Source organism: Cupressus sempervirens, chromosome 1 (assembly GCF_028749045.1).
Source record: "Cupressus sempervirens isolate cs-2001-9-10 chromosome 1, ASM2874904v1, whole genome shotgun sequence".
Lineage (NCBI taxonomy): Eukaryota > Viridiplantae > Streptophyta > Pinopsida > Cupressales > Cupressaceae > Cupressus > Cupressus sempervirens.
The window spans coordinates 493,714,953-493,859,131 of NC_143118.1; the positions used below are offsets into that span (position 1 = coordinate 493,714,953).

Consider the following 144,179-nt stretch of genomic DNA (forward strand, 5'->3'; position numbering starts at 1 on the left):
GTCCATATCCATCTAAGCTAAAGCATTCAAACCTTCCATCCATTTTGGGGCCTTATGTTCCTCCATCTCCTACATTCACTGCCTAGCCCATTCCCTAGCTCTCCCATCATACCTCAAGATCAACAAAGACACTCATCCTTGATGACTTTTCACCCATCTATACATCTAAACCAGTCATATCATCCTTATTCATCCACAAATCCCAATTCCTTTGGAAGTGAGAATAAACATAAGAATCCATTGAAAAAGAAAGATCACTATGTCCCATCTAATTGACATGTGAATGGTAAGAAGGAGAATGCACAAAAGAGACCGCAAAGGTCCACTACTCAAAGAGCTAAACCAAAGAAAATATGGGTTCCTAAATCCATCATTATACAAAGGCACTCTCAAGCACCCAAAGAACGAGGAAAGTCTAAAGCTATGTGGATTCCCAAGTCTCTTTTAAAAGACTTGAATATTAAAAATATTTCAAAGTTGACATTCAAGCTTCCAAAGGCTTCCATTCTATCTTCTTCCAAAAATCTTCCTAAAATTATTCCAAAGCCTTCCACTCCACTTTTTTCCAAATCTCTTCTACCACCTCATACATCTAAACCTCAAGCTACTTCATCCATGATTCCTCCATCATTCCAATACCCTTCAAGGTGTGTGTCAATGTTGATCTTGTACAATATTTCAACTACACTCATGAAATCCTCTAAAGCTTACACTAACTTTCTATACATGAACTATTATCCTCCATATACTCTTCCTACTACCATTTCTCTTTCATCACCCTATCAACATCTTTGAGCATACCTTTCTATGGTCTTGGCTTATCACGACTTATCTTTTCTATAGGAGCATTATCTACATTCAAACAGCTTCAACTCTTTCTAAAAATTCAAAAAAAAGAAGAAGAAAAAATAGAAAAAATGAAAAAAATGAAAATGTGCCTTAGTGAAAACCACATCTTGTGGCACCTTGGTAGCAAAAGTAAAGAGAAATAAATTTATCCTATGGTGAAAACTACTTCTTGTGGCACCTTAGATAAGTACCATGATGAAAACCTGGCAAACAAGCATCATGTGTAATTCTTCCATCATCCATCTATCCCTTCTTCTCTCTTTGATCTTGACAATGTTGAGCTATCTTTGCATATTGGCTATCTTATCCACTAGATTTTCTATTGTGCTCTCCCATTCGCTCATAGCCTCTATCTTGAGCTTTATTTTTATTGCTCTATCCCATCGCTATCCTATCTAGTTGACCCCTTGGTCTTTATCATAATAAATGAAACATGATTCTCATAGGTCTCTTGACATGGCTACTCTTTTGGACTACCCACTTCATGCTATCTCACTTGTTGGCTTTATTGCTTATCCTACATGCTATCTTTCTCATTACTTCCATTGCTTATCCAAAACATGCTTCATATGACTATTTCACCTCTTTCCCTAGCTTGGGTACTCTTGAGGAGTCAATCCTTGAGGATCACTTTCACTTGCTTCACATTCCTTTCTTATGCATCTTTGCTTATCTATCGGCTTGTTTCTCCATCGTGTCCTATACCTTGCTAGACATTGGGAGAAAATGATGTGATCTTGCTTAAGAACTAGTGATCTCTAAATTATTCTAAAAATTCCAAAAAAAAATCATATATGATCCTGAAAAAAATCCTAAAAATCAGAAAATGTCCTGAAAAAAAGATCTTCTTAGTGAAACCTAGGAATAGGCACTTTGATGTATCACCAAAAAAATCAAAAATACAAAAATACAAAAAATTGAAAAAAGTCCTGAAAAAATCTGTCAAGTGGTGAAAATCTGGAAACAGGTGCTACTTGAGACCCTTGCACCTCTGTCTATCAATCTCAATCACCTATTTTGCTACACATTTCCTAGCTTGGAATTGTTTCTTGTCCTCATCTTGGGGGCACAACTGCTTAGCCTATTGAGGTATTCTTGTGCATTATGGTTTCTTGAACAACTCACAAAATAGTGTTTCTCAACACTTCCCCCACCTTGACATCAAGTGTTTTTCAACACTTTTCAGATAGTTTACCTACGGTCTTGGATGTCGCGATATTTCTCACTATCAGAATCAAGTCTTGAAGAAATGGCCAAGTGAATTACACACACACACTTTAACACTTAAACGACTGAGCTATGCTGATCTTTATCTACTTTGTGTGCTATCTATGATGATTTCTTTGCCATGTGTTCCCTCCCTAATAGTCTTTCGAGGATGTCGTTGACTAGAATACTGGGGGCATGGGACATATTTTCTTGATTTCTTCTTGTGGTTATACTTTTTTTTTTCTATAGTGTTGTAAGCATTTATGTTGGTCCTATTCAACACGTTGACTTACAAATGTATCATCCTTGATTGTTTTGCAAGACCGCACTCAGGGTTTATCCTGACGCTTATGCCTTGATACAGGTGTAATCTTGCTAAATTAAACTTAGGAAATCTAATCATGTAGTTATCTTGACTTACATGTCTCTGATGCTTAGATTGGATTTCCACATACCTATCTAATATCAATCATATTCATATCCTCATAGTTATACTAGTGATAGTTGTATGATCTCATGATGTCCCTAATAAATGCTCAATGATGAAATTATGAGTCTAAATGTTATGCACTTCTTGCTAGTAAACCACTTTGCATATTAGCTTGCATTTTAGGTTCATTTTCTAGATTAGTCTTGCATTCTTGCATATGGGGAGAGCTCTCTCTTCATCTTTTTTGTCGACATATCAGCTAACTTCTTTCATATATTTCTTTACTTTCTTCTTGTTCATGTCTTTTCACCTTCTTAATCTTTCACTTCATCTCTTTTCTATCTTATCATCACATTATATAAAGTTTTGACCTCTTAAATAATTTCAACGTCCTAGATTCATTTTCGAGATCGAAATCCAAATTCGAGTTCATCTTGATGGTCAAAATTGTCTTTTAAAATTCTACTTTCTTCTGAGCAGTTAGCTGACCTTTTGAGGTCTAATCTTTGAATCATCACTGGGGCATCTTCATTTCTTCATGTCTTCATCATTTCCATACTTCATATCTACTTCAATTCACTGTTTCATGTCTAAAATCACCTTTCTACTCGTTTCGACCTAATTTTTATGATATATCCTTCAAGGTCAACTCTAGTCAAACTGGGGCATTTTATCAATTTTTTTTGTAGTCATTCTTGGGTTCTAATCATCTATTTGTCATCTCGGACATTGCTATATTCTAATTTTCTCATGTCTAGCCAGTTTTTGCATCCCCTTACCTCATTTCAATTTCGATCTCGCGGGGGCAGAAATACTCTATCACTGATTGCTACAACTATCTATTTCTTAGGAGCATTTGTTTGATCTTTTCACTTGTTCTCAATCTATCTACTTTGCTAAGTGGTAGCACTCTTCTTGAATTCTGACATCATCTTTTCCTAGTGTTCAATACTACCACTATCAAGTTGTACATTTAGGACTTGCTATCTTTTTCTACATTTCGTTCTTCAAAATCAGATATCTATATCTATCACCGCCTACTTGGCTTTCTATTTTCTTTGACATAATGTGTTCCCAGATCAATCACGCATTAGTCAAAGAGGGGCAAATGTAATCACCTAAAAATGGTCATCTAGACTATTAGCCCCCTTTTCAACATTTTGGCTAAATTAATTTAATCATTTACCTAGACCAAATTGCTAATAATCAATTTATTCGATTATAACCTATAGTTTGACTATGCTATCCTAAGTTCATTATTTGATTAAAAGAACATGTCCCCTTTTAATTAAATAAAAGACCCCATTCTTCTAACCCACTTAACGTGCACACATAAAGTCCTTTTTCTATTTTGCAATTAAAAGAAAAGGCTTTGTGACTTTTGTCTTATATGACAAGTCAACTTATATTCTATTGGTTGACTTGTGTGTGCACATGGATCACTCCTCTTTTCAAATTCCACCGTTGATCATCCACCATCTTCATCTTGATCTCTACCATCCATACGACTTTAAAAGGGAGAGAGCTTTCCCCCTCAAATCATCCATCTATCATTTGAATATTGTTATGCTGCAGGTTTTCTAAACAGGTTTCTTTGGAGCTTTGTGGAGAACTTCTCTTTCTTGTCTACATTCTCTCATCCATGGCATTCTAGCTTAGCTTAGCTTTCATTTTTACATGTAGCTTAAATCACATAACTTAATATTTGGATTGTAACACTCTCATCCATGCTTAGAATAGCTGCACTTTTCATATTCATTCTAGTTTAATCTTTAGTTGCATTGCATTCTTGAGGAACTCCTTGGGACATTTACATTCTTGCATCTTTTCTTTGGAACCTCCCATTGCATGGTTTACTAGCAAGAAGCACATTTCTAAGGCTTGGTTGAGAGCCTTCATGTTTGAATACTAGCTTCTTGCACTTCGTGGATAGGGAGCTCTAAGCCGACATCCAAACATTCCAACTCATGGAATCGTTTGGATAGAAGGGTTTAGAGAAGTGCACATTTTCTAGTGTGCACCTGCATGGGCAAACAGATCTTCCAGGGGCCGCAAGACACAGACATCTCGGCCTTGTACTTTCATTGGTTATGAAGACAGTGTGAAGGCATACAGACTTATGGATCTAGAGACTCATGAGATTTTTGTGGAGAAGGATGTATATTATGAGGAAAGTTCTCCAAGCTTGTCCTCTACTCCTCTTCGCAGATCATACACAGTGCAAACTGATAGTGACACCAACGATAATGCTTCAACAGGTTCATACACGTGGGGTTCTATCGAAAATTGCAGTGAGAGGTCACATCAGTCCAGTCCATGTGCTTACATTGCCACAGTGAAAGGTGCATCTCAACATGGTACATCTAGTCTTCTAGCTCCAGCTTCAGTTGACTTGGGAGACAAACTTGAGGACTTACATCTTCTCATTGATGATGATTCTTCTACAGTTGTTGCGAGGGCTCACTCTAACCCTCATGTCCATTCTCTACATGATCAATCTGCACAGGTTGGTGTGATTGTGGATCTTTATGAACATCAATTAGTGGAGGTCTCTTTGTCAGTAGAGGAGACAGATGGTTCAGTGGAACAGGTTCAATAAACATCTTTGATAGATCTGCATTCATTCTTTTCAGCACACTTGGAAGGGGTGAACTTCAGCATCAGTGCATGGATACTTGAGCAGGTTTTCGAGCCAGCACACATCTTCAAGACTGTACCTTGGGCATTGTTTCTTCCTAAGGGGAGGAACACCTTTTTGCATTCTTGGACCAACTTCTTCATCGGAGTAGCTTTCACTTGTTGGCATTCTTCTTTTTGGGGGGGGGGAGCCTATTCTATCTCACTTCCTTCTCTTATTCTCTTTTGTATATACTGGATGTATGTCGTAATGGGGGGGTCTTGATTACTCCATCCATCAATGCATCCTTCTTTATCTCTCTTTTTGGGGGAGGGTTTTTCCCATGAGGTTTTCCCTCTTTCCCCGCTTTATGGGAGATTGCATTTCATTATGTTCATGGGTACCTTACATGGCCTAGTAGCTGGGACCCATTATGCATCTTCATCCTAGTTCGTAAGCTTAAGGGCATTCCCCTAACTTGCACTTAAGGGGGGGTGTTGGTGTAAATACGTACTTTACTATTTACACTTACTTAAGTTTACCTAGGTTAATGCATTATTTATTTATTTTGCATTATTTTATTATTTTTATTTGTGGGACACTTAGTAGTTTGCACACCTTTTGAGTTGTCATGTAGACAACACAGGAGTGTGCAACTCTATTTGAGCACATGGTGTCTACAACATTGTTTTGCGTGTCCCACCCTTGTAGACTTATCCTCACATCACCCCACTTACTTCCGTGCTTAATAGAGGATAATCCATATCTGGTGGACATGTGCTTGGTTGTATGACACTTCATGGTGCTAACTTCTATGCATTCTAGAAGCTCTCCTAAGGCCTTTATATTCAGGCACTCCTAGTGTACTCTAAGAACCAATTTATTGAATACATTGTTATTCTAATCATACTCTCTCCATTTTTGGTCTACAATTGTGCTTGTGTTTGAGTTCTTAGTTCTTGGGTGAATTTTGCCCTTAGGCAAATTCTTACAGTTCAAACTATTGTGCAGTCTGTGGACAAGATGGTCTATCTTGAACTTGGCCATTCTTTAATGCTTGTCCCCAAAGAAGGGTTTGCATTGACATTGACCTTTTGCATGACCTCAAAGAGTCTATTTATATTCAAGTGGGTAACAACACTTTCACCTAGAAAGTTTTGCATCTAAACCTTCCCAATACTTGCTAACATTATCAATCACCATAGCACAAGAACAAGGATTGTCCGTTGGTCACCCCTTAGACCAAACCGCTCACAAATGATGTCAAAGATGCTGGTTCTTAGCTAGTTGATATGACCAAAAAGAAATAGTGAACTACTATAATCCGTAAAGGCAAGCAACCCTTGACCCGCAAGTTAAACATGGTTACGGTAGAAAATAAAACTTATTACATCAAATAATTTAACCTCAAGTGGAAAAATGATAACATGTGCTATTTAATATCCACAATTAAATGAAAGGCCAAAATTCTAATTCTCCAACTAAGGACCAACTTTCACCATTTAAAATGTGAAATTGATAGATGGACAATACCCAAAGAGGTGCAAGAGGAAAGAACATCAAAGTTTTATAGCAAAGGGGTGGAAACAAAATGACATATTATTAAAGAATTTACAACATGTGAAGATATCTACAATCAATATGAAGACAACTTAAAGGTGAACAATTTGAATGAAACTTTTGAAGAGGCAAGATTACACAAAATGGCAACTTTCTTACTTTGGATCCATAACAAAAGGGTTAACATAGAGAAGATTCAACATGTAGATAAATTGGTTTTCTCTTGGTTTGTTATTTTGTTGGTCTTGTGGATGTTTGATAACCCAATATTGATAGGGAGTTTGATAATAGTTATGATTTTTGTCATAGATCCTCCAAATTACTATTTTTAAAAGAGTTCAAAAAATGTAAACACATGTACATATAGTCAATCACACATGTACTAATTGTCGATCATTTTTTAGTTTGACATTATTAGATTTCCACAATCCATTTGTTAAACAAGTTCAAGTTAAGTTTTAGCTTTTTCTATTGGATAGATAGATAGATAAGATTTTAATGTCACCGAGGTTGAGCATAGCCTATGGGACATTATTCCCACTACACTGACTTTGTTAATCTGGTTCACTTTTTGTGAAGGCTGATAACGAGTCCCCCAAACTTCTTAATGTTCTCCTTGTTGAATAAGTTATACCATGAGTTATTAGATAAGATACCATGAATTTGACCCTATTGTCCTTGTATGCCTCACATTCCAAAATGAAGTGTTGTTTGGTTTCCACCATCCAAAATAGCAAAACAAGCATATTTTTTTTCTTCTCAAGGCTCTTTTGGTCTCTTCCACTGTCCAATCTCACATCAAAGTTGACGAGAATTGGTTCTTAGTTTGCAATAAGAGTCTTAGCTCTCCAAGGCATGTTGGCCTATATATACTCCTTTTAGCATTAATCGCCTATGGGGTTGAACTCATTGATGTAGTAAGTCTTTTTCCTACCAAGCCCCTTTCCCCAATTTCTCTTATGAAATTTCTCCATAACAAATACTTTTATTTCTTTATTGTTGATAGGATATGTGTTGAAATGAATATCCCATTTGGTCATCCATTTGATGTTTTGTTGCATCCAAGTCTTTTTACGTTAACACAAAATATCATCATAGACCACTTTAGGCCATCTACTTGCCTCCCATCTTTTCAATTTTCTTAAGATAGTTGATGAGGTGGGCCTAGCATGAGCCTCAATAGGTATAGCTCCTACTTCACAGAGCATGATATCATAAGGGACAATGTTTTTGATTTTAAACTTGCTAGTAATCCAGTGCTTTTGGATCATCTCGATTTGTCTCCATTGTAAGATTGAAATGCTGTTGGCCCATATTTCACAACCATATTTCATAACTTGTAGGACAATAAGCCCAAACAAAGTTTGATTCAACATCACGAAACCTTTCTTGATTGGCCATTTGTGCACCATCATTTATACATTTCATAAAGAATGTTGCGACATTTAGCCACATGTACTGACATTTTTGAGTGAATTGGTGTGGGCATCAGACAAACATTTTAAAATGATACTTTTAGACTACTTTGCACTCCATGATCCCTATAGAGAAATATGCGAATACCTAAAAGTCAAGACCTAAGTACTCCTCACCTATGGAGGTACACCACGAATATTGACAAAGTTGAACTCATAAACTAAAAATTATGAACATGCAAAGTTAACCTAGATGACTACTAAGTATTTTCCCAACTCCTCCCCTATCTTCTAAAATGCCCTTAGAGGCCCTTCAAACTAAACACTCCAAGATACTTTGACAAATATACTCTGTAACTTCTCCATATTAAAACATACCCTACATAATATCTTACATTTGTCACACGTAATATTGAAGGCAGGCCAACAGTACAACATACACGGTATTAAAAAATAATCACTTCTTTCCTACAGCTTTAGGAACAATACAAATCAAACAATTGAATAATGAAGTTAAATGAGTAAGTTGCATTTGGACGCTACCTAAATTGAAAACATGAGGTTTGAATAAAAGGGTGCTGATTTGGGCACCCAAATTTGAGGTGGAGATACTCGAAGTTGCTGTATGATACGGAGTACCGACCATTGGTTGCAAGTTGCATAAAATGATTTTTTAAATTGTAAAATATGGAGGTACTGCAGCGTCACATCTGGCGAGCAGGGGAGAGAGGTGAATTGCTTGACCAGGGAAATAACGACGACGAGGAGAGAGGAAGAGAGAGCGAGTCGAGTCGGTCACTGCTTGGGTGGACCCGCAGTGACATTAGTACACCATCATGGCTCCACCAACTGCACCGGACCCCCAAATTATCTCCCTATTCTCAATTTTTGCCCAAATTCTACGTTCCAATTGATTGCTAAGTTTGCATTTGTTTAACACCTCTGTGAGGGTCTTTGCTCTTCATCCGAGGGCGGCGGCGGAGGAAGACTGGGTCGTCACAGCCATGGGACTCAACAGGACGTATGCTTTTAGTTCCTTCTCATCACAATCCTTAGTTTTCTTTACATTCTTCTTCCAATTTCGCTAGAGAGGGAGTGTCAAGTTGTCAATTAATTCAGGTTGAAATTGCTTCACTTCTTGTGCTTTTTTCAAGTTATGAAATCCGTACCAGGGTTTGCTCGCTGAAAATAAACGCACAAAATCCTCTCTTGGCTTTCTCTGTCCGTTAACTGTGGGATTTTCGGGTAGCGTAACAAGCCTTTGGTGATCTTCAGGTTTGTTTTGTGTAATTGTTGTTGGATAAAATTTTTGCTTCCGAACACTTATCAAATCCAAGTGTTCCTGCCATTGCTGTTTTTTCAATTTGCATGCTTGGGCTGAGATCGTGTGCTCTGTCGAAATTAATGTTGTTTAAAACGAGGCATCCATTTCCCTGACCGGTAAAGAATTGGTTCTACCATTTAATAGAAATAATGTAAATTTGGTGTAGTTACTGTAAAGTAGCAGATTGCAAGCTTTAGTACAGTTGTCAACAGGGCAGCGGTTTGTGGCGAGATTCAGATATTTTTATACTGCCAAAGACAACTCCGGGTTCAATTGCTTGACAAGCGAATTAGTTGCTCCTAGTGATGACCCTGGGGTCTGCAATCGAAGATGATTGGAATTCAGTTTCGGTAAAGCTGCTTGAGGGGCGTGTTTAAAGAAAGCTTACCGATTCTTTTTAATTCAGTGGAGAGGACTAATCGTGCTGTTTTTATTTGGCCTTGAGTTGAGATATATTTAACTCTAACTCCGTAGCTGTTCTTTAAGTAACGAGTATTTCGTCCTTCAGTGGAAGCGTTTCCTCTGATATAAATTAATCAGACCATCGCCAGCTCAATTATGTATATAGTTTTGTATTGTAACAATAGTTGATGACTGATTTGCTGGAGAGTCAGTAGCGTGACTCAGACCTGTGACCACTGATATGGAAGTCACTAGTGTCCAATATTGAGTGAGAGTCCTCAGGCAGTCGAACTATGCTTGTTAAATGCAGTTTCATCTCATTAATTCTTATTAACTTTTCTGCATATCACTGTCTTTCCATACGCTCCCGCTTTCTATTTGCTCACTGCCATGTATGTGAAATAAGGGAACACCTGCAGATTAGCAATTATTGTTTAGCCCTATAGTTTGTCTAGATTGGAAAGTCTGAAACATCTAAATGTAACATAATTAAAAGGAAAAGAAAAAGTATTAACGCTTCTTGATAGTTTATTTCATTCTTTTTCTCTGTAGTATGAAAGAAATTCACCTGAATCATGCAGAATAGATATGTTTTTTTGTCGCATTCTTGGATGGGAATTCATTTAGTTAGTGTTTTTTTTAAAGTTTACGTGTTTTGACTCTTATCTTACTAAATTTTATGTTTGTGTTTTTTCGATGTTTGAAAAGAATATTTTTTACTTAGAAAAAGTTCTGAAAAAAAGCAGTCCAGCTCAACCTCGTCTAGATCTGGTTAAACCTTATAACTATGCCCTGTGTCACCTCTTATTTTCTTATTCTCCTCATCTAGAAGAGTTTTGGATTAAGGCAAAAACAGGTTCTGAAGGGACCCCAAAACCCTTCACAATCTCTCAAAAGAAGGATTTTCAACTAAGCCCAAACTAACAGAACAGTTGCAGAGAGAAAATGCAGTCCAAAACAGGGAAAAAACAACACAAAAAGTACAAATTGATCAGCAGAACAAACCAGCAGACAAAACAGACCGAACAAACAAACCGACAGACAAACTGACACAGACCCAGCTAGACAAGCTGCTTAAAAAGAACAGCAGTTTCCTTCTCCAAATCTTCAAGCCTCTGGAAAGACACCTTCAGGTTATTCTGCTCCTTCGGCTCAGTGATATTTTTCTTCTTCATACTGGCTTTAGTGTGCTTGCCTGGACCGGCACCAGTTGAAGCCGAGGGACCAGATACATTGCCCACATTATCACTCTTTTATACCCCTGGCTTTCCAGCATTGCACAGACTTTTCAGATTAGCAGAAGATACGTTGAGACCTTCATGACTATGCAGGAGGATGGCTCTGAGCACGGTCTCATTCCTTTCAATCCTGTCAGTAATACTCTGTTTCCTGGACTTAACAGTATCGTTGATTTTAAGGTCCATGTCGATATTATCCCATCCCATAGTGCCATCTTCCTCTGTACCGACACTTCTCTGCTCCTGCTGGTAATACCCATGAGCTTCGCCCTTACTTTTGGCCATTTCTTCCACCTTTTTAGAAATCTGACGAATAGTTTCATTGAGATTCTTAATTTCTTTGACCATCCACTTGTCAATCCTGAAGGAATAGGTATACCTGGCATTAGCAGAGTTTCTATGAATGTACAATCACTATTTTACCTAATTTCATTTGCTTCTCACTGTATTTTTTTTAATCTCCAAGCAAACTGAAGTACACTACCAAGATCAGAAACCTCCATTACAAGACAAAATGGCAGACAATTGTTTAAAATAAATTAATAATGTTTGTAAATGTTGACATAAGCTTTTGAGACACCTTTCAGTCCATAGTTTACCCTTTCTTTCATTGCCATCATTATGCTGAGGACTTTGGAGTTTCACTTTACAAACACCGAAATACTCTATTGAGGTAGACTATTTATTCAACAAATTTTGTGTATCTTGCATGAGCTTATCATCTCCATGTGTCATGAACCAAACATATATTACTTACAAATATATATAAACAACGTTCAGACTCTGAATTTATGCACGTCATTTGAAGATTATGAGTCCAAACAGCATATTTGTCCCAAAATCTGTGAGCGTACGACATTCTTAAACCTTATAATGTTCAGTTTGCTTTAGTTTAGCTAGGTAGCTTAAGTTGTATTGTTTGAATTTGTTTTTATCAGGGGTTTTAGTGGACATTCAGTTAGGATAGCATACTTTTTGGTGTATAAGAAAACATCCTTGTAATACAATCTTAAAAGGTAGAATCATTTTACTATTAGAAACATTCCATTATTCATGCAATTATTTTAGAGTCACTGTCAAACTGGTCAGAGTTTATTGTGGGCGGATCTTATATGTCAATGAGGAAGTTGGGTGAATTCCATCTCTGAATTTTAACAAACTATGGTCTATTTAGCATTCTATTTGTTTTGTTGATATTATTCGAGTTCAAATATTTGTTTTGTTGATTAATGCTAGTTGAAAGCTGCTTAATGACACTATGGTCTCATACACTGTTTCTATGCTTGGATGGTATTTGCATGTGTATAAATATTAAAGACTGATTATTATCTCCTTGAATGAATGAATGAAGGAATTTCAATGATATCCACGAGATCAATGGTCTAAGGGACCTTGTGTTTGCAATGTGTAATTGTCCTTCACTTATATATTTTGGGGCGTGTTGATGGTTTTTAACTTTTTATACATCTCTAGCTCAAAAGGATATCCCAATTCCCTTTTATTGATTTGATTTGAAAAAATGCTTCTGGATAGCATGTAGAATGCCTTTGGGATTTACAATATGCATGAGAATCATTGGGAAATTTGAGATGTTTTGGCATCTCTCTGCTCCAATATAGATATATAAAATCTGAAAGAACCCTTGGATAGAATGTAATATACCTCTGGGACTCGCAAAGTGCTTAAAATTGTTGGAGATTCTAGGTAAGAAATAGAGGTCACAGTTTTGGGTATTGAGCTTAAGCACTATCTTTAGCTTGGAGGACCTTGAGTTAGTAATCAATTGATTTTTCTAGATATATTTGAAATTTGATGGATTCTCTCTCTTTTCCTATATACATATGGAAATAAGCTCTTGAAATATCTAAAGAGGAATGGATAAATTTTTGGGTTTCCACTATAGCTAGGTAGGCCATAGCTTGGTTCTGGCTCCTTACATCCTGCATCCTTGTTTGCTTTTGGAGTTCTATGATAGCATATTTTCTGACAATGGGCAACTTTTGTTGGGTGATTGACTTGTTTTTATGCATTGTTTTCCCTTGGTATCCTTGTTGAAGTTGCTTGGTCTGTTTGTGTTGATTTGTTTTCCTTTGCTCTCTGTCACTTCCAGTCCTGCATAGATGTCAGCAGGATGCGTGCTGGTATGAAAGTAATATTGAATTTGAGTGCTTGCGAATTTTCACAATTGTGGTCATGGCAATGAAAATCTTTAAATGATTGGATGTTGGGATGATTTGTTTTCCTATGCTACCTGCTTCTGGTCCTGGTCCAACCCTCTGTGGGTTCAGCCAGGGTCCTTCCTGCAGCCTGTGAGTTCAACTTGGATGAATCCAAGCCAAATTCCACCCCCAGGTTCGCATTTGCTTTGCATATAATTTGGTGTTTCTCTCCTCAGTGGGTTTCTGAGATAAATAATTCAATCCTTGTGTGGAATTATCATATTGCAGCATGTTTTCTTTCCACTTTGATCAACAATTCTCTCTTTCTCTAAGATTGCCATTTGAATTACAAATGGCACAATATGCATATTTGTTGTGAAAACTGAATTCTGTTAGTTTCTGAGTGTAATACCTCAGCTGGGTATTATCGTCTTCAAACTCTTAAATGAAAAATCACAGAATAATGAACAGCAAATATTTGCAACTGATTTTATCGAATATTTAACAAATAACCAGCAATTCATCCAATATAACGGATTCTAATAATCTCAGGTTTGTTATTGCATTGTACATTGGCAATACAATAACTATTATTATCACCCAAATCCAATCTTACAAACAGAGATACAGTCAGATTAGAAGTACTGAAAAATCAGAGATACAATTAAGTACAAGTGAGACACCTGAAATGATGCTTGTCTACGACGGGGTTTTGTCCACCATCTTCTTACTTGCGGGTTTTCGTCCTCCAAGCGGGCTGAAAGTTGAAGCTTCCAATTGACTATCCAAGAGAGCTCAATATCCAAATCAAGTCCAAGCAAATATCCAAGCATCCTGAAATGAGCTCCTTCTTCCCTTTTTAAACACAACCTTGGGATTTTTCATATCTCTCTAACTGACTCTTCATTTTCCAATGTTGTCCTTGTCCAATTGCCAGTTCGTCTCTTATTGACTCTCCTTTTTAATTATTAAATTGACTTTAACTTGTATTAAGTCCTCAATAGTTAGTATCAATATAAATAGGGTTGGGCAATTAATTTTCAAATGTCCTAGAAAAAGGAGACATTACAGTCCCTCCTCGAGATTGTTTGCCCTCAAACAGCTGTGTGCATGTGATCACAATGCCTGGGTCCCATATCAACCTCATGAAAATTGCTTTGTCAATCCGCTGCACTACTCTGGCATGATCAAAGGACTTAGAACTGCAAAGCCATTCACAGACTTCCCATAATAATACATCAAGTGTGCTAATAATACCAGGGTCCCAAACCATGTTGTCATGACCGTTAGATATGATGAGATAGAAATGTATCAAGCAGCTATGTATACCACAATAGATTGTGACGATGCAACCTAAATTGTTGATGTGAGAAACAAGCTGCTCAATAGCTGAAATCAACACCATGGGCACATAAAGAACAATACTACCGTCGTCAATCTGGAGAGCCCCTAAGTACATAGGTGCCATGAGTAAGAATGAGGCTGAAAAACCATTCCCGATGATCAAAACATAGCTCACATCAATCCTCCACCAAGATCTATTCAACTGCTGAAGTGTGAAATCCATCCAACTCATGTATAAGTTGAAATCTGGAACCATGTATAGGCTGATCAAAGGATGAGTAATAGTAGTCAATTCACCACACCAATCTTGTGACCAAGATAGGAACTGTAACTGGATCCAAAATTCTGAAGTCAAGATCATCCTCTTCATGAAAATCAAGAAGAGCTCTCTCATTTATCTCAAAAAGTGGATTATTGGAAGTTCAATCAGCATCTACTTCAAAGAAAGGGTTGTCTACCAGCTGAATGTGATTTGAAATTTTGGTACTTGGTCTCTTGGGACAACTATCCAAGTCATAAGTCTACTGAATGCTATCAAGTTCATTAGTTACTTCTTGGAAAAACTCTTGCCTCTCTTTATACTCATGTTCCCTAGTTTGATTTGTGACCTTAACTTGATTTTCTATTTCATGAAGAGCAACCTGTGTATCATCCAATGCCTCCTAAGCATCCTTAAGTTTACCGTGGAGCTCCACAATCTCGTTCTTGCCTTTACTCAACTGATTAGCATATATTCCAGCAACACTGGAGATACAACATCAGTATCAAGTGAAACACAAGAGGTATAATGAACAACAAACATAAAAGAGGAACTTTATATATTGCCCTTTGATCATTATGAAGTTTATGTATTTAGGCCCTGCTAGTTCTTGCAATGGAATGAATTTGAAGATTGAGTCAAACTTTCATGTTGCTGAAAAGACAAAGAAATTTCTTATGAGAGAGACCTTTGAATATTCATCCACTAAAAATGTTGCCTGAATAAGCTAAATCACTGGTCTTTTTATCATTGAAGTATTGGATTTATATTTGAAGTCAGAAAATCTATAACTTCCTTCTTACAAACCTCAAATCCATTGTTAAAAGCCTTATACAAAACATTCATTTCAAGCTATCACATAACTCCATATTAATTGAGTTCAAAGACCTTGCTAGTTGGAGAACTTTGAAGCTTAAATTCGCTATAGAAAAGCCTTGAACCAAATAGTTAGCTTTTGAGGTGAAGGTCTACCCGCTTGGGTGTAGCGGCGCCTAAAGTGCAGAGGAATTAAGGTGATTTTCGTTCGTTGGCCATAACTGATTGCAAAATCCTGTTGGAGAATCAACAAGCCCTTGGATTTCCAATTTGTGGTTTTGGGAACCAACAAAAGCAATTGCATGCCTCACATCTTTATGTGGATGTTCCATGAACTTGGGCTGGACCAAGGTTAACATAGTAGGTTTTAAGGCCCAATTTAGGAGCCTACAATCTGCCTGCTCAACTCTGGCCAAATACATTTTTATCATCTCCAATTCCCAGCAAATGGTGTCTAATGAGTTTATGGAGTCTAATTGCAATCCTGCCATATATAACCAGTTTCCCAATTCCATTTCTTTTTGTAAGTCTCTCAGCTGTTCACCATTAAAGGTGTCATTAAATTATGAAGAAAACACTTGATTTTTCAGACTTTCCATGACTTAGTTTTGCTGTTCCAAGCTCTACAGTACTGCCCCTGCTTGTTCGGAAATTGCTGAAAAGGATAGACTGTCTGATGTATGTTCAGTGCCTGGCCAATTGTCACTTCCAATCCAAAACAACATAACTCAGATGACAATAAGTACCAGCTTGTCTGCTGCTGTGGTAATATATTGCAGTAATCCCCTATCCAAAATGGTTTCACCAATTTTGCTTTGTGATTAGGAATTTTGTATGATCACTCATGAAGTTTGTCTATATGTATTGACAATACTGCAACTGGCAGTCACAGACCCACTGGTGGTTTATGCTTTGAACTCTATTTTTTCCCTCCCTTGTTTGTGTTTAACAAATTGTGTATGTTTCAAGTCTTGTGGCAATTGTGATTGTCATTAAAGTACAACAGTGAGCACTAATAAGTGTGGTCAATCATCAAGAATTCAATACAGTTCCATAAACATTCTCATCAGATTGTAACTGCAGGGAATTAGATTCAACTGACCTGTTGTTAGCAAGTATTGTAATGTCTTGAAGTGCACCCAACTCTGTTATTCAGTTCATACTTTGTTCCTTCTACATGCCAACCAAATGCCTCTCAAATCTCCAAAATATTGTCAGCTTCTGTGTATCACCAGACCCTCTATGTTCAGATTTCACCACAGTGCTATATATCGCAACCTTGTTTCAATGCAGGTTCGATTCCATCAAGTTAGTCCATAATGTCTGCATAACTAATTTCAACCTGGAAGCGTTCCCACACCAACACTGCAATGACACTGAGCTTGTTTGATATTACAATTGCTTCGGAGTTTGTGCTTGAGCTGGAGTGCACAGAAGCTCAGATATTATTCCAGCAACACTGTTTCCCTTCACGGCAAAATTTTAAGACTTACTCCAAATGGGATGCCTTCAAAATAATAATATGCAGGCTGATAACATATCTTGGATACCTTATAAGCTCAGATCAATCTCCCAATTTAATAGGCACGATGGTATAAAAATGTCTGGGAGGTACCAAACCTTATACGCCTCTTTCTTTGGGTCCTACCCAAATGTTCTTCTGTTAATAGTTGAATTGACTCAAATATTTGAGGTTGTGGATAATATTTGAGACTTATTTTCCAATGTCAAAGTTTAGAGTGCTGATTAATGTTAATTCCCATGGATTCTCGTGGCTCTTCGCATTAAGTGTGTTGGCAACCCAATATTGAAAACCTGCCCAAGAATTTATAAGTGGTTTTCCCAAACAAGAGTGGTTCACATAAATCACAACTATGGTGATATATCTTCATCAATTATAACGATGAGGGGAATGGCATCAATTACACCCGTTTCATCAAACCAATATCTTGTTGCTTTGTAAATATTTCCATTCCAAGAACAACAATGATCACAAGGATACAATACCGTTGTCCGCAAACTAGCACATAATCATTCACATCATGTCAATATCAAGAATTATCTAATTCCCAATGGCCAGAATGTAATGGTTCAAGAGAGGTTGTTCTAAAATTTGTTCTAATTCTCAACTTCTCTTGTCGATGAATATTACCCTTAACTCTTCCTTCGGTATTCCCCCTTTCTCTGCCAAATTCATAGGTGTCCAACTCCTTCAAAAAATTGGAAAACAAGATTTCTAACTCTCTAATTCACAACTGCCAGCTGGAGTTACCATCTCACTGTTATTGTTAGGAGCCAGAATGAATTATTTACAGTAATCACAATTTATCAAATTCCCAATCTTGTCCCAGTTTTTGTTTCTAACTGTTTCTCTTAACGCTAGGAATTTTATCAAACTTTACACGATTGTCTTCATTCCCAATTGTCAATTTGCCATAAACTGTCATAATTTGCTTGAGCATCGCTTTATGAGCTTCTTGAGAGAAATGAGCCCGATGCCAAAATTGCTTTACAATTCCTGATCCTCGACGACAAAGCTTCCACCAATGAAAAATGGGTGACTAACCTTGGACTATAGTCTAGTCACAATAAATTTCCATCCCAATTTTTTTTTGAACCATCATTGATTTTATTATTTCACCTTTGAAGGTATTCGCCACGACACAAATATTAGAAAGAATACATACGTTGCTTTCCAAATGACTTCGACTCTAACAATACCTCGCTACAGGATTAATAGTTTCTTCAAATCAACCTTCCCCAAACAAGGTTTTTTTTAAATTGTGTATTTTGCAACAAACTTGGTATGCAATATTGTGCCCAACAATATAAAATTTTTGGTAATGTCCTTTATTCATGAAAATCCACAGGTTGTAAATACCAACTCTTAAAATCTTTCTGCCAAAATGTTCCTAATGAAACTTTGATTATATCCAACAAGATGGCAAGAGAACTTGGCTCTGATACCACTGTAATACCTTGGTTGGGTATCACCTCAAACTCTCAAATGAAAAATCCTAGAGTAATGAACAGAAAATACTTGCAACTCATTTTATTAAATATTTAACAAATAACCAACAATTCATCCAATACATAATCTCAGGTTTGTTATTCCATTTTATCTGTTAATTTTGTAACTTTAAATCATACTAGTCTGATTACAGATCGTACTGATCTGTTCTTGCATAAGATCCCTTCTTAAGTCATTATATATTTGTCTTCTCTATTTGATAGGTATTGGCGTCTCTTTTGGGCAATATGGTTTATGACTAACTAATCTCCTTGGTTAGTTTAGGTATTAAACTAAAATTCTCCTTGGAAAGTCGCTGATTTTGAGAGAGCATTCAAGGCCAACTTTGGAAGGGGCATGTCCTTTGTAAGGACATGCCCCTTGATTACTATATTTAATAGGGTGTGGTTGTAGTTAGAGGACACACAAAAAGAAAATACAGTCTGCTCCTTTAAGCAAGTTCTGCCCTATACGAATACTTGCAGAAGTAAAACATTTCAGAATAATAAATATATTATTGACATCTCTTTATGCAAGTCAGAACTAAGGAAGATCATCTTCAGCAGGCACAATAGAAGGTATTATCTAAGTTTGATCACACAGAATTTGCAGAAACTTTACATGGTATCAGAGCTTTGGTAGTCAAACCTAGGCTCTGCAAATTAAACAATCAAACTTAATATATATCTAGCATCATTCTTCTATCTTCAATGGCATACACAATTAGACTTGAGGACGGGTTTGATGGGAAAGAACACTTCGATGCTTGTAAATTCATAATCATGATGATTCTTGAAGAAAATGATGTAAAATAGTTTGTTGATTCAACATCCAAACAACTTGCTATTGAACCTAATAAAACTATCTGGAGTAAAGGAAACAAGAAAGCCATGCAGATCATATTAGATGGATGAAAAATGAAATAGCACCCATGCTAATGAAACATCAAACAACATTTAATATGATGAATGCATTATTAAATGCTAATGAGGTCAACAATTCAACTAGAGTCGTCGCACTAAAAAGGCAACTAAATCATATATAGATGAAGAAGGGAGAATCGATGAATTCTTACTTCCTAAGGGTTGCCAGTCTAAGAGATGAACTTGCAACTATAGGAACCATAATTGATGACAAGGAACTAACACTGATGGCTATAGATGGGTTACTAGATTCATGGGAAACATTCACAGAAGGAGTAAGTGCTAGAGACAATCTTCTTGACTTCAATAGACTTAAGGGAGATTGTCTTCAGGAAGAATGTAGAAAACTTAAAAAAGGGGGAAAGTTGAAAATTGAAGATGAAGAATTTCATTTTCTCAACATAAATTCCTATAAAGGTAAGAAGTAGCACTTCAAGAAGAAAAAAGGGTATTCAAAAGAATGACAAATGTAAGAAATATCTATCCAAAATAAAATGCTTTAAATGCGAAAAATTTGGACACTATAGATCTAATTGCCTCGAGATTTCTAAGTAGCAAGTAAACTGTACAAACATCACTAGGGAAGAAGATAACTATGATCCTGAGAATCATGTATTGTATTTGGCACTATCGAATGAAGTCTCAAGTAAGGCATGGGTGATTGATAGTGGATCATCTCAACATATTACAGGATACAAAGAAGCACTAGACTCTATATTAGAGGATATTGATGGCAAAGTCACTATTGGTGGCAATTCAACACATTTCGTCGAAGGAATTGGAAATTGCACCCTGAAACTGAAGGTGAGTAGTGTTTTATATCTCAAAGGAGTATTCTATTTGCTAGGAATAAAAAGGAACCTAATCTCTGTTACAACACTTGAAGATGATGGATGTAATGTTGCATTCATGGACAGTAAAGTATTGACTTGGTCTAAGAGCTCTTCATATAAGAAATCAAAGTTGATTGGTCAAAGAAAGGGACACTTGTATGAATTAAATATAGAATCTAGTTGACCTATTCAAGCCTTGATTCATGAAGTTGCTGATATAAACGAAATATGGCACAGAAGGTTAGGTCATCTAAATTTCAAAACCTTATCAACTATGGAAAAGATGGTATTACTCAAGCATATGCAAAGGATGCACTCTTGGTAAGAACACCAAAAGTCCATTTCATGATAGCACTAGAAAAACTAACAATGTTTTGGAATTAATCCATTTAGATTTATGTGGACCTATATCTGTTTCTTCTCTTGGAGGATTCTGGTACTATATACTTTTATAGATGACTTCTCTAGGAAAACTTTGATTTACTTCTTAAAGTATAAAGAATCAGAAGAGATCCTTAAGAGATTTAAAGAATTCAAAACCTCTATTGAAAACTTATCAGGACACAAAATTAAAACGCATAGGACTGATAATGGAGGGGAATATGCCTCAGATTTGTTTAAAGAGTTTTATAAAGAAATAGGATTTAAGAGGGAGTATACTATTCCTTATAATTCACAATAAAATAGGGTAGTAGAAAGGAAGAATAGAACAATTATAGAAGCTACAAGAGCTATGATATTTGATCAACATTTAGAATATTATCTTTGGGCAGAAGCCTCTTATACTGCTGTCTATATTCAAAACAGAAGTCTTCACTCCTACCTTATAGATAAAACTCTTGAAGTAGTCTTTACTAAGGATAAACCTAATATAAGTTATCTTAGGATTTTTAGGTGCCCAGTATATATACATGTTCCAAAAGAAAAGAGAACTAAGTTAGAACCCTTCGGAAGGAAAGGTATTTTTGTTGGGTATAGTGAAACATCTAAAGCATATAAGATTTGTATACCTGATCAGAAAAGATATTGAACTTGGTAGGGATGTAATATTTGAAGAAGATTTAGCATTCAAAAGAGCTCCAAGTTCTGGAGATCCCTCTCCCTTACCTAGTTTTGAATAAAATACTGAATCTTAGTTTCAGAGGGAGAACATTGAAGAAATTGAAGATGAAATTCAAAATCTCAATCTTGAGGAAACTCAAAATTCAAAGAAAAGACTACTTTGGGCCATTAAGACAGTAGAGGAAGCACAAAACTTCGCTGCAACATCTGAAACCTCCAGAGAAAGCAAAAGACCCAAAAGATTTTCTAGTTATGTAGCAAACATGAGTGATTTGTCTAATTAGAACCAACCGATGTTTCAGATGCTATTAAACATATAGCTTGGAAGGATGCCATGACAAAAGAATATGAATCCATTATGAAGAATGATGTTTGAGAAATTGTTCCAAGACTTGAAGGAAAATCTATTGTTTTTTCTAAGTGGATATTTGAAATGAAGCATGCTGTTGATGGTAGCATTGAAAAATATAAAGCTAGATTCATGGTTAGGGGATTTTCTGAGAAAGAGGGGATTGATTATGAAGAAGCATCTGCTCTTGTTACCAGATACACCTCTGTAAGAGCAATCCTAGCTATTGTAGCATTGAAGGGATGGAAAGTACATTAGATGGATGTAAAAACAACATTACAAAAGATTGGAAAGATTACAAAAGAGGTATATTTGGAGCAATTTGAAAGATTTGAAACTCATGACCCTAAAGTTTTTGTTTGCAGACTCAAGAAAGATCTCTATGGGCTTAAATAGGTTCCAAGGACTTGGTATGAAAGAATTGATAAGTATCTCACCGGCTTAGGATTCTCTAAGAATGAAGCTGATCCAAATCTATATTATAAAAGGGATAAAGATGATATGGTAATTTTGATATTGTATGTTGATGATTTACTAATAACAGGTGATGATCATCTCATAGATCAATGCAACAAAGATCTAACCAGAGAATTTGAGATGAAAGATTTAAGACTCCTTCATTACTTCCTAGGACTAGAAGTATGGTAGAGTTTTGATAGCATCATACTTAATCAAGGAAAGTATACATTAGACATCTTGAAGAGATTTGGAATGTGGAACTGTAGGCTTTATGTCTTCTCCAATTAAGACTAATCTACATAAATTTAAGGAGGCAACATTAGAATTACGTTCGATAGAGTCTACTCTTTACAGATAGATGATTGGGTCCCTTATGTATTTGGTAAATACAAGACCTAATATTGCTATGCTGTTAATGCCTTAAGCCAGTTTATGTGTGAGCCAAAGGAGATTCACCTAGTTGTAGTCAAACACATCATGAGATACAAGGCACTCTTAACCTTGGTGCTCAAGTATGAGAAAGTTGAATTGGACCTTCATGGGTACACAGACTCAGATTGGGCTAGAAGCGTTACTGACAGGAAAAGCATTTCAGGATGTTGTTGCAGTTTAGTCTCAACGATGATATCATGGATATGCAAAAAGCAATCATCAGTAGCACAAAGTTCCACAAAAGCTGAACACATTGCAGCAACAATGGCCTCTTGGAAAACAGTTTGGCTTAGAAAGTTACTTGTGGGACTATTTGGTCAAGCCATGAATCCTAAGATTATTCATTGTGATAATTAGAGTTCTATCAAGCTTTCTGTGAATCTAGTTTTCCATGACAAGTCAAAAGCATATTGAAATTCCTTACCATTACGTAAGAGATATGGTAGATAGGAATATTGTATAATTAGAATATATTTGCACTGCAGATCAGACAACAAATATTCTTACCAAACCTCTCTCTCTCTCGAGTGAAGACATATCACTTTACGAAAATACTTAGTATGGTTGAATTGTAATACGTTTGTATTCTTTAAGTTATTATTAAAATAATTTTATTGTCAGGCTATTGACTATTATGGGCTCCACCATTTGTATTCATTATTTAAGAGGTGACGATCTCTGAGATAATGGATACTGTTATAAAAGACATTATGAGAAATGACAATTTCTTAGAGAATGTGCTGAACAATAGAGAACTACTGTCAGATCTAGATGGATTTAAGATCACATTGTGATATAGACATTACTATGCCTATAAGTCACAACTTGGATAAACAAAGAATTTAACCTTTCTCCAGAGTTTATCTTGTGAAAAATAGATCTTAACTTAGGATCATGTTGTGATGTAGGCCTGCCAGTACCTATGAGTCACAACTTGGATAAAGGAAGAATTTAATTATTCTCCGGATTTTATCCATTATGTTGCATTCCATGCAATACTGTTATCACTAGTATAAGTGATATCACAAGTATAGTAATATGACATTGTATCATGTGTTCAATGATACCACATGCTAAGAAGATTCAGAGAGATATAGAGTATCAATCCTTGCTTGTTCATCTTAATTTATGTTGCTAGATATGATATCTCTCAATATGATTATCAAGTTAAGAGGGAGTTTTAATTCTGTAACTTTAAATCATACTGGTGTGATTACAAATCGTATTGATCTATTCTTGCATAAGATCCCTTCTTAAGTCATTATATATTTGTCTTCTCTACTTGATCGGTATCGATGTCTTTCTTGGACAACATGGTTTATGACTAACTAATCTCCTTGGTTAGTTCAGGTATTAAACTAAAATTCTCCTTGGAAAGTCGCCGATTTTGAGAGAGCATTCAATGCCGACTTTGGAAGGGACATGTCCTTTGTAAGGACATGCCCCTTGATTACTATATTTAATAGGGTGTGGCTGTAGTTAAAGGACACGCAAAAAGAACATACAGTCTGCTCATTTAAGCAAGTCTGCCCTATACAAATACTTGCAGAAGTAAAACATTTCAGAACAATAAATATATTATTAACATCTCTTTATACAAGTCAAAACTAAGGAAGATCATCTTCAACAAGCACAATAGAAGGTATTATCTAAGTTTGATCATACAAAATTTGCAGAAACTTTACAACATCAGCAATACAATAACTATTAGAATCACCCAAATCCAATCCTACAAACAAAGATACAGTAAGATTGGAAGTACTGAAAAATCGAAGATACAAATAAGTACAAGTGAGACTCCTGAATGATGTCTCCACTACGATGGGGTTTCGTCCACCATCTTCCGACTTGTGGGTTTCTTCCTCCAAGTGGGCTGTAAGCCGAAGCTTCCAATTGACTCTCCAAGAGAGCTCAATATCCAAAGCAAATCCAAGCAAATATCCAAGCATCTTGAAATGAGCTTCTTCTCTTCTTTTTAAAGATAACCTCGGGACTTTTCATATCCCTTTGCCTGACTCTTCATTTTCCAATGTTGTCCTTGTCCTTTTGCCAGTTTGTCTCTTATTGATTCCCTTTTAAATTATTAAATTGACTTTGATAACTTGTATTAAGTCCTTAGTAGTGAGTATTAGTATAAATAGGGTTGTACAATTAATTTTCAAATGTCCTAGAAAAAAGGGGACATTGTTGGAATACTTTAGAATAACTCAGAGGGGGGGGGGAGGAATTAGTTATCCAAGGTCTAAATGAATAAATAAAACTTTTCATAGCTTAGTGAACCCATAAAACATTTATACTCATGCATGCATCCATAAGATTATGCAATTACTTAAAATTTGTAGGTTATTGTCAAATCAATTTGCAGAAACGTAAAGCATGAAACATAATAGATTCATTTGCGCACTTGACACAATGATTTATGTGAAAACCCAATTTGGGAAACCCACCAGTAACATGCTACTCTTTTTCACTCTTTTGTAGTGATACTCTGTGAAAAGCCAACCCTGTTAAAGGTTAAAATACATACTGTTAAATGTGACCCTGTTAAAGGATTTCAATCACCCTGTTAGGAGTGAGCCTTCTTAGAGGACTTTTGATCATTCACTTGGAATGTCAACCGGTTAAAGAATTTACAAATGACTGTTAGGTCAACCTTAATCTAAATGATTTACTCTAGACTGATATAATTGTTAGAGAGTAACAGTAAGGCTTTGATTTAATACAACTTACAAATTCACTTGTAGATTACAAATATCTATTCAATCCTCAAATCTGCTTGGCCTTCAAACTTTGCAGCTCTGATAGCTTGTTCACCCTTCAAGCATTTATCTCCTTAAACCTTCTTGCTTAACATGCCATTGCAGAGTCTTCTCTTAGGTCACTAGATGAAGCAAAATCTTGACTCCTTGTCTCCCTCCCTTAGGTTCTCGTACATGACAACCTTGCTTCATAACCAGCCATCCCTATAAATAGGAAATTAGGATATTTTCCCGCTCATTTTCCATTGTCCAATTTAGGGTTCGGATGGATTAGGTAGGATAGAATGTATCTACCCCATATCTCATATCTCTTCTAGAAACTTCTAGAATCCTCTTTGAATTCACCTAAACACAGCTTACTTTGAATTTTGTGCCACTAGCTCATCAACCTTATCTTCCACCTGATTCACACAATCCAAGAAAACAAACTTGTCGGCTCAGATTCATCGAATCCACGATCTTTTAAATAATGCAGTAGCTCGACATAATCTTGATGGCAATATCACAATTATCAACCTTCTGATGCTCGACATATACTGCGTTGCTCAGCATCCACTGTGAATTACTCGGCACAAACTAAAGTTTACTGGTGCTTGGCATCAACTAAACTTTACTCCGCATCAACTGTTGATATCTCTTCTAGAAACTTCTCCTAGAATCCTCTTTGAATTTGCCTAAACACGGTTTACCTTGAATTTTGTGCCACTAGCTCATCAACCTTATCTTCTATCTGGTTCACACAATCCAAGAAAACAAACTTGTCGGCTCAGATTCATCGAATCCACGATCTTTTAAATAATGCAGTGGCTCGGCATAATCTTGATGACAATATCACAATTATCAACCTTCTGATGCTCGGCACATACTGCATTGCTCAACTTCTAGTGTGAATTACTCGGCATGAACTAAAGTTTATTGGTGCTTGGCATCAACTAAACTTTACTCGACATCAACTGTTCTGCATGGCACACTAGAATGAACTTTTACTTGGCTCCAACTAATTTTTTGCTCAGTTTGTATTCACTTTGCTCGACACCTACTATCCACTCAGTCAAGCTTGACAGACAAACTTTGTGTAACTTGTTCTTCTAATCTTTCTTAGTGTAACCAATCTTTGTAACCTTAAGTAGATTATCAATACATCATGTCATCACTCTCTCAACTGATCTTAGTACTTCATTACATAATCATAACTCAACCTTTCCTCTAAGTGCTATTGTTACATCTTTTGATCAAATCTTCTTCATCAATGAAATAAGTGATAGTACTTGAATCTTATAAGCAATTGTCTTACCAACAAATAGCAAGTTTGACATCAATGACAAACAATGATTGAAACACAGTCTTCTTCAATCTCCCTCTTTCAATAATCTCTCTCAATGATGATCTTTTCAATCTATTTTCAACAATTTCTCTTTTTGGCATTGATGGCAAACCAAACTGATCAACCAAATCAACCAAATGTTAAACATTTATTCAACCAAAATTGACTAGGTTAAAACAGTAAGACAATACCAAAAAGAAAACTTGTATTGAAATCTCTCCCTCTATCAACAACTTCCATCTTCTGATTAGGTTACAAAATTCTTTCTTATAACTCTTTCTTACTATATCTCCCTTTGACTAGGTAGATAAGGATTTCTCCCTCTTTCTTATATTCTTCTTTATCTCCTTCATTATACTAGTGTTCTCTTCTGATATTGCTGATCAGTAACACTCTCCTTCAGCATTTGTATTGGCTTGATCTATCTCCCTCTTGACTTGATCAGTAAATCTCTTCTTGTGATTATGCATACTGGCTTGATCAGTGGAATATCTCCCTCTTTGACAACAATGCCAAAGACATATGCCAAAAATTTGTCATCTTAACATGCAGAGATAGACTTTGTCAGGCTCTTTTAGTTTCTCCCTTTGTCACCTTGCTTGTGATTGATTTGGAGTTTCAGTTCTGTGATTAATTTAGGCAGCTCCTAATGTAAGATTCTCTACACCAATGTGTAACATATGAACATCAACTTGTTTGATGCAAGACACTTCTTTTGTTACTTAGATAGCCTTTGATAGTGGTATCACCCCTAATTTACCTCTTAGATACTCATTAGCATCCTTAGGTAATGGTTTTGTGAAGATATCAACAATTTTTTATTTTGTGTTGACATATTCCATCTTCATTTCGTTATCTTGAACTTACTCTTTCAAGTAATGATATTTGATTGCAATGTGCTTTGTCTTTGTGTGCATTATTGGATTCTTTGATATATTGATAACACTTGTATTATCACAATAAAGTATCACTGGTTCTGTGATTTCTTTCTTCATTCCTTTGAGTAGTTGTTTGATCCACACAATGTTTATACAATTTACAGTAGCAACAACATATTCAACTTCAGCAGTATATTGTGAAGTACAACTTTGTTTCTTGCTAGTTCATGTAATTAGTTTTTTGCCTAAGAAAAATGCTCCTCAACTTTAGAATCACTGTGTATATCTCTGTTAGGTATCTCAGCATCTCTTTCATGTTCACTAATCTCAAAATCAGATTGTGCATTTACTTCATTCTGTAACTCGGCAATTGAATGTAGCTTGGTATCTGAATGTAACTCGACATTCATAGGGTGTGACTTGATAGTCACTGAAACTTGCTGTTGATTTGTAACTTGATTTGCAACATCTTCTTTAGTAGGCATTCTTTTATAAAAGTATACAAATGATTTGTATTTTTCTGGCTTTTTCATAGGTTCAACATCGTAAGCTTTGTATATTCATCAAAGTTCACATTTGCACTTTCCACAATTTTGTTAGTGTTAGTATTTAAACACTTATAAGCTTTACTTCTTGTGGAGTATCCTAGGAATATACCTTCTTCACTTTTTGCATCAAGCTTGCCATTCCTAACCTCTTTAAGAATGTAACATTTACTTCCAAATACCTTAAAGTATTTTATGTTGGGTGGATATCCATACCATAGTTCAAAAAGTGTTGAATGAGTACCTTTCTTGATTTACACACGGTTCAAGGTATAGAGAGTTGTGCTTACAACTTCTCTACAGTTTTTCAAAGCAAGATTCTTCTCCATCATGAGTGTTCTAGCATAGTCCATTATAGATCTATTTTTTCTTTCAGCTATTCCATTTTGTGGAGGTGTTCTAGGGGCAGATGTCTGTCTTTTGATTCCTCTTTCATTATAGAACATTTCAAATTCATTTGATGTGAATTCTCCTCCTCTGTCAGATCTCAAACACTTCAGACTTTTACGTGTTTCCTTTTCAACTCTTGTCAAGTACCACTTAAACATTTGAAAAAATCAGATTTCTGTTTCAGAAATATAACTATCATCATCCTAGAATAGTCATCAACAAATAGCATCATGTACTTATCTTATTTGTAGCTTTGCACATCAATTGGTCCACACAAGTTAGTATGAACAATCTCTAGTATTCCTTTAAAGGTATAAGTTTTACTCTTAAAACTTGACTTTTGTCATTTTGCCTAACTGACATTGCTTGCACATTATATTATCAGGCTTCTTCAACTTAGGCAAACCTCTAACTTTCTTTATGTTACTGATGCTAAGTTATCAAAGTTAGCATTACATAACCTCTTGTGCCATAGCCATACATTATCAAATTTTACAACAAGACAAGTAACATCCTTTATGTCAAGATAGAATAGATTACTTCTAGTTTGATCATCCTTTCCAATTAGTTTCCCATTTGTGTCATATATCTTAGCAATCTTGTTTTCAAACTCAACCTTACATCCCAAATTGTTTAGTTGTAACACACTCAACAAATTATAGTTAAGTCCTTCAACATAGTAAGCATTGTCACACAAAATCTTGTTTGTGAGTTTGATAGAACCTTTTCCTTTTATCAAACATGGTGCATCATTACCAAATCTTACACTATTTCCATCATAACAATTTAGGGTAATGAACTTACTTTTCTCTCTAGTCATGTGAGTGAGCATCCACTATCAATGATCCGTCATTCTTGTTCACACAAGTCACAAGTGCAATTGCCTCATCCTCATCAGATTCATCCTTCATTGCAACATACCTCACCTCATCATCATATTCATCAGAATTATCCTTTGTTTCCTTTTCGGCAATGTAACAAGACTTCTTGTCTTTGTCTTTGTAGCCCTTGCTGTCTTCATCTCTTCTACTCTTGTATTTGTCACCACCTCTATAGTTCTTCGTCTCTGGACATCTAGTAGCAATATGACCAACCTCATTGCAATTAAAAGAAATGATAGATAACTTATCTTTGAACTTGCCTTTACCTTTATGGAATCTTCTTGCCAGTAGTGCTTCATGCTGTTCAACATCCTTCTCATCTGTATCACTGTCACTGGACACATACTTCTTCTTTTTCTTCTTCTCCTCAGGTTCCATTAATAACACCTTAGTTTTGAAAGCAGATTCAATCTTTTCAGGTTTGTAATTATCAAAGTTAGCTCAAAAGCAGTGAGTCTACCTACTAGACCTTCTAGTGGTAGCTTATTCTGTGGAATTTATCTTAGTTCTTGAATTGCATAAACTCTAATAGCATATATAGGTAACGGTGTTCTCAAAACTTTGCGTAAAACAATTTCATCATCTATATTACCAGTAGCCCCTCTTATTGCATTGGCAACTTATTTTATCCTTTCAACATATTGAGCAATATTCTCACCTTCTTCCATTCTTATATCATCAAACTTACCTCTGAGACTTTTAGCGTTGTCTCTTAGGACATTTGCATCTCCTCCATAGATAGTGGTTAGGGCATCCCACATTTTCTTTGCATTGTCAAGTGCTTTGATATCATCAAATTCGGCATAACTTAGGGCAGAGGCAATCTCCAACATTGCCTAGTTGTGTTCTTTCTTCTACCTCATATCTTTAGCAGTAGGGGCACCAGCAGGATCAACATGCTCCACAGAAATGGTAGATTGTGCATGACCTCCAAGTCCTCCAAGGTGTAGCTTCATTAAACTTTGCCATGCAAAAAAGTTATCTCTATTTAGCTTGGGTACTTCTCTTTTAGACATCTTGATCTTTGTGCTTATAGTACTTTTAAACTAGTTCTCTTAAGTAACTAAGCTCTGATACCAATTGTTGAAATACTTTAGAATAACTCGGGGGGTGGAGGGGGGGGGGAGGGGGTGAATCAGTTATCCAAGGTCCAAATGAATAAATAAAATTTTTCATAGCTTAGTGAACCTATAAAACATTTATACTCATGCATGCATCTATAAGATTATGCAATTACTTAAACTTTGTCGGTTATTGTCAAATCAACTTGCATAAATGTAAAGCATGAAACATAACAAATTCATCAGCACACTTGACACAAAGATGTATGTGGAAATCCAATTTGGGAAAAACCACCAGTAACATGCTACTCTTTTTCACTCTTCTGAATTGATGCCCTATGAAAGGGCAACCTTGTTAAAGGTTACAATACACATTGTTAAATGTGACCTTGTTAAAGGATTTTAATCACTTTGTTAGGAGTGAGCCTTGTTAGAGGACTTTTGACCATTCACTTGGAATTTTACCTGGTTAAAGGATTTACAAATGACTGTTAGGTCAATTTTAATCCAAAGGATTAGCCCTAGATTGATACAATTGTTAAAGAGTAAAAGTAAGGCTTTGATCTAATTCAACTTACCACTTCACTTGCAGATTACAAATCTTTGTTCAGTCCTTAACTCTGCTTGGCTTTAAAACTTTGTAACTCTGATAGTTTGTTCACCCTTATCTCCTTAAGCCTTCTTGTTTAACATGCCATTGTAGACTCTTCTCTTATGTTACTAGATGAAGCAAAACCCTTGATTCCTTGTCTCCCTTAGGTTCTCGCACATGGCAACCTTGCTTCATGACTAGACATCCCAATGAATAGGAAATTAAGATATTTTCTACTCATTTTCCACCGTCCAATTTAGGGTTCAGATGGATTAGGTAGGATAGAATGTATTTATCCCATATCTCATATCTCTTCTAGAAACTTCTCCTAGAATCCTCTTTGAATTCGCCTAAAAATGGTTTACCTTGAATTCTGTGCCACCAGCTCATCAACGTTATCTCCCACCTGGTTCACACAATCCAAGAAAACAAACTTGTCAGCTCAGATTCATCGAATCCATGATCTTTTAAATAATGCAACAGCTCGGCATTATCAATCTTTTGATGCTTGGCACATACTATGCTGCTCGCCATCCATTGTGAAATTACTTGGCATGAACTAAAGTTTACTGGCACTAGGCATCAACTAAACTTTACTCGGCATCAACTGTTTTGCTCGGCATACACTAAAATGAACTTTTACTCGGCTCCAACTAATTTTCTGCTTGGCTTGTATTGACTTTGCTCGGCACCTACTATCCAGTCGGTCAAGCTTGGCAGACAAACTTTGTGTAACTTGTTCTAATTTTTCTTAGTGTAACTAGCCTTTCTAATCTTAAGTAAATTATCAATACATTATGTTATCACTATCTCAACTGATCCTTGTACTTCATTACATTATCATAACTCCACCTTTCCTCTAAGTGCTATTGTTACATCTTTCAATCAAATCCTTTTCATTAATCAAACAAGTAATAGTATTTGAATCTTATAAGCAGTTGTCTTACCAGCAAATAGCAGGTTTGACATCAGTGACAAAAGAATGATTGAAACAGTCTTCTTCAACGATCTCCCTCTTTCAATAATCTCTCTCAACAATGATCTTTTCAATCTATTTTCAACAGAGATTACACTGAGTTTGTAATCCATTGGACATTTTTGTTCCTTACACCACTAGAGAGTTGACGCTGAAATCAATCCAGTGCCAGACTCAATAATACATTGCTGTGTATTGTATGCCAATCTAGACACAATATAATTACAAGCAGCATCAGTTAAACATTATAAATTTATAATGCTCACCTGCAGAAAAGAGCTTTTGTATACAACATTATTTACAAATAGATGAGTGATTATAAATTCTTAAAACCATAAGATGAAAAGATTTGCTATGCAACATTGCATGCTTTGATAAGGCTCTAAAGGAGCAATGTATTGTTCATTTTTATATTTTCATATGTCAAGTAATCTAGCAATCAATTACCCAACTTTTGACACCAAAAAAATTATTCCATACAAGAATTGAATTATTTACTGCTACATGTGGTGTACATTGTATGTTGCTATGTTATTTGACTGTTAGCATAGTGGTATATTATGAACTTAATTGCTGCTGCATGTATGGATATATTTTTTTAGTTTTATATCTTTGATGTATGAACCCTAAACAAACCCAACCCCTCGAAAAATTTTTGATTGAACTTGCTATCCTCGAACTAGAATAGGCAACTTAGTAATATTACCCTTTAGGACATTTTTTCCCTTGGAGGGGCAGGGTGGGGAAGGCGCGGGGACTTAGGATCAAATTATCAAGTATTTTTGGTAAGCTTTGGCGGACAAGTTTAAAGTGTTTGGCCCTTTTACAATTGCTGGAAAATTAGGTGAATAGAGAATGGAGACTAAATAATCAAGATGATGGGGTTCACTAAACTTAGTGTGTTGTTGTCCCCACCTAGGGTCAAACCCCTACTAAGCTATTGTGAACATGGGCTTGTGCTTTCGCTGTCCAACGTGCTCACAGGTTTGAGTCTTAGCTTTGTAATAGGGTAATAGGGTCCCCCGTTAATGGTCTCATTGGTTCATAGGTCTAGGTCAAAGTGGTTCATGTGGAACTGGAGGGTGTCTCGTGCTAGCATCATTAATCATATTAAAAAGTTTACTAGACACTATAAAAATATATTTTCAAGATGATATTGACATTTTAGTGTGTGGGAGGGGCTTTTTAACTGTGACTTCTGTTTAAGAGGAGAAAAGCCTAATTTTCATGGTGGTTCGTGGGTCTTGGGCTTTTTCAATATACACTTAAATTATTGGAAGCCTTATTCCAATCCAACAAAGAAACTCACTCTTTTATGCTGAACTATGTAACACTTTCATTTGTTTTTATGGGATATGGAAGTGCTAAAGACGTGGGTTGAGGCAAGAGCATCCTAGGTGAATCAACAATTGGCATCAAACTAAAGCATTTCCCCATTTGCTTGCTTCAATCAAGCAAGCTTTGCAACATAGCCATTCATTGACAAGGGATTTGCTAGGTGTTATAATTACCACTGCCACGGTTGGTATGTATTCAAAATATGGAGCTTTAGAACGTGTGAACATCCATCAACTCGTACATGGAGTCTCTTCTTGATAATTCTAATACCAACCTATTTGTTGATTTCAACACCAATAGCTCCTTTTGTGGTATTCCATGCAATGCTAGTGTAACCATGATTGAACTAGTGGATGTTGTCATTGACATTGATGCCTACATACTGATTAGTATTTCCTTAGGGCCTTTGTAAATAGATCCCTTCTTTGGTCACATACTTTGTGTCCGGTTGACATTTTCTCTCCCCTCTTCTCTAGGGAAAAAAAGTTGGGAATGTGGAAATATAGACAATGCACTTTAATTGTTACAAAGAGATGCCATCCCATAGAATCTGATGATTGCATGTTATGTACAAACTCGATTTGTTAAAGGGGCTTATAACAAATGAATTGATAGGTGTAAACCCCTATTCCACATCTTTTGACAACAACAAAGAACACCTAAGGGTACTATTCTTTCTAGGGAACGAGAAGATGCATAAAGCACAGGGACAAACCAAGAAAATGATCCCAATAGTCTCCCACTATCTTTGCAAGAAACATTTTGTTTTTGTTTTTGTAACTTCAATGAAATGAAGAGCCTAAGCGACCCATAAGGAAGGCAAGGTGTAGGGTCGGCAGACTGCACTAAAAGGAGCTGTGTGGGGAATTCCCTAGACTAAGGTTTCATAGGAGTTAGAGTTCGTGGCTACATAGTGGGAAATCAGCCAAGGTGAAAGTTGGTGCTGCATGGCAGGGAGTAGTAGTGGTGCCTAGGGAAAGCTTGTGTGTGCAGCTACAAGGAAGGAGTGTTGCGTGAGAGAAGCTAAGGGAGTGTGAGCATGAAGGATTAGTATCTATGAAAGGAGATGAGTACGTGGCCTAGAAAGGGCAAGATCAAATTAGTCATTGAAGGCTGTCTGAAGGTGCTTAGCAGATTTAATGCATTTAACAAACTGAAATAAGTTGTTCTCATTTTGGTAACCTTTGTATTCTATGTGGAAAAATTGGTTTTATGAGTTGTTTAAGAAGCAAAAATGTTTCCTCTTGCATCATGGGCTTACTCATGGAAAGGAAGGAAGTTTATATTCTTAATGGGCTTCTTGAGCCTATTAATTTGAAATTTAAGGGTTTTGTCTATACTTAAAGATTGATGATGAGCATATAACTTTCAAATATAATTTTTTTTACTGAGCACGAGCATTTTAAAATAAACTACCTTGAAATGCCTAAACTTTAAGTAGAGTCAAAATAATGACTCGTAGAAATCTAATAGGAAAAGTAATAGGCACAGGGAAAAATTTGATGCTTTTCTTGGGGACCCCTCTTACTCCAATCCCTATTCTTTTGCTCCAATTGTGGCTCGCAGGGAGATTTAGTATAATGGCCCCTTTTTGGGACATTAGAAGTCAATTAAATAATTAAGCTTAAGCTGTCAAATTATATCAAATTAAATGACAACTTAGTTTAATTATTTAATAAACTATTAAAATGACTTTTATGGAGCCTGGTGAAAAATTAATAGTCATTTTAAGTTAAAGAGGGAAAATAAAAAGATAAAAGGGAGTATGAAGAGACAGGCAGAAGAAAAATGAAAAGGTTACAAGGATATGCTATAAAAGAACATCGAGAGGCTCATTACCTTTATGCTTGGTTTATGCTTGATTGCTGTTTTCTCTTGGATACTTCTGGGAAGCTTTGTCTCTTAGTTTGGAAAACCTAAGGACAAAAACATTCAGGATTTCTTGGTGAATTGGATGGGATCCTAGTTCATCTTTGGAGGTGGATTTGCGATGGAGTTCATAATTGAGCAGATTTGTAAAGTAATCATCCGAAGACAATCTTGCAGCAATAGAGGAATTTCATATCTGTTTGTTCAATGAGGTTGTAATGATTTATCTTCATATTTAATTTAAGTCTGATATTACATGATTTTTAGTATAATTTGTTTGATAAAAAGAAATCAGTTTGTCTGAATATTGTTTAATTAAATTCTTGTGCAACATTTGTAAAAATAGGGCAAATATCCATAGGGGAATATTTTAGTGGTATCAGAGCAGTGTATCCTGCTAGCTTGTGAGGTTTTTTGAGTAACAAAAATTAATGTATTTTCAGTTTTGAAGTTTATTATGTCTAATTTGAGGGAATAAGATTGTATTTCTGAATGTTTTGTTTTGCTACTGGAGACAAGTTTGTAAAGATATAACTAGAAATACAGGCTTCAAGGCTCATTTGAATATTTGTTTACTGGTCCCAGCTTGACATTGCAAATGAAATTTGATATTTCTCTGAGTCGTGGGGCCGGATTAAATTTGGGTCAAATTGGATTTTATATTTGCAAATGTTAGTGGTGCAAAATGTTTAATGTTACCATCAAATTTTTTCATGGAGTATTTTAGTTTGCTGTGTTTTCCATCTAAAGTTTGCCATAGAGGAACAAAAGATATTATTTGTGAAACATTATTAATATTTTGGCATGAGGAAATCAAACATTTGTTGGGGTCTCTATTAGTTTGAGGACTACAGTGAATCGAAATACACACACACACACACGACAAACATCTATGGAGTTGAATAAATATTTGCCAAGAAACTTTAGGGTTTCTGGTGTTGGCTACAAAGACTTCATTGTAATTCCTTATTGCCACGAGTTATATATTGCTGCTGTCTAATTCAGTGTACAGAGGCAGGTTTTTGGTATGTACACATATTTCTTCTCAAGAAGATATATGTCTGAACATTTGTGTCAATAAATAGCTTTGAAACTGTTCATAAGTTGGTTGTGCGTATGCGGTGACTTTGGTTGTCCAGATTTTTAGTGAGACAAGGAAAGAAGACCTTGGGAATTTGTTTGTGATCTTCTGGATGCTTTCTGTGTTAACGAGCTATAGACTTTTCAAGTGTTGAACATGTAATCTGGTTATACAAGCCTTTGTCTTTGACTGGAGATTTTGTGTACTGCATTTGAAGAGAGAACTCATTTGGTGATCATCTTGGGCTGGAGACTCACTTATGTCTGTTTGGTATTGGTTATTATTATGGATGTTCCTTTTCAGCATCTCAATCTACTTCTTGCTTCACTATATGCAATCCTTTACCTTGCCTGGTTCGAGACATTGGTTAAGGTTGAAAGTTGAATCTATTCTTCTTAGCACAACTGCCTGATGACCGATAACAGAACTGTATCTTCTTCCAAGCATAAGTTGCTGGGCTTTGACATTTGATCATTCTTTGAGCAAGCATTCCAGTGTTGGATTGAGTTTTGCATTGGTCCAGAACTTGGTCTTGCTGCTATTCGTTCCTGTATGCTGCACTTTCAACTGCAAACTGACTGTAATTCTGAACACTACATTAATATATTTTCAGATTGAAGCCTGCATTAAAGATCAGGGAAATTTTCTATTTGTGATCTGCTCTTTTGTGATTAATGGTGCTTAAGTATTGTTATTTTATGAGCACAAAATTAACAGACTACTTGAATCTCAATCAAAACACACAACAGAGGCTTTCTGATTCAGTGATTAAATGCAAAGTGTTTGACAAAATTCCTTAACAAGGAAAAAGTGAGAACTTGGGTCAAGCCAACTATCTGACAGAGCTCCTAAAAGGGGATAGTTGAAAACTTGGTTGAAACTAGAAGTGACAAAGGTGTTACTGAAAGTCTATATTCCTTGGATCCAATCTGAAGATTTCTTTAATGTTGGAGTGGCTAAGTTTGTGGTAAAAAGCTAGAGATCTGTTTAAAAACAAATATTGACAGAGTATTTGGATAAATTATCTCATGTAGAGTGCAAACAAATTAGTACCAGAACAGGACAGCATCTTACAGAGGAATTCAGTTTGAAAAAACAAAATAAAGACAAAGGCAGATCTGAAAAGAAACCTTTTCTCAAAAGATTTTAATGACACCTTTAATGGTGATCAGTTAAGGGACTCGCAGAAAGAAAAGTAAAATAGGGAATTGACTCTATATAATTGGATTACAAGTGCAGTGCATAAAATTTCCAGATGCTGTTCTCTCTAATTTATAGGAATCGGATTCATATTTATCCAAAGTAGACCAGTCTGATTGGAGTCTTTTGAATCCAACTTTTCAGCCTTCATCGCTTTGGTCCAGCAAAAGTTCTATGGAACATGCTTATGAAACAAAACAACTCAAATGCTTGTGCAGAGATGGATTCAACTGTTGTTATAGGTATGGGATATACAAATCTCCATATTGGTGACTTGGAAATTGTGATTGGCAAACATGATGAGGATGGTCTTATTCAATGAGAGAACATGTCGTAGTCTCAAGATCTTTATATGAGATGCATGAATCTTCATATAGTGAAATTTTGCTTGAGAGTAATGATATAGCAGCAGCTTTCTTTTTTTATGCAAATCAATCAAACAAGGTGTCCAAGGCCAATGATGGCATTGATGACACCCTTGAAAGATGGGATGAATTGTTTGTTCTTTATAGTAGTAGCTCACTTATGAATGAAAGTGTTTTGGAGGACCAATCAAAGAAGATATTTCAAGATGATGGTGTTCATACACATACTTTGAAGGATCAGCTGAAGTGTCACTGATAATATGTTTATTGCAGTTCTAGTACATTATGATGACACTCACAAGATCATTGAAAACCTCTACAAGAAGGTTGAAATTGGAAGGAGACAAAAGGGCGTGGAATGTGATTTTTATTTTGCAGAATTGCAAGTGGTCAAATTGGCTCTGGAATCTGTGAAATTTGATTATTTGAGTTAACCTTTATACAGGGATCATACCTTAAAGATTGGTAAAGGGATCATATCTTAAAGATTGTTAAATGAATGCTGATAAACTGAAGGAAAAGAAGGATGTAGTCATAAACTTAATGATACATAGGAGATATTGAAGAATACTCAAATGGCTCTTTGAGAAGCAAAAAATGAGATTATTGTCACTAATCAGTTCAAGAAGCAAGAGAATAGAGGAAGGATTGAGTTTTTTAGGGAAGTGAAAAAGGAGCTTGACAACATACAACAAACTTATGACTTGGATAGTTGTCTCAAAGAATCAATTAATAATTTTTTGGAGTAACCAAAACTTCGGTATGAGTTGGGAGTAAAGTATAATTATTAGTATAATTATTGGAGTAAAGTATAATTATTGATAATCCACTCTTCGAGTTGGTTGCGTGAGTTCTTTCTAACTCCAATTATGCGAATGTAATTGATTACATTTTGGGACCTAGGTGCAATTTCTAGTGATAAGTGTTGGTCGTAGGATTGGAGTAGTGGATTAATTTCTATAGTTAGTACTGCTGCCTACTATTCGATTAGCCTACATATGAGTTTAGGTTCTGATCTACAGGAGCTAGATGGATTTTTTAGTGCAACAAATGATTAGTTTATGGTTAAGGGTAGATGGTAGGTATGATATAATTAGAGGAGATGTTTTTTAGCTACTTCCTTACTCATGATTGCTATGTATTTAATGGCTTTTGAGATTGGTTATTGTTGTACTAGTTCGTTGATACTGTTGGCATTTAGTGAGCAGTTTGATTTGTACACTAGCAACTCAGGATAGGCTGATATATTTTATTGTGCCTTTAATGGGTGTTATGTTCATTTGCAGTTTTATGTTTGTTTAATGTTGATAGCTCCTTGACATATGACTATCTCCTCATATTTGACAATTGTGACAACATGATGATTTGGAATCTTGGCATTGACATGTTTGGTGCTTTACTTCAATGAGATTTTGATGAGTGGTTTCCCCATTCTAGGCATGGTGTTGTTTATATTAGAGTAGCGAAGTAGATTGGCAGGGTGATATTCTTGAAGGTGATATGGAATTTGAGCATCTGGTTGTGGCATGCAAGTGCAAATTGCTTGAGGGCAAGCAATCTCCAAGAAGGGAGGACTATAATGGCCCATTTTTTTAAGGACATTAGAAGTCAATTAAATAAGTAATTTAAGTTGTCAAATATATCAAATTAAATGGCAACTTATTTTGATTATTTAAGAAAGTATTAAAATGACTTTTATGGAGCTTAGTGAAAAATTAATAAAGTTATTTTAAGTTAAAGTGGGAATATAAAGAGGCAAAAAAGGGGATATGATGAGATAGACAAAAGGAAAACAGAGAGGCATAAGGATGTGCTATAAAAAACATTGAGAGGCTCATTACCATTATGCTTGGTTTAGTCAAATTATTCTTGATAGTTGTTTTCTCTTGGAGAATTCTGGGAAGCTTCTATTTTCATTCGATTTTCATTTTGAAAATTTGAGGACAGAAACCTTCAGGATTTCTTGGTGAATTGGATGGAAACCTAATTCATCTTTGTAGGTCGATTCATGATGGAGTTCACAATTGAGCAGATTTGTGACTTTAATCATTTGAAGACAATCTTGCAACAATAAAGGTATTTCATCTATTTTGAAAATGAGGTTGTAATGATTTTTCATATTTAATTTAAGTTTGATATTACATGATTTTCATTATAATTTATTGGATAGAAAAAAATCAGTTTGCATGAATATTATTTATTAAAATTCTTGTGCAACATTTGTAAAATCTAGAGAAAATATCAAAGGGTAATATTTCATTTAGGTCCTTTTGCAGACAAGACATTTGAAGAGGTGGTAGTTAAAGAAGAGGGTGCATTACCACAATAAGAGATATTATAGTTTGAAGATGTTGAAGAAGATAGGAAAGTGGTGGAAGAGGATGATGCCTTCTCTTCTTCTCTCATTATCTAAAACGTGAAAGGAAGAGGAACATTGAAATTTGATCTGGAGAGATTGTTGAGAACTTAATTTTTGGCAAGCAATCCACCTTGGGCCCAACAACTAAAGGAAAAAGGAATTCTAATTAACAATGGTTGGATTTAGAAGTGCTTAGGTGGTCAAATAAATTGCTAATTTGGTTCTCTATTTTGTAGACATATCTTTTGCACTCCTTAAATACTTTGAGGTTGTGGGGTTATATCTTATGTAATTTTGCTACTTCATAATTAGTGTTCCAACAAGATTTTTGGTAAGGGGATGAGGGGACCAAGGGCCCAAGTTTGGGGATGACGATGAATTTGGGGGCACAAATACAAATAGTACTTGAAAAATTAGCTATAAAAAGGTGTGTAAAGAACAAGCATAAGAATTATAAATAATTTTTTTCCATACCATGTAAAGTCTACACTATTAAACATTAGAAACATAAAAATGTTTGCATTGAAATTTGAAAATTAATAATGGTAAGTAGAGTATTGGAACTTTGAGAGCAAAGTGCAAACCATGAATAAGTATAAGAATTGCTAATGAAACTTTGGCATACTAAGTAATACTTAAAGTTTAAAACTAGCAAAAATTAAAAAATGGAAATGAATGCATAAAAAATAGGAATTATGGGTGGATGTTTGGGTCAAGGGGTAGTGTCCCTCATGGAGATTTGGGGGCAGAGCCACTATTGGGGTCAAGAGGCAGTGCCCCATGTTAAGAATGTTAGCTTGTGTGAAATTGAATCTGTAATTTTTATGACTATTCTCAAATAAATTTTGCATAACTGATTATAGTAATTATATATATATATATATTATGTATGTATATATGTATGTATGTCTCATTATTACTATTATCATATTACCATATATATATATATATATATATTCAAGATTAGACTAAGCATTTATATAATGTAATGTAATCAGTTTATACTACTGATGATTATCTTATACTGTCGATAGCACATGATTATTATATTCTGCCATATAAAAAACACGTAGACAATTATTGTCATATACTGTTGATGGCAAATTATACTCACATTATAATCGCAGATTATGGTGCATGCTTACCACCGTGAGTGGAAGTGTTGACAAAAGAATATAAACTAATATTGCCTTCCGCTGCGAACCATCATGACCTGACTCATGGTCGTTGGGTTATTTTGGACGTGACCTTTCATCACGTCTTTTCATTGCGCCCATACTTATATATATTATGATCTACAATGTGAAGTAGATCAATTACAGTGGAAATCGTACTCTCACACTTGCAAATCATAATACATAAAATCAGGGATATATTCTGTTTCAATAAATCATTTAAATCATCAATAAACATCTAGAAATAAATAATAGTATCTTAACGTCTGCATTATCAAGACTTATAAAATTGAGATTTAAACCAATCAAGATCACAGCATAATAAAACTTTACCTGGTATCAGAGCCAAATTGGTAGAGAAATCTCAATTTTTGAAGGAAGAAATAATGGCAAATAACGTCAAGGTGGAAGACAGACTTGAAGGTGCATCAAATTTCTTCTCTTGGAAAACCCGTGTCATTACGGTTCTGGAAGAACTGGAACTTGAAGAATACATTGAAAAAGATATACCAATACCTCAAGATGAAACCGAAAAACTCACTTGGAAAAGACGTAATAATAAAACAAGGAAAATCATTGTTGATTTAGTTAAAGATCACATCCTTCCTTCCATATCAAAGATCAAAAGTGCATATGAAGTATTCAAGACCATAAAAAATACATTTGAGATAAATAACTCAAGTAGACTAATCACCTTAAAATCCCAATTACTGAATACTAAAATGGAAAAAGGAGATTCTATTCACTCTTTCTTTGAGAAAATTTTTAAAACGAAGAAACAATTATCTTCCATTGGAAACAAAATTGAAGATTAAGAACTCTCATTAATAGCTCTAAGAGGGCTTCCAATGTCTTGGGATACTTTCATACAAGTTGTAAGTAGACCTTTAATTCCTACTTTTGATCAATTGAAAAATGAATGCATAGCAAAAGAATCAAGGCTAATCTCTAGAGGGATCACTTCAAATCAAGAGGGAGAAAATCAGGCTTTTCACATTGTCTCAAACAAAAGAAAGAGGAAATTCAATAAAAGGAAATTTAATAACAATAATAAAAAGAAGTTTAGTAAAGATCATTCTCATGTTAAGTGTTTTAAGTGTGAGAAAATAGGACACACCTTCAGAAATTGTCCAGAAAGAGAGAAAATTCTAGCCTCCCTTGCTGAAACAAAGGAAGATGAAAATCAACTATACTATTCTGCACTTTCAAGTGAAGTAAATTCAAATAAAGAAGCTTGGATCGTAGATAGTGGTGCATCCCGTCACATCTTTGGATTCAGAGATATGTTTGATACATTTGGAACTCATATCACTGTAGGAGTTACAATTGGAGACAATTCTACCTATCTTGTAAAAGGTAGTGGGACATGTTCTATAAAATTAAAGGATGGAACTACACTTATCTTAAAGATGTCTTATTTGTACCAGGCATAAAAAGGAACCTAATTTCTATCTCAAGTCTAATTGATGATGGATATCATGTCACCTTCAACAAAGGCAAAGTACTATATTGGCCTAATAACTCAAATATGAAAAATGCTATTATCACAGGGTCCAGATTTGGAACATTATATAGATTAAGCAATATTCAAACTCAAGCTCTTAGTCTTGAAACATCCAATGTTAATGAGTTATGGCATAGATGACTTGGGCACATTGGGTTTAGTTCACTTCCTAATTTAGATAAGATAATTTCTGGTACTCTAAACTAGACTAATCTCAGGAACTTGCAAAGGGTGTGCTCTAGGGCAAACCATAAAAAAAACCTTTTCCCTCTAGTGAACATAAGTCAAAATCAGTTTTGAAACTAGTCCATTCAAACCTTTGTGGACCCATGCCCACACCTTCTCTAGGAGGTTTCCTTTATTACATATCCTTCATTGATGATTTTTCTAGGAAGACCTGGATCTATTTCTTGAAAGTCAAAGAATCAAATGAAGTTCTATCAAAATTCAAAACCTTCAGAGCATTAGTAGAAAATCAGACAAGTAAAAGGATTAAAACATTAAGATTAGACAATGGAGGAGAATATACATAAGATATCTTCAAAATTTTTTGTAATTCTATTGGGATTAAGAGGGAGTATACAGTACCTTATAATCCTCAACAAAATGGAGTCACAGAAAGGAAAAACAGAACCATCATTGAAGCTGCAAAAGCTATGTTACATGATCAAAATATGCATGCCTCATTTTGGGCAGAAGCTTCTAAGACTACAGTATACATTCAAAACAAATGTCCACATTCATTTCTAAAGAATACCACACCCAAAGAAGTCTTCTTAGGGATCAAACCAGAGCTAAGTCATCTTAGAATATTCGGATGTCCAGTATACATTCACATACCCAAAGAAAAGAGGACTAAACTTGAACCTTCTGGGAAGAGAGGTATATTTATAGGATATTGTGAAAATTTCAAGGGTTATAGAATTTACATTCCTCGACAAAGATCAATTGAAATAAGTAGAAATGTAATTTTTGAAGAGGATTCTGCTTTAAAACTTTCAACCAGCATAGAAGATGAACCAATCTCAGATGATGAGGAAATTAGACAAACTGAAAATCAGAGGGAGCATACACTTGAAGAGAGCACCAGATATAACTAATGGGAAGAAAAGACCATTATGGGCAAGGAAGATGCTTGAAGAAAACAATGTGGAACCAGATTAGATCTCAAAAGATAACAAGAGAACTCAAAATCAATCATGTTATACTGCTCTTATAACTGAGATAAACAAAATCGAACCATCTACAGTTGAGGAAGCCCTAAAGTCACAAGAGTGGAAAGATGGCATGGTAGAAGAACACAATTCCATAATTCAGAATGATGTTTGGGATATTGTACCTAGGCCTAAAGACAAGATAGTTGTATCTTCAAAATGGTTATACAAAATCAAATACGCCGTTGATGGAAGTATTGAAAAACACAAAGCTAGATTTGTTGCTCGAGGATTCTCCCAGAAAGCTGGTATTGACTATGAAGAAACCTTTGCACTAGTAGTTCGTTACACTTCTGTAAAAACAATTATTGCAATTGCAACATCAAAAGGATGGAAGATTCATCAAATGGATGTAAAAACTGCTTTCTTAAATGGGGTCATTAATGAAGAAGTCTACATAGAACAACTTGAAGGGTTCACCATAAAAGATAAAAAATTATATGTATGTAAACTCAAGAAAGCACTCTATGGTCTCAAACAGGGTCCTCAAGCTTGGTATGGAAGGATAGATAACTACCTTTCCAAACTTGGATACTCAAAAAATGAAGCCGACTCTTAACATATACTTCAAAACCACAGATGATGGTATGGTAATACTTGTTCTATATGTTGACGACTTGCTAATAACAGGTGATGATAAATTAATTGAAAAATGTAAACAAGATCTGATAGCTGAATTTGAAATGAAAGATTTAGGGTTACGACACTACTTCTTGGGATTAGAAGTTAATCAGAAGAAAAACTACATTTTCTTGCATCAAGGAAAGTACACATAAGATATTCTGACTTGATTTGGAACGATGGATAGTAAGCCCTTATCTACTCCGATGGAGACAAATTTACACAGGCTGAAAGAAGCATCAAAATATGAGGACATTGATCCTACTCTCTTTAGACAAATAATTGGATCTCTTATGTATCTTGTGAATTCTAGAGCCGACATATGCTATGCTACAAATGTGCTTAGTCATTTTATGTGTAAACCTAAGAAGATCCACCTTATGGCTGCAAAACATGTTAAGATATTTATGAGGGTCTATTGGTTTTGGATTAAAGTATGGAAAAGTTGAGATAAATTTGGAAGGATATACTGACTCAAATTGGGCAAGATGTTCCTCTAACCGCAAGAGCACTACAGGTTGTTGCTTCAGTCTTGGGTCAGTGATGATATCTTGGTTCAGTAGAAAACAACTAGTTGTTGCCTTAAGTTCTATCGAAGTCGATTATGTAGCCGCTTCCATGGGAGCACGTGAAGCAGTTTGGTTAAGAAAACTTCTATTTGGGCTATTTGGGAAACCTCTAAAACCAACTGTGATTCATTGTGATAATCAAAATTGTATCAAGCTATCAGATTATCCAATTTTCCACAATTGATCAAAGCATATTGAGACTCCCTATCACTACATAAGAGACATGGTTGGCAGAGATATCATTAAATTGAGTTATATCAACACAAATGAACAGAATGCTGATATTTTCATCAAACCTCTTGTGAAGTTGAAATTTGAGTACTTTCGAGAAAAACTTGGTATGATATTATTGTAAATGCATTTATTATTCATGAATACAAATTATTTTCTTATTTTTGCTTGCAAGCTTGTATTGTGAAAAGTGACGACTTTTCTTGAGAAAGGTGATGACCTTTTGTGTGTTCTGATCCTATGATAAAGTGATGACTTTATTTTAGTTGATCTATTTTCAAACAATGGTTGAAATTGTTGTTATCTTTTGGGCCAGATTTTGCCGGACACATTGATAACCTTCATGGGTCTTTTGGGCGATAGCTGAACACCATGAAAACCCATTGTTTTGAAAGTTTGGGTTATCCTTGTTCTTTGGGCCAGATTTTGTTGGACACATTGATAACCTTCATGGGTCTTTTGGGCGATAGCCAGACACCATGAAAATCCTTTATGTTTTCCTTCTTCTTTCTCTCCCTTAGTTTAAAACATAATGATGATTACATCTTATTGTGTAAGTTAACTTATTTCAATTTCCCTTGCTAAAGAGGGAGTGTTAAGAATGTTAGCTTGTGTGAAATTGAATTTGTAATTTTTATGACTATTCTCAAATAAATTTTGCATAACTGATTACAGTAATTATATATATATCTATATACATATAATATTATATATATATATATGTCTCATTATTACTATTATCATATATATATATATTTTCAAGATTAGACTAAGCATTTATATAATTTAATGTAATCAGTTTATACTATTGATGATTATCTTATACTGCCAATAGCACATGATTATTATATTCTGCCATATAATGCACATGTAGACAATTATTGTCATATACTGTTGATGGCAAACTATACTCCCATTATAATCGCAGATTATGGTGCATGCTTACCACCATGAGTGGAAGCATTGACAAAAGAATATAAACTAATATTGCCTTTTGCTGCAAACCATCGTGACCTGACTCATGGTCATTGTGTTATTTTGGACGTGACCTTTCATCACGTCTTTTCATTGCACCCATACTCATATATATATATATATATATATATATATATATAATGATCTGCAGTGTGAAGTAGATCAATTACAGTGGAAATCATACTCTCACACTTGTAGATCATAATACATAAAATCAGGGATATATTCTGTTTCAATAAATCATTTAAATCATCAATAAACATCCAGAAATAAATAACAATATCTTAACGTCTGCATTATCAAGACTTATAAAATTGAGATTTACAACAATCAAGATCACAACATAATAAGACTTTACATCCCTTGCTGGGGTTTGGAGGTAGGAACCCCTGATGGGCTCTAGGGTTAGTGCTCCTTGTAGAGGTAGGGTCAACCGTCAACGTCTTTTTAGTGTCCTCATTTTTAGTTAGTGTCATCGGAATCAAGTTTCAACCACTAGTGTGCTTAGACAGATTAATGAAGTTTATCGACTTTCTTGAGTGATTTTAGACAAGTTGCCGTGGACTTGCTATTTCTAGTGTCAAATTGGTCTCTATTAGTTGGGAGTTTTGGATGGCTTACTTTTCCTAAGTTGTTGATTTAGAAGCGGATGCAGGAATTTTTTTTGGATACAGATGCATTTGGAAACATCTATATATATATATATTTAAAAAATAAAAATAAATAAATATTATATAGATAATATTAATATATATGCAAAGACTTTAAGAAACTTATAAATACAAGAACTTAGAGTTAGAAATATACAAACATACATCATTTGATAGTATCAAATGATGCTTCACCATTGATCAAGATTCAAGATTCAAGATATTTCATATGAAAATTAAATAGTTCAAACTTAAAATTAAAACTTTATAGACACAAATATTCATATTGAAATTTACTCTAGTTCTAGACTCCAAACTACAAAATAAAAACATAGTTCATGATGCAATGTTCACTAATCAGAATTATAAGGATTCTCAAGGAAAATATATTAAAATGTGCAAATGAGCACATGTCTAATGTTTTTAAAGTGGAAAAGGTATTTTTTAATTTTAATTGAGCGTGAGCCCGTGGATGCGCCCAAACGCGCCCGAATGCCCTGTGGGTGCCACCTAGATGCTTGACATCCAAAGGTGTCTGGATGTGGGTCCGGATGCATGTGGGTGGCATGCGGGTGGCACCCACAGGGTATCCGTCCGTATCAGCTTCTGCCTCTACTGTTTGCCAGCAAGTATCAGTATCTTAGCAATTAGAGTAATTACTATATATATTAACCACTATTTTTAAATTTTAACAATTACTATTTATAGTAACCACTAGTTTTGGCAATTGATCTTAGCATTGGACTCCTCCCAACTTCAGTGTGCAATATCTTCAGTTTCAAGCTTTGGATAGTTATTGCTATTTTTGCTAAGTACTATGTCTAGCGGCCATGGTCTCAATTTCTTCTTAAGTTCAGTGCAATGTTTTTTAATTGGACTTGGTGAGTTATATTGTTTGCAGAAGAGATTTGTTTTATTTGATTCATTAAGTCTTAAAATGTGTTTTCCCAAATAAATAGCAAAAAAGCATGTTTTTGATAAAGCAATGAAATAATGGAAAAGCACTCTTTAAAAAAAAAAGGAAAAAACACTTCCAGAAAATAGCAAAAAAGTGTTTCTTCAAAAAAGCAATGAAAAATAAAAAACACTTTCCTGAAAAAATAGCGCAAAAGAAGCAAAAGAACAAAACAAAACAAAACACTTTTGTCTAAAATAGCTCTCAAAAATTATAAAAGGGAGGTGCTGTTATTTGGAATGTTGAAGTTGATATTTAATGTTATGTTGCCAGAATGATTCTGGAGTAAATGTTTTGACTGTTTGGGGACGATACCCCTCTTTTGGATTGCTGTTTTCAGTGGTGAAAGACCTACCCTAGCTGACTAGCTCTCATAGTTGCAGGTTTTTCAGTGATCTTGAAGCTTTCAAGAAGGTTTGATTTGCAGTAATGAAATGCTTGTAGTTTTTTGATGTGGGTTTCTAGTAGTTGGTGTGTAGAGTGGTTTTCAGCTGTGTGGTATGATTCTTTGGGTTAAATCAGACTTTTTGGAGGTTTGAGATCTGGTCGCTGTGGTGAACTTCTGTGAGGTATTTGCCTATTAATTTGAATATTGATTATTGGGGTTTTTGACCCTTATATGTGCCCTTTTTTTATCAACTTTAAGCTGCATATTTTATGGTCTGATTTTGATGATCATAAATTCTGACTTCAGTTTCTTATCCAACTTCAACTACATATTTGAAGGGTTTTCAAGTTATTTTATACTATTATTTAGTTCAGTGGTGATGGTGTCACAACCCCACTTAACTCGGTAGCTTCAATTTATATTTTGTATTGACAAAGTGGTGATGGCCAAATCCCTTCTTGGTTGTTACCAACAGGCCTTCTATATTTTGTACTGACTGAGTGAGGTTTAAAATCCCCCCACTGCATATGGTATACTATTGCGAACATTGAATTTGATAGTTCATGTATATGCATGTATCAGAAGCTAATCTGCAACATATTACTCTTCATTGGTTTTATATATTGCATCATTTGTTTTTTAGAAAACATCAGGGGTATTTATTACATCCCCTTGTGGGATCCAGGGGCAGCGCTTTGGGCATGCTCCTTGTTGTGATATAGGGTGGGGTCAAAGAGTGGAGTTCTCACCAACAAGCACAAATAAGACCTCAAAACCTCACAAGCCTTAATTACAAATGCCATTGTCACAAAGTTCTGTCATTTTTTGCCGAAGGAACGAGTTTCTAAGTGGGGGTTATAGGAGATTCCTATGCATCCCTAGGATGGATAGGACTTAGGGGACTCTCGGGAAGCCCTGTGATTTCTTGGGGATGTCCTACTATCCACTTACCCCTATGTCTTGATGGTAACTTAGCAGTGCTGGTAGTTTAGTAGGGTGATGTCCTTGTCCTGTGCTTGCTTCTCAGAGACATACCCGTCTTCGAAACAAGAGGAAAATGGAGGGAACATGGTCTTGTGTTGTACTCACACACATTCCGATTTATACATATTCTTATGTGTTTATGCATATTTGAATTATATGTACTCAAATTATAATTTTATATAGATTAGAATATGTATATTTTGAATTATGTGTGTGTGCACTAGAAACATAAATATCATCTGTAATGTCCCCTTTTCTGCGCTAGGTCTTATTGGCGCCTTGTTGGTCTATCTTCCCATCCGGATAGCCTAACGACATTGATTGTGAGGATGCCAGCTAGTCATAGGAGTTTATTTGGTTTTGCTGGGGAAATATTTAAGAGGAGGAGCCTTTCTATAGTCAAGTCTTTTTATTTTATAAAGTGGATTTATTAAGTTACTTTATGACTTAAAGTCATTTTATAACAAAAGTAACTTAAGTGACTAGAAGACGAAAATAGCTTTTATCCCACATTGCCTAGTTGTTTGTACTTTCCCTCATATCGAGGTTATAAAAGCAAAGAGCTACATTGGGATTCACACCATGAAATATGTTATTAGTCAAAATATAAAAGGTTGCTTAAATGTGACTGGAATCTGGATTACTCTCAAGGACGAAACCCCATGGGATAATTGGAGAAGTTGGAAGTAACCCCAGCCTCTCATTGGAGTCTTTATTTCAGAAGTGGAGTGCATTACGAGACGTCACTGTTACGTGGAATCCGCTTCTAAAAAGTAAGTTATTAGCAAATGGTAATAGTTGTGCATTTTGAAGCTAATGGGAAATTAGCATAAATCAAATCTCAGTATAGGGCAGACGTGAACAGTATAGCAGCAAGGGAATCACAGCGACGTTAGTGTCAACGTGATTGACTGTCAGTAGCAGTGGTATTGGAAATAAAGTTCAGAAGTAGCAAGCACAGGAGTAAGCAATCAGCAGGCAGTTTCTAAACATCCACATTGGGTTAAATTCAGGAGTAGATCAATTCAGCAGTGGCAGTCACCCATGGGTTCATGGTTTTCACAGTGGTTATCTTCATGAGGGTCTGACCAAACAATAGAGACACCGTGATATTGGTGAATGCAACTTGTAACATGTTAGTTCGTGGGTGGGCAGCGGTAGTGTGAGGGCAGACAACACCTACGCCACAATAATAGCATACGAGCTGGAATAGACGTTGGGCTGGAACAGGCAGGGTGGCGTGGATGGACCACTCAGCCATGACACTCTCCTGCCATCGATAATCAGGGTTTGCGGTCTTCACTTCGAGGTTTCCCTCTCTGTTACATATTTTCTTATACCTTAGGAAGGCATCGTAAGGGAGCTAGGAGTTAGGTTTGTTGAATCTGATATATAAGAAGTTGTTCTTTTTCAGTCTGTTACCTATCATTTAATAGACATTTCCAATCCGTTAAGAGTTAACAGTTGTAACAGATACTAATCGCCATTGAAAATCAATAGTCTACTTGGGCCTTCATTGGTATAATGAGTTCTTTGAAAGACAACAGTTTAATATATTTTGAGTAGTCACATATCAGTTTGATAGCAGTCCCAGCAGGAATCTTACATCATCTAGCAAGGGTTGGTAATGAGTTCTTCTAGCCCTTACATTTTGCAAAATGCTAATGGATTTGTCGTTCTCCTACTTGTACTCCTCTGACTTGATCGCTCCTACTTGTTGCTTTCAATATCCTTCCATAGGGAATCTAGTCATTACCTTCTATCAGCTCCCTCCTCCAAATTGCTGGGTTTTTACTCTTCTAGCTCGAATACTTTCATCTTCTATCTTCTCTTGTAGGGCAGCAACAACTCTTCTTGTGCTCTAATACTCTTTTAGGGAAACAACTACTCTTCTTGTACTCTAGTATTCTTGCATCACTTGTGGGCCTAATGCACTTTACCACTATAGTAGGATTAGCACTTTACCGTATCCACCGGTGCTGAGATGTCCTGAAGGAGATTTGAACCTTGATATCCAACATGAGAATCAAGTGGTTCTATTATATGACATACATGCACATTCACATACACATTCAGACATACTAGGTTGTCGATTTTGGCATGGGCTCAGGTATACAAGCTCAAGGTTTTGTTCCATTGGTATGACAAATTTTCTTTTCTTGGGTATGGTGATGCAGGAGCATCTTGGGTTGCCTTGTTATCTTGCTCATTTTGTTCATTCTGCATGTTGATGCCGAGCTACTGTAGCTCCAGTGTATGCCAAGTGACTCTTCATTTGCCAAGTTACCCAATGTATGCCAAGTGACTCTTCATTCATCGAGTTACCCAGTGTATGCCAAGTGACTCTTCATTCGGTGAGTTACCCATTGTATGCCAAGTGACTCTTCATTTGTCGAGTTACCCAGTGTATGCCAAGTGACTCTTCATTCGCCGAGTTACCTAGTGTATGCCAAGTGACACTTCATTCGCCGAGTTACCCGGTGTATGCCAAGTGACTCTTCATTCGCCGAGTTACCCAGTGTATGCCAAGTGACTCTTCATGTGCCGAGTTACGCAGTGTATGCCGAGTGTCAGCATTTGGACGTGATTTCTGCGAGCCGACTTGCGGGATTTATTTTGATCGCGATATTTATGTTAAGATCTTTTCTTGGGATGCGTCTAGACCGTTGTTGGGTCGGCCTTCCTCTTATGTTACATGCTTTTGGATATATCTACATAAACCATTTTGGCAAGTATATATAGAGTGTTTAGGCTTAGAGTTAGGTAAGTTTTTGGGAAGAAGATTAGAGAGTAGAACTGAAAGTGCGAATTTGTAGTTGGATCTTTGAATGTGAATGTATTTGTAATTGGCTGTAACCCAGAAGGCTTTACAGCTGGGCATGTATGAAGATATTTTGATAAATCAATAAAAATATTTCACTCTTCTTCCTCCTTTGGTTGTTGTTCTTTGTGTTTGCTTCCATTGTGTTAACTCTTGCAGGGTGGTTTGGATAGCTGGGTGAGCCTTTGGCCTTAGTTATTCACCCTTTCCCTACATCAAATGGTATTAAAGCTTGGGGTTTGTTCTTATGGAGATTGGATCGTGTAGAACTCTGATTTGGATTTGGTTATAGGGTGGCAAATCTGCGGATTTCACCTATAACTTGCAGAGAGTTACGATCTTGTAGGAACTTGATTTGTAAAGATGGTTCGTGGTAGAGGAAATAATGTTGATAGTGCTATATTGGATCAGTTGAGACAAATTGCGGCCAGATTAGATGCTGTGGAGACAACCCAGACGAGAGTAGCACATCTTGATGATGTAAGTGATGATGAAGTAGCAACACCAAACCAAATTCCAGAACCTGAAGAAGATCAAGATGAGGAAAGATTGTTGCAAATATTGTCTAGGACAAATTCAAAGCTTGCTGTAGAAGTTGTTCCTTATGATGGAAAATTAGATACCAATGCTGTGTTGGATTGGATCTCTGATATGGAGAAGTTCTTTGAGTATGAAAACACTCTTGATAATAGAAAGGTGGAGATTGCAATCACTAAGTTGAAAGGTCATGCATCACTATGGTGGGAGCACTTGCAAACTGATAGACAAAGGAGAGGAAAGGAGAAGATCAAAACTTGGCAAAAGATGGTGAACAAGGTAAAGAACAAATTCCTTCCTGCTGATTACCAAGTTAGCTTGTTGAGAAAGATGCAAAATTTAAAACAAATGGACATGGCTGTGAAAGAATATACTGAGGAATTCTATAGATTGGACATCAGATCTGGACATATGGATGATGATGTTGAGAAAATTGCAAGGTACATTAATGGATTGAGATCTGGAATTCAGGATGAAATAAGTTTTGTGAAGTTGGAAAGTGTAGAAGAAGCATATCAATATGCCTTGAAAGTTGAGGAGATCTTGACAAAGAAGCATGAACAAAGATAAAGAGGTAGAAGTGGTAGATTCCAGAGAGGTAGAGGTAGATCTTATGGAGAAAGTGACAAATCTGACAGTTTTATGCAGGAGAAGGCAAATCTAAATGGAAGAATGATGACAAAGGCAAGACTGAATGGAAAAGTGGTAATTCTTATTGAGGAGGCACTAATTCTTACCGAGGAAGAGGTAATTCCTATTCTAGAGGTGGATTTCATGGTAATTGTTTCAGATGTGGTAAAGAGGGACATAGATCTTTTGAATGTAGATCCTCTGAAAGTAGGCAAGGTAACAAAAATGTTGCGATTTAAGAAGATGATGAGGGTTCACCAAGTGGGCCTGAGGCTGGAGAAAATCTGATGGTGAGAAGAACCTTATGTAATAAGGGAAGTGATGAGGAACCTATTTTAAGGAGAAGTCTTTTCAAGACCAGATGTAAGATGGATGGAAAATGCTGCAAGGTGATCATTGACAGTGGAAGTTCTACAAATTTGGCATCAGAAGAGCTAGTTACCGAGTTGCAGTTGCAAAGGTTGAAACATCCCAAACTTTATCATGCTTCATGGATCAAATATGAGCATAAGATATTGGCAAGTGAACAATGCCTTGTGAAGTTCAAAATTGGACATTACTTTGATGAAGTTTTGTGTGATATTATGCCCATGGATTGTTTTTATATTTTGTTGGGTAGACCTTGGCAATATGATATATATGCTGTACATGATGGAAGATTGAATCAATATACTCTTTGGGTAAATGGGAAGAAACAAACATTGTTGCCTTTGATTGAAAGTCCAGATGAGGTTAATTGTACTGTTGTAAAAATTTGCATGGTTAATGGGAAACAATTTGAAAAAGAAATGAAAAAGAATCAAGTTTGTTTTGCCATAGTTCCTAGAGGACTGAGTGTTGGTAGCAATGACCGAGCAGCAGAAGCTAATAATGATAGAGTGACAACAGATAGTGATAGCCGAGTACTAGTAGAAATTACAGAATTGCTGAATGAGTATAAAGACATTATTGCTGATAATATTTCTGATAGTTTACCTCCAATAAGAAGTATAAGTCATTGTATGGATCTGATTCCTGGAGCTAGTTTGCTAAACAAAGCCCCATATAGATTGACACTTGTAGAGAATGAAGAACTTAACAGACAAGTGCATGAGTTGTTGTAGAAAGGTTTGATCAGAGAAAGTTTGAGTCCATGTGCTGTACCTGCTGTATTAGCACCTAAAAAGAATGGAGAATGGAGAATGTGTACTGATTCCAGAGCTATTAACAAGATCACAGTGAAACATAGGTTTCTTATGTCGATGATGGACAACATAATGGATTGTTTGAGTGGAGCAAAGTATTTTACCAAGATTGATCTGAAGAGTGGCTATCATTAGATTAGAATTAGAGAAGGTGATGAATGGAAGACTGTTTTCAAGACAAAAGATGGTTTGTATGAATGGTTGGTTATGCCTTTTGGTTTGACTAATGCACCTAGTACTTTCATAAGGTTGATGAATGAAGTTTTGAAAAGATTCTTGGGTAAGTTTGTGATTGTTTATTTGGATGATATTCTGATATTTAGCAAGACTAAGGAAAAACATCTTGAGCATATTAGACAAGTATTGCAGAGGTTGAAAAAGGAAAAGTTGCTGATTAATCTGAAAAAATGTTCTTCTATGCAAGAGGAGATTGTGTATTTGGGATTTGTGATTTCAGTTGATGGTTTGAAGATGGATCTTGAGAAGGTTAAAGCAATTTTGGAATGGCCTACACCTGAGAATGTGGGTGAGGTAAGATCATTTCATGGTTTGACTAGTTTTTATAGAAAGTTTATAAAAAATTTCAGTGCAGTTTGTAATGCTATGATTGAAACAATGAGGCGAGATAAAAAAGAATTCAAATGGACACATGGAGCTGATAAGAGTTTTGAGATTTTGAAACAAAAGGTTGCTAAATTACCTGTATTGGCTTTACCTAATTTCAACAAGGTATTTCAAGTTGAATGTGATGCAAGTGGTAATGCAATAGGAGCTGTATTAAGTTAAGAAGGTAAGCCTGTTGCTTTCTTTAGTGAAAAGTTGAATGATGCTAAAAGGAAGTATTCTGTGTATGATCAAGAATTTTATGTTGTATACTGATCATAAAGCTTTATAATACTTGAGAAGTCAACATAAATTGAATCAAAGACATATGAAGTGGGTCGAGTACTTTCAGAGTTTTACATTTGTGATCAAGCATAAGAGTGGAGTTACTAACAGAGTTGCTGATGCATTGAGTAGAAGACGTTCTTTGTTGACTGAAATGAAGGTTGAAGTTCTTGGTTTTGATGAAATGAAAGAGTTGTATGATGTTTTTCTTGATTTTTCTGAGGTGTGGAGAGAGTGCAGAGCACCAAATCTAACAGACCACATAAGTATGATGAATATTTCATTCAAGAAGGTATGTTGTTCAAAGGTATTCAGTTGTGTATTCCTAGAAGTCCTATGAGGTTGAATTTGATTAAGGAAAAGCATAGTGGTGGATTAGCTGGACATTTTGGAATTGATAAGACATTGAGTTTGTTAAAAGAGAGTATTATTGGCCACAAATGTATAAGGATGTTCAAAAATTTGTAAAGAATTGTGGAGTTTGTCAAGTTGCAAAAGGGGTGAGCCAAAATACTAGTTTGTATACACCTATTACTATTCCTAAGAAACCTTGGACTAACGTCAGTATGGATTTTGTTCTTGGATTGCCTAAGACAGTGAAGGGGTATGATTCTATATTTGTTGTAGTGGATAGATTTTCTAAGATGGCTCATTTCATACCATGTAAGAAGACATCAGACACTAAGCATATTGCTGAACTTTTCTTTAAAGAGATTGTGAGATTGCATGGATTACCAAGAAATATTATTTCAGACAGAGACAGTAAGTCAGTAAGTTTGTTTGTTTTTTTGGAAGACTTTGTAGAAGGAGATGGGTATTGAGCTGAAGTTCAGTTCTACATTTCATCCCCAAACAAATGGACAGATAGGGGTTGTGAATAGAAGGTTAGGCAATTTGCTAAGATGTTTAGTTGGGAATAAGCCAAGTAATTGGGAGATGGTATTGGCACAAGTTGAATTTGCATATAATAATTCTGTGAATAGGAGTATGGGGAAGACACCTTTTGAGATTGTTACTGGAATGCATCGTAGAGGTATATTAGATTTGAGAGATGTTGCTGGTGAAGAAAAGAAAAACGTTGCAAGAGAAGAATTTGCTGATTTTATGGAGTCTTTGCATAAGGAAGTGAAGTTGAGGTTAGAACAAAGTAATCAGAAGTATAAGGAGAATGCTGATCAATCTAGAAGACACCATGATTTTCAAGTTGGTGATGAGGTGATGGTTCATTTAAAGAAAGGAAGATTCCCAGTTGGAACATACAGTAAGCTAAAGATGAAGAAATTTGGACCTTGGAAGATCTTGAAGAAGTTTGACAGTGGTAATGCTTATGAAGTTGAGTTACCTGATGACATGGATATATCTCCTATATTCAATATTGTTGATTTGTATAAGTATCATGAGTCAAATGATGAAGTTGTTGTACTAGAAGATTATCCTAAGAAGTTGAATAAAGAAGTTGAACAGATATTGGATCAGAGAGTTGGTAGGAGCACAAGAGGAAAAGATTACTATGAATATTTGGTAAAGTGGAAGAATAGGCCTATTGAAGATGCTTCATGGATTTCTCAATTTGAGTTGGATTCCGCTTAGATTGTGACATCTCAATGATTCAGGAGAATCATTTCTTTCAACCTCGGTTGTTTGATGCAGGAGCATCCTGGGTTGTCTTGTTAGCCTGCTCATTTTGTTCATTCTGCATGTTGATGCCAAGCTACTGTAGCTCCAGTGTATGCCAAGTGACTCTTCATTCGCCAAGTTACCCAGTGTATGCCAAGTGACTCTTCATTCGCCGGGTTACCCAATGTATGCCAAGTGATTCTTCATTCGCCGAGTTACCTAATGTATGCCAAGTGACTCTTCATTCGCCGAGTTACCTAGTGTATGCCAAGTGACTCTTCATTTGTTGAGTTACCTAGTGTATGCCAAGTGACTCTTCATGTGCCGAGTTACCCAATGTATGCCAAGTGTCAGCATTTGGACGTGATTTTTGCGAGCCTACTTGTGGGATTTATTTTGATCGCAACATTTATGTTAAGATCTTTTCTTGGGATGCGTCCAAACCGTTGTTGGGTCGACCTTCCTCTTATGTAATGTTCTAGAATAATCTGTAAACCATTTTGGCAAGTATATATAGAGTGTTTAGGCTTAGGTAAGTTTTTGGGAAGAAGATTAGAGAGCAGAACTGAAAGTGCTTATTTGCAGTTGGATCTTTAAATGTGAATGTATTTGTAATTGGCCATAACCCAGAAGGTCTTATAGCTGGGCATGTATGAAGATATTTTGATGAATCAATAAAAGTATTTCACTCTTCTTCCTCCTTTGGTTGCTGTTCTTTGTGTTTGCTTCCGTTGTGTTAACTCTTGTAGGGTGGTTTGGATAGCTAGGTGAGCCTTTGGCCCTAGTTATTCACCCTTTGCCTGCCTCAGTATGGTATGCCTGTATAATAATAATAATGACATTTGAGTCCTTGATAGTATGGCACTTCATCATTGTTCAATGATAGTGCTAAAGATTATTGTCAATTGATAGTTTAAAATTTCAATATCAAGTCATATATCATATACATCTAAGACTTTAAAGTCAAGATTCAAATGAAAGTCATTGCAACTACAAAATTTCAAAATAATACAATTAAAACTTTGTTTTGTGGTCTTCAATTTTCATTGGAAGCATCTAGATTTAAGTCATTGCTTGGTTCAATAACATTTGAAACACGAGTAAATTGAAAAGAAGACAATTGGCAGAAACACATCAATTTTTCATCTACAATTTTGTTTCATCATGAAATTTTTTAACTATGGCCATCTTTTTTGAAAGTGAGATGGATCTTCTTCTTGGATAAACATCTCCAAGAAAGGATAGAGGGAGGTTACTGCAGGAGAATATATAGATGGCTTCAATGATGTTTTCTTTGGCACAGGATGAACTTTTAATTTTTCTCTCACACAAGCTTAGCTTCTTCTTGTTCATTTGGCAACCCCTTCTCATCTTTCCCTTCACATATTCTAATTCAACACTTACTCATCGCACATAGTGAGGTTTCACTTGACTATATGAGTGAACCTTGCACTAATTAGCATTTCAAATAAAAGCTCCATCTTCTGGAAGGTGTTTGAGCATTATAATATATTTCCATAGAGGACATGCTTGATCATATATTAATTGTTTATCTGCCTCAATGCTCACTGAACTTGAACTACTGGCCATTAAAAATAGATCACTATTACAAAAGAATACCAAATAATTTACTATCATATGAAATTAGAGAATTAAATTTTTAAAAAATAAATGCAACACTACAATATGTGCAGGATAATAAAAGTTAATAACAAACTTGAAAAATTTAATAAAAAATTGAAAGATTTATTACATTACTTAAAAGTCCTTTGTGCAAGCTAGGTTTTTCCTTTGGCACTTATCAATTGTTCTTTTTGAAAAATACCAACGATTTCTGTATCCAAGAATAGCAAAACAAGAATGAGTTTATGTAAAAATAGGATTGTTTTTGACAAATAACAATTAAAATGGGGATGCTTTAGGGTTTTAGGCACTTTTTAATGTTTAAATGTTTAAAAATTAATTTTAAAATGAATAAATTTTTACCTATTCGTCGTGGGAGTGGCCAAGGCATGTCCCTGCTACCTCAAGTTCGTTGTAGATACACCAAACTTGGGGCAGTGACAACACACCTTGGCTGCTCTTGGAGCACGCACATTACCAAACCAACACTTTTACTAGGCCCTCAGGAGAAGAAACCCAGTAAGTTAGTGTATATATATGTATGTATACCGTATCATAAGGTTTGGCAAATTTCATTTGTGAAGTACAAATTTCAGCGAACATTAAACATATATATAAAATTCGTTAAAATTCGCATGGAAAATGTCAGAAAATATTTTTATGCTTTTTGTAAAGCGTATTAGTGTTTTTAAGCTATTTTTCTTGTAAAACATTGCTAATCGTGCATGCATTTGTCTGCTGGCATCTATAAATGTGATTGTTAAAGATTCTTTCTGTGCATTTGATGTTGTTTGAACATGTTTGAGAGCTGCCTAGATGAAAACAATGGTAGGCAAGCATACTTCAAATCGTTTGAAGTAATAGTTGTACTGACTTTCAACCACCATTTGACGGAAAAGAACTATAAGTTGCATTTGCTGCGTGATTCCTTCCATTTCCATTGCACCATTGTTAATCTTTTGTGGTTGAACTACCGGTGTTTTCTCTCAGCTCCATGCAAGTTGGGACCTTTCTGTAGCTGAGTGGCGAGCTTTTAGCCTTTTTTGGATTACTTGTTTTCTTTTTATGCTTGCTTCATCTATCAAATTTTATCAAATATTATAAGTTTTTAATAATGTGATATTATTACTAACGTCAAATATATATATTTTAATCAAATTGTCTTTTTAAAAAAATATTCAATTTAGATTTTAAACTTTATACATAAGATTTAACACATCTAAAGTATTAATATGATAAGGTTATATTTTTAAATTAGTACATTTAAATATTTAAATTACAAATTTAAACTTTTTGATATTGGGTTTTTAATTAAATTTAGAATTATTTTATTACATACAGATGTAGCCCCTTCAGATCATCATTTGTGTACAGTTCATGAGTCTGGTCCGTAGTACACTCTAAACAGCTGTAGCTGCACGCAAAAGATGATACTGGAACCCCAATGTTGCTTTGCATTTGCTCCAAATTTTTTCTATTCAGACAGCCTAACTTTTGATTGGGTGGATGAAGAAGTGCCCTTTGAGAGAAATTTTTGCTGGGTACTGAATAAATATCAAACAAGTTATTGTCCATCAAGGTTTCCTCACAAATTTCTCTGATTTCAGTATAAAACGTATTCCACCCTTATTAGAACTCGTTAACAATCACTCTTTTGATAACTTTCTGAGTAAAATAACTAAATTTGAAAGGAAAGTGAAGAATCTGTTTGTGTATAAAACACAAATAATCAAGAGGTGTTTCAGAATCATGACAGCCATGCTTTTTTTTTTTCTTTTTCTAATTTTTGCTTTGGCTAGTGCATGTGATCAAATTACATGTCTTCCTTCTGCACTCATTATTTTTCAATTAACCCATTTTATTGACCTTTTTTTGGAAATGAACTCTGTAATATCCCCATGCCTAAATGTCAGCACTTAACTGCTTATGACTAGACCGATGTGTACCCTTTGTTTTGGTAGTGTACATTTTGTGCTGAATTGCACTACTAAAGCATATGATGCATTTTCTTAAACATGCTTGTAGTTTTTGAAAATTGTGAACTTTAATATTGAAAACTTATCTAGTGAATGTTGCAAAGGTTAAGGCTAAAAATCCAGTTAGGCTGATGAAACTATCATTTGAAACATAACTTCTAAGTTACAGGGTATGCTTAGGGGTACATTTGAGTACACCTTGTGTGCATTTCTGGGAGTTTGGGTGTGCTCAGATGCATACCCAAGTGTACCCAAGGCACTCAGTGTAGAACACAGATGTTCAACTGAGAAGGGGGCTGGGTGGGAGGTGAATCAGTAGAGATATCATCGACTCTTTAATCAGAGTCCTTTATCATATTAAGCTAATAATGTAATGTTTCTAATGGTCATCTTTAGTGACTTTAGTTTAGTTAGGTGGTTTCTATTTTTATCTTTAGTAAATGATTGTTTTCTTTAGAAACATCGTCTTGTAGTTTTTTATTTAAAGAAACTTCGTCTCCATTGTTTAATATCAAATTATCAATTTTTGTACATGGCATCAAAGAAGGTCAATGGGTTGTTAAAGAATTTGGTGAAAAAATTTGTGGCCTCTTGTTTATTGACGAATTATTTAATAAAAAATTCATTGGGCTTTTTGTTTCTCTGATTTTTGAGAGTCTGCGGTGGTCTATCTGAGGTTTGTGGGAGCCTATGGTTAGGGTTTTTGCAGTTTGTCGGAGCTCTTCGAGTTTGGTGATTTTGTGGTATGGAGACAGTGCTATTCCTTCCGTGAGAAGGATTTATTTGGCATTTTGGGTTTTCTGATTTTTCCCTTAAAAAATTAGTGGGTGGGATATCAACTGTTCAATAATTTTTTTCTTAAAAATTTTGGGAGGATATTTTAAATTTTTTTGCGTAAACAATTTTTTGGGCAGGGTTTTATTATTTTTGTTTGTAAAAATTTATTGTTGGTTTGTGTGGATTTTTCCTTAAAAATCATTTTGTTCAAGGGTTTTACCAAGGATATGTGGAAACCCAAGATGGGAAAAATTGAAGAGCACATAGAAAATATTGAGAGAGTGGGGGTGGGGGTGGGGGTGGTATTAGTATTTTAGCTTTTAAATGTAAAAAACCACATAAAACAGAGAAATAGAACAGGGAGAACAAACATCAAAAGGAAAACACCAAATTTCTCATGGAAAACCTTTTAGGGTAAAAACCATGGCAGATCAATAGCTTTTATTTACCAAATGAGCACCAACTCAATGGGAGCACCAACCCTAATTACCTATGTTTCATGGGTACTCATCCGGTCGTACCAATGCTCGTGGAGGTACTTAGTGGAGAGCATCATAGCTAAGGACTTTAATTATGATTTCTGATTTTTGTTTGCATATCAGCTTGCTGTTTGTCAAGCTTAATTTAATACATAATCAGTTTGAAACTTTGATAAACTACTGATTAAAAGTAAACTTTATCATTGTTAAGTCAGAGGTTTGTCATTTGCAACATGTAATTGTTATATGATTTATGATCTTCTTGTTCATGTTTAAATTTTGCCGTCTTTGTCATGCATCTAAACATTTAGCATACATTATTATTACAAACATATTGTAAATCTAAAACTGAAATTAATAGATTACATCTGCAAACTTTATTACTGTTCTTGTTTTGCAAACTCATTGTAATGATTCATATTTTCAGATTGTCTACAAAATATTAAATTATATTAATTTTTTTTGACATACCCAAGTACCCCTGTCCTATATTTTGAAAAATAGCTGTACTCATACTTGGATCCGTACCCTAAGTAACCAAGGATCCCCGTCCCTGTGCAACCTTGCTAATTATATACTTGAGCACCAACCCTCCTCAAAGCATCAACTTCATTCAGTTTGAAAATAGTTTTCGACTAAATGTCTCTAGCACGCTTGGAAAATTCTGCCAAAATATATCTTGCACCGAAAATGAAGATAGCTATTAAGAGCAAACCTTTTTTTTTTTGAAAATCTCAACACACAGAACATGCTTGAATCCAAAAAATTCTATCCGAGTAAGGAATAACTAGTAAATATAGATTCTTTTAGATTACAAAGTGATTCTAGAATTTAGAAAAATGTCACATAGCCATCTTCAAAGGTCAGCCACCCCCACTCACAATCAACGAAAGAAGCTGGAGCAGCCAACCACACCACTCAGTAGAAGATATCAACTTTTTAATCCTTTACCAATTTGAACTTTCAATGTATTTTACAAAACTTAAATCTGAATAACTAAAAAAATTGAAATTAAAATTAAAAATTGCAACCACATGATAGAGACAGTGCACAAACACAAAGGATATGTTGAAATCCAAGATGGGAAAAACTGAAGAGCACACAGAAAATATTGAAGACGAGGGTGGGGGGCATCATTATTTAGACTTTTAAATGCATGAGATGAAACCACATAAAACAGAGAAATAGAATAGAAAGAGTGAACATCATAAAGGAAAACACCAAATTTCATACTGAAAACCTTTTCGGATTAAAAATCATGGCAGATCAATAGCTTATATTTATCAAATGAGCAGCAACTGAGATTACATAAGTGAGCACCAACTCAATGAGAGCTCCAACTCTGATTACATAAGTGAGCGCCAACCCCCCTCAAAGCACCAACTTCATTCAGTTTGAAAAAGTTCTTGACAAAAATGCCTCTAGCATGTTCGAATAAGTCTACCAAAATATAACTTGCACTAAAAATGAAGATCGCTATTAAAAGCAATTTTTTTTGAAAAGCTCAATACACAGCATACATGCTTGAATCTAAAGAACTCTATCGAATTTTAAATGATTGAAGTAAATATAGATTCCTTTAGAATACAATACAGTTATTTAATACAGCAAAGCGTTACACAACTGTATTAAAAAATAAGCCCCCCCACTCACAATAAACAAAAGGATCTGTAGCAGCTAACTACCCAACTCACAATAAATGGATGAATTGGTTTTAAATAAACTCATCAAGCATCAAACTCTGAAGCTATCAGAATATTAACACTTTAGCAACCATACACCAAAAACCATTGCACCAAGAATAATACCTTAACTTCTAACAGACCTGTATGACAATGCCCAACGGCAGCAATAAACTACGTCTATTATCAAAGTAGATAAACTCACTTTCTTCCTGAAATAACAACGGCTTTGAACTCTTCACAATGACCACAATTCCCTTGTAGAATGGCATCCAACTTTATATCTACTGACCAATGCCTTCATTGTCTTCACCTTTGACATCAATGAAGGGAAGAAGAGACAGATGTTATGCTCTAGAAGGAATCCCACCGACCAAGAAAAACTGATAAAATACTTAACGAAAGTAATAGTGACAAATGCTGCTAAGATCTTCTTTCCTAATCCAGCGTCACAGTTGAAATGGTTACAAATCTTTTTAGGGCACCAATCCCTAGGAACCACCAAATTACTTATAAGAGCACCAACTCTTCCAAAACCACAATTCAATAATCTGAGCACCAACTCCGAAATTCTTAAAGCACAAACTCTAAGAATATTGCGATTTCAAGTTACATGTGTTTGCAACTTCTGAGATTTCTTTTTACAGCATTTGAAACATGTAACAAACAATTACACTTTGAACATGAACAGACTTCAGATAGATATGGTGTATAAAGATGATCTTCAAAAATCTGTGTAACTGTAAACAGAGTGCAAACTGAATAAATAATCAATATAAATCTGCAAATACCTCTTACTGTCATAAACTTCTTTCGGCAATCTCTGATAAACTTCTCTACATAATTTTAGAGCAAACTTGAGAAAGAAAACAAAATGATGCACTGTTAAACCTGATCTTGATCAAACATTATTATCGCACCTTCATATGGAATCACTTATGACAATATCAAACTTCAGATCTCAGAATAAATGTCTTTTTCAGAATATTCTTTCAAGCAACATTGCTTTCATAATCAACATCCTCTCCTTCTAATCACAACATATAAACCTTCACTTCAATTAGCACATACTCATTCAGGAACATATCAACTCATACATATCTTTTTCTTATCAGTGACATCTCCTGAAAAAGAGCTTAAGCAATTGCAAACTCAAACTCTCTTCACATGTGCATTCTCTCAACTTTCTTTGCATCGGATTGGATATTACTTGTTAACGATTACACACCCTCACAGCACTGCCTTCATCAAACACACCCTCACAGAACTACCTTTATCAAACCATAACATACTTTAAATAGGACTTGTTTTAACTCTCCGTGGCTTTGAAGATTGTTACAACCAGTTGAATTGATGGTTACAACCTATGCCTTGGCCAAGTCTTTTAGAAAGGAGTTATCAGTCTCCTCAATGAATGCAACAAATCTGATCAAATTTTGCAGAGTACAGACTTCCTTTCAGTAAATATCAATACTGTCTTTTACTGTCATCTTCAGACTCTAATAAAATCAGCATCTTGTTCATATTTGACTACATCAGTCTCTTCAACAGAAAGTTCAGAACGATCTTTGTTAGTTTATACACAAATAACTAGTACTTAAATACATAGAAATTTTCCAGAATGCCTGTAAGTACTTTAACAACTGTTATTTGACATCAACGACAAATTTTTCTAATATTGAGTGCCAAAAACTAACACAAAAAGATGTTTTTGACTTATTTTCATCAAAAAAACCTCAAAATGCCCCTAAAAGCATAATTTTGCCCAATACAAAAGTCATTTTGCTGTCTCCACTCTCTTTCTCATTTTCTTATTTTTTTTTGTTTTGGAGAAAGTTCCTAGACTCAAACCTGACTCTGATTCGGCAAGGGTAACTTGACTCATGAACTGGCTCAAACTTGACTGTGACTTGGAAAAGCAACAAAATCCTTGAAATTTATAGTTTTTTTAGGAATTAAAGAATATTCAATGCACCCATTATTGAATAAAGCTTAAAAACACAATAACATCATGGAATGGAAGGTAATTTGATCAATTACATAAACATATATTGATTACGTAAGTACAAAGGTAATTATAGATGTATTAAAAAAATTTTAAAAACTAAAATTAAAAATCAGGCGAGTCTGGTCATTGCGACTCGTATGGTCAGGGTCACAGGTTGTTTTGACCCAGCAGGGGTGACCTGACTCGCTGACTTGCGAGACTTGTGGTGAGTCTTGATTCACTGGTTTTGGAGGCATTGCTCCCAAAGCCCCTTTTCCAGCCTGTCGAGAACTTTTTCCTGCACCCCTTCTATTGTTGGGATTTTCAAACATCTAACACCATGTGCAGCGTATCATTCATTTCTGCCTCTCAAACCAAGCAGGGTCTCCACCCTCCAAACCCCACTAGTTTGTGGAATCTCTTGTTATATAAGAAATTTAATTACAATTAGGGTGTCTAGGAGGGGAGACCATAATCAAGAACTTAGACAACTAATATTATCACTATTAAATGTCAGGTGATAAAGATAAATATTAAATATTTAAATATCAATTGCTTCATTCAATTTAATATTTATCATTTTCACTACCATTTTGGCATTTGGTATTGATCAATGATGAAGTATCATACTCTCAAATGTGTTTAGTTTTACAATTCTTTATATTTCTTTAAATATTTTGTACACACACATGTATCCAAGGGCCAAAATTTTGCCCGTACCTTTTTCTTGTAACCGTACCTGTGCCTGCATCCATAATGACAACTTATCGTTATTGAGATATTATGAATGTAACTTGGAAAAATTACAAGAAACACAGGTCAATAAGCTAGTAAGGAAGTATATAACTAGCACTTGCACCAAAATGAGGTGCAATGGTGTCATCGATAGAAAATATGTTACATAATATATTGAAGGATAATGGTAATAGTCTTGTATACTTCTACAGGTCAATACCTCATTGTCCTCTTTACTTAGTCAAAATTTGAGTTGTGAAAGGTCCACCCTAGCTGATAGTGGTCTATAATTTGTGTTTTCAAAACCTTTGCCAACATCCTCCTTGCCTATGCCAAAATGGGAGCTTTAGAAGAGGAATGAACTTGAACAAAATATATAAGATAATCTATTAAATCATATACTAAAATAATTTCATTAAATAACTAATGAATAAAATATATATTTTGTAAAAGAACATAAACAATGCAACTTTTTTCTTTTAGCTTCTTTAAGAAGAAGATATTATGCCAAAAATTATGCAAAATATTATATATGTTTTAAATAGTAAATTTTCAATTTGTAAAAAATTGTGACATTTTCAAATAACTGATAAGTTTTGTTTTTGTCTTCTATTCTTAATTGGGACAAAGAGTTATAAATGATTTTCTATCATTCAAATCACAAAACTTAAAACTTATAGCATATATTTCTATTATTATTTTCTATTTAAAATTTTAACAAATTAACAAACATAGTGTAAGTACAAATAAAAACATATAGATTACAAGTTAAAATGCTCTATAGTTACAATACTTTAAAAGTAATTAAATTACCAAATTTTTATTAACAAGAAAATAAAAAATTTCAATCTAATATAAAAATAATCAAAACAAACATTTTTGAAAAAATAAATAATTCTAAAAATAAACACATATTTAAAGTGGATAAATTGACATCTCTTTTAGGTTTAAAGTAAAATATTAACAAATACATTGTATAACAAATAAAGTAGAGTTAATATATCAAATACACAAAATTAATGCAATATAAAAGTATATGTTAAATTAGAACTAAAGTTCACATAAATATATTATTTTTATATTATTATTATTTTTTAAATGGATAAGAGGCCAAAGCCAAGATTAACTATTATTATGTATAGTAATTTATCAGTATTATTTATTAAGCTTGAATAGACTTGAAAGAAAACTTTAGCTGCTTTAATATCTAAAACATCTAATATAAAAATTTAAAAACATAATTATATTAAAATATAAGATTTAAAATACCTATAGAAACAATAAAAGTAACACATCATACATTATATAATACAGTACAAATAATATAAAATCAAATATTCAGACCTTGACACCAAAAATTGTTTCTGAAATCAACTGTGTTTTAAATAAACACTTGAGATCATACTTTGTGATCTGACATGCTAATTAATCTCATTTTTGAGGTTGTAACACATTATTTAGCAAGAAGGCTGCAATTTTTTTCTGTATATAGCATTAACAGCTGTTACTATGCTAATTATCAAGAAAAAACAAGTAGACACAGTCATCCACCATGAAATTAAAGTCCAGACTTTTCTTTTCATTAAGCCAAAAAAAATCATTTATCACAAAATTTTCAATCAAACAATTTGTTCCTAATCTTTGTAAAATCCAAAGCAGGAGACCTTTCAGCTTCCTTGTAAAAACATTGGAAGACTGGAGAAGGTGGTGAACCTTTCAGCTTCCTTCTAAAAGCATCATAAGACTGGAAAAGGCAGTGATTTCCACCGCTATTATTACTCATGGTTGCTATCGCTGTATGCTGTAGCCAGCTGTAGACAGTTGGTCCAGAAGAATATTATTCCGCAGTAATTAAGTCACCCAAATTCAATTCAACAATTGCGGCTAACTTTTAACTTGTTTCCATGTCAAACATTACAGAGCAAGTCACCAAGGGTCCATTTGGTTCATGGAATTAGCTCTTGATTCAAAACTGGGTTTTGTAAAATCAGGTTTTGTATTTCGAAATCTAGTTTTGAGAGAATAATTTGTCCCGTTTGGTTAACGTGGAAGATGAGTGGGAAGATACATCTTCCGTATTTGGTTCGTAAAATTGGATTTGAATGTGTACAGTCTTCAAGGGATTGGTATGCCTCTATGTTGTAGCTTGAAAAGGTTTTGATGTAAGAAATATCAGTGTAGAGCGATGGTATTTCATCAGCTACAGGAATGGGGAGGCAAAAATAGAAATAATTTTAATAATAAAGGCTCTTTGTAATGTTTGGAGTGAAAACCCTATTTAAAGAAAACCTACAAAGTAGTTTACATACCTGGGTAAATGGAATCCCTGCTATACAGAGTTGCATTGTGATTTTTAGGTGTCAGAAAAGCACACTAACCTGCAACAATTGGGAGCTATGGCAATGGATGCGTGGCATTGAAAGTAAAAGGAGCACAATGCAAATTAGTAATTACTATTTCATTTTCAGGAAATTCGATGGGCTGATCAAATGCAAATTATTGGAATAAGAATCACAGTCAATAGGTACTCGATGGTCCAATCAAATGCAAATTATTGAAATTAGAATTGCAGTTTAAGAATCATGGTTTAAATTATTGGAATAAGGCTTATCCCACATCAAGGAGGAGCTGAAGAGTGTTGCACCTGCATTTACAGAATCTAATGCCAAACACCTGCATAAATGGAATACCTGCAGAGTTGTATTTGAATGCCAAAAATACAGTTGCCTTCAGTCGTTGTTGTACAATGGTAAATTGTATTTTCATTTGCTTCAAATGGTGAAAGTTACCACAGCACAATGGTAAATCGTCTTTGTTTTTAGGTAAGAAATTCAGCGAACACAAAAGAATGGTTCATTTCATTTTTGGTGTAATCACCAAAATGTCAAACCTTGGATTCAATTCCCAATTCCTGCTATTTCGATGGAAGACTGGTAACCTCATTTTGGGCCAAAATTAGAAGACTACAGTTCTAATTCTCTTTTAAGATTTTTGACCCAAACGCCCATTTTGACAAAACTGGATTTTGTGTTACAAACTTACACCCATTTTGACAAAACCAGATTTTGTGTATCCCAATTCCGGTCCAATTCCGCGAAACAAACAGGGCCCAAGTGTTACTGTTACATAAATGCTGCCAGTGTTGATGTATAGCATCGGTAGAAGTAATGATGTTCATCAGACGTGCAAATCTGTATCAGGTTTATCTGATAATACTCATTAATGTTACTTATATATATATATATATATATATATTATTGTTTAGATGATTGTCTTAAACAGTTGGTTGATGTTATTGTTGGCAGACAGTATTATATCGGTGGACATCTTTAAGTATATACTATCTGTGGTCGTGTATTATGCCTCCGATTGCTTGCACTAAAGCATTGTAAATTATTTTGTTTACTCTAACAAACAGGTGTTAGTTATGCCTCCGTAGATGCATATAAGTGTATGCAGATCGCTGAGGATAACAATCAATACATGGCATTATAAGTTCCAGCGATCTGCACTATAATTACAGATAAATTCTCAACCTTCTTCTCTGCACTCTTCGTTGAAAGACTATCAATATATTCCTTCTACAGTACGTGTTATCAGCAGTCTTCATTGGAAGATTTCCTACATCTCAGCAATTCAAGAACATTCACCATTTGAAGTACAATTCTGTTCTGCAATTATTTAAGTAAGAATATCTATCATTATTCATATCTACTGTAATAGTGTTGTCTATCAGAGATCACTAAAACTTAACAGCCAGCAGCCACACTATTACCTTCTGTCACCAACTTTACTGGCACCGCTTTTTATTTCCCAGTATGAGACATCATTAAATCCAACCAAAGTCTCTAATATAATAGACTATCGGCTAAATAAAGACACAAAAGTTGATTTTAGAACCAAATAATATACAATTACCCTTTGGATGCTCGTTTCAATGCTGGTAATTTCAACCTCTCTTCTGAACCATGCATTAGCTTTTGCCTTAGAACCAAACTTTGGCTGCTGACAATCATGTATGTGAAAATATTATTGCAACCATTTTCTGTATAATATTGGTGCTATTTTGTCTTTCCTTGTAATATGTGCAATAATTAAGTTCTTAGTATTGTCTATTGAATATATGGACAATTTTATGCTAGCTAGCTACTCACCTTTATTATATTTTTGGTTGCAGAAAACTGCTTCTCAGATGTTAGAAGTAGAGTTGCCAGAAGTGGTCATTCTTTGGCAGTCCCTGTTGAGTAGATTTTCTGAGGTAGCAAGCTTTGCACGCACTGTACCAGTTGAGCAGGAGAATTTTGCTCAATTGGCAAGCTTCTTAGAAAATATTTGCTCCATTATAATTGAGCTGCAAAATGGAAGAGATAGCTCACCTTTGATAAGTGAGATTTTGGAGGCATTATTACGGGACATTGAAATTGCCAATCAGCTTGTACATATATGTAGCAGAAGACGTCACATACATCAATCCATTCAAAGCAAAGATATAGTGAAACGACTGGAGAATGTAGTGCATGATCTGGGAAGAAGCTTGAGACTTATTCCTTTGTCCTCTGTTGACAACAACAAAAATACAAAAGTTATTATTGATTCTCTTTCTCGGCGGATGCAAGAGGCATATTTTTGCTCAGCAGATGTGCAAAACAATGAGTTAGTAGAAGTTGAACATGAGAATTCACTAAAAGCAGAGAACCTTCAAAAACAGATCTCAATCAGCATCAGCCACTCATTTGGTCTGTTGTAATGATGTTGAATTAAAATCAAGTTTTTTAATAATTAGCAAGAGTTATGTAGACCTGTTCTATGTGGTTTTTGTTCTATCCTTATGTTCTGTGTATGATGCGTTTTGCAGGGAACATGTTGAACAACTCTGAATCATTTTATGACCATGGTAGCCAGTCAGATGATAGCCGTCATTATGACCAGAGGCACATTGAGCCTCTATATGAAGCATTTGTGTGTCCTTTAACAAAACAAATCATGCGGGATCCAGTAACATTAGAAAATGGTCAAACATACGAGAGAAGTTCAATTGAGCGATGGTTCAAGGAATGCCAAGAGAGTGGAAGGAAACCTGTATGCCCAATGACAGGAAAAGAACTGAAAAGTACAGAGTTGAACCCTAGCATAGCCCTTCGTAACACCATTGAAGAATGGACAGCAAGAAATGAAGGTGCTCAAATTGATATTGCTCGTGCTTCCTTAACATCAGCAAGTTCTGAGGAAGAAGTTCTATATGCCTTGAAAGACATACAACAACTTTGTTTCAAAAGTAGGATCAACAAACATCGTGTGCGTAATGTTGGATTGATACCTATGATTGTTAACCAATTGAAAAGTGGCAGTGAGAAAATCCGCTGTAGAGCTCTTGAAGCTTTGTGTTTGCTGGCAGAAGATGATGAAGACAATAAGGTCTCAGAATTTGTTTGAATGTTTCATTTCAAATTAGGCCTCATGCTCCCTTTCAAGGGACTTCTTTGGCAGCCTCTGTTAGTGTATTTCATTATATTTGACACGTTTCAAACTTCTTTGGCAGGAAGCTATTGCTGAAGCAGATGCAATTCGCAGCTTTGTTAAATGTTTATCACGGGAACTTTCACAGGAGAGGGAGGAGGCAGTGTCATTGTTATTGGAGCTGTCTAAGTCCCCATCGTTGTGTGAAAAGATTGGCTGTGTAAATGGAGCAATTCTCATATTAGTTGGAATGACAAGCAGCAAATCTGAAAATGTTGTGGCAGTTGAAAAGGCAGAGAAAACACTTGAAAATTTGGAACAGTGTGACAAAAATGTTCGTCAAATGGCTGAAAATGGTCGCTTGCAACCCCTAATAACACGTCTTGTTGGAGGTATCTTCCATGGCTTTATTTATGCCTGTAGTTATTAATCATCAGTTCCCTTTTCCTCTCCACTTATTTTAGGAAGGGTGTTCTTTTCATTATTTGTAGTTCTTTTGTGTAGTCCATGAGATTAAAATAAAGTTCCTTTTGATTCTATGTTTGTAATTCTACATTTGCATATATTAAGTGAACAAGAAGAAAATATAAACAGGGAAGTTTATAAGTGACAAAAGATTATATTATGTAGTCAAAAAGTTTCAGAAATCAAAGTCTAAAATCTTGGCTGATCAAGCCTAGCTGATTTCTTCCTTGGACATACGCTATTTCATAAGTTTATTTATTTTTTAGCTTGCTCAATCATATTTCCATCTCATATCTCCATCTTTTGTCTAGATTGCCGCTTTCATGACTTTTTCCCTCTCTTACCATTTGTTTTAAGTTTTAATTATTCCAACATATGCCAAGTGATCATATTATATGGCTTCATTTGTATTCGGGAAACATTCATGTTTCAGCAGGGTTATCAAATTTTTGGTGTCTTAATGAGTTGGTTATGGGCTTGATCTAGCAAGAAACGTGTTTGCCTCATATCTTATTTAGCTATTTCTCCAAAGGATGTAGAAGATACAGATGCTGGAAGACAGGAAATTGTCTTAACAACTATGAGCCTGAGGCTTAAAAGCTAGGCAAGATAGACTATGACTAAAAATGCTTATTAAGCAAAAATTTCCACTTTCACAAGTCTTTAACTTTGATGCGAATAAGTAAAATGCAAATTATTTTCTGGTTCATGATCTTTGCTGCAGTCTTTTTTTTTGACCCCTGTTCATTGCACATTGAGTGTTTTTCATTTTTAATTTATTATTTCTTTAAAATTTTGAATGATGTTAAGTTAAATACAACAAATCGTTAAACTGAGGGTTCCATTGGGGCCCTCTCTTGCAAATAAAACTTGTACACTAGAAAATCACAAAACCTGAGCCATGTTGTTCCTGCAGCCATATATAAAATTTTCACACTTTTTTTTTTCCAGGAAATTGACAAATTACTGTAGTTTGAAGGCATGGTAGAACAATCTTAACCATTTTTTTTTTCCAGGAAATTGACAAATTACTGTAGTTTGAAGGCATGGTAGAACAATCTTAACCAAGACACTGGGAAAGACTCTCAATTTCCAGTAATGCTCGACATCACCTGCAGAATTATAGAAAAAACTTCTGAAAGCACAAACCCATCGGTGCTCCCCAAGAGACCCAGCTCAACCAATTGGTTCATTGCTCTGATTGTGGCAGACGAAATTTCTGAGTACCAGTTGCACAATCAGTTGAAGACATGTTTGCCTTGAACTTTTATCCGGTGGAGCAGCTACAGGTGCTTGTTGGAGCAAACCAGATCATCCCAGATTACAGAAGTGTGAAGATTCCTAGATTACCCTCTTTATTAATTTTGTTAGACTGCCTATATCGAGTACAATATCCTTACCCCAGGCTGCCAATTCCTCTTCTGATCATAGACTGTCTGTATTTCCTCTCTAAGGGCTGAAATTTCTCCTGGTATGCTCCGAAATGTTTTTTCTGGCGAAGGGGCTCATCCTCGTCTGAATCACCTTAAGGCATGATAGTGGGTGAAGGAAGCAATGCCTTAAGTCTCTATGCTTGGACTATAGGATCATCCACTTCGTCTTCAAACTGAAATCCACCATGATAGAAGACCATGATTTTGACACTAGTGTTTGCTAGCTCTCCTCAATCAGAATTTTCTTAATAACTCAAGAGAAGCCAAATTAGAATCGAGAAAGGCATTTTTTAAATGTCTATATGAGAGAGCACCTCTATATAATGGAATTTCTTTCCTTTTTACCTCATACTGGTAGGTTCATCTTCCTGCCTGTGCACTACAGAAAACAAGAAAACTGTTAAGATAATTTCAAAATTATATAGAAGCAATGCCTGCAATCAAGCCCTTTGGCCAAAATAAAATCCTTTTGCAGGTGCTGCATTAGGCTAATAAATGTAACTTGATTACAATGAACAGTTTGCCACATATCCTTAGTAAATAGTAAATTCCTACAGAGCAAGCAAATATAAAAAGGGAGTTTACCAAATTACCATACATATGAGTGAAAGACATTTGCCGTGGTGCCCACACCAGGGAAATAAATATGGAAGGTTATATTTATTCTCTGAAAATACTGCACGCAGACCTTTGCAAGACATGGCCTTGCATTGATTTAAGGATGACAAAGACAATTACTTGGTACCTAACTATGAGGTAATCTGTACTCATACTCTGTTCCCTGCACAATAGACAAAGAACAGCTCCTCCAATTTGCTGCATATAATGCAAGCTTCTGAAATCTCACTTTTCATTTTCCAATTCTTAGTTGATCCTTTTGTAAGAACTGAAATGATAATCTGAGAATATGCTTCCACTATCAAGCAACTGCAACTTGACAAAAAGCCACCTTCACCTCTTCCAACTCAGTTCTCAATCTGACCTCCTTTTTAAAATATCCAAAAAGAAGGAATCACCATTTATAAACTGGCCAGCAGTATCTCTTAGTAGGAAGTCAGCCAGTTGGACCTGGAATGCCCCTAAAAACATTGTCAGTCATCTTCACTAACTCATCTGTGACTTTCTTCGACAAAATGAAGGGCCTTTCTTTCTTTTTTGTGATAAGACCATTAATGGGGGCAGGTCACTGTTAGAATATTTATTGGAAATGAAGACAAAAATCAATAAAATATCAGACTGCTTAGAGGGGTTGACCTCCAAAAATCAGAATATGAACTTAATTACTTATGACAACTAGGAGAAGCCTTTCTGTTCCTTATTTATAGAAATAATCAGAAAGGACAGACTCCATCCTAGTTAGGTCAGCCAAACAAATTAACTAGAGAGAAAAACTGAAAATATTATGGGTAAGCATGCCACAAATGCTTAACCTTATTACACACTTGGGAAGATGAATATTAGGGGCATAAGATGCTTATTCCCTTCCAAAAAGTGTTGTCCTCAACACTTCGCAAGTTGCTTTTATATGAATTTCCCATCTTCCCTTGGCTGAGCTTCAGATGGTAGATTTTCTACTTGATTTGGAATTTAAAAATGCTTAGTTTTGTGACTACTACATTTGTTTCTCTATGCCTGGCCTAGGTTCCAAAATATACTTTTCTCCAACTCAGGGAGTTACTATTGGATTAGAAGAAGCTTATTACCCTCTACTTTCTTCAGGCAAGAGCAATGAAATATACGATAAATATTTGAAGAGGATGGAAGTTTTAACTTTTTAGCTATACCACTGATTTAGTGGAGAATTTTAGGAGACATGAAATTTAGGATAATTTGTTAAAAGTTTCAACTTTTAAGCTATACTGCCGATTTAGTGGAGAATCTTATAGGATCCATAAAATTTAGGTGCAGGCTTGATGCTCATATGCTGTATTTATTTATAGTGCAGCAACTGAAGAAATGGTCATTCTGCCTCTCACCAGTGTTGATTTTTTCTTGTTGTGAATCCTATTTTAAGCCACAATTAATCCTCCTTGAGGATTTAGAGTATTTCCTTTTGGTGTTGAGCGCATTGTTACATCCTCAAGTGGAATCATCTTTGTAGATGAGTGAAATGGTGTATAATACCATCTTGCCAGTGGAAATGATTTTGACCATTGTGCTTGTTTGTTGGAGGCAAAGCAACATAGATTTCCTGAAAATTATTTTCAGTTTCTCTTTGGTCAGTTGATTGTGCATGATAAGCTGAGCTATGTGCTAGCATTTTGCTCCATTTTGCAAATAAGTGCAGCCAAAGGATGCCAGTGAAGATAGGTTCATGATCACTCACAATGATTATAAGAAGACCATAGAGTTCTTTCACGTTTTCCATGAATGCTTCTGCCACATTATCAGCTGGAAATGGACAGCAGTCCCCATTAATGTGCACACTTAGCGAGTGTATCCACAACAGTCAAAATCACATTAAGGTTACTTGACATTGGCAAACCAGTAATGAAGTAAATCGATATTTAGTGCCATTATTGTACTTGTATGTTTAATGGTTGTAAGAGTCTTGGTTTTTCTTACCATTTCACTTTTTTTTTGTTGCCATAGAAATCTTTGGCCACACATTTCATAACATGCCCCTTAAGGCTTCATCAAAATAAATCTTTATTTATATGGTGATAGTCATCTAAGAATCTTGGATGACCTTTATCAGTGCGTCATGCATCTTAGACAACATACTAGCTTTCAACTGAGTTTTTTTTACATAAGAAGAGCCCATTTTTGTACGATAAGAGGTCTTGTTTGTGAACAGACTTCTCTAAACAAAATGGGTGTTGTTGAAGTTGCTGAATGAGCTTCTTTGTAGAGGATAATGCTGCCTCTCTTCTTGTGCAACTCACTCATGCAAGTTGCAATAAATAAATGACATATATTGCTACTTCCTATTTTTCCCATTTAGAAAGGTAATTGATTGTAATATTTTCCTTACATTATTAGTAAATGATTTCAAAGTCACACCCTAACATTTCTCTGACTATAGAAAATAATATTTCTTCAATAATGTTGTTAAAGGTGCTGCTATGTGAGCATAGTTGTAAAGAAATCTTCTATTTTGTTTGGTTATATCCATAAATTCTCTCAAACTTTTGATATTTTTAGGTTCTAGCCACTCTTTAGTACTATAATCTTCTTAGGGTCATCCTTAACACCTTTACGTGACACCACAGATCTAAAGTTTTCCACTTCCTTCACCTTAATGACACATTTTGATTTTTTTCGCATAGTCAATTATCTTCCAATACCTATTATACCTTCTCTAAATGGTGTAAATGCTTTTTCCATGCTTTACAATAGCTTATTAATATCCCTTTTACAAAATGAAGCCAAGTTTGAAACTTAGAACCTTAATCATACATTTGTAGTAAGGAATTGAGATTAAAAGTATAGTAAAGAGGGCCTCAAGTAAATTTTAAAATATAAATAAGAAGGCTTCTTAGAAGTAATTTTTTGAAAAATAATTCTTCGCAAATGTCAATCATGGGCAACGGAGCAAATTTGAAGAGTCGTGTCTTTTGGAGGGAAACCTTATTTAACTTTTTAAGAGAGGCGAAGCAAGGGAAGGAGTCATATTGATCAACCATTTTGTTGTTTGATTGTATTCCTTGTCGAGCATTGGCCTTTGGTTTATAACATGAGTATGAAAACCCGCTAGGTTTGGAATTGAAGGATGAAATTGTTATGGTAAATCAATGTTGTTGTAGTTGTATTAAACAAAGGAGATGAAATCTCCTTATATAAATTTAGAATGACGATGTTTTTAAAAGAAACAAGCGTTAACTAAAGACGGAAATAGAAACTACCTAATAAATTAAAGACTAAGATGACCACTAAAGGAATATTATAGTATTCTAATACCCTCCCTTAATGGTCATTCTCTAACAAGTGTCCTTTGGTTACAAATTCTAAAAACCATTTTGCTGTTGATGACCAAGAAGTCAAAATTCACCCATAAAAAAACGGAGAAGGGTGCCCTCTTCTTCAAAATGCTTTGCAACAAGAGACAAGAGCCTATCATTGACTTTGCCATTGAGATGAGTCTACCACTATTCCTCCTAGAAACAACAAAACATCCGATTAGAAATCATCGCAAACATTGAATCTGATGTTGGATAGTGAAGCTGCTCTTCCCTGGAGATAGAGACAAATACTGAGAATAGCTAGCATGTTTTAGAAGAAAAATTGGCAAATCCTCCAAACTTTGCAAATGAGCACGATGCCTCAAAAGAAACTACAAGAAGCCATGATTTTTGAGGAGAATTGACAAAAATTTAACATAATTTTTGAGGTGAAAATTTGATCAAAACCCAACATGATTTTTGAGGTGAAAAATTAACCAAAACCAAACAATACAAAAGCTTCGTTTTGTTAGGAAAAATGGTAAAACCCATCAGATAATTTTTGAAGGAAAAATTATAAACCCACAAAGGAATTTCACACAACTTTGCAAATTACAGAACCATAAAATTTTAAGGGAAAAATAATAGAAATCCATAATAAATTTTTTAGTGGAAAAATATATAAAAACCCATCAGAATGTTTTTAAGGGAAAAATTTATGAAAACCCACCAGAACTTTTAAGGGTGGCAAAACACAAGACTTTGCATGGTAAACCAACACATGCAAACAATATGCAAGCACATGCAAGTATATGCCACAAACAAGCAAGTACAAAGAAATAATATGCAAGTACATGCAACCCTAAAAAATCAGATTTTGTTGCCACCAAGAAATTGCGAGATCAAAACCCTTAACCAAACTTGCGATTTCCAGCAAACACCTTGAAGATGAACCACAAAAGTTTCATACAATACCTCTTTAACATTTTTTATTTCTAAAAATCAAAAAGAAAATTTATGAAAACCCATCAGAACTTTTGAGGGTGGCAAAACACAAGATGGTAAACCAACACATGCAAGCAACATGCAAGCACATGCAAGTACATGGAACACATATGCAAGTACATTTAAAAAACATGCAATCCTATAAAATCAGAGGCTTTTGCTGCAACCAAGAAATCCCAAGATCAAAATCCATAACCAAGCTTGTGATTTCCAGCAAAAACCTCGAAGACGAACCACACAAATTTCGTAAAATACCTCTAACGATTTTTATTTCTAAAAATAAAAAAGAAAATTTCTAGGAAAAAATCTAGATTAGACGAGGTTCGAATTTCTTAAGAAAAATTTGCCAAATTTTATGAAATCCCATTGACTGGCTTTGATACCTAGTTATGGCAAATCAATGTTGTAGTTGTATTAAACAAAGGAGATGAAAGCTCCTTTTATAGATTTACAAAGACGATGTTTGTAAAAGAAACAATTGTGAACTAAAGACGGAAATAGGAACTACCTAATAAACTAAAGACTAACTAAGATGACCGGTAAAGAAACATTACAATATTCTAATAGAAATCCCTTGATTTACATCCTCAAATTACTTGACAAAAGCCTTTAGTATAGACCTGTGATTATCTCCTCTAGATATTTTAGATAAGTTTCAAATTGACAAGAAAATATTCGAATTACGTTGAAATCCTGTTAAATATACATTGGAGATATCTTGATAATTCATGTCTGTTTCCATAGCACCATATTTATGTTAGTTATGGTAGTGTTTCAATGTGTCATAATTAAATTGTTTGGAGCAGTTCTTAGCCTCTTGAATGCCAAGAAGCTGCTATATGCCCATATCTTAAGATAACAAACAATTGATATTCATTGTAGTGGATTGTTTTTGGGCATAAATTCATGGTGGTTTGTAATGTCCCCACTATTAGCGTTGATTATTATAGACGATTATTTAATTAATCAAAATATTCATAATGGTCATTTTACTTGTCAAATGATATTATTATTTTGATTTAGGACAAAAGGGAATAGATGTTATAACCAAGTTGCCTAGATACCATCTAAGGACTCCCTCAAAGTTTACAGGTCCAAGCTTGTTTCATGAAGATTTACTAGACACTAACCCCTACCCTCTGTTGGGAAATCCTAAGATTGGATTTATACAAGCTCCTCCTTGGTAACATAATTATACCTTCGATCAAAAAGACAAATAATAATAATGTTGAAAAGGATATATTTTGATAATTGTTCATAGTTTGATAATTTGATTCTACTCTTTATCGTACTCCAATAAATTGTGACTAGTAGCTAACAATAGTATTATGATTATATATATATCAACTTATGTCTTATGCATTACCAATAGTAAATAATATTTATATTTAATTACACTCAAGTGTGATTACTAGTAATAAATTTCAATGTTATTGTAAGTTTTCTGCAAATTCTGATGACACAATATTGATATAAAACCTTTATGTTTGCTGGAGACGATCCTTATATATTCAGGAGAGAATATTTAGTGTTCTTGGAGTATGATGTATTATTCTGAAAATGTTTTTATCCCTTCTATAAATCGCCTAAGGCAGCAATGCTAGAGGAGCAGACTTATTGTGTTGAGTGTGTCATCTATCCACATTCTTGCCTCTCCTTTATAGTGAACCCAAGGGACATGTCCTTACAAAGGACATGACCCTTTCTAGGTCTGTCCTCCATAAAATACATTTAATTTACTCCTTCATAATTCGGCACTCTTATGCATTGACTAATAGTTAACTAATCATTAACTACAATAGTCAATTTCAAGACATAAATGTACTTAGCAAATTTCCGATCTGCTCTATGGAGATGCATTTATTATGAGGCTGTGTATAAAGGAAATTATATGCATTTTAGATCTGTATAATCTGAAAGATTAGAACATAAATATGATCAAGTTATCAGGATTTAACAGTTATGACATGTTAATGAATGAGGAAAGGTCAACATGTACATATGATGAGTAGTCATTGATCTTCAAATGGGTGTGGTGCAAATTTACATCATTAAGTCCCTTTGGTACAATATCATTTATACTTCATTCCACATGATCGAGGGTTGACCTAGGGATATCACCCCATTTGGCCAATAGAGAAATCACCCTTAAATGTGACTTTCCATACATATTTTCTACTCGTTTTAATAATCATGCAAAATCACCCGATGGGAATGTATAGGGGTAGCTTATTTAATAACATCATGTAATAATGGGTCATCTTGGCATATATTATTCTTACAAATGAGGTTGTCTTCCCTTTCGACCTTTATCAGTTGAGCTAATAATAAGGCCACCATTTGGAAATATGATTCGATGCTCCTTTGCCTGACTGGTGGGTATTCATTTTTTATATATTCTATTCGATGGATAATGCCATGTAATGTCTGCAGGCTTCCTTTTCTATTTTTCAATGCTTGCGATTCGTTCTTCTTCCATTGTGATTGGTATTTTATTGTTTTGTATTTGCCTGTTGGTGGGGTACTTCCCATTAATTTGGTTGTCCACTTAAATATGTAGTGGTGCGTGGTGGACACGACTTTTATAAGGGGCATGTGATGTATTCATTACTCTTTTATAATATTATTATTGCAACAGTTGTCCATAATAACTATTATGATATTTTATTGTTCTACTTGTGTTATTTGATTATTTATCTAATAAACATTATTTGATTATATATATTGACAACTATATTTTATTATTTAATTATCTTGATATATTTAATTGATCTAATAATAAATCAACTATTAGATACATATCAATTACAAATAAAAATATAGTTTTTATATTTTGTTGTTAGAGGAGATATTACATGGTTTAGTGGTCCTTTGTGGGTATTTGGAAACACTTTGTACAATAAACTAAATCAAAATTGGTGATTGATCACATTGGGTATGTTATACTGTTCATGAATAATTATTATTGGTGATGTATGAATAATTATTATTGGTGATGTATCTGTATATTGATTTCTGTCGTAACAACACTATACATTTGGACAACATTATTATGACTAAGGGTAGATTAATGTCTGCAATTTGTATGTCTATTTATCTATTAGGCGAGCATTTTTGAATGAGACTTCCTTTGGGAATAATCAATAGACTCAACTTAGGCGTCCTCTATGGAATAATAAGATTTTTTTAATCATCAATAACTATTGTATTTATACTTCTAGTTGGATAACAATTAATAGTATCCAAGCTGGTTTAAGAGCAAATGCCTGGAAATCGTTGAAGAAATTAAAAATTGATTAGCCTATCATTGAATACTCTAGTGCATATTATAGATGGGGATATCATCAAAGAATATCGACACAAGTTTTGAAAGAAATGGGCAGAACATTGAATTCATGAGCCTTTGAGATGTTGGTGGAGTGTTAGTGAGACCGAATGTCATAATTAAGAATTCACGATGAACCCCATCTCTTCTAAAGGCAATCTTGTGTACATCGCCCAAATTTGATAATAACCTTTGAGTGTGATCTTGTTGAGCTCCTTGTGGACATATGCTTCACGACTTTTTCCAGGAAAAGCAATGCCCTAATCCAACTTTTCCTTGACCACTTTTTCAATTTCATACTTCTAGTTCTATTCATTAGGATATAGATATTGTCTAATAGTAGGAGGAATACTTTGTAGTATAAATTCAATGGAACAGTCATAGTCTATAACTGGAGATATATCCTTGGGTTCTTGAAAAACTTGTTGATGGTGTTTAATGATCTCTTGATGCATTCAAGGATCTTGAGTTGTCATGTTCCATGCTTTTGAAAATAGTTATGCCTATATGCCATAAGACCATTTCTAAATAACTTCTCCATCCTATGAGAGCCGATAATTTGGTGTGGTGGTGATTGCATTCCTACTAGTTTATACTTCTATACTGAATGCCATGAATATGTCTTGAAAACTAAAGGATTTTGAAAGATTCTGTCTCCTGACAACCACCAATATTTTTGCACTAATCCATTTAAAAAATCAAACCAATTATTGAGGGAAACTTTCAGATTCAGGCACATGATGTGTTCCTAATGCAAGTTTAGATTTACCAGCTTGGAGATAATGATCTGTACTCTTACCACTTAAAGATTCATAAGAATGAGCAATATTAATTCAGAATTAAATGCAAGGAATCCACACTGTTCGAAACTCAATAATAACTTTTCATTTGTATGTAACAGTTTTTAGCAAACCCTAATACTGTATTTCTTTGAAAAGAACAGAGTACCAAGAACAAGAACCAAAAGCTAACCTCAGTTATGACACCATTTGAAGTCTCTGACTGTGATTAATGTCTCTTGCTAAGTAGAAGGGTTCGATGCTAACAATATGAAAATTGCACCTTTAAATTATCATTCAAAGTCTTTAGGTTACCACATATGAACTCCCAGCAACCGTGTAGTGACTATAGTCTGATAATGAAGATGAATGCTCAGGGAGCTTCCTCAAAGTGACCCAGTAATTTAATCAAGCTTCTTCAGTTGCTCCTCGATAGTGGAAGCAAAATGTCCAAAACTTCTCCAATTTATTATTAAATCTTCACATGGCCAAGATGTGATTAATTCTGTTCAGTATTCATGGGTGCTGCTTCTTTTCCTTAAACCGGAGTTTACGTGAAGCTTCTCAAGCATGGTAATTTGCAGAAACTCATAGCTTCCACACTCTTCTGATAATCCTCTTCATTCCCTTGTATTAACACAATGCCTAGTTCAATGGTTTAAGTCGGTTTAGATTGGTTTCAAGTAACCATGTCTGCACTGATTAAGCATGATATTCCATTATTTCCAAAATTCCAAGACTTTTCCTCCACATGATATCTTACTGAAAGCACATTAGATGAACATTACACACAGCTGATATTAGTAGTTCACTCCTTAAATCAATAACCACACTTCTCCAAGTGTCAACTTCACAGCGGACAATGAGAAATAAACCATTTATACAATATTAGCAAAACATCCGGCACATACTGAAACAGCAATGTTGGAGACAAAAAGAGATATCCTGGGTTCTTGCAATCTCACTGTACTTATGGCTTATTCTTCTGCAGAGATATGCTCAGACTAGACTTATTTTACTACTGAATAAACAGAAGAACTACTGTGTCATCCAGAATGACAAACATTTAACTTGTTTTAATTTCCAATGTGTCAAGTTTGATAGAATTAAGCTATGATAGAAATTAAGGTTCCATGTCTACACATAATTTCAAACTATTACAGAAATTAAGAACTTCTCATTTGACAACTGATATTTATTAATTCTTTATACCTAATAAGTACAACTGAGATTACCCGGAGAATATCTTGCAATTCTGAACTTAATGTTGACCTAACGTGTCTACATTCTTCAGAAGCTGAATCTAATCTGCAAGTCTGCAAAATTCCTGTTCAAACCTGAATTCTCCTGTCTCCTCTGATTGAAACCTCCCAACACCTTTAATCTGACTATGTAACTGCCAGGAACTCTCTAAATCCCATTATTTAATGCCCCCCTCAGCTTACATGAGACCATAAAAGCATATTTCACCACTTCAAAAAACTTAAAAAGTGCAATTGAAATATCTATTAAATTTAATTAAATGCTAATAAGGGGACATGTTAAAATTTAGTTAAGTATAAGATTAGCCCCATTAATTAGGGAGGGACAATACAGATTTATTGTTCATTGTTTAAGCCATTGTATCCTCAAAAGCATCTTGTTTCTTTCCTCTTCTTTTATGGTAAAAAAATTAGAAATTAAATTATTATCTGTAAAATTCTGTTATATGTTTCCCCTTATTTATATTTCCCACTAAGAAGCCTCTGATTCTTTAGGGTGTTTAGAAGTCTAAAAAATGGTTCCTACTAGGTGTTTGTTTAACTGAGAATTTAGTCCTTGAAAAGCTGAAGATGTCTTTAGGAATCAGATGCGAAATACTTATATGGAAGCTTGTTCCAGACCATCCAGATATGGAGTTAACCTCTTAACTGTAGGACAATATCTTCTTTCAGGTAATATAGCTGGAGTCTTGTACAAAATTAATTGGTAACTGCAGAGGTTTCAGGTACTGTATTGATTTCTGTTAATTATATCCTTTTCATTCTGTCTGAACAATAGCTGCCTCCATCTCCACTGAAATGTTAGAGGCTTCTTGTCAAGCTTACCCAGCAGTGATATTGGTCTCCTCACCTTAGTATCTATGCATTGGTATAGTATCTCTGAAGTTTGTCCCTGGATGAGACGTATTTGATTCTTTGTGATATGAAGCAGGCCTTAATATCAGCACATTACATCTCCGAGACCCTCCCTGTCCTGTGGTCAAATCGTCACCATGATTAGGCACTCTGCAATACCAAGACATTGTCAACTTGATTGGCCCTTGGCTAAAATAATTACAGATTCTGGTGAAATCAAGGTATTAAGATGCACAAAGGAGAAGAAGATGAAATGATGAATCAGCATGGTTCATTTTTTCATATAATTGTGGATAGCACAACACTGGCAAAAGACTGTCTTGAATTTAATTTCTCTTATTTTAATTTTCTACTAAATGCCCCTCCTGCCATAGACCCAGTCTTATTTGGTCTTCTGTTTCAAAACTCAAAACAGTCAAAGTTGTTTATATCCTCCAAGCCAACCTCAAATTCTGTTAGTATGGGCAATGACTAGGCCACTCAGGGATTAGGAAATAAGTTCATTGATTGAGATTCCACTCAGGTTTGTGTTGTATGTGTCATTCGCTCTGACTGTGATGAGGTTCACTGAGCTGATATGGCTGATCTTAGAAACTGGCTTCTAGGTTGCAGCATGAATAGTGGTAAACGTACTAATAAGGATCAGATTATCAGCAACTCGAGGCATTCTTCAGTCTAATATTGCCTCTGTGACAGCCAATGAGTTTTACTAAAAAACTACACAGTTGAATCCTGATAGCAATATCACAATTTGACTTGCTGTGGAAAATATCTCCTTCTTATCAGTCTTAATAAGTTGTTTTTTTGATCTAGAGGAATCTAGATTTAGCACAGCAACCGGGAGCATTGCTATTTACAAGAAGAGCCCCTTCCATAACTTCTTGGGTGGTGTGCAATTGACTGTCATCCACTCCGTAGGCAAATCAGGAATCAAACCCATGACTACCTAAATCAACAGCCAAGACTGATAGGCTGATCCCAGGGATTGACAGTCTTAATTAGATTTAATGGTTTACTTTCTTATCTTAGCTTCAGTTCAGCTGTTGGTACTGAGACTTGCTTGTGACTCAGAATGTTTTTCTCTATTTTCACGTTCTTTACAACTCTTAATATATTTTTCTGCACAATCTTTGACTGTCAGTCGTTTGAGCAAGCCCAGTTGCCAGAATTTGAAATTTAATATGCGCAGTCTGGTTCTCGCGCGTGTCGTTGGTATGCGCAGGTTTCTTCTCTGCTGAGTTCGATCAGGATGGACATGGATCATCTCCCTCCTTTTCAGTTCTCTTTGGATGCCCCTACTCATCTTCTCCTTTCTCGTCAGGAGTTAAATGAGTATGCCCGTCTTGATATCTATAGATTTTACATTACTACTACCTGGGTTAACCCTCCTGGCGGACTGCGTCCGTGTATGTCTTTTTATGCAGAGCACTTTTTAGAGATTTTTGATGGGATCATTGCCCGTCATAGCTATCTTTCATGACAATGGTCTCATGCTTTGTGGATCTCTTTAGGTTCTTTCAGAGTTGGTTCCCACCGTTTTCGAGCTCAGACTGATCATCATATTGATTGTGGGGAGCAGATTTGTATGCTCTGTACTTTAGGGGAGGTGGAGAATGAGGCTCATTTGCTTTTTCGTTGTCCCACTCCCATCAATTATGAGATTAGAGGGAGATTCTTTTGTTTGTTCAGGGAATGCTTTTCTCTCCATGACTTTTTCAGCTACTATGATCAGAGATGTCTTGCTCTTTATATTCATGAGGCCACCACGCTGCGTGATAGCACGATCCAGAGACTGCTTCCCCACCGGCACTCATCTACTCAGCTCATTACTGCCTTCTTTACACCATTATCCCCTTTGCGTGGTGTGAAAAGGTCTTCCAGCTCTGTTCAGGCTAATGGGCTTTTTAGATGTGTCAGATCCCGTTCTGACTACTTGCACCAGCGACGCTCGTCTGGGAGTGGACAGAGACGGGGCAGTGCCTCTTTGCATTGGCATTTGTTTCATTCAGTGACAATTTCTTCTCGCCCAAGAAAGACTCCTAGCGCTTTCTTGGTCTCTGTTCTTTATTGTTATTTCTTTGGCTGTTTTTGTTTTGTTTTGTTTGGACATCTTTGTATGCTCCTGCTGGGGTTTGCTTCACTGTTGCAATCTTTTCAGTCCCATAGACCTCTTTTGGTCTTTTGTTGGACATTAATATCATTATCTTATATTATCTTATCTTATGCAAAAATAGTGTCTTGGTTCTTGGCTTTGGGTGTGGAAATAAATTTCATTTGGTCAGTGGTTCCATGAGTCTTTTCTTTTGGTTGAGTGATTTTCGTTTGTCTCCTTTTAACTTTTAAGCATGTTTATGTCTTTGTGGAAACATTTCTGACAAGAGTATAGCAATAATGCACTCTCATTTTCATCACTTTCACTTGGTAATCCACTTTTCAATGGATTGATAGTGCAGGAACAGAATTCAATTCCTTGAGGCTAAGTGAATTGGGTTGCCATCATCAGGAATACGACTGTATTTGGCTTTATGATGTAGAAATCTAACTATGTAAATCAGATGTTTAAGCAATACTAAGGTCCTCTGAACTGTTGTACCCACTTGGTCTGTCCCTTATGTTGAATCACAAATTTCAAATTAGCTGCCTTATGGTGCATTTGGTTGCTACCAAATTGTAGAGATTGCTGTAGATAGCTTACAAGATTGTAAATCGCCCATTTCCTTCTTCAATGCCTTGGCAAAAGTTATCAGGTTAATTCCTTACATTTATAAATTTTTGTGTTAATAACTGAAACTGTCATCAGGATTCTGTCTATATGTGTGCTGAGATCTACTTTTTTGCATGAAAAGTAGCTGATGCGCTAACTTCAGAAGCAATACCTGTTCTATTCATTATTGCCTAAGTTGCTGAATCGTGGGACTTTTCCAGGCATTTCCGGGTACGAAACATACCCGAACCATATTCTGAAAGGAATCTCCTGCGGGTACACATCTGGGATTTTTGTTTTTAAATGCTGAAATGTTTAATGATTCTAGTTTGATCTTTTAGATATTTTTTAGACCTAGACTGCTGATTAGCAAACTCTGAACTTATCTTTCATGAGATTCTGGCATGTTTTGATACAGAAACCTGAATTTAAGTAGAATGATATGTTTCAAAATTTGAAATTTGTAATGGTTTTGTTTAGCATATTTATAGAATCTAGATATATGATATTCTAAACTTAATTCTATTTTTAAGGAAAACATAAACATGCATACATACATATTTTTGTATGAATGTACCCAACCCCCTACAAAATATTATGCCGTACCAGTGTTTCATACCCACATACGCCTTGTCATAGGGATAAAATCTGCAAGACTCAAACTAACTTGTTAGTAGCACCGATTTATCAAAATGCTAAAACTAACAAATCCATTTAACCCTACAAACAACAGAAATGAAAACATAACCAATTGAAAATTAACAAATAACTAAACATGTAAACCAAGAGATCGCTTCAAGCCTCTATTGTTTCTCTTCGTTCGTATGAGATCTTGCACTTAGTTGGGAATCGGGCAACACCTTGATTCAAACTCTGAGAAATGTGATAAAACATATGATAGCAAAACTGACAGATTTGATATGAGAGTGTCATGAAAATGTGGGGAGAGACAGTTGTTTATATAGATTTTCACGAAATTCACAAATAGTTGAAGATCAATTTTGGGAAAATCATGTTTGACAGACGAGGATGAAAGAGACGAGAAATAATTTGTAAGTTTCCAATTTTAAACTTAAAAAGATGGATAAAATATGAAGATGATTTCAATTTTTGAAGAGACAGTTTCAAAAAATTGAAAATTTAAAGTTTCAGATATTTTTATGATTTTTCAATTTTCAGAAAAATCAATTTTTCAGTTTTTGAGGATTTTCTAATTTTTTGATTTCTTAATTCCTCACAAATTTGATTTTTTTAGTTTTTAAGAAGATTTAATTGAATAAAAAATTCAGTCAAATTAGAGAGATGAAATTAGTTGAAATTAATGAAAAATTGATAGAAGTTGAAATTGGGAGAAATTAAGATGGAAAAAGACGAATAAATTCGCTAACTCAAATAAATAATGATAATGATAGTTTTTTAAATTATGAGAAATTGGAAATTGAATTTAATTAACCCATAATGATCAATTAATTAAATAAACTTAATTATTTAATTAATATTAGGGAATGATTAAATGATACAAAGATTCAATATTTAGACGGAATGAGATGATTAATTGATGTTTTAAGAACCCTTAATTAATAGCAAGGTTGTACAAGGACGGGGGTAATCGAGATACTGGTATAGGGATAGGTATAGCTATTTTTCACTATGTTACCAGATTTGCACCCTGGAGCTCTGGTCTGGGTCCGGATTCGAGCCCGGGTCCGCTACGGGTCCGGGTAGGGTCCGCTCGAGGACCCGCAAGCCAAAATGCGGACCCTGCCCGGACCCGTAGTGGACCCGGGTGAATCCGGGTGGACTTGCGGCAGGTGGGGCCAAAAAGTGGCCCAAAAAAGCATTAAAATTATGTGTTTTTCATTATTTTTTTTGCCAAACCCTAAAGTAAGGCCTATTAGATGCATTTCATTCATCTAATCTCTCATTTGTTTTGTCATTTTGCTCTCTCATTTTGGTGTGGCCATTTTGCAAGTTTCAAGAGAAGGTTGTAGAGATTGTTTGTGGAGTCTCAAATCCTTCAAATGATCAGTGTTGAGTGTTCTAGGTATGCATTTGATCCTTCCTTTTGCTTCTTTCATAGTTATTTTAGTTTTTAAAATTTTTTATATTTATTGTTCTAAATTTTTATCAAGTTTTGTATAAGTTTTGAAATATTTTTTTAAATTTGTTTTAATAGATTGCAAGAATCCAAGAATGAGTAGTCAGGGTTCAGTGGGTGGGGTGGGATCCCAAAGATTTAAAATTGATAAAGGCTCTCCTTTGTTGAAGTATACAACAAGAATTGAGCAATGTGCTGGTGGGGGAGGGTATATATGGAAATGCAATTTTTGCCAAAACCAATATAGAAGCTCCTATTTCCGGGTTAAACATCATTTGATAGGTCCACCAGGTCAAGGGATTTCTATGTGTGAGGGGCCCCAAGAGGGAGGTAAAAAAGGGTTGCCGGCTCCTCAAATAGAAGGCATGTTAAAAGAACAATAAGAGGCTGATAGGTTAGTGTTAAAGGCAAAAAAAGATAAGTCAAAGCAAATACCACCAACACCACCCTCTCAAACAATTAGTAAACCACATCCCTTCCTACCTACCCCATCTATGGATGAAGATGAAATAGAAACACACCCATCCTGCAAGAGAGGCCCATTAGATACGGCATTTGAAAATGACAAGAGAGAAATTGCTGACATAAAGGTTGGGCGTTGGCTCATTACAAATGGTGTTTCATTCAATCTAGTGAGATCCCCTTATTGGAGAGAGATGGTAAAAGCAATAAATGATGCACCTCATGGTTACCAATCCCTTGGATATGAAAAGTTGATAACCACCATATTGCATAAGGAGAGAAAGAATGTAGAAAACCTCCTCAAACCAATAAGAGATTCTTGGATCCAAACGGGGGTGAGCATTGTCTCTAATGGATGGAAAGATTGCAAAAACCATCCATTAATAAATGTGATTGCTGTTTGCCCCAAGGGGGCAATGTTTTTGAAGGCGGTTGATTGTGAAGGGCAAGTAAAGGATGCAAATTTTATTGCCCAACTTCTCATTGAATCCATAGAGTCCGTGGGAGTTGACAATGTTGTCCAAATAATAACGGACAATGCTAAAGTTTGTAAGGCTGCAGGTGCTTTGGTAGAAGCACGATATGAGCATATCTTTTGGACACCATGCATTGTCCACACCTTGAATTTGGTGATGAAAACAATGGGCAGCCAAATTGAATGGATGAAAAATGTGTATGAGGAGGGTGAGCAGATCCAAATGTTTGTGACAAACCACCATATGTCACAAGCAATTTTCAGAACTTTCTCCTGCTTGGAATTATTGAAGGTAAATTTTAAACTTTATTTAGCTTCATTTATCATTTTAATTTTTGTGTCGTACTTTACAAAATTTAATACATATTCTTAAATTTTTGTATTATCAACTTATCATATTAACTTACAATTTGAATTAACATGGTAATAGGTTGCTGAAACAAGGTTTGCTTCACACACAATCGTCCTTAGATGACTTGTGAGGGTGAAAGAGGCATTGGGTCAAATGGTTATTAGCAACAAATGGGGTGGATGGAAGCAAGCTGATACAGAAAAGGCCAAAACTGTAAAGGATTTGATCTTGAGTGATAATTTTTGGAATAGGGTGGAATATGCATTAGAACTCACTGAGCCCATCATGTCTATGCTTCGGTATTTCGACACGGATGAGCCTTGTTTGGGGAACATATATGATGCCATGGACTCAATGCTAGAAAGAATGAAATCAGTAAGTTTAAATTTTTATACAATACTTTATCCTTGTTTATTGAGAGATTTTGATTTTTGATTTTAATTAACACTACATCAAGATAACTTACATGTACATCATTTGACATCCCAGGTCATTCAGAGGAGAGAGCAGGATCCTGATACCTTGTATACTAAGGTGAAGAAAATTGTTCTACATCGTTGGAACAAGATGACTACACCTTTACACCTCCTGGCATATGCACTTTCTCTTAGATATTATAGCATTGAGATACTTGCTATTCTTGGTAGAGTGGCACCATATAGAGATCCTGAAGTTGCTGCTGGGTATAAGAGGGCACTTAACAAGCTCTTTAGTGATCCTGATGTGGCATCAAATGTTAGGAGAGAGTTTGTTGATTTTGTCTCAAGCAAAAATGTAGAGCCTGATGCAATCAATGACCAAAGTAGATTGGATGCCATTGGATGGTGGTACTTACATAGGGAAAGTTACATGTACCTCCAACCTCTTGCCATTAAGATCTTTTCACAAGTATGTATTTAAGTTTTTTTTCTTTTTCTTATGGCCACTTAGCTTGTCGAATTAGCACTCGTAAATTCCTATTGTATTGTAAAATTATTCAGCTAATTTTTAAAAATTTGTTGGTTGTCTCTCTAGGTTGCGAGCTCTTCTGCTGCTGAGCAGAATTGGAGTACATACTCCTTTATCCACTCAGTGAAGCGTAACCGGTTGGGTTCGAAGAAAGCAGAGGACTTGGTATTTATTCACAACAACTGGCGCCTCTTATCACGCAAGGATCCAGGATATAAGAAGGGACCAGAGAAGTTGTGGGATGTACTACCTGAGACTTCTAACTTGGATATGACTATCCAAGATATATCTAGAATTGCCTTGCTAGATGTTGAGGAGGACGAGGAGGAGGATGTGGTTGCATCTGGGGCTAGTGGAACCAGTTTGGATTCCAATGATGTGGAAAATGTCAATGATATAAATGAGGATGAAGCCATTGATCCCTCATATTTTGATGACACATTTGACCCTTGAAGGGCATTTGCATCTTTGATAAACTATGTTTAAACATTTGTCATTGACTCATTGAGTCATTTATGATTTATCACTATGTTTCACAGTTTCAAACTTTATTAAGTCATAATTTATTATCTATCAATCTGATGAAGTAGTGTATGTTTTGAAATTCCATTTTGCATTTTAGTAATTCAATGTATGATTTTATTTACAACATTGGCATAGATTAATGAGTGAGTATTTAATGTTTATCTTTGACATTTGGCATTGATCAATAATCAAGTAACATTGATATATTCATACTATGGAATGACTTAGTTTTACTTTTACAACTATGTGAGTTTTTATTTTTTTTGCATATATATATATATATATATACTGACGAAACCACCCACGCACCCAAATGGGGAAAAAAAAATTGCTCGAACCCATGAACCGAACCCCGAACCCGAACCCGTCCCCGAACCCGAATCGGCAACTTAGATTTTTCATGGTAGGGGACAGAGGTACTTGGGTATGTCAAACTCTATTAAAAAATTATACTTTTATATTTATAGAAAATCTGAAATCATGAGTAATTACAATGGTTTTCCAAAACAAGAACAGTGGTAAAGTTTGCAAATGTAATGTATTGTTTTCAGATTCAGATTTGCCATATGTTTGCAATAATAATATATGATAAATGATTAGATGCATAACAAAGAATGCAGACTTTAAACATGAACAAGAAGATCCTAAATCATATGCCAATGACATATTGCAAATGATAAACTTCTGTCTTGAACAGTGATAAAGTTTATTGTTAATGAGTATCAAAGTTTCAAACTGATTAGGTATTGAATTAAGCTTGATAAACAACAAGCTGATACAAAAACAAAAAACCGAAAAAAAAATCAGAATTAATCAAGGTCCTTAGCTGTTATACTCTCCACCGAGTATCCGGTACTTGGGATACATGTACCTTGGTACTTGGGTATGAGCACTAGGGGTGTAGGTATGAGTACCTATGCAACCTTGATTAATAGCAGAATAATTAGTGCATTCAATTTGAATTCGCAAGTCTGTCCAATTTTGGTTGTCTATAACCATTCCCATTCCCATTACCATTCCTGATTCAGAAACTTATATTATTGCTTTCCTTAAGGACTTTTCTCACAATTTCTATTAGAGCTGGACAGTTTAACAATTTTTTGCTGAATGCCAAGTTGAATGTCATGTGATCTTTACTTTAAACAATTATAATTCAGTGTTACATTTAAAGTGTGTAATTGAAAGATATTGGCAGCTTTGTTAATAATTATTGGTGTTTACTGTGGTTTTGGTGTGTTGCAGGCTCGGAAGAGGTGCAGCTGGAGATGGCAAATTACCTTGGTGAAATAGTCCTTAGTAATGAAGGAAAGGTGCTTGTAGCAGAAATGGCTACTAAAACATTGGTGAAGATAATGGGAAGTGGTAAATTGCTAGCAAGGGAATCTGTTTTGAAGGCTTTAAACCAGATTTCCTCGTATGATGTAAATGGGAGAAAACTAATTGAAGCTGGTATTCTTCCACCTCTTATCCAGGATCTTTTTACTGTGGGTGCAAATCAACTGCCAATAAAGATGAAGGAGGTCTCTGCAGCAATCCTGGCAAATGTTGTTAGCTCTGGTTTTGAATATGAGGCAGTTCCAATTGATGCTGACGGACACACACTTGTTTCAGAAAATATCATTCATAATTTACTACATCTGATTAGTAATACTGGGCCTGCAATTGAAGCAAAGCTGCTGCAAGTGCTTGTAGGCCTCTCTAGCTCTCCAGAAGCCGTTCTTAATGTAGTCACTGCGATTAAAAGCGCTGGAGCCACTATAAATCTCATTCAATTTATTGAAGCACCACAAAAAGATCTGCGAATTGCATCAGTGAAGCTTCTTCAACGGCTCTGCCCTCATATGGGCCAGGAACTTGCAGATGGTTTGCGTGTGACTACTGGCCAGCTCAGCACTCTACTCCGAATCATGGGAGCAAATGGATTAACCGAGGAACATGCAGCTGCAGCAAGCTTGTTGGCAAATCTTCCAGTAATGGATGCTATTCTGACACATTCACTTCTTGATGAAGGAGCTTTCCCTGTTGTAGTGAGTAGAATTCATGAGGTGCGACACGGAGAAACTAGAGGGAGCCGCTTCCTCACTCCATACTTGGAGGGGCTAGTTGGTGTCTTGGCAAGGTTTACATTTTTGCTTGAAGAAGATGTGGTCCTTGCTCTTGCTAAGCAATATAATTTGACATCTTTGTTTACAGATTTACTTCAAACAAATGGCCTTGATGAAGTACAGAGACTGTCTGCTGTCGCACTTGAAAATCTCTCAGCCCAAACCAATTCTTTGTCAGAATTTCCGGCTGTTTCTAAAGGTGGGTTTTGTGATTGCTTATTCCCCCCACCTAAGCCAACTGGTCTTTGCCCTGTTCATCGTGGAATTTGCTCATCTAAAAACACCTTTTGCCTTCTTGAAGCAAAAGCGGTAACTAGGTTGGTAGCATGTCTTGATCACGCAAATTTATCTGTTGTTGAAGCATCTCTTGCAGCAATATGTACTCTTGTGAGTGATTCATGTGATATAGAACGCGGGGTTCAGATTTTGGATCAAGCAGACGCAATACAACCTATACTGGATATTCTACAAGAACATAAGACAGAGGTGCTCAGGCAGCGGGCAGTATGGACTGTTGAAAGAATACTCCGCAGTGGTGATCTTGCTCGCACCATTTCGACTGATGCTAATGTACACACAGCATTGGTTGATGCCTTCCGTTATGGTAATTACAATTCTCGGCAAGTTGCAGAAAAGGCCTTGAAACATCTGAACAAAATTCCAAACTTTTCTGGGGTTTTTCACAAAATCGGTTAAGTTTTTGGCATTTAAGATTGTACTATTGTAGTGATTTGCAGCATATGGAAAAGGGGTCAGTGCTGGAAAAGACATCTGTTATGGGATATATACTAATTATTTCTCCTGGCAGCACATGGTAGAGGGGTGTTTCCATACCCAAATTTGTCAAAGTTGGAGCATAAAGTAGAATATAAGAAGGCAGCTTTTGATTTTAATTTGCTGGTGGTTAACTTACTTTGCATGTATTCTAGTTTCCGTGTGATGAGTCGTCCTGAATATATTCAATTCTTTTTCCCATTTAAGTACAAGAAACAGTTAGTTTTGCTGTATAAATTATTCTAGTATTTGCTTTCTGTGCAAAAATGTTATCTATTATTTGATTTACATGGAATTGAATTATATTTATTCCTTACCCGGTCAAGAAATTTATGAAACTGGATGTCTAATTTGGTTGTGATATCGTGGAATATATTAAATGACACGTTTCTAATAAAATAGTTTGTGTTTTTTCATTTAAAAACCCACATGTAAAACATGATTCAAAGGAGTGATTTCATAATGTTATGTCGAAGGGTAATGCATATTCAACGGTGGAAGCTTTGTCACTCAAATCTACACGTTGGCTTTATGCAGTCTCTGGTTTAAAATTCTTCTACGTCATCAACTCATTTTTAGGAAAATTGCAGTGAAATTGTTTTACGATAAACCATATAGGTCTTTCAAGCGTACATGATCTGAAGACAATCTTTATCCATTTTCATTGATTGGGTTGGTCTTATGTGATTATTTTTATGGTTCATTTTGGTGATTTTATAAATTATTGTTTCTTGAATACACTTATAGTTTTAATGGTAGAGCTTTTAAGTGTCTTTAGTATTTCTAGATGCTTTGACGATGTTAGGAGGCTTTAATTCTTGTTAAAACTTTGTTAGTTGTATTTGCAACTATTAAATTGCACAACCTATAAGGAAACAAAGGTGAGCGGGATCGCTTTCTACACTAATCTTGAGAAGACGAATATGCAAATTTCAACTTAATCATTACAAGGACTACAAGAGACAGATAAGAGCATGAATGAAATGACAATAAACACAACAATGATTTATCGTGGGGAAAAGCATATGAGAGAAAAACCCCAAATTGGAAGACCTGCATAATGTATAATCAAATCAATGGAGATTATAACATACTTGCAATGCAAGTTATTACAAGAGCATCACCTCAACTTAATCAGGGAGGAGCTTCACAAGCACCCTTCTAGTACCCAATATTGTAAACACAAGTCAAGACTTAAACTCCTCCCCAAGCCCTCTTTTTATATACTTTCACAACTTGGAAATCACTTGTGGTTTAACCTTCTTGACACGTGTTGCACATGCGTGACTTGTGTTGTCTTAAATAAGCTTAAACCAGATTAAAAATAGTGTCCCACGTCCAAAGTATTAGCCCCTATTTTTGAACATCATGCCATGACAAGTGTCATATAACATCTAAAAATGATCCTTTTATATTATACTATGGACATATGGACATGGCATCTTTTGACAACTCATTTTACCTTTTCCAAAGTATTGACATGGCATAAAACTTCCCAAATGCTTTTGGAACTATTTAGAAAATAGAAGCGAAGTTGAGACACGTTTTTTGAACCTTCTCCAACTTGTCGAATACCTTGCAAGAGTCGAGAGATCCATACTATCATGAACTTAGTTGCTAAGAGCTGAAAGATCCATAGGCTTTGAACACCATTTGAACTTATCCGTGCTCATGGACTTCGTTAAATAATCAACAATATTCGCCATAGCTTCTACCTTTATCAACTTCACCTTTCCATCCTTAATCATCTCTCACAAAATTATATTGCACATCGATATGCTTGGTTCTAGCATGAAATGTTGGGTTTTTTGCTAGGGTGATTGCACTTTGATTGTTATTATAAATTGTCATTGCATTGCGTTTGAACTCTATATCTGAACACCTCTTGAGCCAAATGGCTTCCTTGCAAGCATAAGTAGTTGTCATATACTCTGCCTCTACAGTGGATAAGTGACCACAACTTTTCACTTGCTCATCCAATTGATTGCATCACCAAATAATGTGAACATATGCACTGGTGGATCTACTTCTATCAAAACCTCCAACTTAGTTTGAATCCACATATCCTCAAATATCCAAAGAATGCTCATTTCCTGTTAAATGAAAACATATAGAGTACTTCGAGGCACCCCACAAGTACTTATAAACTCCTTTTACTAGATCCCAATGGGCTCTTAGATTAGACATGCAACAAGATAGAACTCCCACTGCTCTGGCAATATATGGTCTTGTGCAAACCACAACATATAACAAACTTCCAACAACAAACTGGTATGATATTCAACTCATGTCTTCCATCTTTGATAAAGATGTAGGTTATTGTGAACTGGTAAGCTTCATTCACGTTGTGGCAAGGAACACATAATGGTCTTGAATCCTGCATATTGAATCTTTTTAGTATAGTGCTAACATGCTTACTTTGGCATAGCCAAATCTTTCTGTTTTGCGTATCTAATATAATTTCCATCCCTAGAATGTGTCTTGCTATACCAAGATTTTCCATTTCAAACTTTGTTGGAAGCTGAGTTTTTTAGTTTTGCATTCAAATCCTTTCCTTTGCCAATAAACGTGTCATCAACATATAAAACAATAACCCGAAAATGATCACCATCAACTTTGAAATATATACAGTGATCAAATCCCAAACTCAACACATGCATCAAACTTTTGGTACTAGATTCTAGGACTTCGGTTTAAACCATACAAGGATTTCTTCAAATGTCAGACAAGATGACTTTTATCGCATAGTGCTCTGGCTATGTCATATTTCTTCCTCCAAATCTCCATGAAAAACAATTGTTTTCACATCATTTGCTCAGTCCTCCCCGACGCGCTTGCCATCTTTACTATCTTGCAATAAATGAAATACTCTGCAAAGCTCCCACTCAAACCTTGATAAACTAAAAAAAACCCTATGCCCAACAATTAGAACCAAAACAAGGCAATCTTCAATACTACTTGAAAGAAAATGTGAGTGGAATGGCTTCCTACGCTAATCTTGAGAAGACAAATATGCAAATTTCAACTTAACTATTACAAGGAATTCAAAAGACAAATAAGACCACGAATGAAATAACAATAAACAAATAGCACAATGATTTATTGTTTGAAACCCTTACGGAATAAAAACCCCACACAATAAGCCCTGCATAATGTATCATCAAATCAATGAAGATTACAACAAACATGCAGTGCAAGTTCTTATAAGAACATCACCTTAATTCAATTTGTGAGGAGCTACACAACCACCCTTTTAGCACTCAATCTTGCAAATAAAGTTCAATACTTAAACTCCTTCCCAAGCTCTCCTTTAATAAGCTTCTCACAACCTAGAAACCACTTGTGGTTTTACAATACCATGTGCAAAACTTATTGACACGTGTTGTACATTCGTGACTTGTGTTGCCCAAAATAGGCTTAAACTAGGTTAAAAATAGTGTCTCACGTCCAAAATACCATTTCTTATTTTTGATCTCCATAAGTGTCATATTGTACACTCACATTGTGCACTTCTCTAGATCATTCTATCTAAGGTATCTCATAGATTGAAAAGCTTGGATGTTGGCCTAGAGCTCCCTAGTCATGGAGTGCAAAAGGATACAATGAGCAATGATATGAATCTCAACTAAGCCTAAGGAATGCATCCCTTTGCGAATAAACCATGAAATGGGAGATTCTAAGACACGAGAAAGAATGCTAGTGTCAAAGAATTTCCATAGAATGCAATGCAAAATGCAACTATGCTAAATGAAATGCAAAGGATGAAACTACACTAGCAATATGAGAATGTTATAAAACCATTGTAATTAAACTAAGTGAGCTATTCTATTGCATGAAAGAAACTAAGATAATGCATTATGAAAATAGACTAAGATGCTATGCAAGAATGAGAGAGAAGACATGAATTCTCCACAAATTGCTACAAGAAACCTAGATAAAAACTTATAGCATCACAATAATTCAAATTCAGATCCTTAGATAAGGAGAGAGCTCTCCCTTTTAAAGGCATACGAATGATAGAGATAAAAATATAAAGGCGTATGATCAAGGGTGGGGGTTGACTTTTAGCATGATCCATGTGCAATATCATTTCCACCAATGAGAAATAGTTGACTTTTGCATCTCCATGTGAGACAAAAAAATCTTTTATATTATTTTCAAATTGGGGAAAATGCTTTATGTGTGCAATTATGATAAGGGGGTGAAAGGGGTCTTTAATTAATTAAAGGGGGACATGTTCCTTTTAATTAAATATGAACTTAGGATATAGTGGTCAAACTATAGGATAAAATCAAATAAATCAATTTTTAAAGATTTGGTCTAGGCAAATAATTAAATAATTTAGCCGAAGTGCTAAGACGGGGCTAATAGTCTAGATGACCATTTTTGGGTGATTATATTTGCCCCTCTTTGACTAATGTGTGATCGGTCTGGGAACACATTACGTCAAATAATGAAGAAGCCAAGTAGGCAGTAATAAATATAGAGATTTGATTCCAAAGAATGAAACGTAGAGTGAGATAGAAAATCTTGAATGTACAACTTGGTAGTGACAATATTGAATATTAGGAGAGAGAGAGACAATATCATAACTCAAGAAGAGTACTAAAATCAAGCAAAGTAGACAGATTCAGAGCAAATGGAAAGGTCAAGCATTTGCTCTTGAGAAATAGATAGCCATAGAAAGCAAGCAATTTGTAGTAACAATAGAATATTCCTGCCTCCTCGGGATCAAAATTGGAATGAGATATAGGGGATGCAGGAATGAGCAAGATATGAACAAATTGAGATAAAGCAAGGTTCATGATAATAGATAAGTGATTAAAACACAAGAGTGACCTTGAAGAAGTGAGAGAATGTCCCAGTTTGACTAGAGTTGACCAAGAAGGAGAAAGCATGAAAATTAGGTCGAATCAAGTAGCTGGATGATATAGAAGTGAAATGAAATGAAATGAGTGTGAAAATGATGAAGAATTGACGAATGATGATTCCTTGACAAGATTCAAAGATTAGACCTCAAAAGGGTAGTCAACTGCATAAAATGAAGAAGAAATTTTAAAACATGATTTTGACCATCAAGTAGAACTCAGATTTTGATTTTGATCCCGAAAATGGATCTAGGACATCGAAATTAGCCAAGGGTGCAATTTTTGTGCAATTCTAAGGACTTCAAAAAATAGGTTCAAAATTGGATGGAAAGACTATATGAGGTCCAAGTGTCATTTTAAATTAATTTGTCTTTTAGTGATTTTGAGATCTTTGAGCCTTTTTGAGAGAGATAGCGATGGCACATACAAGGATTTTGACCGAGCAACATCGTTTCAAGCGCAACCAATTGCATAACCGAATTGCCACTTATGGTGCCTCGGTAAGTTTTCACTTTTTTTTGTGCACTTTTTAGATCATTTTGTTGATTTTTTGAGCCATTTTCGTAGGTTTTGATAGGTTTTGTATGAAATATCGTGCGATATTAAAAGTATCACACGACAGTTGTAAAAACTATCGCACGATATAATACATTATCACATGACTATAGATACTATATCTTGCGAGGGGTACCCATATGTCATATGGCATGGTGCAAAATATCACACGAGAAAAATGTACTGCACAATTCTTGACAAAGTATAGCACGATACAAAACAACATAAAATATCACCCGCTTGTAGTAAAAATTATCGTACAGTGTATTTTTGAGCATTTTTTTGATGTTTTGTGTTATGTAGTTCAATTTTCTCACTTGTATAGTAGAGTATGAGCATTTCTGATCTTGTTGTGATGTATCTTGACAAGTACTGAAATGTTTCTACTTGGTTTTGTTTGCACAAATAGTGTTCCTAACTTTTCTCATTAGGGCCTCCAAGGTGGTGGGACAATGATTAGTGTGACATTTGAGTGATGAGTAGAGGTCATTGTGCGACCATGGGGTTTGAGTGGTTTCTTCAGATGCCTCATATCTAGGAAATCCATGGCCTCTTGACTACACTTGCAGAGAGGTGGCATAGCGAGCATAACACCTTCCATCTGCCTGCTGGAGTGGCAACTATCACTTTGGAGGATGTGTATCACATGTTCTGAGTACCTTGCCACGAAGACCCAATGAGAGTGATAAGGATGTTTTGATGTTTCATTTTTGCTTTGTTTTGGTTTTTCAAGAGTGCTGACATGAGTTTTCTTATGTCATAGGTATATTATGATTAAACACCGACAAAGGGGAGGGTTGTGGTACATGTATTGTTTGTTGATGTCACTATCCTAGACAATCATTTGAGTTGAGAGAGGTTGATAAATGAGTATGGGGATCAACACCTAGTAGCTTGCATAGTCTGCTCCCTAGTTGCACAAACCTTACTCATAGATAGGAGCTAGAATGACTCCCCATCAGGCTGGGGGTGACTAGTGATGGACCTGGTGGGACAACCGAGGTCGATGGCATGGGGGCTAGTGATCTTGGTAGATATATATCATGAACTCCATGAGACCACCTACTGAGAGGGATAAACATGGGAGTGTGGGGTCGTGCTGGCACAAATATGGGCTTAGGATGATATTGTAGTGATCCAATTGAGGGACAACAAAGGGAGCGTAGGTATCCCTATATATATAGGTATTCAAGCTTCATCCCTTAGTGTCATAGCAGGGATGTGACATACTACTAGTGGCTATTTGATAAGCTCTTAGAATTGAGTGGAGGCCATATAGACTATGTGAGGCATGGTGAGAGGATGTTGATGAGTTGGAATACATGTTCTAGAGTAGGCCATTATTAGGCTGAAACTTAGAGATAGTGGAGTGTTTGTTCATCACACGAGTGTGGAGACAATTCAAGCAATGACATATGCTATCTAGTGAGACTACCACATATGCTAAGTTTAGGGGTGAGGAGTGCCTTGGATGGCTCCCTATGCTAGCTTATAGGGAAGCTATGAAAGAGACAACAAGACTATAGTGAGACAAGGGTGCCAAATGCAGGGGTAGATCCAACTTATGCATGGGAGATACAAAGATATCCATTCAGAGGTTCATGGTGCTAGATGCATTACCTCGGGGGGCCAGGCAGAAGGGAGTGTAGAGGAGAGAGAGAGGGGTGGTAGCTCCTTAGGTGCATCACATAGTAGGACTAGAGCACAGTCATGAGTGGAGATGGAGGAGGTGGGGGAGGAGGAAGAGAGGGAGGAGGAGGAGGAGAGATTGGTTAGGCGACCACAAGTGGAGAGACAACAATCGAGGTAGGAGGAGAGGTAGGCACCACTTGCCCCAGTTGGAGGAGGGGATGATCCAAGAGATCAACGAATCATGGATTTGGAGGAAGAGATTTGGCAGGCAGGGCTCACCATTGTAGTCTTTGATCAACAACTCATAGATGAGTGGGCACAGAAGTGAGGAGCTGAGGTGAGAGAGGGATGTAGGCAAACAAGAGTCTAAGCATCATGGAGTGCAAGCGGCCTAATACTATGTGGTATATAGAGGTGTAGTGCCTTTGAGACAAGGATTACTAGACTATTAAAAGAGAGCCGAGAGGTCAATAGGGGCAATATAACCACTAGATAGGACTTAGGTGCCACCACCACAACCTCCTCCCACACATGAGAGAGGCATCCAGTCATAGGTCTATGGTTAGATCTAGGTTTTGATGCCCTTGTGGTATATCAATGTATAGTTTTGAGACAACTATCCAGATTTTGGATCCCACATTATACATGTACTTGATTCATTATGATAAATATGTGATACTTGGTTCAATTAATTGCATTGTTTATGTGTCTCTTTTCTTGCTCATTTTATGAATGTGTCAGCACTTATTCTTATGTTTCCATGTGATGTTGTCATGTATGCTCATGTTTTATGTTTATGTGCTCATGGATGTATCTCTCTCGTAGATGTGTTTATCTCTCATATTATGATGTAGACTCATGTTTTGAAGATGTGATACTTGGATAGATTAGATACGATGATGAGATTAACGCCTTGTGATGATAGGTATAGAAGAAGCATTGAGTGGACATGATGGATGAGGAGCAAAAGACATGATCAAGAGGAAGTCATAAAAGATGAATGCAGTTAACTAACGTGTCTGTGAAAGATGAAGAGAGAGCTCTCTCCGTATGCAAGATGCAAGACTAAACTAGAATGATCCTTAGAATGAAAACAAGTATGCAAAAGGTTTAATCACAAGGGACACATAACTTTGAGACTCTAATTTCATCATCGAGTATTATTAGGGACATGGGAAGATCATACAATGCTGACTAGTATAAGAATATGAATATGATCTATATTAGATAGGTATGTGGGAATTCAACCTAAGCATCAAAGACATGTCAGTCAAGATGACTAATGTAGTTAGATTCCCTTAGTATAGCAAGATTACACTTGTATCAAAGCATAAGTGCCATAATAACCCTCGAGTGCTGTCTTGCAAAGATAGACAATGATGATATGTTGTCTACCCAAAATGTCAAGTAGGACAAGCATGCATGCTCATAACACTTTAGATTAACAAAGTGTATCCACAAGCAAGAAACAAGTAAAACATGCCCCATGCCCCTAGTTTTCTAGTCCATGACATCCTCGAGAGACTATTAGGGAGGGAACACTCAACAAAGAAATTATCACAGACAACACACAAAGAAAGTAAAGTCAATCCAGTCTCAATAAGTTTAATGTTCAAGTGCATGTGTGCAATTCACATGACCATATCTTTAGGACTCATATCTGATAGTGAGAAATATCAAAGCAACCTCGACTCTAACTAAGGTATCTTGAAAGTAACGAGAAACACTATTAGACAAGTTTACCAAAGAAGTACCAATGCACAAAGAGACCCTGATAAGCTAAATTGTTGTGCTCGTCTAGACCTAGATAAGAGTTGATTCCAAGCTAGGCAAGAAAAAGTGAAGCGAGTGCAAATCAAGACTAATAGACATAGGTGCAAGGGTCTCAAGCAATTTTTTTTTCCAAGTTTTCGCCACTTGGCAATTTTTTCAGGACTTTTCGTATTTTTTTTGTATTTTTTGATTATTTTGGTGATACATTGAAACACCTATTGCTAGGTTTTCAGTAGGATGCTCTTTTTTTCAAGACATTTTCTAATTTTTAGGATTTTTTCAGCATCATATATGATTTGTTTATAGGATCATAAAGAATGTACAAATAGTTGAGCCAAAGAGCCTTAGGGATATAACTTCTTCAAGTGGAGAATGTTGATAGGCTCAAAGAGATGTTCTCCCTTAGGTGTAGAAAGATGATAGGCCCCAAATCTAAATGCAACAATGACAATGTATGGACCCAACCAATTAGGCTTGAACTTATCCTTCTATTCTCTGTCTTGCTAGTTCTTAGGGTTCTCTCGAAGAACAAGTTTACTCATTTGGAATTCACTTGGATGGACCTTATTATTATAAATGGTAGATATTCTCTTCTGATAAGCTCACATATGGTCAAAGGCAACCTTTTGGTGCTCATCTAGGGTTTCCAGCTCATGAACTCACATAGCCCTATGGTCCTCATCAGTGATTAATCCATGTAAAGCATTTCCTAGAGAGGGAATCTTGACTTCTAGAGGAAGGGTGACTTTAGAACCATAGAATTGGTGAAAATGGTGTAGCCCTAGTGGGAGTTCATATGGGTTTTCTATAGGCCCATAATGCCGGATTGATCTGTAGGTGCTAGTTCCTACTTGACTTGTGAATTTTTCTATGCAATATATTCAATAGTATTTTTTTCAAAGCCTTAACTTGGCCATTTCCTTGGGGTAAGTATATTGAAGACCAATGCTTTTTGATTTTAAACTTTTTACCAAGTTGCCTCTACTCCTTATTTTTAAACTACTCGCCATTGTTAGTAACTACAAAAAAAAGGATACCATAGCGACAAATGATGTGATTTAGTATAAATATGGCAACATGTCTACCTATTGTAGTAGAAAATAGAACAACTTCGACCCATTTTGTAAAATACTTAGTTGCTGTGATTATGAATTTATGTGCGCTAGAAGAACTTGAATGGATCTTACCGACCAAGTCAAAGGCCCATTGTTGGAAATGCCAATGTGTGATGGAAGGAATGAATTCACCCCTAGGAGCATAAATCAAGTTTCCATGCAACTGACACTTTTTGCATGATTTAGCATATTTGAAAACATCAATTTGCATAGTCAGCCAATAGTAACCCACCCTAAGCAATTTTTGATCAAGTGCAAGGCCATTAGAATGTGACCCTCAAATGTCATTTTGGACTTCAGCTAATGCCTTTTTGCACTCATCTATCTCCAAACACCTAAGGAGTGTTCCATCTAATCCCTTCCTATATAGGTCACAAGAGATGAGGCTGTAGTGAGAGGCATTGTGAATGAGTTGACATTTTTCATTGTGTGAAAGGTTTTCAAGAATGATTTGATCACACAAGTAGGAGAAAATGGTAGAATAACGAGAGGAATCATGACCAACAATAGTGAAAATTACTCGGTCATCGAGGGAGTCATAAGCGAGATGACATAGTTCTTCCACCAGGAACTCAAAGTGAGATTCATGTTCTTGCAGTTGTAGGATAGACACCAAAGTATTCATAACATCAACAACTTTATTTTTTGTGTAAGTAATTTGTTGGAATGTGACAAATGTGAAGTAATTCCTCAAGGCATCAACCAGTTTCTTGTACTTGTCATCTTTAGTTTGGTAGTCATTGTTCACTTGATTAATGACAAGTGGGAATATCCATAGATATGCAATTCTTTTATCCTCCATTCTAGAGCTAGCTTGATTCCATTAAGTGGAGCTTCATATTCAATGATATTATTTGTGTATGGAAACAAAAATTTGTAGGACTTTGGGATAGTGCAGCCATAAGGTGTAACAAAGAGAATCCCAACGCCAACACCAACACCATTTTGAGTATATGACCCGTCAAAAAACATCTTCCAAGTTCTGTCTATAATGTACATGATGGAAGCATCTAGGAAGTCAATTTGCATAGGAGCATTATCTATGATGTGGAATTTAGCTAGCTGATCAACAATAGCTTGTCCTTTAATGGCCTTACGGTCAACATATTGAATGTCAATTTCGAAAAGAATCATCATCCATTTTTCCATTCTACCCATAAGTGAAACCTTACTTAGGAGATACTTTAGAGTATCAATTTTAGCAATCAATTGTGTGGTGTAAGTGAGCATGTAGTGACAAAGTTTTTGTGATGCAAACACTACATCTAGAAAAAATTTCTCAATGCTATTATAATTAAAGCTTATAAGCAACCAATGTGTGGTTGATATAGAATATGACCCTTTCTTTCCCATTTTCATCATGTTGTGCTAAGAGAGCTCCTAGGGAATTACTCGTAGTTGAGATCTATAAGATAAATGGTTTCCCTTGAATTGGAGGCATGAGAATAGGTGTATTTGATAAGTACTCTTTGATTTGAACCAAGATTTTCTCACATTCTTCATTCCATATGCATGTTGATCCTTTGTGTATATATTTTGTTAAAAGGTTGTGACGAATTAGCTAATTGAGAAAATAACCTCCTAATAGACTAAAGGAATCCTTATAGACTCCTTAGTTGGATAATATTTCAAGGAGGTGGCATCTCCATAATTTCTTTCACTTTTTCTAGATTAACTTCTATCACCTTAAGTGAGATGATGTATCCTAGCAATTTGCCAGATGTGATACCAAAAGCACATGTCTTTGGATTAGGCCTGAGTTGAAGTTGTTCCATGCAGTCTAGTATCAGACTTAGGTCAGACAAGTGAGTGCTTCTTTGTTTAGATTTTGCTAAGGTATCATCAACATAATCTTACATGTTATTGTGCATCATATCATGAAAGATTGTGGTCATAGTGTTGTGATATGTAGATCTTGTATTTTTAAGACTGAAAGACATAACATTCCAGCAAAAAGTTCCCCATGCACATGTAAATGCTATTTTATCTTGATCCTTAAGAGTTATTTTGATATGATTATAGCCTCAAAAGCCATCCATGAGGGAATACATTTCATAACCCACAGTCATGTCTACTATCATATCTATTTTTGGTAGTAGAAAATCATCCTTTAGGCATGCTTTATTTAAGTCCCTAAAATCAGTGTAGACACAAATGGATTTATCATGTTTGGAAATAGGGATGATATTTGATATCCATTTAGTATAATAAATAGCTCTAATGAATTTGACACTTATGATTTTTTCTAACTCAACTTTCACAAGTAGGGCCACATGTGGATGCATCTTTCTTAATTTTTGTTTAACGGGCTTGATGCTAGGAGCTATGGAGAAATGATGCATAATAAGATCCATGTAAAGTCTAGGCATGTCCATAAAAGTTCATGAAAAATTACTTTCCTTCTTCTAAAAAAGAAGAGTGAATTTTTTTTTTCATGTACTAATAAGGATTGAGCCACATGTATGATTTTAGGAGATTCTGTGATACCAAGATTGATTGGCTATGGCGATGATCTATCCTGAAAGTAGCTTGGGAGACTACCCAATACATCATCCTTGAGTGCCTCAAAGAGGTTTTCACCCTTGGATATGTCTTTTTTTAAAACTTTTTTTTTGGTTTAGATACTGCTACAAGGTGGTTTTCGCCATTGGAAGCTTATTTTTCATTTTTCTCTTTAAGTTGTGACTAAGGTATTGGGTGTCTATTTTGGTCTTATTGACTGCTAGTTCACTGGTGCAAGAAACCATAGGTTCAATTGCATTGAGGTGACACAATCTCATAATCATTTTAGAATGATGGTAGCTCTAGTCTTTGATTTTGATTAGACTAATCTATGAGATTTGTGTGCATAAGTGAAAGTGAGGTGGAGGCTTCAAGATTGTTGATATGGTAGGAGTTGTCTAGTGATGAGAGAGGTCAAACTTATAGAGAAAGCTCCAAAGGAGTCCAAATTAGGAGGAGAACTAGAGACATTAGCATGGTCTACTAAGGCAAGTTGTGAATCCAACCCATTTGACCCTACATGAGACTCATCAATTGCATTTGGTTGGATAACATAGGCATGTATCACATCCACACCTAGTTCACAAGAAGCATTAGAAAGGGATTCCCACTCATATTCCTGAGAGACAATACTTTGATAACAAGCCATGAGTCGAGCTATGTTTCTTCTAATTCATTCAGTATTAGGATCTTCAACATTTGGTTCATCAAAGTCAAGTTGTCTAGACGTGGATGCTTCAAAAATATTGTCATAAAATAGCACATCTTATCCCCAAAGAAGGGAGGTAGAAGGAGTGAAGTCATCTTCATATGTCAAAGTAGTAGTATAATGTTGAGTATCATCTTTAGATTCATTATTAGGAGGAACTTCCCTATCAAAACTATGGCAAGTCCTTTTCAACACTGTATCCTAAGCCTGTAGTTTCTTTACTCTACCATCCTTCAATGTGATTGAGGGGTTGAACAAGAGCATTTTTGTTGTTATTTAAAGGTCCTTGACCTTGATAGCTCATTTTTGTCAAAAATTCATAGCCCTTTCCGTATCTCTTAGGATAAATGGGGGTAGTTACAACGACCCCATGATTATCCTCTTCCTCTCTACAAATCCAATCTCTAACTACTTGGTCTTCTTTTTTAGCTTCTAAAGGAATTGAAGATTGGACAAACATGCCAAAACTAATCATGGTGGAAGAAAAAGGCTTCATTTTCTCATAGGGATTCCCATAAGACCATGGAGAAACTGATAGTGCTACAATGGAGTCCAAAGTGTACTCCCCCATCCTAATGCTCATCATTTTCAATTTCTTTTCACATTCTGCAAGAGATGGTTTAATGTCACTAGAGGGCCAATTATGAGGTAATTGTAACTCTATAGCTATAAGCATGTTGATAGACATAGAATTATCCCATTGGATTATTAATTCTACACCATTGAGTGAGAATTTGATACATTGGTGATAGATAGATAGTAAACTTGCATTTCATGAATTTGTGGGCTACCCAGAAAAAGATTGTATGTGAGTGGGATATCTAGCACTTGAAAGAACACATCCTTTTCATCATGACCTAAGGAAGTAGATTAGACCTTTGAAAGATCTTTCAACCTCATCATATGCTTTGATAATGATCTTCTTTCTACGGTCAATTGTGAATTATGACATTTCCAGTTGGTGTATCACATTGAAGGAAACAATGTTTAACCCCAAAACATTGTCTATTACGACTCTTCAGACTCTTGTATGATAGATCCAAACTTCAATATGGATATTGAGATTATGGGGATAACTAAGAGATTTGTCATCTTCTTCAAAAAATATAAGGTAATGAGGTGAAGAGATATGGTTAACCATAGCTTGGAACTATTCAACGTCAATATCTATGGGGACATTAGCAGTACACAAGGATTTTTATAGAATCTCCTTGTGCAAAGGAGGCAACTCTAGCAACTCAAAAATGGAAATTTGACCCAGGGTCTATTGCAATTGACTTACAAGGTCATAAATAGATATAGCTAGGGTTACCACTTGTTTGGAAGATGAGGCATTCTTGGGATCATTTTCCATTTTGAGAACAACTTTAGATTTCTCCCTAATGATGACATTTAAAGTCTCACCATGTGAAGAGGATTATTTAGCCAACTTAAGAGATACCCTATGCCTAGTATCTCTATAGTTTTGTTAATGGTTGCATGTTCTCAAGACTACGTTAGGCTTCTCATCGTCAGTATCATAGTTGGGTTCCTCTTTGAACTTGGGGCCCATCATGTAAACACTTTCACTTAGGGGATCAATCATGTTAATCACATTGTCCGTGTTAGTATAGGCATAGCTAACCTTAGTGTCATTACTCTTTTTGTTTTCCTTGGATGTTTCTCTTTTCTTGTATTTAGGCAAGGGCTTCTTGAAAGCTTTATGATTAGAGTTTTTTGACTAAACCATCCATGCTAACTTTTTCTTGATCAATGAGATCTTGGATGGTATCCTTAAGTTTAAAGAAATTATCCATATTGTGATCTTTGTTTCTATGATAATTACAATATTGATCATCCCTCCACCAATTAGATTTGATGGGTGGGTCATAGGGACGGGAATTGTAAGGCGGTGAAATGAGCTTATTAGCAAGAAAAGTCTTCAAGACCACCTCATATGATTTTACCATTGGGGTATATGCGTGTCTTGGTTTAGAGGACCTCTTAGGTTTGTCAAAAGATTATGGTTTTGAGGTCTCTTGTTGTTTTGTAGCATATATGGTATTATATACGTTAAAGGTTGATTCCTTAGTTGGAGGAGCATCTAAAACTCCATTATTGACTACATATTTGTTTTTGCTCCAAGGTTTACGTTTTTCTTTCCCATTTCCATTTCCATTATTATCTTTATTAAAAATAATATCACCCTTTTTGATAGCCACATCCTCAATGTGATAAGGACTCTCAACCATGTCATGAATGATGTGAACAATTATTTTCTAAGATCATAGTATAGCTTGGGCACATGGCGTATTGACAAAGATGTCAATTTTCTCAATTTTAGGAATTTGTGAAGGATACCTTTAGTGCAATGATGTCCAATGTTGTAGATATGTTTTGAAGGGTTCACCCTATTTTTGTTTGATATTTCACAAGTCCAACATAGTGATGGGATGTTGTATGTTGTAAGAGTATTTTTGAATAAAGCATTGTGCAAGTTCATCAAATGACTTGAGGGGGGGTGACAATTTAGTGAACCACTCCATAGCTTGTCCCCTCAAGCTTCTAGGAAAAAAACCTCACGAGATATGTATCTTCATGCATAAAGTCCATGTTAGGAGCACATAAGGGACATACATGGTCATCTGGATCACCATTTCCATTGTATTTGGGAACCTCAATATCCATAGGAAATAGTACTATATAGAGAATCCTATCAAGCAAGAGATCACATATATATTCCACGAAGGATGTTTTAGGTTGCTCTTTTGCCATTTGTAATTATGCAAGTTGACTTTTTAACTCTTGCATCTATTTTCTCAATATCTTGGCCTTAGTTGGTTCTCTTTTTCATACTATCCTTTGGACATGATAGTCATGAGGGAGTTTCCATCCCCTAGATGTCATGTATTGGAAGTATTGGTCCCCAATTTTTCTAAGGCCTTTAGCATGAATTTTTGAAGGAGTTCATCTTGTTGGAATCTCATAAGGCCCTCACTATTAACTTCATTATCCACCTCACTCTCATGGTGTGATTGTGAGGGTCTAGGTGGCAAGGGACATGCCCTTGTGTCTATTCTTGGAGACCTTTGTCGTGTGTTATTTCCATTTTTACCACTAGATGGGTTATTCATGAAAATATTGTTGTAACTACCATGCACATGTCTATTATCAAAGTCATTTGTACGAGTGCTAGTCTCGACGTGTTGATAAGACATCTCTTTAGCAACTATGCATCTAGCCTATTCTAGTCTTTCTCTATCTAAACACACTTGTTCCTCTTTTTGTGCAAAAAGGTCCTCTAGGCAATGATTCCTCCCTTTAGGATTCATGGCAAGTGAAACTTTGTTTGTAGCCCAATGGGGGTCAAAGGGTGTATCAAAGAAGTTATCAAAGGTGTAAAGTGGATTGTGCCAAGTAGTGATGTTAGCCTCTTCCTTCCTATCAGGGATAGGTTCTTCCTCACAGGTTTCCCTATGAGGACGTCTAGTTGGAGTTTTCAATTGAGCAAAGGTAACTGAGGGACAAATTCCTTGACTGACTTGGAGCCTAGTTGCAACTGATATGTAAGGATTAGTATTTAGTGTAGCAAGAAGAATAGAGCCTTCTGGGGTAAAACTTGTATAGTCACAATGATCACTTGTCAATTTATTGAATGGAGCAAGAGGTTTGTCAAGAGTGCTCAAGAATTTACAACACTAATGATTTCAGCCAAGAATAGAGAAAGGAGTTTGATAACAAGTAGCTGAGAGGATGATGCAACCAGATTTTTGACAAGTGAACAAGAGTGACATTAAGTTTGTATCCAAGAGACTAAACCATCCTTTCAGCTTTAGACCATGTAAGACATGAATATTTTAGACTAGACTATGGTAAGACTAGGAAAAATACTCATAATTCAAGTAAGACACAATCTAGACTCAATTCTAGAAGCAACAAAAACTAGGTGATATTTCATAGAAAAAAATGCAATATTTTTTTAGCAAATATTATCATGCAATATTTCATACAAGAGGCATGCGACACTTCTTGGTCATATGATACTTTCTGATAGGGAGTGTAATAGATCAGTAAGCATGCAATAGAGTTTGTACTGTAGGGTGATACTTTTGTAGATGCAACGTATCACACAATATTTCTTAGGTATGTGTGTGATAAAGGGCTATTAAGCCTTGTAATATGCGACTTGTGACCTAAGATATATATATTTTTAAGTGTCTTAGGCTAGAATGCAGTAATGATAGAATAAAACACTAGTTTTTAACAACATACACAATGGTTTGAGAACAATTGAGAATATGAAGATGTCTTCAAATAGTTGAACAAGGGACAAAGAAACCTTGCCAACACAAGCACTTGGGATATAAAAAAGAAAATCCCATGAACACTATTACCATGTTTATGTTTGAAACTTTTGCATGGGTCTGTCACATTCGAAAACACATTCCAATAAGAACTACCTAAGGTCACATCTCATTACTCAAAATTTGTCCCACACTTGATGCCCCTTGCCTCACACAAAGTGGTTTCTCGTAATAGATGTTGGCTTTGTCATGGAGGTACCATTGGCACAACAAAAGAGACACAAATGGTGAATGTAAAATCTTGGGGTGATCTGGATAGTCCACTAGGATCGATCCTTGCACCAAGATTTTGAGCAGATAAATAAGGTAGCTTCTTCTTATGGTGTTTAGAAAGGGTCCCATTTGCAACACTCCTCTTGTGTAATGCCCCGCTAAGGGATCCAAAAAAATTAACCTAAAATTTCATTAAGTTGGTAGCATTTTTTTTTGAAACATGAAAGTTAAACCATTCACAACATACACATAGTAGTAGAAACAATAATAACATTCAACTAAAAGTATACATAAACATACATAACAGGTTACATTCCTTAAGGATCCATTAACATTGAATCATGTTTAAATGAACTAATATTGATTTCATCTAATACCACATCCACATGAAATAATAATGCAAAGTCCAACATTCTTAAACAATATACTTTTGTCCCAAATGTCCCTTAGTAAATTACATTTCAAAATGCTCAATCATCTGCTGTACATGCCAAAGGGTATGAAAGGCTTGAAAGAATATACACATGTGAAAATAAAGTACATCATCCTATTCTAATCCATGATGAAAGTGCAATAAAGTAAATGAAACCACATGTCATACATGATACACCATCATAGAAGATATAAACATCCATCGTAAAAGATAACCATAAGCCATAACACATAATTATCTAAGTGCACGGTTCCTCCCAACCGTAAATAGCATCATTAGACCATCGTAGGCCCTAGCCATCCCTTTGTGCATAACATCCCAAGTCACCAAAGAGATCATTGGTATTATCATAGTAGGAATGTCACTCCTAAATCATACTACATCATATGCAGAAAGAAATCTAACATGCTACAACATATGCATAAGAAATCTAATCATGCAAAATAAGGCATAAGATAACATCATCTATCATATGCTAATCATCAATATAAGGATATGTGTCCATCATCATGATCCAAGAACATAATGAAGATAAATGACAACAAAGAATGCTTCAGCCATAGTGTCTCAGACGGATCCCAAATGGTAAGAGTGAAAAAACACTACCACCCGACCACGTGGAACCTAAATGGTCCACTCCCACTACGTTAAGGAGATAGTCTCAAGTCCCAAACATGATATCAAATCACATAATACAAATACTCTCTAAGTCCAGAAATCCTAAAAGTATACTAACTCAAAGGTTCCAACACAAACTAACATCTAATCCCAGAGGCACACAAAGACATGTAGGAAACCTACTATGTAAGTGGGAAAGTGTCATCACACAGATCACGCTAGAGTTACCCTGATAGTCTCTCTATAGACCTTAGCCCCCTAGTGACCCCTATGCAACCACTAGTATCCTCTCATATTGGTGAGGCATACTACAGAATGCAAGGTCGCAACCAAGCATTCTCTCTACTCCCATCTTAGTCTATACTAGCTCTCGAGGCATGGGCGAGAACAAGCAATTATCTTATTAGGTTCATTTAAGTCAGTATTAGGTGTGATGTTTTCACTTATTAAATAACTTACAATGAGTTACCCTAGTAGCCACTTAGGGCCCTGACCCCCATTGCAAGCCACTTCCCGAAACTACATGTAGATATCCTACCCTAGGCTCATGGAATCGTAAATCACAAAATCACCACAATCCTATACAAGCGACTGGAAAAATACCAAAAGATAATCCACAATAAGAGCATCAAATCTCCATGAGCAACTGAAAATCATCCATTGATAATCATGACCACAACAGTTCTCTATTGGCAACTGAAGGTATCAATGATAATCACAATATCCATTGGTTCTCAACAAGCAACCAAAAAGGCATATCAAGCAAATAATACTGATCGAAGACTCCAAAATGGTCGAGTCAAAACATGCCACAACATGGCATCATCAAGATTAGATAAACACTTCAGTCCTATCAAGGTGACTGGAAAGTAATCCAAATATAACTGATCGATAACTCATAAATGGTTACATATATCACAGCTTACACAAGAAGATTGGAAACAATATCAATTAGTAAACACACACATCACAGAACATGCCATCTCATAACCATGGTTGGGTTTTAAAAGATCAAGATCAAAAGACATCATCATGACATCACAAATCATTAATTCTCTGACCTCTGGTAGATGTCCTATAACTGGTCAACAAACTAGTCAACCCAAAAACTTAAAATAGATAGCATAGAGAAAACACAAAATGCAAGCACATGTTTTGTTTCGCTAAAATAACTTAATTAAGTATGGGGTTTCAGTTTTCATTTAGGAGTTAAATATCAAGTGAAAGAATATTATTTATCTAACCCACATATTTGTTTTCAATAGGTTAAGATTCTTTCTTGCCCTTAACTCATTTGAATTAATTTTCTAAAGTGCCCAAAAATAGATTATATGCACGTTACTTAGACAATTGCCCTTATCATGTATTAATAGGACACATAGAAAATTCAATATAAACAAATACAATTCCTCCTCAATTATCTATCCTTCATCTTAAATCCGATTAAATTAAATTTATAATATTAGACTAAAATATTACAAAATGATTAATTATTAAAAGAAGTAATCTATTGTTAAAATTTTATTTATAATAAATATATTAATTAATATTATATAATAATTAATAATTAATAATACATAATAATTAATATTTAAAAATTATTAATATTTAATATTATATATATTTTTATAACATTATAATAAACACAATATTTTAAAATGATTTTATAACATAAAAAATTTAAAGAAAAAAAAAACATAATAACACTTTTTTCAACCGCTGTCATGAGTACGCAGTACCCTATTGTCGCAGGGCCTGCGGCGACAGCGGGTATAGAGTACCCTTATTGTTGCAGTACATGCGATGGTAGGTACCCTGCGACCTGCAGAGAGTATGGGGCGCGGGTCTCATCCCCCCCACATTAAAAAAATAATTTTTTTTTAATAATGTTTTCAAAAAACGTTTTTTCCAAAATGCCCATCAATTTTTTTTTTTAAATGATTTCATTTAAATGTTTTCTCTACTATGCAGCATTTAATATATATAACCTTTTATATAAATGTTTTTAGATTTTCTTATATATATATATATTAATAATTTTTTTTAAAAACATTTTTCCAATACTGCAATATATACATAATTTTTTAAACAAAAAGGCCTTTCCAATTTTTTGTAAAATAAGAATTCTCCTATAATGATCGTTATTCAGATTTAGCTAATTAATCCTTCTTATAGGTTTGTCCATAAGCATCTGAAACCCTAGTCCCATAGATTCTTTAGATCTACGCATGTGGGATTTTCTCATATAGAAATTTAACTACCCATGACAATAATGCATACAACCAAGATATTCAACACATGAAATCCTTAGAAAGCATTCAGAAGATACGAAGAAGACAAGAAGTGCAAGAAGCGAAATATCATATGCAAAAATCACGAGTGTCTACTTGGACACTGATGCTAAATCACTTCTCCTCAATATCTGCAGAGCAAGCTCCTTCCTTCTCCAACGTTCTCGGATCCACCAAACACACTCTCCGAGCTACTAGGAGTGCCTGAATATAAGGAACTCTCAGGAAGCACCTAGAATGTCTCTAGAATCAATCGGAAGATAAGATAAGCGTTGACAACTAAGCACGAGCCTATTCCAACCTTCTAGACGAGTCACAAGGTTTAGACACCATGTGCTTAATTTGTGCACGAACTCCTGTGTTGTAGACATATGTGCATTCAAGAAGTGTGCTTACTCCTAGATAGACTTATGACTTTTATTTTTTATTCTTTTATTATTATTATTATTGTTATTTATTTATTATTTTATTATTATTATTATTAATTTTAAATTTTTTAAATTTAATTCCTTTACTCAATTATTTCCCATTTAATCAATGAAAATAAAATTATCAAAATATCAAAATATTATATTAATTTTCCCCAAAATAATTAAATTATTAATTAAATCTTTTAATTTTAGACTTAATTAAGAGAAAATTCACCAAAGACTTCCAAAATAAAATATGAAAAACCCATCATAGAACAATCCATACAAAATCAGTCTAAGGACTTAAAACCATGAATTACGTCATCCAACGCATTCGGTAGGTAACACATCTCATATACTTGTCCTATCTTTCTAGGACAAATGGTTTAAGGGTTTAGGATTTGGACTTGAGAATTTATCTCCCTCTCTTACCATTGAGATAGTGCAGTAGGGTATGCTCATCCTGGCAATTCAGGGAAGTCGATACCTGGTACCTACAACCTACATAAAATCTATGCATGTACATACAATCAATATATATATGCTAAGCTAACCAGGCAATGGCAGGAAGTGGTGCATCGTGTAGATCTCGACTAGCAGGTGACTATGACTCCCTTCCTTAACTGCATCAAAAATGCCATACATAAAAAAACAAACATGCACACCATACACATGCAAGTATGGGGTAAGTATCCATAAGAAAACACATGTGATAATAAACCATCTAACCAATCATCATCAATAACTGAAAATAATGTAATAATCATCATGCATACATGAAATGTAGAGTCTAAATAATCACATCATATATCAACTAAATCTGTAATACAATATCTGATAGTCTCAAAACAATGCTACTAATCATCAACATAAAACTAGCCTAACAAAGTTCGGCAATGATAGCAACAATGTATCTAGAAAAATATAAACGAGGGCACACACTACATCTGGCATCTATGAATAGGACACCCAACCTTGTGGTAGGTAAAAAACCTCATGGCCACAAGAGTATCTTAAATATTCTCGCTTAGTATTTTCCTCATGGTCCCAATCCCACAAGTACTTCTACTAAACAAGGACAAGTGCTACATGTCAAGGGGTTTGTGATTATAGTGGGTTCATTTAGTTAGGTTGTGCTCATTCCCACTTTGGGTCGTTCCTATTGGTATCTTTCCACCAATAGTAGGCCCTCTAAAGGTAATATCTTGCGAGGAGATAGAAACAAAATGGATCGACACCTAGAGGTAAATTTTTTTGATTCACTTGAAGGGTGAAGAGCATACTCTCCTTTTTCAAGTGTTTCCCCCAAACACACCAAGAAGATAAATTAAAATCACTAAAAAGTAGAATATACCACTCACTTTCAATATCTAATTGTGGGTCAAGATTTTTGAGTCACCTCAAGGGTGAAAAGCATACTTTCCTACCAAAAAAATACCCTACTCACAAGTTGTATGCACCTATGGAAAAGAAACAACTAGTGTAGTACCCCACATGAAATTAAAAAAAAACACGCTTGGTTTGTTTGTTTTTCTTTGGGTAGCCTTGCAAACAAGAATTAGTAGCCCTTTTAGAACAAAAATCTTTGACATAAATTCTTGTAATAACAATTTTGCAAGCAATTTTTAGGAAAGCCTACGAAAAAATGCATTAGTATATCAAGGGGTTAGCCAAATATAATAAAACCTACTGAAACTCACTGGTTAAACAACAACTAAATTTAGAAAACTTGAAAACAAAGATATGCAAGACTCAAAATTTGATAAAAGAAACTCAAATAATAACCTATTCTAGACCAAGCCCTACTTTATGGTTGATCAAGTATTGTATGATACTTCCTTATATAATAGGGTAATATTTCACTCCCTATGATACTCTGTACCATATATGTACAACATAGTTCATAGCTACAAAGCAATTGATTGTGAACTTGGGTGCGTTACTTTTATTAGAAAAGTATCACACAATAGTACTAGAAACTATCACACAATACTAGAAAAGTTTTGTACTATAATCTCATCTACAAAAATATAAAGACACAGAATAACAAGAAAAAATGTAGGGAAAAATGCAAATAAAGAGGCAAAATAGAGGTGTCTTGCCCCACGGTGGGCACCAAAAATGTACACTTAGATTGTGCACTTCTCTAAATCATTCTATCCAAGGTATCCCATAGATTGGAAAGCTTGGATGTTGAACTAGAGCTCCCTAGTCAGGGAGTGTAAAGGGATACAATGAGAAATGATATGGCTTGTTGCCTCACTTTTCATTCTCTAACCAATTTGCAAAGTAGACATTTTGTGTCTAGTAAGGTCCTAGGTGTGTCCAAGTCTAAGTCCAAGCCCCCTTAGGTGGAAGGAGTCTTCATTGAATTTTCCATCTTCCCCTTCTCCTCATTTCATAGTTAGGTGGTTGTCCTTTTGTGTCATGAGTTTCTATGGGTAGTTTAGTACCTAATCCAATGGAGATTCCCATAACATGCAAAGGGCATTTACAATAATTATATCTACTTGAGATTCATTATTTTCTTCATGAGAATAGAAGTTTGTGGAAATTCAAACTTCGCCTTCTCCTCGGCAGGTTTTCAACCCATGAAGGCAACTTTTCACAGAAAGCAAAAAATGATACATACGGGCCAAAGTAAGAAGGTGGAAAGGTACTCTATGAAAAATTGAGGTTCCTCTTACAATTATCTACTTTAGGAAGCATTTAGAATCCATCACAATTCTCAGAATCACTCTAGGTGGAAAACTAGAAACTGATTTCTCCTGCGTGGATTTCTGACCTATGAAGTTAGTTTCCCAAAAAAGTAAATTATGAAGGAAAAGAGGAAAAAGTGGGTCGCTAATGACTTCTTGCACTACTTATTGGAAATCTCCAAACCCAAAGGAAACCATGATCAAAATGTAAAGTTAAAAGGCAAGCCTGGGCGGAGAAATGAAAATTGTCTTCTCCTCAGCGAGTTTTCAACCCATGAGGACAATTTTCTAGATTTTAAAGAAAACCAAGTTAGTGAGTGAATGAAACCAATATTTTGTTTACTAAACCTCTCAAGATGATAATGTAAAAAACCTAACCATGGTAGGAAAGATCTATTAAGAAAAAATCACTTCAACAGATATTTTGTTATGGAGTACTCTGTTTATAACTTTTTGAAACTTAGTGTAAAACGAGAAAGTAAATGTGAGGGATAGAAAATTACCATTGGCCATATGGAAAAGTGAAAGGACATCGAGTTATCCATTGAAACTATGCATTTACTACTACAACGAACCTCTCCTTTAATTCATTTCTGTGGCATGAACCCTAAAGATTAACAGATGGATTGAAACTCCTATCTAGAGATATATGAATAGCTGCAAAAATTATCACTCTTACTCAAACTATTATTCTGTTAATTTGCACAACCTCTATTTGAAAAGCTAGCATCTGTGCATTTACCATTTTTTGCTTTTCTAGATTTTGAAATTCATCCATGAATGAAATGGCAACTAGATTCACGGGTTTTGATGGATTAAATGGAGTCAAGTCTTCTTTGTAGAATTTCAAAGATACCTCTCTCCATTTTTTTGACATGCAAGACTTTAAGAAGAGACTAAAATTAGAGCCAATCCATCTCATTACTGAGAAGCTTCAAGGATGTGGGCTAGTTGAAGCAGCCAGTTTCCTAGTTGTAGTGCAAGTTCCTAAATTGATTTATGAATGAATAAATCATTATAATCCAGACACTAGGTAGATTGTATTGCTAGATAATGTAGTATTGATCTCTATTGATAGGCAAACTATGGTAAATTGTCTCCGAGTCCTAAAGCGGGAAGAGTTTTCAAATTTGACAATTGGTGGAGCCGTCTCTAAGTTTTCTGCAAAGAAAATGGTCTGGAGGAAAGAAATTATACAATCATGGTTCCAAAAACCATGAGGCACCAAGAGTAAGGTCCCTAAGACTCTATTTGGTACTAATATCAAACTTGAAATTATTGACATCATGGTACTCTTGCATAGAATTAAAGGCGAGGTAGAATCTTTGAATTTTGTTGAACAATACTTCTTGGTGCAAGTTGTTTGTTGTGATACCCAATACATTGATTGGGCCTATGAGGTAAGTGAGAATTTGTCCAATGCTCTTAGTAATGCAAAGTTCTACAACACATTCTATATGTCCTCTTTCCTTGTTTATATGTTAGCTTCTCTAAAATTATGGCTAGGCCTCCCAAGGGTGGAGAATTTTCCTAATAGTGTGAAGTCTTATGAGTTCTACCCTTGTTTACAATATGAGATTAGTTATGCAGAATATATAAGAGTTAATGATTTATTTAATATGAGAATTTTTAGGGAACTCTAAGGGTGTCTAGAAAGGAGATTTAGCCCAAAAGCTATGGAAGCTATCAGTCAATTTGGGAGATTTTTCATTTAGTTCTCATCCTTTTCATATTTATGAATTACAACTTTTGATAGGTTCCCTTTGAAGCTACTATTAGATTGTGGTGACTGATCAAGAAAGTACTGTACATACTCCATAAATTCTTTGGGGCTAAGGGGATTGCCCTAAAAAAATATTTTTGGGCCCTATTTTGTTGAGATTTTGGGCCAAAATGTAATTATTAATTATAACCCTAAAGTGGTAAAAATACTTGTATAAAAGGGCTTATGGTTAGGGATTGTTTCATAGTGGTGATGCAAAAATTGGTTCTTATGGTGGTATTGAGCTGTAAGGGATCACAGGTTGTAATTAGGTTGTAATCACTAGATTTTATAATATCAAACTTGCTATTTGGTGGATGTAGCCCAAGGATTGGGTGAACCATGTTAAATCTTGGTGTCTTATGTTATTTTTTGTGTGATCTATTATTTTTTGATATTGGTTATATTTGCATTTAATTGTTATTTTTTTCCATGGTTTAATCCTAACAAGTGGTATCAGAGCCTAGTTTTATTTTTAGTTATCCTCTGCAGGAAACTCTCATGGTTGAGTGGGAGTCTCACGGTTGAGTGGGAGTGATGGTAGATGAGGGTAAGTTGAGGGTTGACAGGTTTAATGGGCAAAACTTTCAGTTATGGAAGATGCAAATGGAAGACTATCTTTATCAGAAGGATTTATAGAAGCCGTTGGAAGGCAAAACTAAGAATTAGGGATCTATGTCAAATGATGACTGGGATCTTCTAGACAAAAAGGTACTTAGAAGCATTCGATTATGCCTTGCACCATCAATAGCATTTAATATTATGTCATGCCCAAAGTTCTTGAACAAGACACACACACATTCACACACATACACACATGTAATAATAATAATAATATATATTTTTTCTTGGAAACAATTTAAGAAATAATTAAACTAACTATATATTCATAGTATTGAAAATTTCTTTCAAATATTACAATCATAATTGGATCCTTACATCAATTTACTAATTACATGAAGATCTACTTCTGATATTTTACAATATATAACTTTTACAAATGTGCATATTTAAATCATCTTCAAATCTTCAATAGAAAGAGAAAATCTTCCAAGCTTTTTTTCAACACATATCCATTTAGAAAACTTGTACAAAACAACCCTATGAACCATGGAGAGCTCACCTCCCAGCCTAGGTCTCTAAGAGACCACCCATCGAGTTTGGAGAACCAAGACCAACTAGGTAACAATCAAGCACACACATATACATCAACAATACATGATACAACATTTAACACCCTTTTTGAGCTTACATAGTAGGTTACTTGAGGAACTAATAGAATGGGTGAAGGTGTGCCTAAAACCCTGAGGAGAAGCCAAATACAAAAAACCAAATCTACCTTCACAAGACATAAAAAATAAATACCAACTCTCACAAATTTCTCGCCTTATCACCCCCAAAGTGCTTAACAAAGTACTGATAGATGTAACCCATACTACATGCTTATCCCTATTCCTTCTAGGGAAGAGACTCTGCACTCAGGAGATAGGCCCAACTAACCCCTTCACCCGAAGGCGACTTCTTCCCTCCCAAGGGTGAGTGATGTCCTTCCACACTGATAACATCACACTCTAAAAATCAAATGAAAATAAGGCAATAGAAAATTCATCCACACCCAACAATACCACAGGGACAATGAACAACACACATATCCATCTATAGCAAAATTTACACATCTTTCATTCAGAAAATCAATACAACACATAATTTCCAAAACATGACAAAAGCTCCAACCTTTCTCCAAGCTATGGTAAATGATCCGATTTGAGAAGAGCCCTGTATCCTTCCTTAATCCAATCTCCAAAATCGAAAATCTCTAAAACTAGAGAGTGGGTGAATGTCCAACCTATTTTCCAATTTCCCTCTAAAAGAAAAACATTCCTTATTTTTCTCCATCATAAAAGAGAACAAACACTTCAACTCCACCTAAGTTTCCCTATTTGGTTGGAATTATCAACTTACTGGAGATAAGGTAGGAATTAGGGTACATCTTCTTCCATTTTCGTAATACTTAAGAAATGGGATTTTAAAAGTGTTAGAAAAGAGATTTTAACTCTAGTAAAGTCAAAATTAAAGCCCTAACATATAGTACTAATATGTAGGTAACTTAATTTCACTAAAAGAACACTCTAAGACTCAAACAAAGCCCTCTAAAGTCACCCTAAACTTGCAATCCGAAATTAAATTTAATTAAAACCTTCATAAGATATTTTATGCAAGGGGATGAAAACTTACACATTTCTAACTAGTTAAGAATAAGTTTTGGTGTCTTTTTCCATGACTCAACCTGACTTGCCATTTAAACACATAACAACACAAGTGTCAAGTGACACTATAAATATACATTTAACATTACGAGTGGCAAATCAATTTTCACAAAAATAAATCTAATCTAAGACATCCATTCACATTACATTCACAAAGTAAAATACTTAATAATGAGGTTAAAATCTCTTCATTAGATCTAACCTTGGCAATCTCAATTAATACAAAGGTATAGTCTAGGTTCTTCATTTTACCATGGATATTTCTTGCACACTCAAACTACATATTAGTAGTCCAAGATAAATAAAACATATGCACATATAAATCCTCAATTAATTCTATATTCATAATTGAATAAAAAAATAAGGCATTTCTCAATTGAATAACATTTTTCAAATTCTAACCATTGTGCATATATAATACTATCATTATCAAACTAAACATGATATGACTCTTTTGCAATATTTCATGATTTTCATATACATATGTATGATCCATCTAACATTTTTATTCAAACATAATTTCCTACTCATTAATAAAATAATCAACCAAGTAAAGAAATTAAATTTCCACAATCCATAGCAAATAAACTGATATATTTCTAGATTCGATTGTGTAAAGATTTTTTACCATCAACGTTTTGAATCACACCAAGTGATCCATTTTGTTTGACATCTCTCGCTCTCTTCATCCTGATGATGGATCACTTGGTGTGATTCGAAACGTTGATGGTAAAAAATCTTTACACAATCGAATCCAAAAATATATCAGTTTATTTTATAATCAACCAAGTACATAAATGTAACATCATCAAGCATCATAAATAAGTTCTAACATCATACTAATTATCATAAAATAAAGTGTTCCATAGTATCAAATAGTTTGAGTAATAGTCCAAAATAGTCCAACATATAACAAGGTCTCAAAATATAAAGTATCTGCAATGCAAAATATAAAGTATCTAAAATGCAAAAAAATACTATGATATGCTATTATAAAGTATCTAAAATGCAAATAAATTGCTATGATATGCTACGATGGGCCAGGGTGAAGCCTCACATATTACAAAAGCAAAGACAATAGAAGAGTTGATGCAAACCCTAGCAAAACTATATGAAAAGCCCTTTGCTTCAAATAAGGTATTTCTCATGAAGTGTTTTTTTAATATAAAATGGTAGAAGGTGGATCTATTGTAGATCTTTTAAACGAGTTTAATACTATTACTAGTTAGTTATCTTCTGTAGGTATCAATTTTCATGAAGAAATTAAGACTCTCTTGGTTTTGTGTTTTTTGCCTAAAAGCTAAATGAATTGGTAATGGCTGTGAATAATTTTGTTCCTAAATCTAGTACCCTAAAATATGATGATGTGATCGGTGTTATTTTGAGTGAGAAAAATCTTAGGAAATCCTCAGGCAAATCTACATTAGGAAGTGCTTTGAATGCACAAAGTCAAGGTAAAATGAGTGAGAGAGGAAGTAATTCCAAAAATCATGAGAAATCAAGAGAAAAATCAAAGGGAAGGAGGTCTCAATCAAGAAGACTGAACTACTACTAGTACTATGGAAAACCAGGGCATGAAAAGAAAGAATGTTGGACTTGAAAGAAAAATGAAGGAGATAAACCAGATGGAGACAAGGAGGCAAATGTGGTAAGTAACAAATTTGAAGAGGATCTTTGCTTCTATCTTTAGAAAGTGTTGATGATTTATGGGTTTTAGATTCTGGTGCTTCATTTCATGCTACATATCATAGAGGTTATTTCATTGATTATGTCCAAGGGGATTTTGGACTTGTTTATTTGGGGGATAATGGACCTTGTCAGATTGTTGGAAAGAGAAAAGATTAAGTTGTAGAATGGGAATCATTGGCTACTACATGAGGCAAGACATGTTCCAAGGTTGATTAAGAATTTAATTTCAGTAGGGCAACTTGATGATGAGGGTCATATAGCTACTTTTAATGATAAAAATTGAAGGTTTCAAAAGGTTCCCTTGTAGTAGCAAAAGGTGTAAAAGTAGACACCTTATATCTTTGTATAGGTCATATTGTTCCTTCTACTTTAATTATTTTAGAGAAAAATGAATGTTTAGGAATAGTTGCTATAGTTGAGCAGGGAGAATAAATAGCTACTGTAGATTCTGATACAGTGCTATGGTACAATAGACTTGGGCATATGAGTGAGAAAGGTATGTGAGTACTTTATTGAAAGAAAGTTTTACTAGGTTTGAAATGTGTAAATATGAATTTATGATAAAAGTTGTGTGTATGGAAATAAAAAAAGAGTGAGTTTTGTGAAGGTTGGGAAGGAACACAAAAAGGAGTAATTAGAGCTTGTGCATACTGATGTATGGGGACCAAATTAGGTATCTCCCTTTGGTGGCTCTCATTATTATGTTACATTCATTGATGATGCAACTAGAAGTGTATGGGTTTATTTCCTTAGACAAAAATATGATGTATTTCAAACTTTTTAGAAATGAAAATGCTTGGTTGAAAATGAGACTAGTAAGAAAATAAAATGCCTTAGATTTGATAATGGTGGTGAGTATTGCAGTCATGAATTTGAAGATTATTGCTCCCCTAATGATATTCATAGATAGAAAACAATTCCAAGGACTCCACAAGAAAATGGAGTGGCTGAACATATGAATAGGACTATAATGGAGCATGCTGGGTTGCCCTTACACATGTGGGTAGAGGCTGTCAATATTGCTATATATCTAATTAATAGAGGTCCCTCTACTACTTTGGGTTGTGGTATTCTAGAGGAAGCATGGAGTGGTAAGAAGGTGATTATTCTTTTCTCAAAACCTTCAGTTATGAAGCATTTGCTCACATAGATTTTGAAAAGAGAACCAAGCTGGAAGCTAAGTCAAAGAAATGTGTATTTATTGGATATGACATTAATGAATTTGGTTATATTTGTATGTAATTATTATTTTTGTCCATGGTTTAATCCTAACAAGTGCAGATTTTAAAAATCATAAAATTGTAAGAAGCAGGGATGTCATATTCAATGAGAAAGTGTTGTACAAAGATTTGTTGCAGCAACATGAGAAGAAAGAAGATGATTATGTAGTGCTGGATGATACTCCAAAAGATGATGTTCCAACCATTCCTCATGATGTACAACAATTGCAAAAATAAATACCACACACACTAGTGAATGTTAGATGGTCAACAAGGCAAATTAGACCTCCAGAGAGATTTTCTCCCTCTTTGTATTCTATTTTACTAATAGATGCTGGTGAACTTGAATGTTATGATGAAGCTGTGTAGGCGGATTCTAAGATTTAGTGGGCGTTTGCAATGAAAGATGAAATGGACTCTTTGTTGAAGAATAATACATGGGATTTATGCAAGTTTCCTGTAGGTAAAAGAGCTTTATAGAATAAGTGGGTTTATAGGTTAAAAGAAGAGGATGGAGGTAAGAAAAGATTTAAAGCTAGGTTAGTTTTAAAAGGATTTGCATAGAAAAAGGGCATTGATTTTGATGAGATATTTTCTCCTATTGTTAATATGACTTCTATCTGTACTGTTTTAAGTATTGTGGCTACTAAATTTTTTCATTTAGAGAAGTTTGATGTTAAAACAACCTTCCTTCATGGTGATTTGGATTAAGAGATATATATGGCTCAGCCATGGGGATTTGAGGTTAAAGGTAAGGATAAATTAGTGTGCAAATTGAAGAAAAGTTTATATGGCTTGAAGCAAGCACATCGACAATGGTATATGAAATTTGACAGTTTTATGCATGCACATGGATACAATAGGTGTCATTTAGATCATTGTGTTATTTTTAAGAGGTTGGATGATGACAACTACATTATTTTATGTTTATATGTTGATGATATGCTTGTAATTGGGTCTAACATGGATCATATTAAGGGGCTGAAAAGCTAATTAGCACATACATTTTCTATGAAGGATTTGGGGGTAGCAAAAAAAATTCTTGGTATGAAGATTTTCAAAGATAGGAAGAAAAAAAATTTGACACTATCTTAGGCTAATTATGTTGAGAAGGTGTTGCAACATTTCTCTGTGGAGAATGCTAAAGCTGTTAGCACATCTTTACCTAGTCATTTGAAGTTGACTAAAGAGATCTATCCCAAGACACAAGAAGAGGAGGATAAAATGTCCAAGGTACCCTATGCTTTAGCTATAGGAAGCTTGATGTATCCTATGGTATGTACCAAGCCAGATACTGCACATTTAGTCATCCAGGAATTGAGCATTGGAATGCAATCAAATAGATTCTCAGATATTTGAGAGGAACATCCAATAAGTGTTTACACTTTCAGGGCTCTACTACTGATTTACATGGCTATGTTGACTTAGATTTGGTAGGGGATATTGATACTAGGAAAAGTACTATAGGTTATGTCTTTATTGGTTGTGGGGCAACCATGAGCTAGGTTTCTAGGTTACAAAAGGTTAATGCTTTATCCACTATAGAGGCAGAGTATGTTGCTACTATAGAGGTAGCCAAGGAGATGATATGGCTTTAGTTCATCTTGGAAAAATTGGGACACCCTTAAAAGGATAATTATTTTTTTATAGATAGTTAGAGTGTCATTCATCTTGCAAAGAATTCAGCTCTCCATTCAAAGACCAAACACATATAGTTATGGTACCATTTCATTCAGTCAATTTTGGAGGATGGACAATTAAAGCTAGACAAGATACATACAAATGACAATCCAATAGATATGTTTACAAATGTAGTAATGAGGGAGAAGATAAACTCCTCTTTAGCTTAGTTGGTCTTCTAGACTAAAAATGAATAAAATAACAACAAAGTCTAGGGTGGTTTGATCCACTGGGAGCCTCATGGAGTAGTGGCATAGCTACAGGATCAATCTCCAAGTGGGAGATTATTGTTTAGTGTGGAGCTTGATTAGTCCCCAAGTGGGAGAATGTTAGATTTTGGTGTCTGATTAGGAAAGTACTGTACATACTTCATATATTCTTTGGGGCACAGGGCATCACCACAATTTTTTTTTGGGTCCTATTTTATTAGGATTTAGGTCAACATATAATTATTAATTATAACCCTAAAGTGGTAAAAATACTTGTATAAAAGGGCTTAGGGTTAGGGATTGTTTCATAGTGGTGATGCAAAAATTGGTTCTTGTAGCAGTATTGAGCTGTAAGGGATTACGGATTATAATTAGGTTGTAATAATTGGATTGTAATAATATCAAACTTGTTGTTTGGTGGACGTAGCCCAGGGATTGAGTGAACCAAATTAAATCTTGTTGTCTTGCATTCTTCTTTGTGTGATCTAGTATTTTCTAATACTGGCTATATTTGCATATAATTGTTATTTCTATCTATGGTTTAATCCTAATAGCTACCAAGGTACCCAAGTGACATGATTGTGTTGATCAAGATCATGAGGCAAGTAATTCAGGTGAACGTGTTGAGTGGGAGCTTAAAGAAAAAAGGCTATGAGTTTCCTATGAAGGTCTGAGCTTTCAGTTGCAAATCTCATTCTGATGTAAAGAACATGGTTAAGGTGTTCGAGATGAAGTACAAGTTGGAAATGTATGTGTTTCGGAGACCTATGTTTGACCCAAATGGATATGCAAAAGATGTTCTTCAAATTGGGAGTGTGATTAAGCATATCACCACTATAGAAGACTACTGGGCTGATTGCAAAGATGAATTCAAGAGCCACGACCGTGCTTTTGCCAAGCTCATAGTAGATCAAGTAAAAATGTATGGAATCAATCTTGATACAAAAGGAGTTGAGGATGATGGAAAAAAAATGTACAGTAATACCTATCTGATAAGGTTAAGGGGTACTCCTATTAGTTTTGAACTTTATGAAGATGCATGTAAAGATCTAGAGGTGATGATGGCCTAAATTATTAAGAGAATCAGGAAGTGGGTCTAGTGGAAGATAACAAGGAAGAGCTGAAGCAAAAGTGTGACAGCTCAAGCCTCTCCAATAGCTACAACAACTCCTTCCTCTCAAGGTGGTACATCAGTGTGATGCTGGCTATCACCCAAGGACCAACCCAACCATCTAGTAGAGGTGATCAACCACCTGATAAGAATATCCCTATTGTGAAAACTTTCCATGATGGTTCCCTCCTAGTGATCGAATCCCCGTCAGATGCTGAGAAGAAGGCAGAAGAAGCAAAAGATATGATGGTCACTCCTCCCCCTTCACCTCATAGTAGTCCAGTTCCATTAGTAAGCCCTACACTCCTTTTATCAAGTAGCTCTCAGGTACAAGTGGTAGATTTGGGAGATGGTGGAAGTAGTGATAGTGAATCCACCAAATCTAATGTGGCGGCAAAGAAATCCAAAGAAACGGAGAAAGCTCAAGGTTCATTGCAGTTAGTTTGACAAACTTTGAAGAATCCCTTTTCTTTGACTACCAAAGCCACCACTCTAGCCAAAAGGAAGATGTTTAGCATAGATTCTCTAGGAACAACCTCTAAAGTAATAAGTACAAATTCATGGTTGGAGGATACCTTAGAAAGAAAAATGAAGAGGAAGGATGAAGGCACCCCCAACAAGGATACTTTGTTCCTTGCCATCTGCACTAAATCAGCATTGAGGAAAGTCAAGAAGCAAAAGACTTTGTCCATCCTTGGATAAGATCCTAAAATAGGAAATCTGACCATGGAAATTGCCAAGCTCATTAAAGAAGGAAGATTGGAGGACATGTCTCCTGATGATTTTTCCTTAGAATGAAGGCAAAAATACAAGAATTAAATATTTTCATCAAGTAATTGGTCACCCCATTAGTGAGCATTTTCACGATGCCTATGACTAGTGATCCCACTATTGTAGATGTTCAAGCCCTCATCTCCTAGCTCTAGGAAGATAAGCATTTTGGATGAATTGGTAGAGAGTGGAGTAGAAAAATCAAGAATGAAGGACTCTCCATCATAGAGTATATCGACAATGCTATACTAAGATTGGAAACAAAGAAGGACAACATATCATCAAACAAAGCGACCTTGGTTGTAGAGAAAATCAAGAGTGATAATTGTGTTTCCTCATTGAAAATGATCATTCATATGAAGACAAAGGAGGCTGTATAAGAAAAGATCTTTCCTAAAGGGGATGAGCCTATAGTTGAATGGTTTCAGAGCATGTAGTTCAAGTTTGAAATGATCATAGTAGCTAGAAGAGGGACTAGAGGAAACTGAAGCTAAAGTAAAGGAGTAGGACAAATACTATGAATTATTAAGAGCCTTACACATAGATCCACAGTCTAGTGGGCAAGGAAAGGAAATTATTGGGATACCTGTTATGCAGACCAACTTTTCTAATTTTATAGATGGTTTGATAGAAATAGCTTCTAATCCCCAGAACAAGATATTTGAATTATAGAAGCTTGGTGGAGGTGTGCATGTGGCCATGGAAGAACTACAAGATCATTTAGGCACTATTAAAGACTTGGCCCAAGAGCACTCTAAATGGATCTTGAGATACATAAATGTACATGTCCATAGGCATGAGGAGTTAATTCCAATCATTGTAGCCACTAAGGCCTATAGGGAAAAAGGCCAAAAAGGGAAAGAAGGAAAAGTGATTCATATTTCACATTTTCCTTTCTTGTTATGTAATCATTGTAATAGATGAATTGACTACTTGACATTTGTCATTTTTGAGAGATGAACTAATTGAACTTCCTTTGTAACAATCATCTCAGAATCCTATATGTAGTATGTTAATGAAAGATTAATAAAAGGTTGGCTATTTTTTGGTGTGAAATACTTAATGTTGCAAGGTCAATTGAATGGTATTTCTATATCAATAATTTTCTATTCCAATTTTGTTAGATGTTAATAGTTTTATCTTCTCTTTATCTGAATTAAGAAGGAAAGAATAGAGCTTCATTCCCCTATTTTCAGGTAGCAAACTAAATGCGATAAGTATTTTTCATTATGAGTTTAAAAGGGATCTCTTAGGCATTCATTCTATAATTTAGTTTTCTTTTCTCTGTAATTAGTTTCTGATAAATTTAGCTTAGTAGCAACTAGCATGCAATTTCAAAACCATTCAGTCATATGAGTTCATAGGATGTGTAAAACTCATAAACTTACTTAATCTTATTTAAATCGACAAGAATAGATTTCCACAATTAGATAAAGTATGAAGACGTGTATTCTGGATTTGAAAAATTGAAGCAAAAATATGGCACACAATCGAATCCAGAATATGCATCTTCATACTTATTTAAATCATTCCTTTCCTGGGTTAAAATCTCCTATAGTTTTAACTCAGTTAACTTCTCCTGTTCTCGGGTTAAGAACATATCCTATTAAACTTAGGATAAACAAAACTCATTGCAAATATGCAATAGGTAGCTATATCTAACAATTTAGAGGGAAGTTAGCCTTACTAGAAGCAACTTTCCAAACTATTGTAATTAGAGTTTGTTCACAAATTAGGGCACTTGTGAGTCATAACTAGAAAGAACAAAATTTGTTTACCAACATGGCTCTTAGCTAAGCCTAAGAAATGTAGCCCCTTGTGAATAAGCCATGAAATTGGAGATTATAAGACAAGAGAAAGAATGCTAGTGTCAAAGAATTTCCATAAAATGCAATGCAAAATGAAACTATGCTAAATGAAATGCAAAGGATGCAACCACACTAGCAATATGAGAATGTTACAAAACCATTCTAATTAAACTAAGTGAACTATTCTATTGCATTAAAGAAACTAAGATAATGCATTATGAAACTAGAATAAGATGCTATGCAAGAGTGTGAGAGAGAAGAGAGAAGTTCTCCACAAATTACTCCAAGAAACCTAGAGAAAAACCTATAGCATAACAATAGTTCAAATTTGAATCCTTAGATGAGGAGAGAGCTCCCCCTTTTAAAGATGTATGGATAGTAGAGATCAAAATCTAGAGGCATATGATCAAGGGTGGGGGTTAAATTCTAGCATACAAAAAGTCTTTTATTTATTCTCAAATTGGGGAATATACTTTGTGTACAACTTAGGACAAGACCCTTGAATGAATGAGGTCTTTTATTTAATTAAAGGGAGACATGTTCCTTTTAATTAAAAATGAACTTAGGATATAGTGGTCAAACTATACGATAAAATCAAATAAAATAATTTTTAAAGATTTGGTCTAGGAAAATAATTAAATAATGAAGCTAAAATGTTGAAAAGAGGGCTAATAGTCTAGATGACTATTTTTGGGTGATTAGACATATAACATCTAAAAATGGCCCTCGTATATTCTAATATGGACTAGACATCTTTTGAAAATTTATTTTATCTTTTCCAAGGCACCGACATGAAGAAAACTTCCCAAATACTCTTGGAACTATCTAGAAGATAGGTGCAAGGTTGAGACACATGTTTTCTCAACACAACCTTGCTTTTCCATTTATTAAATTGCCAACCCACATGGATCAAGTATCATAGGATGGGAGATATTATAGACTTAGGTATTTGTGACCATCATCTAATGTTTTCATCCATTCCTTTTGGGTACCTACACAAATATTATAGGATTCATGTTTTCTTGTACCAGTTTCATACACGACTATATATGATTTAGTGGTTGAACCGTTGGAGAATCAATATGATTCCCCTTTTAAATGTGACCATGTTAGATGTGTCTTTGTTTAAAACTATATTTATTACACTACTAAAAGCAAGATGAAAGTTTTCTGTGAATGATACTAAAATAAAAACTAGAAGTGGTTCTTGAATGCTCTTCCAATGCATTCTAAATGTGTTGTTTGTATTCTTAAGTAATATTTGGAGTATACAAATGAGGTCTAGTTATAATTGAGGGTTTAAACATTTATGAATATTATGGGATCCATATTTTCTTAGATGATGGTTTTATACATCAAATCTTCAATGGTTGGATTGTTAAAAAATTAGTCCATTTCTTCTTGAAATTATCACTATAATATAGCTAAATAGTACTACATGGGTGAAATATTGGAAATTAATATTCATGATAACTATAAAAGCCAAAAGGGAAAACTTTTGGACACAAGTTACTTCAAATGGGAAAAAAGATTGGTCTATGATGTTACTTCAATGAGTTTGACTCAAGAACAACATAGTTGAATCTTAATAGCAATATCACAAAAACTAGTTTGTGATGTTTTTACAACACATCCTAAAATATGTTATTTTTAATTCTCCTTGCTAATATTTTGTATCATATTTGAATATTCATAACTTCCTCTAACAATATTCATTTGATCTTGACAATAACCTGAGACAATCTTGAGCAGAATAAACTTTAAGAAACCCCCCATCCAAAAAAAGATATACATTATTAGAAAATATTTCATTATTTTGAAAAATAAAATTATTTCTATTGGCGAATGTCTCAATTTTTTTAGTTTGAATATTATTTATATTGGCGATTATTTTGGAATCATAATTTTTATATAGAAAGATATTAGCAAATCTCAATAATAAGAGGAAGTTTATTAATCACCATGGAATATTACAAATCAAACTTGAACATTTACCTCGTGGATTATTATAAGGATCATTACATTATATTTTAAATCAAGAGTGAAAACTAAATATTGATGACATATCATTAAAGTAACTAATAATTATGATAATTATTAGTGAATTAATTATAATTTATCCAAAATTATATAATATTTAGGAGAGTCTAATATAATCATTTATCAAATATTGTGGCAAAACTTTGAGCTTAATTTTTTTAATAAAATCAATTATTGGACAATTTTCAATATTTTACAGCTAAATTTTATAAAAATGTGGCAATTTAGGTTGCCTTAAATCTTAGATTATTAGCCAAAATTTTCTAAAATTAAGAAAGTTATGAATATTAGCCACTAAAGATTACCTTGATCTTGAGTTTAAATGAAGAACTACATATTGAATCTTGACAACAATATCAAGAAAATGAAAATGTCATGTTTTTTCTAAAGCATCATAAAATATCTTACTTGCAATACCCCTTGTGAACATTTTGTATCACATCTGAAAATTCATAACTTCATCTAACAAGATTCATTTTTTCTCGACAAAAATCTTAGACAAACTAATAGAAAATGGTGTAGAAGCATAACCCAAAATATAAATAGTTTTTGCAGAAAACATCATAGTTGAATCCTAAACTCATTGGACATGGGCCAATGAGTTTGACTCAATAACTACATAGTTGAATCCTGATAGCAATATCATAAAAACTAGTTTGTGATATTTTTCCAACGTGTCCTAAAATATGTTTTTTGCAATGCCCCTTGCTAATATTTTGTATCAGATTTGAACATTCATAACTTCCTATAACAATATTCATTAGATGTTGACAACAATCTGAGACAAACTAAGATAAAATGATGTAGAATGCATAACCCAAAATACATAGTTTTGAATAAAACTTTACAATATTTCACAAAAATAAATTATGACTGATAAGTAGGAGATATTTTATGTGACAAGTCAAATTGTGATTTCTCTATTAGGATTTAACTGTGTATTTTTTTGAGTCAAACTCATTGGCCATGTTTTATGAGTAGTGATTCATAAAAACCCGTCTTTCATTAGATTGAATGGAACACTTAATACTCATTGCATCTAGGTAATGCTTATAGAGTTAAAGTGCTAGGACAATTCTAACAAAATAACACTTAACCACAAAGTTTCCTTTAAGGTTAATCCCACTTTACTTATGACACTTGTGTTTCACTAGGACAACTCTAACACAAACATACTTTACCAAAAAGTTTACTTTAAGGTTAATGAGTTTAAATTAAATAATTTCTGCAAAAAAAATGTGTATTTTGGGTTATGCCATCTATACTATTTTCCCTTCGTCTTTTGTCGAGATAAAATGAATCTTTTTAGAGGAATTTATTAAAGTTCATATCTAATATAAATAATTTATAAGGGGCATTGCAAATTACATAATTTAAGATTTGTCAGAAAAACATCTCAAACTAGGTTTTGTGATATTGTTATCTATTCTTGAGTCAAACTTATTGAGCCATGTTTTTTGAGTAATGGAAAAGCATCTCTTATTTGAATGAATGGAACAATTATCACTTATTGCATTTAGGTTATTCTCACAAAAATGAAGCACCATTGTTGGAAGAAAAGTGGGCTTAACCTTAAAGGAAACTTCATGGTTAAGCATGCTTGTGTTGGAGTTATCTCAACACTTCACATCTATTAGAATTACCTAGATGCAATGAGTATTAAGTGATCCATTCAATCTCATGAGAGATGGGTTATCATGAATCACTACTCATGAAACATGGACAATGTGTTAGAATTAGAAAAATAAATAGTTAAATCATGATAGTGAAATCACAATTTGACTTGCTGCAAAAAATATCTCCTACTTATCGATCACAAACAATTTTTTGAAATGTTGTGAAGTTTTATTGAAAATTGTTGGAAATATAGATGGAGTAACTGAGAGGGGGGAGGGGGGTGAATCAGTTACCACAAAAATAAATCCACAGATCCCTTAGATGTCTTATAAAACTACTTATTGCTGTCAATCAGTAGCCACATAGAAAGATGTAGTAACTTAGTAGATGTAGTATGTGTTAACTTATTACTGATATTTAAGCATTCATAGAAATTTGACATGCATGCATGAAAAAATAACATGAACATAAGAGACACCATATTTAACATGGAAACCCAATATGGGAAAAACCACCAAGTAACTAGCTATTGATTTTCACTCTTCTAAAGTGAACCCTGTTAGGAGCCAACCCTGTTAAAGGTTACAAAACACACTGTTAGGTGTGACCTTGTTAGAGGATTTAATCATTGTATTAGGAGTGGCCTTGATAGAGGACTTTAGAACAATTCAATATAACTATCCACCTTGTTAGAGGATTTACAAAATGGTTGCTAAACCAAGTTTGATAAGAGATTTAGAAATCACTGCTACAATTGTGAGAAAGTAACAATGAGTTGACCAGAATGAGAGGCAACTGAACTTTGCTGATATAGATCTCTATTCTACTTCACTAGATCCTCTCTAATAAAATACACCTTTGCTTCTCCTCAAGGATATTTGATCCTTCTTCAAAATTTGCTCACACTTTCCTCTTCACACAATCAATATACTTGCATGCTCGCTCATTACATTTTAGATTTCACAACTTGACCTTTTATTTATACCTTACAAATTATCAAGTTGGCTCATTTACAAGTTACAATTATCAAAAATCATTACATCAATCGGCTACAAACATTACATGAAATAATTAAACTTTATTTCTGAAAATAATGAAATCCCTCATTGGCCGACCCTGCTTAGTAAATATTGCTCTAGAAATGATTTCCACTGTTAACAAACTTAAGCTTGGTGAACACAGAAAATTTTGCAAAATCTTTTGGAGACCAAGTTAACTCGGTAAACACCAACTTTCCTTTGCTAACCTTGTGAGCTCAGTAGAAACTAACTTCTGCCACAAAAACCTTTGATGCCTGAGTGAGCTTGGTAGAAACTATTTGATAACTGATATCACATTTGTGTAACATCAAAGACAACACACAATTGATCAATTGTATTAAAAAATCCCCCTCTTTGGCATTGATGGCAACACAACATGTCATAGCAGAATGAAATTTGAGAACAAGTCTTTTTTGATAGAATATTTCTCCCTGTTTTATGCCACAAACTTCTCAAATATAGTAATCTCCCTCTGCGAAGGAATTACATAGCTTCTTTTCAAACATAAAACTCTTCAAAAAGAAATTCAAATTTTAGAAGGATATGACAATACACTCTCCCTCTTTGACAACACATGCCAAAGAAAACACAAATCAAATGAGTAACAATATACCTTGAGTACTGACTCATATGCAATGTTCCCATGATTATGTTGCATCAACTAATAGATCTTCAACTTGGTACCTGTTGATGCATCACTAAAACTTCATTTTAGTGAGCTTCAGATAGGGGAATGACCCCTAACTTACCTCTTAGATATAAGAATGCATCCTTAGGTGATGGCTTGGTGAATATGTCAGCAATTTTTTCTTTTGTATGGACATATTCCAATGTAATCTCCTTATCCTGCACCAATTCTCTGAAAGAATGATATTTTATTGCAATGTGCTTGGTTTTTGAATGCATCACTAGATTTTTAGATATGTTGATTGCACTTGTATTGTCACAAAACATAACAACTAGTTCTTTGATTTCCACCTTCATGCCTTCCAATAATTATTTGAAATAATCAATATTAGAATAGTTTATTGTTGTTGCAACATACTCTGCTTCTACTGTGGATTGGGATGTGCAATTTTGATTTTTACTTGTCCAAGAAACCAACCTCTTTCCAAGAAAGAATGCTCCTCCACTTGTACTTTTTCTATCATCAATGTTTCTAGCCCAATCTGCATCAGTAAACATTTTCAAGTCTAGATTACCTCCAAATTTGTACCATAATCCATAATCTTCAGTGCCTTTCAAGTATCTCATGATCGTTTTGATTGCCATCATGTGATTTTTTCTTGTTTTTGTTGAAAATCTTGCTACAATACCAACTACAAGAGCAATATCTGGCCTAGGTACAAGAGTCCATGTTTTGTTCTTCTCTATTTACTCTATCTCTTCATTCATAGCCTCAATACAACTTTCATTTTCTAATGCATCTTTGACATTTTTAGGTTCAAAATCAGCAAGTAAACAAGTACCTTTTAGCTTACTTTTTGTCATATTACCTTTTGATTTGTCCCCAATAATCTAATATGGTGTATGATGTCTCCTGACATACTTGGCTAATTCAAGTTCCTTTCCTTTTGACTGAGTTCCACTGTCTTTATTTTGAATTTTTGTTTCTGGCTCTAGTTGATCTAACTATTGCTTGGGTCCTTTAGACTTGGTAGGCATTGGCTCGGTAGCATCTGAATGTGACTCAGGTTCCTGCAACTTGGTGTGAATTTCTTGCAACTTGGTGACTGAAGACTTAGAAGTAGAAGTTTCCTAATTGATAGATGTATCTGGCACTGTATCAGGTTCAATGAAAACAAATCTCCTGCAATCTTCTAGTTCCTTTTTGCTTTCTTCTTTAGTCCTTTGTACAAACTCATCAATTTTCACATGTGCACTTTCTATGACTTTGTGAGTAGAAAAATTGAAACATCTATATGCTTTACTCTTGCAAGAATATCCCAAAAATATTCTTTCATCACCTTTCACATCAAATTTACCTTTTCTATATTCTTTCAAAATATAATATTTGCTTCCAAATACTTTTAGGTAACTTACATTGGGTTTATAACCATACAATAGCTCATAGGGGGTTTTGAATGAGTCCATCTTCAGCTATACTCAGTTCAATGTATGAACTGTAGTGCTGATAGCTTCCTTCCAGTATTTGATAGCAATGTTCTTTTCAATCATTAGAGTTCTTGCATAGTCCATGATAGATCTATTTCTCCTTTCAACTATTCCATTCTACTTAGGAGTTCTAAGGGCTGATACTTGTCTTTTGATTCCCCTTTCAATGCAAAAGTTATTGAACTCATGGGAGATGAATTCACCACCTCTATCTGACCTCAATCATTTTAGTCTTTTCCTTGTTTCCTTCTCTACTCTAGCCAAATACCATTTGAACTTCTCAAATGCTTCCAATTTCTCTCTCAGATACATGATAGCCATCATTCTAGAGTAATAATCAACAAAAAGAATGAATAAATTTTCTCCAGTATAGCTCTCAATTCCAATGGGTCCACACAAATTAGTATACACAATTTCTAAAACTTCTTCAAAATGATAGTTCTTACTTTTAAAGCTAGTCTTTCCCATCTTAGCAATCTAACAATTCTTGCATAGGCTAACCTCGAGTTTCTTTTTACTAGTAATGCATCTTACTTTCTTGAATTTCTTATTTTCACTAGGTTATCAAAGTTCACATGACATAACCTTTTGTGCCATAGCCAACTCTCTTCAACTTGAGCAATAAAACATGAACATTCACCTAGCTCAAGATAGAAAAAGTTACCTTTTGTCTTTATGCTTGATCCAATCATCTTTCCTTTGTCATCCAACAATCTTGCTCTTCCATGCATGAATTCCACTTTGAATCCATTATTGATTAGCTATGCCACACTCAATAGATTGTGTTTTACTCCTTCAACCCAATAGACATTATCACATACAAGTTCTTTGGTTAGTGAGATTCTTCCTCTTCATTTTATGCAACAAGTTTCATTATTACTGAACCTCACACTACCACCATCATAGTCTTCAAAATGTTTAAACTTTGTTTTATCACCAGTCATATGATGTGAAAAACCACTATCTATAATCCATGTATCATTTTTGCTCACATGAGAGATAAGTGCCATCTTATCTTCCTCATCATTATCAGATTTATCTTTCACAACAATGTAAACAATTTCATCTTCACTATTGTCACAATCCTTAGAATCTTTAGCCATGAAACATGTTTTATTACCTTTTTCCTTGAATGGTTTGAAGTCTTTCTTGCTATTGTACTTGTGACCTTTCTTCTCACCCTTGTTTTGCTTGTTTGGGCACCTAGCAGCAATATGACCAATTTCCTCACATGAAAAATGGATTAGAGGAAACTTACCTTTGTATTTTCCTTTTCCTCTAGAATATTTCCTTGCTAGTAGAGCTTCAACCACCTCAAGATCATTGTCAAAACTCTATTATGATTCTTCTTCACTTTTTGACTGAGAATCCTTTATCTTCTTTCCCTTTTCTTTGAGTGAAAGCTTGGCTTCAAATGCTTATTCAATATTCTTGAAAGCTAGAATATAGTTTTCATAGTTATCTAACTCAAATGCAATTAATCTTCCTACTATAGCCTCTAAATTTATGTTATGATTTGCTTCACATCTTCTTTCTTGAATTGCAGAAAATCTAATTGCATAAATAGGAAGCAATGTTCTAAGAACTTTACTTACAACGATTTCCTCCTTGATATCTCCTCTAGAAGCCTTGATTGCACGAACACTTTCTTTGACTCTTTTCAACATATTTGGCAATGTTTTCATCCTCTCTCATCCTCATCTAATCAAATTATCCTCTTAGACTTTTTACTTTGGCTCTCCTCACATTATCATCACATCCATAGATTTCCTTCAACTTGTTCCACATTTCAAAGGCAATTTTGCAGTCCTTGATATCATCAAATTCTTCATAGCTTAGGGTAGATGCAATATCTATCATCATGGTGTTATGAGTCTTTTTCTCCACAATGTCATTGATAGATAGTGTACCAGAGGGAGTTACATATGCTTCATCAAGATATTTCAATCCTGTATCTCCAATGGAAGCTAGATGGAGTCTCATGAGACCTTGCCATGCTGAAAAGTTATCCCTGTTAAGCCTTGAAATTTCTCTCTTGTAAGACATCCTGATCTTTAGCTTAGATCCTTGAAATCCTTCATACAAGCACCAAAAGCTTTGATACCAATTGTTGGAAATATAGATGGAGTAATTGAGAGTGGGGGGGGGGGGGGGGGGGGGGGGCGGTGAATTAGTCACCACAAAAACAAATCCACAGATCCCTTAGATGTCTTATAAAACTAGTTACCACTGTCACTCAGTAGCCACATAGAAAAATGTTGTAACTTTGGTAGATGTAGTATGTGTTAACTTATTATTGATCTTTAAGCATTCACAAAAATTTAACATGCATGCATGAAAGAAATAACATGAGCACAAGAGACGCCAAATTTAACGTGGAAACCTAATATGGGAAAAACCACCAAGTAACTAGCTACTGATTTTCACTCTTCTAAAGTGAGCCCTATTAGGAGCCAAAGCTATTAAAGGTTACAAAACACACTATTAGGTGTGACCTTGTTAGAGGATTTAATCACCCTGCTAGGATTGGCCTTGCTAGATGACTTTAGAACAATTCAATAGAACTATCCACCTTGTTAGAGGATTTACAAAATGGCTATTAAACCAACTCTTTCAAGAGATTTAGAAATCACTGCTACAATCGTGGGAAAGTAAAAATGAGTTGACTTGAATGAGATGCAAATGAACTTTGTTGATATAGATCTCTATTCAGTTTCACTAGATCCTCTTTGACTAAATACACCTTTGTTGCTCCTCAAGGATATCTGATCCTTCTTCAAAATTTTCTCACACTTTCCTCTTCACACGATCAGTATACTTGCATGCTCGCTCATTATATTTTAGTTTTCACAACTTGCCCTTTTATTTATACCTTAAAAATTATCAAGTTGGCTCATTTACAAGTTACAATTACCAATAATCATTACATTAGTTAGCTACAAACATTACATGAAATAATTAAACTTTATTTTTGAAAAAAATGAAATCCTTCATTGGTCGACCTTGCTATGTAAACACTACTCAAGAAATGATTTCCAGTGTTAACCAATTGAAGCTTAGTGAACATTGCAAATTTTGCAAAATCCTTTGGAGACCAAGTTAACTCGGTAAACACTAACTTTCCTTTGCTGACCTTGTGAGCTCGATAGAAACTAACTTCTGCAAAAAAAAACTTTTGACACTCGAGTGAGCTAGGTAGAAACTATTTGATAATTGATATGACATTTGTGTAATATCAAAGATGACACACAATTGATCAATTTTATCCAACAAAAACTATGTACTTTGGGATATCCATTCTACACTATTTTATCTAGATTTGCCTCAAATTGTCATTGAGATCAAATGAATCTTGTTAGAGGAAGTTATGAATGTTCAAATCTTATACAAAATATTAGCAAGGGGCATTAAAAATAATATATTTTAGGATGTTTTGGAAAAAAATTACATACTAGTTTTCATGATATTGCTATAAGGATTCAATTATGTAGTTCTTGAGTCAGACTCATTGACCCATGTTTCTTGAGTAGTGGTTCAAAAGAACCCACATCTCATTTAAATGAATGGAAAAGTTATCACTTATTGCATCTAGGATAAACTCATAGAGGTGAAGAACTAATTTCAAAAGAAAAGTGGGCTTAATCTTAAATGAAAATTCATGGTTAAGAACACTTGTGTTTGAATTGTCCCAATGCTTCACCTCTATGAGCATTACCTAGAGGCATTGCTTATTAATTGTTTTATTCAACCTCATGAGAGATGGGTTCTTATGAACCACTACTCATGAAACATGGCCAATAAGTTTGATTCAGGAAACTACATAGTTGAATCCTAATAGAAAAACTATAATTTGACTTGTCACATAAACTGTCTCCTACTTATCATTCATACATAGTTTTTTGAATTGTTGTGAAGTTTTACTAAAAAAATATGTATTTTGGGTTATGCCTTCTACACCGTCTTTTCTCATTTTAACTATAATTTTGTTGAGTTAAAATAAATCTTGTTAGAGGAAGTTATGAATGTTTAGATCTGGTACAAACTAATAGCAAGGAGCATTGCAAATAACATAGTTTAGGATGTGTTGGAAAAGCATCACTTACCAACTTTTGTGATGTTGCTATCAGGATTCAACTACATAGTTTTTGAGTCAAATTCATTGACTTAACTATAAGTGGTCCTTGGATGTTGTTCTAATGCATACTAAATTTGTTTTTTGTATTCTAAAGTAAGATTTGGAGTATCCAAACATGGCCTAAGACTTGAGAGTCCCAACATATATAAATATTACGGGATTCATACTTTCTTAGATGATTGTTTTATACATCATTCCTTTAATTGTTGGATTGTTGGAAAATTAGTCCATTTATGTTTGTAGATATCATGACAATATAGATGATAGTCCTACATAGATGGAATATTGGAAAATAATATCTATGGTAACTATTGAAAGTAAAGGAATTTTTTTTGGACTTGAGTTGAAATAGGAACAAAAATTGAAGTAGACTAATTTTCCAACAATCCAACCATTGAAGAAGTGACATATAAAACTATCATCGAAGAAAATATGGATCCCATAATATTCATATGTTGGAACCCTTGAGTCCAACTAGACCTTGTTTGGATACTTCAAATCTTACTTCAAAATACAAACAAAAATTTTAGAATGTATTAAAAGAGCTTCAAGGGACCACTTATAGTTTTTGTTTTAGTATTATGTGCTAAACACTTTCCTCTTCTTTTTGGTAGTGTTAGTTATATAATGTTCAAAAAATCCACCTCTAAGGTGGTAACATTTGAAAAAGGAAGCATATTGATTCTCTAACGTATTAACCACTAAACCAAATATAGTAATGTATGAAACCAATAAAATAAAACATGGACACTATAATATTTGTGTAGGTACCCAAAAGGACCAAATGAAAACATTAGTTTGTGGTCACAAATACACAAAGATTGTAATATGTCTTAGGTTGAAATCAAGAAAAGTAAGGAATATCATGATGTTTAAAATAAGAAGCACTCATTGGAAATATTTCATGAATAATGGTTCATAATAACCCATCTCTCATGAGATTGAATGGAACACTTAATACTCACTAAATATAGGTAATGCTCATAGAGGTGAAGCACAAGGATAACTCCAATAGAAGCACACTTGACTACAAAGTTTTCTATAAGGTTAACCTCACTTTTCTTGCAACATTGGTGCTTCAACTCTATGAGTATTACCTAGGTACAATGACTAGTAATTGTTCCATTCTAGTTTATAAA

At 34.9% G+C, this 144,179-nt stretch overlaps 2 protein-coding genes across 4 annotated transcripts; both read left to right on the forward strand.

The window, feature by feature from the left end:
- The first annotated feature begins 9,043 nt into the window (after positions 1-9,043).
- LOC149578403 (U-box domain-containing protein 44-like) lies at positions 9,044-95,652 on the forward strand. 3 transcript variants are annotated; one of them, XM_089828890.1, is made up of 6 exons: positions 9,044-9,101; positions 9,235-9,355; positions 70,688-71,246; positions 71,366-71,925; positions 72,050-72,359; positions 93,779-95,652. In XM_089828890.1, the coding sequence occupies exons 3-6, from the start codon at positions 70,703-70,705 to the stop codon at positions 95,335-95,337; spliced, it is 2,973 nt and encodes a 990-aa protein (XP_089685016.1). In that variant the 5' UTR covers positions 9,044-9,101; positions 9,235-9,355; positions 70,688-70,702; the 3' UTR covers positions 95,338-95,652. The 3 variants fall into 3 exon arrangements, with proteins under 3 accessions (XP_089685016.1, XP_089685010.1, XP_089685007.1); XM_089828884.1 differs by having other exon boundaries at positions 9,253-9,355; XM_089828881.1 differs by lacking the exon at positions 9,235-9,355.
- Positions 90,910-92,588, forward strand: LOC149578404 (uncharacterized). Its single transcript, XM_089828896.1, has 4 exons — positions 90,910-91,003; positions 91,142-91,438; positions 91,553-91,951; positions 92,078-92,588. Exons 2-4 carry the CDS (start codon positions 91,217-91,219, stop codon positions 92,462-92,464), a joined length of 1,008 nt encoding a protein of 335 aa, XP_089685022.1. The 5' UTR covers positions 90,910-91,003; positions 91,142-91,216; the 3' UTR covers positions 92,465-92,588.
- Positions 95,653-144,179: the final 48,527 nt, after the last annotated feature.

Bases quoted from the DNA above. Each gene is read 5' to 3' on its own strand.
- LOC149578403 (XM_089828890.1), top strand. From the start codon at position 70,703: ATGTTAGAAGTAGAGTTGCCAGAAGTGGTCATTCTTTGGCAGTCCCTG. The intron at 71,247-71,365 runs GTCTGTTGTAAT...TGCGTTTTGCAG, and splicing joins CAGCATCAGCCACTCATTTG to GGAACATGTTGAACAACTCT. The intron at 71,926-72,049 runs GTCTCAGAATTT...CTTCTTTGGCAG, and splicing joins AAGATGATGAAGACAATAAG to GAAGCTATTGCTGAAGCAGA.
- LOC149578404 (XM_089828896.1), top strand. From the start codon at position 91,217: ATGGTTATTAGCAACAAATGGGGTGGATGGAAGCAAGCTGATACAGAA. The intron at 91,439-91,552 runs GTAAGTTTAAAT...TTGACATCCCAG, and splicing joins TGCTAGAAAGAATGAAATCA to GTCATTCAGAGGAGAGAGCA. The intron at 91,952-92,077 runs GTATGTATTTAA...TTGTCTCTCTAG, and splicing joins CCATTAAGATCTTTTCACAA to GTTGCGAGCTCTTCTGCTGC.